The 144,179-nt window shown below is 38.9% G+C and overlaps 7 protein-coding genes across 10 annotated transcripts; 3 read left to right on the top strand and 4 right to left on the bottom strand.

Annotated features, from left to right (window-relative positions):
• The first annotated feature begins 14,205 nt into the window (after window positions 1-14,205).
• LOC122672096 (COP1-interactive protein 1-like) lies at window positions 14,206-19,522 on the top strand. Its single transcript, XM_043869596.1, has 4 exons — window positions 14,206-14,305; window positions 15,797-15,977; window positions 17,196-18,199; window positions 18,389-19,522. The coding sequence occupies exons 2-4, from the start codon at window positions 15,884-15,886 to the stop codon at window positions 19,445-19,447; spliced, it is 2,157 nt and encodes a 718-aa protein (XP_043725531.1). The 5' UTR covers window positions 14,206-14,305; window positions 15,797-15,883; the 3' UTR covers window positions 19,448-19,522.
• A 21,021-nt stretch (window positions 19,523-40,543) lies between these two features.
• On the bottom strand, window positions 40,544-50,024 carry LOC122671696 (chaperone protein ClpB3, chloroplastic-like). Its single transcript, XM_043869071.1, has 10 exons — window positions 49,714-50,024; window positions 48,724-48,942; window positions 47,407-47,644; window positions 46,635-46,830; window positions 46,226-46,280; window positions 45,962-46,112; window positions 45,391-45,699; window positions 42,973-43,238; window positions 41,593-42,519; window positions 40,544-40,993 (listed from the first exon to the last, which is right to left on the bottom strand). The coding sequence occupies exons 1-10, from the start codon at window positions 49,960-49,962 to the stop codon at window positions 40,664-40,666; spliced, it is 2,940 nt and encodes a 979-aa protein (XP_043725006.1). The 5' UTR covers window positions 49,963-50,024; the 3' UTR covers window positions 40,544-40,663.
• Window positions 50,025-57,197: 7,173 nt separating this feature from the next.
• On the top strand, window positions 57,198-62,759 carry LOC122671697 (heparanase-like protein 1). Its single transcript, XM_043869072.1, has 10 exons — window positions 57,198-57,248; window positions 57,833-58,093; window positions 58,225-58,261; window positions 58,355-58,538; window positions 59,377-59,525; window positions 59,611-59,844; window positions 61,003-61,192; window positions 61,358-61,483; window positions 61,579-61,678; window positions 62,123-62,759. Exons 2-10 carry the CDS (start codon window positions 57,884-57,886, stop codon window positions 62,555-62,557), a joined length of 1,665 nt encoding a protein of 554 aa, XP_043725007.1. The 5' UTR covers window positions 57,198-57,248; window positions 57,833-57,883; the 3' UTR covers window positions 62,558-62,759.
• Window positions 62,760-81,879: 19,120 nt separating this feature from the next.
• Window positions 81,880-85,324, bottom strand: LOC122670574 (membrane-anchored ubiquitin-fold protein 2-like). Of its 2 annotated transcripts, none has more exons than XM_043867513.1 (4): window positions 84,990-85,324; window positions 82,733-82,899; window positions 82,368-82,445; window positions 81,880-82,214 (listed from the first exon to the last, which is right to left on the bottom strand). In XM_043867513.1, the coding sequence occupies exons 1-3, from the start codon at window positions 85,120-85,122 to the stop codon at window positions 82,389-82,391; spliced, it is 357 nt and encodes a 118-aa protein (XP_043723448.1). In that variant the 5' UTR covers window positions 85,123-85,324; the 3' UTR covers window positions 81,880-82,214; window positions 82,368-82,388. The 2 variants fall into 2 exon arrangements, with proteins under 2 accessions (XP_043723448.1, XP_043723449.1); XM_043867514.1 differs by having other exon boundaries at window positions 82,368-82,441; window positions 82,735-82,899.
• Window positions 85,325-109,128: 23,804 nt separating this feature from the next.
• Window positions 109,129-117,077, bottom strand: LOC122671884 (probable galacturonosyltransferase 14). Of its 2 annotated transcripts, none has more exons than XM_043869355.1 (6): window positions 116,583-117,077; window positions 115,152-115,207; window positions 114,851-115,006; window positions 111,571-112,161; window positions 110,614-110,916; window positions 109,129-110,084 (listed from the first exon to the last, which is right to left on the bottom strand). In XM_043869355.1, the coding sequence occupies exons 1-6, from the start codon at window positions 116,767-116,769 to the stop codon at window positions 109,800-109,802; spliced, it is 1,578 nt and encodes a 525-aa protein (XP_043725290.1). In that variant the 5' UTR covers window positions 116,770-117,077; the 3' UTR covers window positions 109,129-109,799. The 2 variants fall into 2 exon arrangements, with proteins under 2 accessions (XP_043725290.1, XP_043725289.1); XM_043869354.1 differs by having other exon boundaries at window positions 116,559-117,076.
• A 6,633-nt stretch (window positions 117,078-123,710) lies between these two features.
• LOC122671819 (pentatricopeptide repeat-containing protein At5g66520-like) lies at window positions 123,711-125,676 on the top strand. The gene has a single exon (XM_043869266.1). The coding sequence runs from the start codon at window positions 123,886-123,888 to the stop codon at window positions 125,440-125,442; it is 1,557 nt and encodes a 518-aa protein (XP_043725201.1). The 5' UTR covers window positions 123,711-123,885; the 3' UTR covers window positions 125,443-125,676.
• A 2,349-nt stretch (window positions 125,677-128,025) lies between these two features.
• Window positions 128,026-135,776, bottom strand: LOC122671820 (probable leucine-rich repeat receptor-like protein kinase At1g35710). Of its 2 annotated transcripts, XM_043869267.1 has the most exons (11): window positions 135,582-135,776; window positions 134,608-134,755; window positions 134,089-134,160; window positions 133,373-133,444; window positions 130,549-130,620; window positions 130,308-130,451; window positions 130,059-130,139; window positions 129,897-129,968; window positions 129,696-129,767; window positions 128,447-128,518; window positions 128,026-128,344 (listed from the first exon to the last, which is right to left on the bottom strand). In XM_043869267.1, the coding sequence occupies exons 1-11, from the start codon at window positions 135,664-135,666 to the stop codon at window positions 128,254-128,256; spliced, it is 981 nt and encodes a 326-aa protein (XP_043725202.1). In that variant the 5' UTR covers window positions 135,667-135,776; the 3' UTR covers window positions 128,026-128,253. The 2 variants fall into 2 exon arrangements, with proteins under 2 accessions (XP_043725202.1, XP_043725203.1); XM_043869268.1 differs by lacking the exon at window positions 129,897-129,968.
• Window positions 135,777-144,179: the final 8,403 nt, after the last annotated feature.

Here is a 144,179-nt window from a genome sequence, read left to right as displayed (position 1 = left end):
AGGGTGGGAAGGTGTTAGGCACCCACCTCGCCCGGATAAACCGGTCTTTCTACTAGATGCTGGTTTTCGAATATTCTCCCTTAATAATATATCCTATACTAACATGTAAGGCTAAGTTATGATGCATTAATCATGACAAAGAAAGAAAAATCATTTACTATGTACACTAAAATGAGTTACTTTAATTGTCTACATTATGCCAAAAATAATAAGAAGGAAAGATACAGATACCAGTCAAGAAATACACGAAATAAACGAAAGCGCACCGAGTGCGAAATATGTGATGTCCCACGGCTCAGGTGGAGACAGACGATCGGCTTGTCTCTCTCTTGTCGGACAAAGTAACGACTATATGAGATGGGTTTCGCTACTCAAACTTTGGGCAGAGTAACGGCTATATAAGGGATTCTTGTTATCTGTATACAGACAGAATAACGGCTGTGAAGGGGGTTTTTCGTTATCCGTACACTGACGGGATAACAATACCCAAGAGCAGAATCGCTCTATGCTTGGATGGGTAACCGAAGGATCTACCCACGTCGAAGAACTCCACTCACTCACATACTCATGAGGGAAAGACGGAGGAAAAGAGGGTGAAAAGGGGGCAAAACAAGCCCTGGAGGGTCTCCCTACCCGAGAAAAGCTTAAGAAATGAGGGAGGGGGACCCTCCTATTTATAGGGAGGGGCCCCTTCTCTCTCCTGACCAGATAAATCCTCCACGGCGCCGTGGAGGTGTGGGTGACGTCAGCAGGCTAATGTCACACCCCTTCATGGCGCCGTAGAAATCAAGTACACGTCCCCACGGTGCCGTGGGAAGGAGCCCACGGCGCCGTGGGGGTGCAGTACCACTTTTCCTTGTTTTTTGGGTTTTTGGCTCAAATTTTTTGTCAGGGGGCTCCGGCCCCCTACACCCCCCGCAAGGGGGCTGCCTGCCCCCCTAGACCCCCACGGCCCGCTAACTGGCTAGCGGGACCGCCGTGGTGGGGGAGGGTGAGCAATACCTCCTTTAGCGTTTAGTAAAAGGGTCTGATAAATCATTTTAGGGATGTTAGAGTGATTTGGTTCAGATGTAGGGACAAGAGTTCTTCTTGAGAGAGATACCGATGTCTGTCCGTGTCATGTTGTCATCATCGCCGAGGGGTGACAAAATTCAGTGTGTACAAGGTCGTCTCACTAAGTATGCAGAATTACACCCATTTCAAAATGGAAGCACTGTTCCGATCAAAATGGAAATTTTGACCCGTTTCGTGAGTTTTAAGTGGTTTCACCTGTTTGATGGGAAAGACTCAACAAACCCCAGATTTGATATTTTTTTGCTAAATCACCTACATTTCATGGTGGAACAAAGTGTTGGGGACCACTACAACGCATCTACAACAACGATTTGCCATATTTGAGCAAGATTTCAAACTTAAGAGGTATACCTTTTTTCCCCGAAGGTTTCAAGCCTTCCCGAAACTCTATGTGCTACTGATATAGAGTTGGAGGAACGGTTTCGTAGGTTGTTTTAACCTTGATTGTATACTTGCACTTCATACACTTATATTTGTACTTGTAATACTTTGACATTATGTAATATTAAATGGTTTTTCTTCATTCCTAATGCATATTTTAGCTGTTTTCATTGAATTTATGTGTTCTAAAACTAAATTATATGTAGAATAGGATACATCCAGCAGGGTAAAGCGTACGCTACCAACTTAGGGTATGAAACCAAACTACCATTTTGGGTGTGTTTTTTACAACCTAAAGGTTCCACTATGTTCAGAGATGTGCTTAATTGGGGGTTCCTTGAAGTTTCAGGTCAAAATATTACCATTTGACCACCAGAATGGCCAGCCGAAACATGCAGAGTTTATATCAATTTTCGATCGAAACTCGAAATATTTCTCGAACCTTGATTTGGTATGAACCACGCTTTCCAAGAAATGTGAAAATGCTATTTTGTTTACCTTTTTCTGTCCTCTGAGGTATTCAGAAAGGACAAATAGAAGAATCTTTGATGGGAAATCTTGTGCACTCCCTCAGATCTGTTTAAAGATTGGTTCTGCAAATGTTGGCTGACTTATGCATTTCTTAAGTTCATGGGTACTGACTAGTAACAGAATCATCTCTGGAACAAGCTTGACCTATATTCTTTATGAAGACTGAATTGAAATATCTACGTTATGTTTCAATCATTTGATGCAGTTTAGGGACAAGTACTCAAATTCTGTCGATAAAATATTTCTGGTGTTTCTTTTTTCCTCGTTTCTTTGTCACTAATTTAAATTTACATGAAGCCAGTCTCATGCTACGCTTCTCATAGGAAATTGAATGATGCTATATATCTGGGGTATCATTTCTAAATGTCATAGTGGTCACCTTCATTGCATGAATTTTTTTGGTTTATTTTTCTATTTGAATTTGCTTAATCTATGGATGAGTCCTGTTCCAGTGGACTTCAGCCCATACTTTTTGATGCACAATAACCAAAAGAGTTAAATCTTAAAAAACTGCAAAATGATAATTGCCTCCATCCTAGGTTGTGGATCTTTTTTCAGCCTTTATCTTCCTTTTTCATGGATAAAAAATTATCTTCTCCTTTTGATGCACGTGCACGTGCACATGCAATTAAGAATGTTTATGATAGCAGCTCACAAAGTACTTTATTTTGTTGCAAAAACTCATATTAGAAACATCATGACAACACCTAAGAGTTTTGGTTTTTGTAGTTAATAAGAAAAACTAATAAATACTCTAGTTTGTAGCTATATAGGCAAGAGTCAAGTAAGTATGCTGACCTCCCAGGAGAGAGCATGTGGCCTGCAGTGGTCCGTCTTCATGTTCACTTGCATCGCACCCATTGGTTGTTGAGTAGATTTTTTTAGACTTTCAAATCCTTTCACTCTGGAATTCAATTCTTTAAAATCAGATGCAGCTTCTTCAAGAACAAGAATAGCCTCTTTCATCTGCTCCAAATCACATTCCAATTCACAAAGAAGATAAAGTTCATCTATGGCTCTGTTAAGATTCTCAAAGAGAAAGCACCAAAGCCGCTGTCTAAACCTTTCTTTGCTTTCACCCGATTCACCTTCTAGAGCAGTCATTATCTCAACTTTTGGTAAATCCTTGTTTATTTCACCACATTGTGATGCCCTACAGTCTTCGGAAGCAGCTGTTACTGAGGCATCACTGGTGGCTTCAGAAACAACAGTTTCGATTGGAAGTGAAGGTGAACTGTGGTCACGCAGATCAATACTTGAAATTTCATTTAAAGCTGCTACTACTTCAGAAATGTCTAAAGCTCCATCATCAAATTTATCTTTAGGTCCTTCAACAGCCCTAATTGTTGGAAACTCTTCAACGACATACTGACTAGAAGGATAGCTCAAACCCAAAATATTATTGGGGTCACTGCAAATGAGCCTGACGCTATCATGGTTAATCTCCTGAGAATTGTCAACCAAATCTGGTATACCTATATCCTTAGAAGATATCTCGTAGACTTTCTGATTCTCTTCAGCGGATTCATCCCTCAAAACCAATGAATTCAACTGATCAGGAGCACCTACATGTGTTACTACCCCTTTCTCCTCTTGGGAATCAGTACATGAAAGAACACATGGCAACGAATCACTAGAATTCTCAGCCTTCCTATAAATCACTACAGTATCATCCCCAATTTCGCCAAATTTTATTTCAGTTCGATCAACATTGTGGCAATGCAGTACCCAAGCATCATCTTCTAAATCACCCCACTTGAAATTGGGCACCATATCCACCTTCTCCTCTTCAGTAATTTCATTAACACTGTCAGTTCCACCCTTCAAACCTGTAAGACTAACTGATCTTATGGAAGGTGAGCTGGGATGCTCTAAATCTTGATTAATGTGATGTTTAGCAATGCAATTGCCAGCTTTTTCTGCTTCTTTGGACACCGCAAAAGAAATATCATGAACCACCTGGAAACGTGATGCCAAATCAACCCCATCTTTGGAAGGCTGGGATTTCCGGTTGGCCAGTGAATTTCCACTTCTTTCATTTGAGGACTGACTGTGCGGAGAAGTAGATGGGGTTTTGCTGGAAAATCCCCCCACCAACCTTTGTATAGGGAACTTGGAACTAGTTCTATACTTCTGGACAAGACGTACAGAAAACAAAATAATTTAAGTAAGGTGCTGATACTTTGCATATATTATGTGTACCAAATGGGACAATTCTAAAAAATTTTCAAGAAAAAATACATGGTAGCACGGCATGGTGATCATAATACAAGAAAAAGGAACAGGAGAAGGGGAAATACTCAAGAAAAATGAAACGATACTCCCAAAATTACGAATTGTAAGAAACACTAGAAAAGGAGAATGATTCATTGAATAGTATTCAGAATAATGGATTGATGACCATGAGACCAACCACACACACATACACATAACATGCTAGAGAATTAAAAATTAAGAATTAACGCAAAAAAAAAAGTGTACTGAAGTAGTTGGGAAAGGGACAACTTCCAACTGTGTGGTTGTTCTGTTAGTGTAACTTAGTATGTAGCAGTGAAAAGCTACAGTAATTGCAACCAGTTTCCAATTATTATAATATAGAAGCATGAACAATTAAGGAGGTAAGTTTCTAAATTTAGCAGCTGGGGGTTGATGTTTGCTATTAAGATTGTTTCCAGACCCAAGTCGGGGAATCGATGAGAGATGCGAACAAAGGCTGCGTAGGCACGAGTATCAAAGCTTCAGTCCCAGCGTAAACGCCCCTTATGGTTTCGATACTAGTACCAGCCGCTTTCCCACCACCACCACCTCGCCCAAGATTGTGCTCGATTGCCGAAGCCCCTCACTAAGTTCCGGCAGAGAAGCTAACCAAATAGCGGAACCTACGCACAAGCACAGGTAGATATATTGAACAAACTCTGAGAGAGAGGAAAGAGCCCAACCATGATTATATTGGCATCACTAAATTCAGGATAAGAAACAGATGATGTACCCAGTTGAAAGAATGCAGGAGTCGAAAAGATACCTCATTGCTTCCTTTACAGAATTTTATAGGACATCAAGTAGAAATATTACAAACAAATCAAGTGATTGCATTAAATTTTCTATGATTAGATTATACAAAAAACTCAGATTAACTGAGAACATAAATCACTGTCAGGGTAAGAGGCCCAACAGTTAATATTTAGACATTCTCTGTCAGATTGATCACCATGTTCCTCCCAATTACGAGTAGTCTGAAATAAGGAGAGGAATTTAGCATACAGAGGGAAAACCCACTTTCCTCGAACAATCATATGGAGACAGGTAGATGCAGACTACCTAAATCAAACGGCCAGGAGGGAAAATCCCAGCCTCCCACTGCAGGGTATCACATGTACTCTCAATCATGGGGATCATTTGATGGATATTTAACTATTTCTAATTCAGTGGTAAATTTTAAATTGATGTGGATCACTGTGGACTTCCAAAATTCCACCATGGTTTTCCATTTCCAATTTTGCTAGTAGCCCATCCCAGTTTTTGTTTTAAATTTTCTTCCATCACCACCAATCCAACCTCCACGAATCTAAATGTAAGAAGAATGGGCGATGATAACAAGTAAGAAACGAATGAATAAAGAGAGAAATAAAACAAGAAAAAAGGGAAAACCTTTTTCACTTCGAACCATCCAGATTCTTGATCATCTCCGGTTTCGCCGTTGTTCTCCATCACAGAGCAATCATAAACTGATAGACCCAATAATTGTAATTCTCACAAGAAGTGAAAAATACGCCATATTCAAAATGCCAGAGATATTTAAACTCTACTCAATTTTCAAGCGAATGACAACTACGCCAAAAAAAAAAATTCTAAAATCTAACCAACCTCGGGAAAAGAGAAAGCTTTAAATAATATATATATTTGGAAGAAAAGGGCTAAATTGTCAACTGTCAAGAACAAAATAATAATATTCAAAGTCACTGAATACCAAAATCTTCCAGAATTCGGTAAAGAGCCAAAAAGAAATTGACCAACAGAAGCAGTTCAGAAAGAAAGGACAAGAAAGCTCAATAAGTGACCTTGGAAATTAATGAATAGTGAAATTAAAAGTTGTGGATTTTTACAGAATTTACAAATTGTAGCTTGAAAAGAGAATTGCAGTTGCTTTTTACATAATAGGGTTTCTGAACATGGGACTAGCGCGAAAACAAATTGCAGATGATGGATGGGGAAAGAGCAGTAGAGCTGGTGAGCTGGGTGAGAAATATGATTGATCAGAAAGAAGCTCAACCGTACTGAGTAATCCTGGGTTGGAATCCTGAAACCTCGGATCGGATCGCTGTAGGTCCTCCAGATCCTTCCCACGCTTCTCCATCTTCCACTTCTCAGAACTCAACTATTGTGGCACTTCGTCTACCTATTCATCATTAGTCAAAGTTTCTAAAAACAGAAAAATTCAAAAGCGTCCATAGACCAACATATATAGGTTATGTTTAGATCGGATATCGGTCACCTGCAAAACCGATTTGATACCGATACGGTATCTGAATGGATTGGCCGTATTGAACAAATTTACCCTTCGATCTCCTTTTAAAATGGCTTTTCTTGACAATTTTACCCATTGTCCGTATCGTGTCACTGATACAATCTCGGTACAGTATTAAGATCGATTATAATCTATTTGATATCGATATGGTATCGGCACAGTATCAAGATCGGTACCAACCAGGAGACTCAAACTCGAGACCTCCTGGTGAGCATGGGCATGAAGTGCACCACGACTCATCAACTGAGGTAGGCAATTGTTGATCTGATTTTATTTTCTTATAAGGGCATTCAAACTTTTTATTCTTTGAAAACCTTTATAATAATCAAGGGTGTTAATCTGTATGGTTCTGATTTGATTAGTTTGGTTTGGACGATTCAATTCATGCTGTAATTGATAGAAACTGAACAGATTATTAATTATATAAACGATTTAAAGTCCCCAAAATCAAAATCGAAATCGATTACTAATCGGTTTGGTTATATGGTTTAGGGAAGCAGTTTTCTGTACGGGAGTGTGGCCTATGCCAGCACTCCCATGTGTCTTTCTCTCTCCTCCTTAAAATAAAGGGGCAGAGGTGTCTTTTCACATGGAGAGGAGAGAGATAGACTCATAGGAGTGCTGGCATAGACCACTCTCCCGGACAGAGAACTTTTTCCCTATGGTTTATTATCTGTTTTTGTTTTGGTTGTTGTTGGTTATTTGTTCTACGATTCGTAATTGAATTTATTGGTTCATCTATTCGAATTTTTATCACATGCGGTTCCTCTGCCAGGTACAGTTCCCTAGTGCCTCTAATAAAAGGGAGGTGGACCCCACCTGGGCATTGTGTTCGGTTAGGGGGTCGAATGGTCATTTCAACCCTCCTATGAGAGGAACCGCACAACCGTACCGGTCAGTGAACCTCAGGAGATAAAGGATGTAATTGATTTAATTGGTTTTATTCAGTTTTACAATTTGATTATTCAATTTAATTCAGTTTAGAATCGATGTTATTTGGTTTAGTGATTAATCGATTTTAACCAAATAGTATTTAGTTTATTGGTTCCGGTTTAAATTGTTCGATTTGGATTGAATAAAGAGTTTTAGTTTAAAATTAGGACAAGAGATCGCTCATGGTCACATGGGGGTGAATGAGAGCATACGCAAGTGCATCAACATAGATAGGATTTTTTATTTCATGAAGATTGTGTAATAATTTTACGTATTCCTGTGTCTAAATGCATATATGCATGAATAGGCACCGTTCTTTTTCACTTAAAATTAATACCTTTGATAATAAGTTGAAACTTTTGGATTCTGAACTCCTGAAAAATAGTGACTCACCATGATCTCATTATTACCTCCCCCATTGTCAGAGGTCTTAGATACTCTTTTTTATTTCCCTTCAAGCATCAAAACCCTTAGATTAAGAACACAATATTAATGATAATAGATGGAATATCAAATTGGTGGATTTATTGATTATATCCATAGATATGTACATTGAATTTGGGCCCCACATAAACTATCAGATGGGAGATATTCAGAGCATGATGGGAAGAGTTCTATAGCCAAGTGTGATGAAACTTTCATTAGGAGTAGCAACAAGTAGAATACCTATTTAAAAAAGGGTTTTTTACAAATGCCCCCTAAAAATGTCCATTTGTTCAAATGCCCTCTTACAACTTTTCTAATTGTAAACTCCCCCTTATTTTCAATAAATTGTAGTATTTTGGTCTAGCCTGTTAGACGTTAATTTTAAGGAGTGTAATGACCAAAATGCCCTTGTGACAAAAACCAACAAAAATTAAAAAGTAAAGTGCCCAAATTGCCCTCATCTTTCAAACCCTAAACCATTTGGGGAAGATGAACCCTAAAATCAGACCCTATAATCACCCATCAATGCTTCCATGGAATCTCACATTGCTCTTAAGTTCGGAATTCCAAGGTTTTTTTTTTTTTTTTGGGAGACAGGAGGGGTATCTGACTTTACGCCAACTAAATCCCCCCTAGACTTGTACATGACCCCTACGCCACGCACGAATCGAGAGCTTCTGGGCCCTAGTGAGCCTCAGGCGGGTGGCCCCAAGAAATTATGCAGCAGCGAAGGTTTGATTACGAGACCTCGCTTCCTGAGGTGGAGTCTCATGTCCCCTCCAAACCAGCTGCACTAACCCCTTGAGGTTATTTCCAAGGTTTTTCTTCAATGGTATGTCTTGCTTTACTCTCTTGTGCGACCAAAACTTACTCACTTACAAGCCACATGAAAGCATCGAATCCGATTAGGAGATCTTCGTTGTTCCAGGCATGCCTCATCGAATTGAGCAAACAAAGGCTCAGTTATCGGGAAATGTTCGTGACGATGAACCATCTTTCAAAGAACTCAGAAAACAAGTCAGCAAATCTGAGCAAACATCGGATGGTATTGTGATCAATAGTTTTTACGAATTGGAAACTGCAACCACATAAACTAAGAAATTCTGAATGAATGAAATTCCTGTTATAGGAAAAGAAAATTAAAATACAGGGTGGTTGGTTTATAAATTACAATTTTACTATCGAAGAAACCCTAACGTGGCTTGATGATTGATCTCGAGGGAACTGGGAACCCAAAAAAAGTGTTTGTTTCCTCTTAATCTTCTCTGTTCAGGAGGAGGGTTTCTATTGAAAATGCCAATAGAGGATTTGGTTGTTCTCATGGTTCAACAGGAAGGTGGTGGATCCTCTCTTTGCAAATTCTCCACGGGTAATATGTGTCTCCAAAATTTCTGCTCAACCGAAGTGGGTGGCCCTTATATCGTTTTTTCCCCATCTTTTCATTAGGGTATTTCGTTTCAAGTTTCTCTGCAGAGACGTGTGGAGTGCGTAGGATAAGCAGATTCCTTAATGCACCATGAAATTTAACTCACTGGATTCATTCCTTAAGTTGCAAGTAAGCTTTTTTGACAACAAACTATGATAACAGATTAGATACACAAGCAAATGAAGAGGGAAAAAGGGTTGGATTGCAGAAACTCAAACAATTACAGCAAGCATTTGGAAATCATTAAAAAAATAGATGTAGAGTTTGGATTCGATCCCATCTCTCTTTGGTTTTTCGATTTGCAGAAGAAATTACGATTGGATTGATGGGTGATTATAGGGTTTGATTTTAGGGTTTATCTTCCCCAAATGGTTCAGGGTATGATTTTCAGTTTCAAACCTTAAACCATTTGGGGAAGATGAAGGCAATTTGTTCACTTTACTTTTTAATTTTTGTTACAAGGGCATTTTGATCATTACACTCCCTAAAACTAATGCCTAATGTCCCAAATTAACAGACTGGATCAAAATGCTACAATTTATTGAAAATAGGAGAGAGTTTACAATTAGAAAAATTGTAAGGGGGCATTTGGACAAATATTTTCAGGGGGGCATTTATAAAAAATCCTTTAAAAAATTATGGTAGAATTAAGTAATGGCATTTCTCTTATCCTTTTATTGGCAATAGATAATGTAGGGGGGGCATGGTTCGTAATCTCAGATCAGATCAGTCAATATCGGTATCAGTCGAGGCCGATCCTAAATCTTGATCGATTTGAGATCGACCCAAAGGTACGGTCAAAAGGAAACAAGGTAATAAAAATCAATTTTTTGTTTTAAAAAAGAGGAAATCTGTCTCGTCCAGACCAATTTTGATCGATCCAAATCGATATTAGATCGATTTTAGCCTTGACCAATCCCGAAATTAAGAATCATGGTAGGGAGAGATATCCAATTACCAAATGGATCGGATTGTCATGATCAATACCAAGTCAAATGACTCTATCCAAAGTCGAGCAAAAGTAGACCTATTTAAAAGCAAATTATAGAGTGAGATCGTTGAGTCCTAAGATTGCTCCTCGTCCACACAAAACTCAGTCCCTCACCCTAGTCCAAATCCCTAAATCTATGGCCTAGACAAGCTCAGGTTACCTTGAGTCCTTAATAGCTAATAAATATTAAAGGGCCCTCAACAAACAACAAAATATTGGTTTGTGTTATTACCAAATAAACATTGCATTGTGTGTGCTAGGTGCGTGGGTTAGTCCCACATTAGGTATGTGAGTGCGATGTGTGTTTTGTATATTTGCTATTCCACGGTCCCAAAAGTTGATTAACCTTTTGAGATTGGCATGTGGTTTGCGTGATTACCAAAAAAAAATAAAATTATATATTGATCTAAATTCTAAACACACAACAAACTATAATAATTATCTACAAAACATAATAAATAGCAAAACAATAACCACTTATATTTTTACATAAGAAAATATATGTTGAAATCAGGTTTATACCCCATTACTCATGCTTTAAGTGAGTAAATAGATACACAGAAAGCAATGTCATGTTATATAGTTCTCATCCTTATGGGAGTACAAGTATAATAGGAGCATTGTTGACAAAAGGATCACCTTAAGATGATCAGCTTATGGTTATTGAGAACAAATCAAATCAACAAAATGCACTATTTTTCAATCTTTGTGATTGCACCTATGAAACTCAAATCTCTTTTCGGCTGATTCAATATTAGTTGCAAGTTTGATGGGCATATTAATCAATGGAATTATAGGATTATATGATTTGTTAGAGAAAAAAAAAAAGGTATGACAATTAATTTTTTATAACAAGATTCTTGATTATTAGTTACTCCTTGGATTTCTTGTGGACATTTTTCTTATTGTTCCTTTACCCGTCTATTAAGAGGACCAAAGCCAAACTCGTCTAACTATTAAGTGAGCCAAACCCAACCCAATTATCTCCAGTGGGTTTGAATAAGTGGGGATCCGATTGAGCCCTTAGTCCCTTACCTAGAAAACCAGCAACTATATTGGATTTTCTACGACTTGGTAGTTGTTAGGCATCAAAACTTTGCAAACAAATAGCCCGCATCATCATCTAATCATAAATCATGGTTGATCAAATGCTGAGATGTAAACATCCTTAAAGCTTGACAACATTAAACACTACCACTTAATCAAAAATAAAAAAACATTAAACACTATCATATATCAAATATAAAAGTTTGATAGGCCACTGGGCTTATAGCTTATAATATAATTGATAGAAGGTGTCTACATGCTCAAACTGGGATTTGCAAATCAGTTTTTTGGCCACATGGAGAAAGCTGATTTGACATTCTAAGTGTTAAATAAAAAATATGATTTGAAATTAGGGCTTCTCCTATTCTCTAGGTTCTTATATAATGGAAGTCAATCTTATTAGTTTCCTAAAAACATAGGATTCCCAATCTTCATCTTACCCTAGTGAGCCTGTGAGAGATCTCTTATAAAGCATACATGGATCGTTGTAATTATAAGAGGTAGGATCACATTGGGATTACTACTTAAAATTAAATATTTAAATGTAACACTAATATTTCCTAAAGACGTAAGTACTTACAAATTAAACCCTCAATGAATTAATACCACATAGTAGATTCTAGGGCATGTGAATTAAATATAGTATCACTTCATAATTTCATATACATATACAGAGATTCTAACTTACCAGAAAAAAATATATAGACATTTTTAGTTGATAATTGGACCATAAAACATATCTCAAACATGTAATAAAATAATGTTAAATATATGATATTATATTAATTTTTAAAAACACTTCATAAATAATTTTCACATATTCCACCAAATTCTGATTTCTATCTAATCATATACACTCTCTCAATGATATTTTCCCAGAGGGTAATGGATTTAGTTTCAAACATATTTTTCATTCATGAACAATCACTAAAAATCCAGTAAATCGATATATAGTCATAATGGCATCAATCATTGGTAGGTCAAGGGGCTAATTGCAAATTACAAACTACTAACTCAATGAATGAACATATGTACTCAAACACTTGTGCCTTGTGATCAACCTTTTTTATAAGATACCAGGGTGAAACAATCAACCTATAAATACCAACAATTGTTGTTAAAAAAAAATTTTGAAGCACAAAACACTATAAATAAGTAAGGTGTAAAATACATTATGTATACGAAGCAGAACAAAGTATGATGAGACAAGCATTCAATTGATTATATATAACGTATGAAGTTTCTTACATGTACTAATACAAAAAAAATGTCATTTTCTGTATGGGGAAAATTTAGGGTTTGGATGTATACTTCATTGCAAACAAAAAAAAATAAAAATTGATGTAATCATTCAGGTTATTTTTTACTAACATAGTGAGCCATTGCAAAAACAGACTATGGATCAATATTTGAGAAAAAAAATTCAAAGTTTTGATAGAAAATTTAGGGTTTAGATGCACACATCATTGCAAAACAATATATATATATATATATATAATTTGATGCAATCATTCAGGTTATTTTTCACTAACATTGTGATCCATTGCAAAAAGAGGCACTAAGGATCAATAATTTTTGATAGTTCAAAGCTCACTACCATGAAAATGTATACTGAATCGAATCCACTTCAGAAACCCCAAGAGTTAAAGTTAGCCAAGTCATATCAAGTGGTTTAACATGGTCTTTTAGTTAGCCAAGTCATATCAAGTGGTTTAACATGGTCCTAGTAACCTAAGCTTGCAGGCATACTCACAAAATATAAGGTTTTGCCATGTAACACAAATGTTGTCGCAACTAGGATTATCGATATGAAAATTTAGATCCGATCTTAATCACCCCATTTGATTTTATTATTATTTTAATGTGTACGCCTTTGCCATATGTCATGAGCATAGTACGGTGGAACCAAAATTTGGCCGAAAAATTGTATTATTTCTATGAGTTTTGCTTGGCCATTTTGAGGTACGGTTGGGATCTGAAACCACGGACGTGGTCACGTGGCCAACTTCTAGATCATCACAAGACATAACACAAAGCGCGGGAAAAGGAATAGAAAGGAAAGAGCCGTTATCTCATCTCACCTGTTCGATCTCTCCTTTATAAACAACCTATCTACCTATTCACCATCACCTGAAAGGAGAAAACAAATTTTCTCTGCAAAAGTTCTGACTGGCCACTCTTCAGTCTCCACTCCCCAGTTGATCTCTGTACCAGTTGGCCATGGCCCCTCCTTGCCTTCTTCGGAAAAAGGAAAGCCAGTACTTTCACTGATTGTAATCATTCCTTCTTGCAAGATATTATTTCACAAGCTCCATCCCTCCCAATCGTCTTGATCGTTTTTCGGCGACGATATCCAACTATCCAAGACTCCGGGCTCAGAACTCGCAGGTACCAGTGGATTCTGGATTGATTCTTCTTCTTCTTCTTTTCGGTTAAACTAGTCGAAATTCTTGAGTGAAAGTTGCTGGAAGGTACTTCCTCCCCTCCTCCCCTCCTTCCCTCTGGTTCGTTTGACTTCCCTGTCTCCGGGAATCTTGGGTAGGTTAGGTGAAGTTTTTTCAAGAAATTTTTTCTGATTCTTCAATCTCGTCAGTGGCATTTCTTCGATTCTTGATATCAATTCTTATTTATTTCAATAGTTTTCTAAAGTCTGGAATCTGGGTCAATTATATTGTGAGAATGAATTGGTTTCGGTCGATTGGAAAGAAAATTTAGGGTTCATAATCCGTCTGTCTCTGTCCCTTTTAAATTTTCTTGTCGCACAGGTCCTCTAGATGAAGTTCATAAGAACAGAATTTGAACCTCAGCTTCGAACTATAACTTTCTTTTATTCTACTTCTTGTTCTTTTTTCCTTTTTCCCCCTTTTAATGGTTTTCGTTTTTTGTGTTCTTGGCCAGAGCTGAAATTCGCATTCAAGGTTAGATCTGTCTTGAAGCCACTTCATGGAACGGCAAAAAGATAAAGGCGCAGGTGAGTCTTCACTCTCCATCCCATGGCCCATCTTTTATCCCACTTATGTTAGATCTTGCCAAAGAAGGTGATAGCCTGTAGATTTGTTCCCATGGTTCGATACTTCCCAGTAAAACATGGCGTGTTCGAATCCTGATCACTTTTAAACGAGGAGGAGGGTAAACAGAATTGACTTTTGGATCAATTCAGGAGCTCTATTTTTACACCTCACAAACTTCTGCATGTTTTGGAATTTGGTGCACTAATACAAGGCATGTCACATAATTGAGTTAGAACACCAAATTTGATCTGTGTCCACTTTTGGAGTCATCTATCAATCGAGCAATTGCATTGGCTGTATCATGCCTCCATGTGGCAAAAAAAACCTAGGATATTGTGATTGGGTTCAGGAATTTAGGGACCCAGATCGGATTTGCTATATTGGCCTAGTTGTATTGGGATGGGCTGGTGTATATCTAAGTTGACTCAGTGATTTACCCCCAAATTTGGTTATAACAGACCTGAACAACCACTTTTGTGCCCAAACTCAGCTGATCTTGTGGATGAGTTCGACTGTTGGAGTCTAGTTGACGCATAATCAGGAAATGGTCCCTGATTCCAATTTCTCAATCCTTGCCAGCAGAATGCTTTTGAAGACATTTCTTCTAAAGCTTAACAGTCAAAAATATCAATTGTTCCATAATTTTATGGTAAAAAAAGATTCTATCAAAGAAATTTCAAGTATGCTGTGCTATGATGTTGTGCTCTTAAAGTTCTTGATTGTATGACCAAAATCTTCAAAAAAATTAACTACAGATTTTGAACCACTGCCAAAGACTAGTTCAACTGATACTCAACACGTTGGTGGAAGATGAGATAGGCATAGTGACTTGTGTCCTCAAAGTTTGAACACACCCGAACTACCACTATTATTATTTAGGGAAAAAGAATGCCACCTGATCGCACAGCGCGGCATGCCCCTATGCCTTGGCACAGGGGCGCATGAAATGACCGGTACACCCCTGGTGATTTCTGCCTTTCCAGGGGGTGCGCCCGTGTCACAGCACAGGGGCACGCCATGCTGCGCAACCGGGTGGCGTTCTCTTCCCCATTTATTTATTATTGTCACTGTTGTTAAACCTCGTGTTTTCTCCTGAGACATGTGCATGTTTCTTTAAGATCTTGTTGTATGAAGGAAATTAACTACATCTTAATTTGAAGACTAGGAATACATAGTTCTTTTCATCAATAAATCCTTTTTTGTTTTGGGGAATTATTAGTTTCTTATCTTGGTTAGCAGTACAAAAACTTTCAATTATAGTTTCAATTTCAATTGTCTGATTAAGTCTCAGTACTACAAATCTTGCTATATTCATTCATGGAAATTTGATTAATCATGTGCAGGCAGGCAGACTTCAAATATCTCAGCAATAAACTAGTCCTTCTAGTTCTTGTACAGAATCATATTTAGTATGTTTAAATCATGACAAATATTTGATTTCTTTGTTCCAGATCTTTGTCCATCTGAGTCCGTCATGGCGACAGTCTTGTCCAAAAGTTTATTATAAACAATTTGCAGGTAAAGGTGAAGTACCAAGGATGACGAAACGTCACTGGAGGGATTCAATAAAATCCTTTTTGGGGACTCATGTTTCTCCTGAAAAAACTGATCAGCTTGAAGAGACAAAAAATGGTGATTTTCTTGCTCCAGATCTTCTCGGAAATGGTCTTAATCTTACAAATGTCATTTAAGAAATTGATAGTTGTTCCTCCAATGACGACAACATAGAACGGAATTAGGAAATCAGATAAAGTAATTTTATAATATTTTGGCAGCCTATAAAAATTTATTTTTTATTTCTTATAGTTTTCTGTTATTGAGCCAACATTTTGACTACCAAGGTCCAGTTGTAGGTTGATTTTCTTATTTGTTATATATGTTAATGTTTTAGTTTTATTGTTCTCCAGACACTCTGTAGGTCTTGTTTTCAGTAAATCCTATGGTTTTAGTAACTTTTAATTGATTTCCAATTTATAATGCTCCATTGTGACCAAGTGGTCACGGGTTCGAGTCTAGAAACAGCCTCTCTGCAAAAGTAGGGGTAAGGATGCGTCCATTATGACCCTTCCCACACCCAGTAGTGGCTGGAGCCTCATGCATTGGGTACACCCTTTTTAATGCTCATTCTGCTGTTACTTTATGTTTTTATTATCATTTCAACATTTACTTAGTGGTATGAGCCTGTAAGAAAAGAAAAACCAATACTAACACTGCTCTTCAGATAATCTGGTGGTAATGTACGGATGGGATTCCAGCTGTGCAGTTGGTCTATGCCTGTGTTGAAGTGGGACCCACTGTAGAACTTGAACACAAGCTGTTGATGACCACCATGCCCTTATAATACTCCCAGAACAGACACTTCACTAGTCAACTAACATTATTTGAGTGCATGGCTGAGATTCTCCTGATTTACTGGGCTGTCCTCTTTCCTCTTACATCTCTCTCTCTCTCTAAGACCTTTGTTTTCACCCCCGTTAAGTTGGGATAAGGCTGAGTTTGTTGCTGTTGTTGTTGTTTACTTCTTTTCTAAATGTAATGGCTCTTATCGTTTCAATCTTATTAATTTCTTTAGGATGTGTCATCTGATTGAATCTCTTCAGTTTGTTCTCTTAGATAACTGCTATTTTAATTGTATACATTACTTGCTCGTGTCCAAGTTATGCAGTTTATCCTTCTTTGTTTTTTAAACCTTGAATTTCCATTTTGATTCTTTGCCCACATTTGTTAATTGCATGCTATTTATTAGTTTGAGAATGTGACATTTAATCTGTTCTTTTAGAACTTAAGTTGTTCATCTCATATTATCTAACTTGATTGATAATCAAGTTAGAAGCATCCTGTCTATTGCAGAAATTGAGAATAAAGTGAATAAGATCTTGAAGCTTATCAAAGATGGAGGAGAAGAGGGCAATTCCGTAGGGAACTCGAACAGAGAGTCAGAACTTTTTGACCTTGTCAAGGATTTCAACAAACAGTACCAATCACTCTATGAACAATATGATCAACTTACTGCAGAGTTGAAGAAATTTGATGACCAAGAAGAAAAAGATGGTGACCTATCAACTAGTTCCTGCTCAGATTCCGATCCAGATCATTCTTCCAAGGAGAATTCAACATTGTGGGTTGAGAATGGAGCACTAAAACAGGAACTACAAGCTCTGAAAGGGGACGCTTCTGATCTGAAGCAAAGACTGGAATTTGCCAATGAGAGAGCTGCTGATTTAACTCAGGGACTGGATTCTGCTCAGGAGGAGAACATGGCACTGGTTTCAAAAAATGTTGAAATTTCAAATACCATGGAACAGGAACAGAGAATAATACAGGAACTCACAGAAGAAGTTCAACGGTTGAGTGAGAGGTCCAATGAGAGTGAAGCTGAACTTTCTGATCTCAAAATGGTACGTGAGGAGTTATCAGCTCAACTAAAGGGTTTAGAGGTGTATGTAACTGATTTACAATCCGAGCTGGGCTCTTTACAAACCCAGAAAAGGGAACTGGAAGAGCACTTTGTAGATAAATCAAATGAAGCTAAACAGTTGGAAGAGGAAAATTTGGAGCTGCAGTTGGTTCAAACTGAACTACAAGACAAAATTTTAGAATTTGAAAAAATATCCAGAGGGAAAGAGGGTGAAATTTCTGCTTTCTTGAAGAAACTTGAAGATGACCAAAGCAAGGCAACAACTCAAACAGAAAACGCAAAAGCACAGTTGAACCATCTGCAATTGGAGGTGGACTCATTACATGCTAAGATGAGTGAATTGGAAGAGCAAATCAAATGTAGAAGTGATGAAACTAAACAATTGATGGAGAAGAACTCGGTATTGCTGCAAGGTCTAACTGACGTGCAAGATCAGGTATGGGAATGGAAAAGAAAATTGAAACACGAGGAAGATGAAGTCTCTGCTCTCCATAAGGAATTAGATTTGTTGCACACCAAGGAAAACCAATTAGAATTGCAAATTGAGAAAAAAAACCAAGAAAGTTCAGAATATGAGAAGAAGATTGAAAATCTGTACCTTGAGAAATATCATCTGGCAGTTCAGGTAAAGGACCTTCAACTGGAGGTGAAGTCTTTATTGGCACAGAAAGGTGAACTGGAAGAGCAGATCACAATTAAGAGTCATGAAGCACAGGAGTTGAGGGAAGAAAACCAGGCGCTGCAGGTGCAAGATCAGACTTTGGATTTGGAGAGAATATTATCAGAGAGAGGAGATGAGCTTTCTAATCTCCCGAAGAAACTTGAAGATAACAAGAATGAAGAGCCAGCTCAAATTATGGATTTAACTGCACAGGTCAATGATCTGCAAGTGGAGTTGGAATACTCCCAGAAAAGGCAATTGGAGTTGCATACTGCAGGAGAAAGACAAGAAGCTGCAGGAAAACAGACTCAGGTGGAGAATATGAACATTGAGTTAACTAGGAAGGTTTCTGAGCAGCAGAAATTGCTAAAAGAAAAGAAGGATAGAATCAACAAGTTAACTATAGAGTATAACCAACTTGAGGATCTGTATAAGGAATCACTGAAGAATCGCCAGGTGGTGCAAAAGAAGATCGAAGAAACGGAAGAACACCTGAGTAATAGAGATGAGATGATTAATATGTGGCAAAGGATGGCTGAGAAGCTGAAGAAAGAAGTAGAAACTGCAAGAAAAGTTATTACTGCATTGAAAACAAAGTTGAGTGAAATAGAGCAGAATCTATTTCTTCAGAAAAGGCTTCAGTCTACAGAATTAGACAAGGCAGTTGCAACCGTAGAGAAGGAGCGTCAAACCATCAAAATGTTGCAGAGAATTCAAGAAGAGCATCAGGGAGTGATTGCAAGGTTACAGGTTGAGATAAAGAAAGTGGGGGTATTAGAATTGAAGGTGAGAGAGGGGGTAGAGGACGAGAAACTGTTGAGAAGTATAGCTGAACTTGAGAAGAAGGCAAGAGAATTGGAGAACAGACTCAAAGAGAAAGAAGATGAGGTGCTCAGCATGGAGGAAGAGAAGAAAGAAGTGATAAGGCAATTGTGCATTTGGATCGACCACCACCTTGATCAAATTGATTATCTGAAGGGATTGTTCATTAAGACAAGAGTAAGCAACCAGAGGACAACTTGAGTTTTTCATTTCTTCGTTGTGGTTCTTTATGGATGTAGAGTCCAATCAGTCTGTCATCTCCAATGTTTTCAATTTTTTCCATGTATGGCAGATGGATTTGCCAAAGAAAGAAGTGATAGGGCAATGGTGCATTTGGATCGGTCACCACCTTGATCAAATTGATTATCTGAAGGCATTGTTCATTAAGACAAGAGTAAGCAACCAGAGGACAACTTGAGTTTTTCATTTCTTCCTTGTGGTTGTTTATGGATGATGTAGTCCAATCAGTCTGTCATCTCCAATTTTTTCCATGTATGGCAGATGGATTTTCAATTGAATTGAGAAGTCAGAAATTAGCTAAATGAGAAATGAATAGAAATTTTAGCTTTCCTTTCAGTCGATGTATAGTTCAAGAAAAATTTCCTCTCCACCCCTCCCCCAACAGAATGTGATTGCCCTTCTCCGACTCTTACTGCCCAACCTGAGAGTGGACAGCTAATGTGTTCCACTTGTTGATCAGGATTCTATGGTGGGCCTGTGACCCCTGGATGTCGAAGGCATCCTTGGGGTAATCTCGTAGTTCTTACGAGGTGTAGACAATGGGGTTGATCCATGGATTTTCCTTCCTTTTGCTGCATTTTGCTCAATGGGTTGAAGGAAGATAGTGCATCAAGCTGTTAGCAAGGTCCAACTTGACCCTCTTCCCCAGGGATCATGGTTTTAGTGCATGGTATTAGATCAGGTATCGGTCATCGTGCAAAATCGATACGATATTGATATGATAGCGGCATGAATTGGTCGTATCGGACAAATTTGCCCTTGATTTCCCTTAAAAAAAGATTTTTGATTGTTTTACCCCTTGTTCGTACCACGTCAACGATACGGTATCGGCACAGTATGGGGATCGGCCACTACCAAAATTGTTACCGAGCGATTCGATACTAATACCTCAAACCATGGCAGGGGATCCCAGATGAGGGAACCCTAGGAGAGCTGCCGACTTCAACTACTGTCTATGTACGATCCATACTAGATTTGACCATAAAAAGAAAAAACAAGAACATTTGAATGAACTTTAAACCACCCCCTTTCCCCCCCCTCCCCCAAAAAAAATAAAATAATAATAATAATAATAAAATAAAAAAGATTCAAATGGTTTTGTTCATACCTAGCTTAACGACATTACTCACTTAATTGGGTTATGTCCTTTGATTTTACGTATAGGGTTACCACTTTCCATATACATTGACCTAGTCAGGCACTTGGGTAGGCCCATAGAAAGCCCAAACAGGGTTTTCACATCTGGGATTGCATGAATTATTTATAGAATTGCCATTGGTCTTGTATATTTGCAATTTTTTGAAATTTGGTACTTGCATGGAGTGGTGGTTGTTATTGCTATTTTTGGAGATTATTTGCTCATATTTGTTTAAATCTAGCCTCTAGTATTTTTATTTGCTACCATGAGGGGATGATTGGAGATTATTTTATTAGGATCTTATTTGCAGTTGTTGTTGCTTATGGAATTGTGATGTTGATTATTTTCGCCATATGGTGGTGGATTATTCTTTATTGCATCATATGCATTATTTGTCCATATGTAATACTACACGTGAGGGGGAGATCAGAGATTCTTATCCGCCCAAGTCATCAATTGAAGATTATTATCATTTATTTGTTCGTGTCATTTGATCGTGTCCTCAACAACAATTTATTTATGAAGATGACTGGTACTCGGCAACAATACAATTTATATCTCATTAAAAAAAATACAATACAATTTATGAGTGGTTTACAACAACCTTATGATGTCTGGTTTACAAACAACCTACTGTTTAGTCATTCTCAACAACCTTATGCCGAGCTATTTGGTCTCCAACAACCTAATATCGCTACTTGGTTTGTAGTGACCTATACTGTATTTTTATCAGTGGTCCACAGTAACTCATGCTGCATTTTTATCAGTGGTTGGCAGTAACCTATATAGTACAAGATCTCGGTGAGGTCTAGTATAAATTTCCGTTTCGTGAAGTCTCGAGACGAGACGGTAGGTGATATAGGATTTGTGCAAGATCTCGGTATCTTGCTGAGATCTCGGGTTATATCTCGATCTCGAGTTGAACTAGACCAAACCAATGCTATTAAAAGGCATTGCCTCGGCGAGATTTCAATCTTAACTCAAAATTCGCTTTTGTCTCGCCTCTGTTGCTCTGTTGTGCAGGAGAAACACCTCTAAATGAGGGTTTTAGTGCTTTTTTTGGCAAATCTCACTTCAATTCAAGATTAAGGCTTGGAGATTCAAGATTGAAGCTTCAACATCAAGAGAGGGAACTGCATTGCATCTCAAGAACAATTTTAGGTAAAAAAAAAATACCTAAATGGTAGGACACAAGCTTGATTCAACAACAACAACATGGTCGTTGATGAGTTGGCCTGACACTCGTGTCAGTACTAGCTATTCTTTAATGGTAGGACTTCTTACACACTTACACTTGTATTTGTTTAATCTATGTCGCCTATCAAGTTTCTAACAATTATTTACAAACGAGTGTTAGACAGTTTGATCATCATAATCACCATATGATTATGAATATGGTGTCTAGTGCTTAAATGATTTATGGTTTGATGTTTTTATAATTCCTAATGCTTAATTAAGTTGTTTTACACATCTACTTTAATTATCTGTATTCTACATATTGTGTGGAATAGCCTAGGGTAGAGCTCACATAGACTACCAACCTAGGGTCCGTAGTCAAAGTACCATTTTGAGTTTAAATCTGTAAAAACTAATGTTTCCATTGTGTTTAGAAGGCCTAAAATGGGGTGAATATCAAGTTTCAGGACCTATCTTGACCATATGGACACCGAAACTCAACACCAAGTCAAGACGTGAAAAATACACCAACTTGCCGAGATATCAGTTTCATGGCTTGATGACACCAGGGGCAAAACCGAGACCTAAAACATTACCTATACTGTATTTTTATCAGTGATATGTAGTAGCCAATACTGTATTTTTATCAGTGGTCTACAGTAACCTTTTTTTTTTTAAACCAGAATATTCTCTAGGACCCGGGCCAGCCCCTAGAATTTTATTACCAAAATTATCAAAGAATAAGCAAAACAAGAAAGGGACATTCCCACCTTACCCCAACCCAATAAAATCTATTCACAGCCACTCATAGCACTAATAAGAGAATGATCTCACACCCCACCCAAAAACAGCAAAACAAAGACATTATTTCCTGAAACCAGAAAAACCAATATAGCATCCTCTCGCGAAATTCGCCGAAGTGTGATGGATAAAGAAGCCTCTCCCCGAAACACCGTGTTGGCCTCCGAATCACACCCTAGATTTGCTAGCCAGTTTGTCGCCCTGTTACCCTCGCTAAAAGTGAAGGATAACATAGGGCGCAGCGTGTCAATCATCACCAGTAACTCCTGAAACCAATACCAACCTTCCCAAAAGCCACAGGCCCTCTTGGATATCTGCAGTAACCTATATAGAACTTTTACCAGTGGTTCGCAGCTATCTATGTTGCGACTTTATGATATTTTGGATTGCGAATTGGTATTCTTCGCTCGTATATTTTGTTCGTTGTTGATGGTTATGTTGGGTTTATTCAACATGATGATTTTTTATTTGCTGATGTTGTTGATGAAAGGTGTTCTTGAGCTAATATTGCTACTTGAATCAAGTTCTCGCCATACTCATTGAAATCTACAACTGCTATTCAAGAATGGTGTTGCTTTTAATATCTACTCTTGTTGGTTTAAGTTGGAGCCTTATATTGATATATATATATATATATGGTAAATTACACATCACCCCCTGGTTTTCAAACGAAACTAATGTAATCCTAGATAGGTAGGAGACCTAACTGGAATCAACCAGTAGTAGCTTGAATGTTTGAAGGATGAAACCACCTTCGAAGAGAGATCCTCCCAGTCGTCACGGCGTAAAGAGTCGCAGGAATCCACCCACCCTTCCACCTTGAAATCCACAAGGATGCATACACTCACAAGGGAGCAAGGAACAGCAACAAGCAGCCACGATATCTGTCTTTTTTTAAATTCAAATTCTGTGGGGGAGCCCTCCACGATCTACTTTATTTATAATAAAGGCCTAAGCCAAAATCCTAGTACAACTTAATGTCTCTTCCTTCTAAAATCGTGGAAGGGAGAGTTCTAATCTAACTTAAATTAAAACAATAAATGTCCTAACTACCCCTACTAACTTAAAATAAAAGAATCTAACTTAAAAACAACTAATTTAAAGTAGATTCCATATTAGCCAATAGGATATAAGAACCTATTAACCAATAGGAACACTTCACTTAAATTAGACCCATTGAACCAATTGGATGCAACCAATTTTAAACCGGTTCAATCTAAAAACAAGAAAATAAACTAAGTATGGAAAATAATAAATCCTAATCTATGGCTCCCTATTCAAACCCTAAGTCAGGGCCTCTTCTTCTCCTTCTTCCTTCTTGGAGCTGCATCAACTCTCCCCGTCTTGAAATCATTCATCTCCGATGAATGCCTGGAGATTACCGAATGGTCTTCCAAATTAGGAACAAGTTTCTTCAGCTTATCTTCAACGGATGGTTCAAGCTTGTATGCGGACAACAACTCTTTGACGGATGAAGAAGGCTGGAATTCTGGCTGGGCAGCAGCCCCTTGACATACTACATGAACACCTCGTGAATCATCATCATCAAAATAATCAACATCATCATCAGGAGGGAGTGCATGAATATGAATGCCGCCTTGGTCTCCATCTTCACCTTGAATTTCTTCTTTTTCAGCCACGTTGAGAGGCTTCTTCTTGGGTGGGTAGCCCCTAGCAATGTGTCCCTTGTCTTGACAGTAATAACAAGTGAAGGGGTCATTTCGGCCCATAGGAGCCTTGCCCTTATCATCCACACGTGGGGGAACAGCAGGCGAGAGATGTTGCCTATGGAGGAACCTTGTTTTGGGGTGCTATTGTTGATGTAGGCCGGCTTGGAGGTAGACCCCGACTGTTTACTTAAAGCTAATAACTCCTCTGCTTTTAAGGCCTTCTCAAAACAAGCTCGAACGTCTGCAACATCAACTACCCCAATTGTCCTGTTGATCTCACTTGACAGACCCAACCTGAACCTGGAAAGCATTTGGATGCCCTCCTCCCTAATGCCAGTGCGAGAAGCAAGAGCATCGAATTGCCTCATGTACTTAGTTACAGTCATGGTTCCTTGGCGGAGGGAGTTGAATTTATCCTGCAACTGAGACCTGAAGTGCCTTGGTCAGTATTGCTTGCTCAGGTCATATTCTATGGGTACATTGCTGTCCCCATTAAGTGTAGGCTGTCTATGCTCAATTACTTGCAGCCTCTCAGCCATAACTCTCTGTTTAGCTCTAAAGTCCTCAAACAAGGTCCTCTGGTCAGCAGTAAATCTCTGAAACAGCTCGAACATTGCTGCCATAGGGTCGGGTGGTTGTGGCAGCACCGGATTGCCATGTTCATCCATGGCTCTGATATCAAATAATGTAGTCCTAGAGAGGTAGGAGACCTAACTGGAATCCACCGGCAGTAGCTTGAATGTTTGAAGGATGAAACCACCTTCGAAGAGAGATCCTCCCAGCCGTCACGGCGTAAAGAGTCGCAGGAATCCACCCACCCTTCCACCTTGAAATCCACAAGGATGCATACACTCACAAGAGAGCAAGGAACAGCAGCAAGCAACCACGATATTTGTCTTTTTTTAAATTCAAAATTCTGTGGGGGAGCCCTCCACGATCTACTTTATTTATAATAAAGGCCTAAGTTAAAATCCTAGTACAACTTAATGTCTCTTCCTTCTAAAATCGTGGAAGGGAGAGTTCTAATCTAACTTACTTATATTAAAACAGTAAATGTCCTAACTACCCCTACTAACTTAAAATAAAAGAATCTAACTTAAAAACAACTTATTTAAAGTAGATTTCATATTAGCCAATAGGATATAAGAACCTATTAACCAATAGGAACACTTCATTTAAATTAGACCCATTGAACCAATTGGATGCAACCAATTCTAAACCGGTTCAATCTAAAAACAAGAAAATAAACTAAGTATGGAAAATAATAAATCTTTATCTATGGCTCCCTATTCAAACCTTAAGTTCAGGGCCTCTTCTTCTTCTTCTTCCTTCTTGGAGCTGCATCAGAAACTCAGATCACCCCCTGGTTTTTGAAAAAACTCATCTGTCCCCCTCTACAGTAACGGTGTTAACTTAAATCAAACCAAAAAGTGAAAAGATAATTTTAACATCAACCAAAATAAGATAAACAATGACAATTGAGGTACCCAACGTTGGTAGAAAATGTACTTTAGATACCCAAAACTTGTAAATTGTATTTAGGATACCAATTTTGATATTTTCAATTATACCCTAAATCACCACCACCAGTACAACGACCATTGCCCCAGCCACCACCACCACCACCATTACCGTCGTGCAGCCCCATCCCATACATCCTCTTCCCCGTGCAATCATCACTACCCCCTCCCCCTCTCTCTCCACCCTTTCTTCTCTATTCTGCTGCTCTTCTTCTCCTCCTTCCTATTGCCACTGGACCACCTGTTAAGAAAATGTTTTACTTTCTTTCTTCTCACCCCATAAGACAGAAACTTTAAGCAATTAAGCCCATTTACCTAAAAATTACTATTACAGTAGCAAAACTCTAACCAAATCATCCGGGAATGGAAAGGAGAAGAAGATGCTCTCATGATGTCAATCAAATCTGAGAAATAAGGCAGTGGATAAGAGAATATGGTTATCATGGGAAGAATGTTTGGAGCAGATTTGGATGTTCGGAGTAGGTTGGAGGAAGTTTTAAAGCAGATCTAGAAAAGGGTTTAGAGTAAGTAAAAGGTTTACACTTCAAAGGAAGAAGAGAAGAGGGATATCATCGATAGAATGGGGGGTATTTCATATTTGGGAAGATATACAGGGGATAGATAGAAGAGTGATGGAAATACCAGATTAGGAACCCAATGAAGCTTGGAATCCCGCCAGAGCCTCACCTAGAATCCACCAGGTCAGAAATTATGAGGTCTAAGCTTGGCCGCCGGCCTTTGGTTCGATTGCTCCAACAGACCACAGTGGTGGTTGTTAAAACCCTAAACTCCATTCTCAGTTTAGCGATTTGGGGAAGGAGAGGGAGGGAATATTACCTCTCCGATTCCTTGTTTTAATAAAAAAAAAAAAGAAAAGAAAGAAAGTAAGACTTCACATATCGTACATGTTGGGTTTTTTTAGATCCAAGGGTAAAAAAATAACTCTACATTAGTCAAGGGTAGTTTAGGAATTTAAATTTATTTAACTGGCTGACATCATCACTTAACAACATATAACTAATGTCATGGACTAATTTGAATATTTCAAAAACCAGGGGGTTATCTGAGTTTCGATTGAAAATCAGGGGGTGACGTGTAATTTACCATATATATATATATATACTAATAAATATGCATGTGCAAATGCACGTTTGACCATATGTGGGTTCTAAGTAGAAATATTAGAGAATGGAACTAATAGATGTAAACAATAATGCTATTGCTAGGTTGAAATTGAAGTTAAAATTAAGAATAATAAATTTAAAACGTTACTATCATTAATATTTACAATGTTTATTCTCATTAAACCTGAAATAACTTCTAAATAAAAACTTTGTAACTATCTTTTTTAGCTTTCCATATCTATTCCTTCTCAATTTTTATCTTCTATTTTTTTTATTTATCTTGATTGTCTTCTAAATCAATGTCTTTCTTCTTTTCTGCATTTTTTTCCTTGAGTGTGTTTGAAACGATTTTTTTTTATGTTCTACTTGAATAGTTTCTGTCATCAATTTTGAAATAGAAACAGTATATTTTGGATACACAAGACTTTAAAGAATCGTTGTGCTTGAAAATAGAAAATAAACATTAAATATATATTTTAGTGTAGTAATTTATTTATTCATTTTAGTAAATTTGTTTCAAAAAATTTATATAATCTCTTTACCTTTTTTGTTAATTTTGTATATTCAATTGCTGGAACTCCGGTAATTGTTTCAATATCATTAAATATTGTCACAATTATTGTTTCTGTATCATCTGAGATCTTGAATTTTATCAAGTATCTATCAATGTAAAATAATTGTAAATTTAAAATACTCTTAAAATATCCCTTGCATTAATTTATTAGTAAAATGAAATCTTACTTTTGTGTATACTCTGTATCATCATTTGCACATTTTTCGCATTTTGCTTTTGCTCCTTAGAGGTATACTTTTTTGCTACATTTTGTGAACGCATTGTACCATGGCTTTTCAATTTTAATTTTTGAGATTATTCTTTTAATATAATAAAAAAATTTCTGCAAATTTGTATATGTTAGAATCCTCTAAGTAAAGTGAATATAGTAGTTATATTTTATATTTTACTAACTTAAACTACAGTATATTAATTTACCAAATTTGCAGAAAATAGCTTCTCTATTAAATCAGTAATTGTAAGAAGTTTCGCTTCTTTGTATTTCTACTATTCTGATTTGGCTTGATTTATTTTCCAGATTTTTTTTTTTTTTGGGTACCTCTAACAAAGTTTTAAAAAAATGAGATATATTTATTTATATATAATTTATGAGACATGATCTTCTTAATTCTTCATTTTCTGGATTTTGAGACATACCATCTTCATAATTCCTCAGTTTCTAAAATTTTTGGATTTATTCTCATTGATGTTGCTCCAGTAGTGTTTAATGAGAATCCTGCTAATTTAAAAAGCAGTATTTTTATTATACGTTATGAATAATAATTAAAATTAAAACATTACCTTGATAAGTTGATGTTGCAATTGATGAGAATGCCATAATCGAGTTTTGTGATGTCAAATTCATTATTTCGTTTCTTTCATTTATAGCATATTCTCCCCATAATGTTAATATTATTGGTTTCGAGTTATTAATCAATATGAATATAATAATTAAAAATATTATTATTATTATCTTAAAATATATTATAAAATTATTAAAATTTAACAAATCTTATTCCATGTTGATGATCTCAATTTCTCTTTTATTCTTTTTTTTCGTTGTTTTTCCGTTGTTATTTTGGTCATAATTTTCACTTTTGAAACTATTCCAATAAACAACTCTATCTTTCTTCTTTATTACTATTTGATTTTTCTTATCCGTCCATAAATGGTTGTACGATATAAATAGTCTAATTCAATGTTAATTTTTTTATTTTTAATATCCGAAGCCATTCTAATAAATCTTATTTTTTACACGAAAAATGACAACATTGTCAACATAAATCAATTAAAGACAAATGAAAGAGGCTGAAAATTAAAGGTGATAGTACTGCACAAAAATATCATCAAAGAAATAATGAAAAAGGGTTAGAAAAAATTTAAAAGATAACTGTAAATGATGATGAGGTACATAAAACTAATTTATAAATACTTTAATATAGTGATTTATATAATAGTCAAAACCAAAGTATATCTAATTAAAGAGTCAAAATTTGATTTTGCAGGGAACCAAAATACATGCAGTGATGTATAATGAGATTGTAAATAAATTTCATGATAAATTAAATATAAGAAAAACATATTTTATTACGGATGGGTTGATAAAAAAGATAAATTTAAATTATCCAAATGTTCATAAGGAATATGAATTAACTTTGACCAATATATCAGTAATAGAAGAAGTTGAGGATGAGATAACAATAGTAAACATGAAATACAACTTCAACAATATTACAGATTTGAAAAATCATGTTGATAAAAAAGAGGAAGTATTTGATAAGTAATTATAATATTTAAAATATTAAATAATTATCGATAAATTAACTGAAATTTAATTGTTGATGAAATTAATAGACTAACTTTATTTGTTTATTTATGTGTTTTGATAGATGTTATTGAAATAGTTTTAAAAGTGAAAAATATGGTTACAATAATAAAAAAAAATGAAAAAATTAATAAAAGAAATTAAGATCATCAATATGGAGTAAGATTTGTTAAATTTACATAAATTTTTAATATATTTTAAGATAATAACTAATAATATTTTTAATTATTATATTAATATTGATTAATAGTGCGAAATCAATAATGTTAATATTATGGGAAGAATATGCTACAAATGAAGGAAGCGAAATAATGAATTTGACATCACAAAATCCGGTTGTGGTCTTCCCGTCAATTGCAACATCAACTTACCAAGGTAATGTATAAATTATTAATTTTAATTATTATTCATAAAGTATAATAAAAATATTATTTTTTAAATTAGCAGGACTCTCATTGAACACTACTAGAGCAACATCAATGAGACTAAATCCGAAAATTCCAGAAACTGAAGAATTAAGAAGATAGTGTCTCAAAATCCCGAAAATAAAAAATTAACAAGATCATATATCTCATAAATTATATATAAATAAGTATATCTCACTTTTTTAAAATTATGTTACAGGTACAAAGAAAATAGAAAAATCAGAAAAATAAATGAATCTAAATCAGAAGAACAAAAATACAAAGAAGCGGAGTTTCTTATAATTATTAATTTAATAGAAAAGTCATTTTCTGTAAATTCGATAAGTTAATATATTATAATTTAAATTAGTAAAATATAAAATATAATTACTATTTTCATTTTACTTTGAGGATTCTAACATATACAAATTTGTAGAAATTTTTTTATTATATTAAAGGAATAATCTCAAAAGTTGAAGCTGAAATCCATGATACAATACGTACACAAAATGTAGCAAAAAATGTACAACTCTAAGAAGCAAAAGCAAAATGCGAAAAATGTACCAAAAATTATATAAAGTACACATAAAAGTAAGATTCTATTTTACTTATAAATTAATACAAGAGATATTTATTTTAAGAATATTTTAAATCAACAATTATTTTACATTAACAGGTACTTAGTAAAATTCAGGGTCTCAGATGATATAGAAACAATAATTGTGACAATATTTAATGATATTGAAATAATTACCAGAGTTTCAGCAGTTGAATATGCAAAATCAATAGAAAAGATAAAGAAATTATATAAAATTTTTAAAACAAATTTACTAAAATAAATAAATTACTATTCCTAAATATATATTTAATATTTATTTTTTATTTTGCAGAACAAAGATTCTTTAAAGTCTTGCATATCCAAAATATACTGTTTCTACTTCAAAACTGATGACATGAACTATTCAAGTAGAACATAAAAAAGAATCGTTGCATACACACTCAAGGAAAGAAATACGTAAACGAATAAAGACATTGATTTAGAAGACAATAAAGATATATATATATAAAAAAATAAAAAATAAAAAAATTGAGAAGGAATAGATATAGAAAGCAAAAAGGGATAACTACAAAGTGTTTATTTAGAAATTATTTCAGGTTTGATGAAAATAAACATTGTAAATATTAATGATAGTAGAGTTTTAAATTTATTAATCTTAATTTTAACTTCAATTTCTTTTTTTTTTTTTTTGGAATGATTTTAATTTCAATTTTAACTCTTAACAATAGCATCATTGTTTACATCTGTTAGTTCCACTCTCTAATATCTCTACTTAGAATCCGCATATGATCAAACGTGCATTTGCACGTGCATATAATTGCTCGTTAAGACTGGTGTTAGAGATAGACCTATTCTCCATGTGATTGCTCACACCCTCAAGCTGCTCATGCACACAACCAGTAGTCTGATAAGCAGCTGAGCTATCAAACAAATTGGTCTGGCTCAGGTCTGTAGCAGTTGGGTGATTGTATTGGACTTGTCTACAACCAAGCCTGGATCAAAATAATCACCCAACTGCTACAGAACATCAAATCTATTAGGTGATTTAGTATAGGAGGATAGATACCTTTGAAAGGGCTTCTATATGGCCGAAGTGAGATATCCAACCCCCAACTTGACTGATGCATTTTATCGAGCATCTTCCACCAACTCATCCAGCACAACAGTCTTACCATTATTTAGATATATGCACGTGCAAATCCACGTTTGACCATATGTGGATTCTAAGTAGAGATATGAGAGAGTGAAACTAACAGATGTAAATAATGATGCTATTGTTAGGTTGAAATTGAAGTTAAGATCATTCCCAAAAAAAAAAAAGAAATTGAAGTTAAAATTAAGAGTAATAAATTTAAAACGCTACTATCATTAATATTTATAATGATCATTCTCATCAAATCTGAAATAATTTTTAAATAAACACTTTGTCGTTATGACTTTTAGCTTTCCATATCTATTCTTTCTCAATTTATATCTTTTTTTTTTTTTTTTTTTCTTAATTGTCTTCTTAATCAATGTCTTTCTTATTTTTCGCATTTCTTTCCTTGAGTGTATATGTAACGATTCTTTTTTATGTTCTACTTGAATAGTTCATGTCATCAATTTTGAAATAGAAACAGTAAATTTTAGAAACGGATGACTTTAAAGAATCTTTGTGCTGTAAAATAGAAAATAAATATTAAATATATATTTAAGTGTAGTAAAATTTTTTTTTATTTTAGTAAATTTGTTTCAAAAAATTTATATAATTTCTTTATCTTTTCTGTTGATTTTGCATATTCAACTACTGAAACTCTGGTAATTGTTTCAATATCATTAAATATTGTTACAATTATTGTTTCTGTATCATCTGAGACTCTGAATTTTATCAAGTACCTGTCAATGTAAAATAATTGTTAATTTAAAATACTCTTAAAATAAATATCTCTTGTATTAATTTATTGGTAAAATAGAATTTTACTTTTGTATATACTCTGTATCATCATTTGTATATTTTTGGTATTTTGTTTTTGCTCCTTGGAGTTGTACCTTTTTGTTACATTTTGTGTACGCGTTGTACTATGTTTTTTCAATTGTAACTTTTGAGATTATTCTTTTAATATAAAAAAACATTTTCTGTAAATTTGTATATGTTAAAATCCTCAAAGTAAAATGAAAACAGTTGTTATATTTTATATTTTACTAACTTAAATTACTGTATATTAATTTATCGAATTTGCAGAAAATTGCTTCTCTATTAAATCAATAATTATAAGAAATTCTGTTTTTTTGTATTTTTTTTCTTTTAACCTAGCTTCATTTATTTTCTTGAGTTCACTGTTTTCTTTGTAGTTGTAACATAATTTATAAAAGTGAGATATATGTATTTATATATAATTTATGAGACATGTGATCTTCTTAATTCTTCATTTTCTGGATTTTGAGATATATCTTCTAAAATTTTCAAATTTTGAAAATTTTGGATTTATTCTCATTGATGTTACTCTAGTAACATTTAATGAGAATCTTGCTAATTTAAAAAATAGTACTTTTATTATATTTTATGAATAATAGTTAAAATTAATAATTTATACTTTACCTTGGTAAGTTGATGTTGCAATTGATGAGAAGATCACAACCGAATTTTGTGGTGTCAAATTCATTATTTCGCTTCTTTTATTTATAGCATATTCTTCCCATATTGTTAACATTATTAGTTCCGAACTATTAATCAATATGAATATAATTAGTTATTATCTTAAAATATATTATAAAATTATTTAAATTTAACAAATCTTACTCAATATTGATGATTTTAATTTCTTTTTTTATCTATTTTTTCATTGTTTTTTATTGTTATTGTGATCACATTTTTTACTTTTGAAACTATTCCAATAACATCTGTCAAAACACATAAATAAACAAATAAAATTAGTCTATTAATTTCATCAATAATAAAATTTAAGTTAATTTATATATAATTATTTAATATTATGAGTACTTATCAAATACTGCCTCTTTTTTGTTAACATGATTTTTTAAATCTATAATGTAGTTGAAGTTATTTTTTCATGTTTACTATTGTTTTCTCATCTTCAACTTCTATTATTAACGTGTTGGTCAAAGTTAATTCATGTTCTTTATGAACATTTGGATAATTTGAATTTATCTATTTTACCAATCCATCCATAATAAAATATATTTTTTCAACATTTAGTTTATCATAAAATTTATCAACAATCTCATTATACATTACTGCATGTATTTTGGTTCCCTGTAAAATCAAATTGACGTTTTAATTAGATATTTTATCAATAAGACTTTAACTTTGATTTTGACTATTATATAAATCACTATATTAAAATATTTATAAATTAGTTTTACGTATCTCATTATCATTAACAATTATCTTTTGAATTTTTTTTGATCTTTTTCATTATTATATTCTTTGATGATATTTTTGTGTAGTACTACCACCTTTAATTTTCAGTCACTTTCATTTGCCTTTAATTGATTTATTTTGATAATATTTATCATTATTCCTGTAAAAAATTAAATTTGTTAGATATTGAAAGAAAAAAAAGAAATTGAAAAATTAACATTGAATTAAACAGTTTATACCGTATAATCATTATATTACTGAGGGCAGATGTTGGCAGAGCACTTAGAAGGCCATGACTGAGGTCTCTACATCAAGAATACTACTTAATAAGATAATTTTAGGAGAATTTGAAGAGGAAAAGCAGAGCTAGAGACCAGAGAAAGAAGATAAGTACAGAAAACAATGAAGTAAGTAAACTCAAAAAATGGGCTTGAATTAATCCAATAAAAAAAGCATTAATGATAAACAAAGATGAGTAGATGACAGGATCTATCAAAAGTGTATGTTAACTTTGCATGAATATGTAGAACATAAGTCTAACATAGTATTAAGAATAGACATGAAACTAAGAAGGGAGAGATGACAAAAAGAACAGGCATGAAACTAAGAAGGGAGAGATGGTAAAAAGAACAGAGATGAAACTAACAAGTGAGAGATGACAAAAAGAACAGATATGAAACTAACAAGGATTGATTATTTTTGTAGAAAACCAGAAGGGACGGATTGATAATTTTTACAGAAAACCAGAAGGGACTGATAAGAATTCAGCAAAAGAAATTGAAAGAAACTATAAACACAGTCATGGATAATATGTAAAAATAAATGAAAATTAATATGGAGACCCAAGTCATATAAATGCAAAGGAAAGCAAATTTACAAAATAACCAAAAATCTAAAATGTCTAGAAAAGAAATCTGTAGAAATGAAAAAAAATAAAACAACGGCAAATGAACACTTGAACTATTTTAATATATAAATTATTAAAACATTCATTCCTATCATATTATGTTATAAAATACTAAAATACCTCATTAACACCTTTTTTTTCTTTTTTTGATAAGTACCTCATCAACACCTTAAAAAATCATCAATACAATATATAAAATATAAGGCATCAAAATTTACATATTATTATATGTTAGGCCATTAACATGAAAATATAGCCAAATATTCATAAAGACATTAAAATTTTAATAAACAACAAGTATAATATTAAAATATTCATAACAAGGAAGGGGTTGTTACAGAGATACTGCTTGATAACTCTAAGAAACCTATGTTAACGTCAAAGAAATATCAGATTATATTAATCTTCAATGGATTTTTTTTTTTTGCTGGGGGGAGGAAAGCATTATAAGAAGGGATGGAAAAAAGATGTAACCATTGAAGTTAAAAAGAAATGAAACACAAACATACAAAGCAAACTTGATAGACAAAAAATAAATAGTTTCAACTATCCTTTTCCCACAGTGCATAATTTTCCAGTGGTTCAAATTGGATCTAGTAAAGATTGTCTTACTTAGGAAGAACATTAATGTAAAAGGAGGACAACACCAGCAAACCTGATAGGCAAGAAATGCAAAAAGCTTGGCAGCTCAGTTCAACCTAAGGAGAAAACATAATTTTTATTAATGCAATTATATGTAAATAAAAAAATTATAGATAGATTGATAGTTGCCGATGAAAGACTATGATTGGTGGGGTATTTGCCTGTCCTTCCACCTCCTTTCTGGGGTTTACACCAAAATGCAACGTAACACCATTCATACTCAAGTTTGAAGAACACCTAACAAAATGGAACATAAGTAATACAAGCCAACAAAAGTCAAAATACTGCCTACCATGGGTAATTGTTACTAACAAAATTGTAATTCTTCTTATTTTGCCCAAAGTTTGCCTTTTAGACTTCTATTAAGTACTCTTTAAATGGTATGTAATGCAAAGCAAATTTATCTTTGCTAACAAATTTTTTTTTTTAGAAAAACATGGAGGAACTTATGCTTACCAATGACTGCATATGTATCTACCTCCCTAACTTTGTGCACTTGGAAGTCCTTGGGTATGGTGAAAACATAGATCTCCACTTTTGTTTTGGCTCTATGAGAGATCAAGAGAGAAACTGGAGGTTGTAGTCTCCTTCACCATTGCTTGTAAGTATTTTGAGGTTTGATTTGGGAAATAAGGTATTGAATTAGTCAAACATAATCAAACTGAGCCAAAAAAGTAGAATAAAGCTGAAATCATAAAAGACAAAGTCAGAAATACAACTATGAAGTACAGATTGAAACAAAAACAAAAAATTTAAAATAAATTGAAAATAGGGCAATATAGGCTCGATAAGGAGAACTTTAACAACTTCAGAACTAGAATGTACATGGAGATTCCAAATGAGTGGACATCCTAACGGGTCCCAAGTGTGGCTGCAATAGAAAAGATAATGGGTCTTTGTTTGAAGCAAAACAATTTTAACACAAAAGGTCTATGGTGTATAACAAAGTTAGAAGACATAAGTAATCGGTCAAAGTATTGAGTGAAACTATGAAAAAATTAACAAATTATAATAGAAGTTTTTATGCATAGAAAACTTGGACCAAATCAAAGTATTGCAAAGACATAGGATTCAGTAGAGAATGGGATTCGGTGTCATATGTTGTTAACTTAAACTCAATAAACAATATGGATGAAGTAGATAACCAATGTCTTGATCACGGGGTTTACAACAAAAATCTGTTTAGCATTTCCTCTGTCCTTGAGAATTTAGTCTTCCATAAAATGCATTGAATTCTGAAAAATGAAGTGTCATTGTTACATGGAAGAATATATATATTAGTGTCTTTTATTGTTACATGATCAAATTGGCTACCTTTTAAACAACGCTCAACTGCTATTATTAATCATTTAACCCCATGAATTTGAACCGTTCATAAATAAAGTCCTTATTAATACTTAAGCAAGGGTATAATAGTCATTTCAAAAAAAGAAGATTCAAGAATTTCTTAGCCACTTGGATTTCCATATTTCGAGCGAGAAAATTCTGGAAAGTTTTTGAAAATTCGGAAAATAAGAACAGCTAATAAACATCTTTCAAGGTATGAAATAAAAAGAAATGGGAACTTTTTTAATCTTGGTAAATAAGAACAAGTAATAAACAATTTCTTCATTTCAGTGATATTTTTGATAAATCAGTAATAGAATAAGAAAAACAATTAAAGGTGTGACATTATAAACAAGAATTTTTATCCGTTGCTATAATCGGAGCGTTGCTGTGCACATCGTGCGGGAACGACCATGTGTGCACAGTGGGCTCCACTGTGCGCATATGGACGCTGCTGTGCTGCACGATGTGCACAGCAACACTCCAATTACAGCAACGAATAAAGATCCCTATAAACAACCAAGTAAAATAAGACAACCGATACCCATTGGAATTTTTCCATATCGGAAACCGTGACAACTAACAAACTTTTCTACTAACAGCAAAATTACCGACAAATGGCATGTAATGCATGGGATGGGATCATGGTGGGAGCGTGACATATCATGCATGAACCCATATAGTCGTATATTCATGCCAGCTCATCATCTCTCTATTTTCCTTACATATTATTTGCTTTTTTTCATATTTATAGCCCCGTTTGGTTTTCATTTTGACAGCTTGGGAAAAGGTGAACCGCGAGAGTGAGAGAATCACAGAGAAAGAGAGACGAGAGAACACAGAGGAAAGTAGCTGCGAGCTACTAATCAGAGATAGTTGCAGAGAGGCAGGAGAGATCAACACAGATATTTTGATTAAGTTTTTTCTCGTCTCTCATTTCACGCAGCTGCAAAAAATCGATAACAACCAAAAACGATCTTTGTCATGTTCTGGGCAGTGAAACCGTGGTCATAGATTCGTAATCCTCTTGTGTGTTTTCTACTTTTCTTCGATCTTTCTGTTCAGTTTTGGTATATATATATTTTTTTATGTCCTTAGTGTTTTGTGTTTTCAGGCTCTCTTTCTCAGTTGGTAGAGCAGAGAAATTTGCCGAGAGGAGGTGGATTTGAGGATTTATGTCGGCCTCCGAAGCAGCTCTGGCTTTTATCTTCCTCTCAAACTTTTTTGTACTCAGGCTTTCTTTGAGTTTTCTATTACTTCTGCCGTTGTTGTTGTTGCTGCTGCATGCGACTTTGTTTTCGCAAGCAGAGGAAGCAAAAGGGATCCCTAAAGGTTTCGATGCGTTTGAGATCAAAACGGTATGTTATTAGTATCTCGTTTGTCTTTTTAATTTCTCTGCTGTTTAGGGTTTAAGGGTTTAACTGTTTTAATGTTTTGGGGTTTTGCAGGATTGGTTTTGGAATCGAATGCTTTGGGGGTTTTCATATAAAGCGGTTTTTTTACTCTTCTTGTTATTCAGAGGGGCTCTGACTTGACATTTGTGCTTTGAGAAATATTTTCCTTCTCTGCAATTCTTTATTTTCATACCCTATTTTACCTATATTTTGTTCTAAGAGAGATTTCAAAAAATACCAGGGGCTTAGAGGCAAATTGTGAATCTAGACAAAGTCTTCAAACAAGGGGGGAAGAAATCATTCCTCGCAGAAAGACCGGAGATTGAAAACAAAACGACGACAAAGATCCTCTGCAGAAATCCATCAATGCAATCCACAAAAAAAAAATGGAAACAAATTAACAGAAATATAGGAGAAGAACAGAAATCAATTAACCAAATTAAAATTATATTGATTAGAAGAGAAAAGAAGAAGAAGAAGAAGAAGAAGGAGATGTACCTTTACGTTTTTCTCTTATACACTCGATCAAATGAAGATAAAGATATTTCTTCGATTTCGTGCAAGAGTAGAAAATTGAGAATTGGGGGAAACCCTAGTTTCAACTTCACTTCGATCCTTCACTTTTTGAGACAAATAAACAATGGAGTTGAAAAAGGCACAAATCCCCACCCATAGACGGTTTATACTTCGGATCCTTTAGGGAGTACCAGTATAATAGGAGTATTTATAGACGAAAGGAGATGATCATCTTGTGGCTATTGAGAGAGATTCAAATCAACAAATTGCTCTATTTTTCAATCTTTGGGACTTCTTTTATTTTTATAAGAATCTAACAAAACGTATGATAGCTATTTTTTTTTGTGGGGAAAGTATTCGTACACGAAGGTCTCCCATCAACTTAAGGGTGTCAATTGGTTTGTTTCGGTCATTTGATTTGGTTCCATGTCTTGATGGTGTGATTCGAAATTGAACCGAATCGAACTGGATCGAATTAAATGTTCCTATATCAGAACCGAAACCAAGCCGAATTTCTTCGGTTCAGTTAATTCAACTTGGTTCCGGGTTTGATATTCGGTTTCGATTTGTTTTGACACCCTTACATCAACTCCATCAAATTGTTGGGCTAGGGTTTTTTATGACATTTTAGATTGGCATTTATGTCAATTTGACTGCATTGTACATACACGGCATGAAAATTTTTGCCTTTTTTTTTTTAATAACAAGATTCTTAATTACTGGGGATTTCTTGGGGACATTTTCCTTATCCTTCCTTTACCCGTTTGTTAAGAGGACCAAAGCCAAACTCATCTAACTATTAAGGGAGCCTAAGTGCCAAGCCCAACCCAATTATCTCCAGTGGGTTTGAAGAAGTGGGGATCCGGTTGAGCCCTTACCTAGAAAACCGGCAATTGTATTGGTTTTTCTAAAACTGGACAGTTGTAGGCATCCAAACTTTGCAAACAGATGACCACATCATTATCTAATCATGGTTAAATATATGCTTAAATGGAGATATCTTTAAAGTTTGACAATATTACACACTACCATATGTCAAATATAAAATATCGATAAGCCACCAGGCTTGAAGCTTATAATATAATGGATAGAAGGTGTCTACATGCTCAAATAGGGATTTTGCAAATCAGCTGTTTTCTGGCCATATGGAAGGATGATTTGACACTCTTAAGTGTGAAATAAAAAAGATGATTTGAAATTAGGGTTTCTCCTATTCTCTATATTCTTATATAATGGAAGTCAATCTTATTAGTTTTCTAAAAGAGAGGATTCTCAAACTTCATCTTACCATAATGAGAGATCTCCTACAAAACATACATGGATTGCTGCAATATTGAGAAGAGGCAGGACCACATTGGGATTATTACCTAATATAACACTAATATCTCCTAAAGAAGTAGGTAGTTACGAATTAATTCCTCCACTTCTTAATACCATGTAGTAGATTCTAGGACAAGTGAATTAAATATTATCTCACCCTAGTCTGTCATAATTTCATATACATATACAAAGATTCTGAGTTAATAATTGGCCCATAAAACATTTCTAAAATTATTGAATAAAATAATGTTAAATATATGATATTATATTAAGTTTTAAAAACACTTAATAAATAATTTTCAAATATTCCACCAAATTCTGATATCAGTCTAATCATATACACTCTCTAAATGATATTTTCCCAGAGGGTAGTGTATTCTATGTCAAACATCTTTTTCATTGATGAAGAATCACTATAAATCCAATCCTTCGATAAATAGTCATAATGACATCGATCATTGATATGTCAGGGACTAATTGCAAATTGCAAACTACTAATTCAATGTACGAACATGCGTACACAACACTAGTGCCTTGTGATCAACCTTTTTGGATTATACAAGGGTGAAACAATCAACCTATAAATACCAACAACACAAATATAATTGCTGCAAAAAAAAAAAAAAAAAAAAAAACGGAAAACTTTCTCATATTTTGATTAATTGACAAAACTTACCTTTGCAATCTCCCAACTTGAGAACATGGATCATATTCTGCCAGCTAAAAGGAAATTATGGTATACATTTTTTATTTTATTTTTTGGAGAAGTGTGTCGTAGGAGTAAGAAGAAGAAAGGGAAAAACAGAATTAGAATCCATGACTGGCTAACAAAGCCCAAGGTAATTATCGCTGGGGCAACCGGCATATTGGGGGAAACTAGTATGAATCGGCTGCTTAAAGGACAAGCTTTACCAGAGATCTAGGGTGAGAATGAGAAATGATCAGAGAGTCTGTGAGAAGGCTTTCTGACCTTCTGCTTCTGACATGTCTGAACGAGGATCTACTTTCTTAAAGACTAGTTTCTGCTGGGGGAGCTGGCCATTTGAGAAAGCTGTCACCTCTGTGTCTACTAAGATTGTATCTTCATCTTTGAACTCTCCTCTCAAGATACCCTTTGCAAGCTCATTTTCAACATTTTGTTGGATCACTCTCTTGACTGGCCTGGCACCATAGTTAGGGTCATATCCAAGACTCCCTAAAAGCTGAACTGCTGCATCTGTTACCTGAATTTTCATCTTCCGGTCCCCAATTCTTTTCTGTACACGCTCCAACTGCAATAGACAAGCAAGAATGAGGTAAGATTATAGCATATCTGCAGAAAAGAAAAAATGAACTCTTCAAAACCCAACCTTTCTATGCAAATGGAAACTGCAAGAGGGAAACGCCATATGTGGCTTGTGTTCGAATATCACATAACTATGAGACAAGATTGGTACTACTAACTAGTGTGAAGATGGAGTTTCATGCCAACAGAATTAGAAAACTAAAGACATTCTTAAATTAACCATTTAATCAAGAAGCAACAATGACAGTGCCAAGGTGGTAAATATTATGACAAACTAAAATATGTGAGGGAAAGAAAAGATAAAAGGTTGCCTCAAATAAAAGAAAACAAAGGTGGTTCAAACAGAATATCAATTAACAAATAAAGGTCCGAAACCACTCAAGATACCAAAAAGGTCCAGAAGGGTAAAGTAATACCAATTAATACCAGAAGTTTTGTCACAGTTATACGATCTTCCTTAAATTTGTTTGATTAAGAACTAAAACAAAATTATATGGCTGTCGGGCCATAAAATCTCTGAAGGATGCAACCAGTTTTTAATAAAACAAAGTCACACAAAGAGAACATGTGCATAGTGCAGCTTACCTGTAGTCTAACGATACTGTTTATCTGCTCGCGGTCCAGAGGCCGGAAAACAATGTACTCATCAACCCTGTTCATGAACTCGGGACGAAAGATCGTTCTAGCAGCTTCCATCACCCTCTCCTTTATGGTTTCATAAGTTGCATCTTTTGATAAGGTCTCATCATCTGTGTTGAGAATGTATTGCGACCCCACGTTTGAAGTCATAATTATGACAGTATTTGTGAAACTCACAGTGCGACCCTGTGAGTCGGTCACCCTCCCATCATCAAGAATCTGAAGGAACACGTTAAACACATCAGAATGAGCCTTTTCAATTTCGTCAAACAAGATAACGGAATATGGCCTCCTACGAACTATCTCTGTAAGCTGTCCACCTTCCTCATAACCGACATAACCAGGTGGGGCCCCAATTAATCTTGAGACAGCATGCTTCTCCATGTACTCGCTCATATCAATCCGCACTAGGGCTTCTTCAGTATTGAACATGTATGAAGCAAGAGCCTTAGCTAGTTCAGTCTTGCCAACTCCAGTGGGACCCATGAACATGAAACTAGCAATGGGACGGTGAGGATCTGAGAGGCCAGCTCGAGACCGTTGGATAGCCTCTGCCACTGAAGTCACAGCTGGGTCTTGACCAACAACACGTTTATGCAGCTCTTCTTCCAAATGTAGAAGCTTCTCTCTCTCTGACTGTTGCAGTTTTGAGACGGGAATACCAGTCCATTTACTGACTATCTCTGCAATGTCATTCTCTGTTACTTCTTCCCTTAGCATTGACTTCCCCGAATTCATATATTCATCCAATTCTTTCTCTGCAGTTCCGAGTTGGCGTTGCAAACTGTTGAGGCTCCCATACTTCAGTTCAGCTGCACGATTAAGATCGTACTCCCGCTCAGCTTGCTGAATCTCAAGATTTACTCTGTCAATCTGCATTAAGAAATCCAGTTAAAATTGTCAATTACATCCAAAATAATCAAGCAACATGTCAAAATAAATTATGTTTCAGAAAAAAAATGATGTTAAAATTTGGCAATTGGGGGAGCTTTCAGCCAGCCACCAGTAAGCAAGTGCTAAATTCAGAAGTTTGCGCTTTTACTTCTGTGAACACAAAGTAGGCTGACAAGGTAATGGCACGGAGTATGTCATCATTGGGATGGAAATTAAAAGGAGTTTGTATTCCCATGTACACTGAAAATCCAAGCTGAGTCAGCTAAATTTTCTAAATTTTCCAAGTTCAAATTGTTATTTTTTCTAGGTTCTTTTATCCATTCACATTGACTCAGGCATCCTTGACTTGAAACTACTTGAACTTGCTTTCTCATGAGCAGAAGACAAATCAGTTCCACATTCATTAAGAAAGGAAAGAAGCACTTTAAATACCTCTTCTTTAATTGATTGAATGCGTGTCATGACTGATTTCTCGTGTTCCCATTGCTCTGTCAGCTCTGATTGCTTTATCTTTAAGAGAGAGAGTTCTGCTTCAAGGCGATTCAACCGATCCTTTGAAGCTTTGTCAGTGTCATTCATGAGGGAAAGCCGCTCCATCTCCAGCTTCAATACAGAACGATTTATCTCATCAAGGGCAGTTGGTTTGGATGTGATTTCCATTTTCAGTTTTGCAGCTGCCTCGTCAACTAGATCAATGGCTGAAAGTGAAAGAGATGTATTAATGCCACAAAGCAACAATCAAAAATTGAAATGCTTAGACATACAAGTTCATAATCAATCACTGTGGCTATGACCTCAAAGGCAATGGAACTTGGAAAGTCACATGCAAGCAACAGGACATCAAAACACAACGACCACAGCTCCAGGGGAATGGGGGCTCAGTAATGTTTTATTATCATTCCTCAGACCCTGCCCCACTAATTTGTTCCAATTTGGATTTTTTAAGTTGGACATGCCTAAGGACATTTGAATATGATTGACTGAGGGAAAGAATCTAACCATATGATGAGGGTGGAGTCCTCCACACCCACGGTGCCAAGAGTACCAACGATTCAAGATAACAACACTACCTAGGAAAACATCATCCATGTCAAAATTCACTATGTTTCCCTTTTTCAATTTTTATACAATGTCTTGTTGATTTCAACAAATCACATAAAATATTTTACACCAAAACAAACTTATCCAAAGGGATTATGCTACTGATCGAGAATACAATAAATGTAGTTGAATGATGTTTTATTGTAGTCATACTCCATTAGCTTTGCCTCTTTCTACAAAACTCCTGTATTTTCTGTGGAGTTACACACTTTACTAATTTTTCGGTTCAAATGTTATTTTTACTATAGGGTGAATCCAATATGGATAAATACCCACAACTGGAAAAAATCTAACAATCGGACGGTTTGAATTGGTCACTCACTTGGAGGTATCCCACAGAAACCTCCCTTGGTGATGAGTCCTGACTAAGGGTGTCAATTTGGAACCGAAACCGTGTACCAAAACCGAAACTGCCCGTGTAAAACCATACCAAACCGTACCGTTACAAAAACGGTACAGTACGGTATAGCCAAACGGTATTGACCACGGTATGGTACGGTATCGGTATTGGGTACAATACCGTCGGTATGTACCGAAACCGTACCGTCATACAGAAATGGTACCGAAACCGTACCGTATTGGGGGGTATATTTGTAAAATTAAATCCTAATTCCTAAGACCCTAAACCCCTAATTCCGTAACCTTCCACGCTTTCAGTTCAATTGTTTCAACTTTCGACTTTCGGCTTTCAACTTTCAGTCTCACAGTAACCCAGTTTCCCACTTCCCTTTCCCTTTCCCCTTTACGGCTTCGCCCTTCCTGGCTAAGCTTCGTTGCGACACCCAGAGCAGCACTCCGGCATAGCGGCCAGAGCCTCCTCGAGTCTTGACTGAGCAGTGACTCCAGCGAGCCTCCTCGAACTCTCGAAGTAATGAGATCTCTTCAGACTGTTCAAAGTTCAGATCCCTATCTTGGAATATCAGCCATTCAGCCCTTACCTTTGGGCGATTTCACCTGCAAATCCCCAAAACAAAACCCTGCTAGAGTTGAGAAAACCAAACCCTCAACCAGTCCTGGATCTGTGCTTACCGCCAGGTTTAGTTTTTTACCTTGAATGCTTATTCTTCACTTGCTAATTTGGCTGGTCATTATTGCATTCCAGATGGATTGGAGTTGACATTCATACTCCAAAATTTCAGAGCATTTAAAGCTCTGGTGACTTGGTTCCTTCAATTCATACCCTTGCTGGTTTATTGCAACCAGTACAGTATCATGGGTTGAAGAAGGTGTTTCTTATTAAAATTATAGAAAAACCCTTATCTTCTACAATTATTTTTGTTTAGTCCGTTTTGTTTTTATTTCCATAAATACCCTCCACCTTAATAATTTTTATACCGTTTGTTATAAAAACCAAATTTATACTGTTTTTGTACCGTATGCATACCGTTTTGTATACTGTTTTCATACCGTACCGTAGCGGTATGGTTGCGGTATTGAAAATAGGACTCCTAAACGGTACGGTACAGTATCGGTATTGGGTACCTATTTTTGGTACCGTACCGTATTACCGAAACCGTACCGGTTGCAAGCCTAGTCCTGACTCCAGTACCTGCATTGTGTGTGATGGCATTTCACTCATAAAGGAAGTATGGTGTGGTTTGTCTCCAAAGAGAACAGGTGTGGAATTACACAATTTTCATAAAAGATAATAAAGACTACAATCATGTATACATAAGGCAGATCAACCATCATGACCCTCGGGATAAATTTTATGAAGAATGTCAAATACGCTGTGAATTTATTTATTACCTTTGTCAGGTAAAAAGCGTCCACTAATGTAACGATCAGAAAGAATTGCAGCCTCGACAAGTGCACTGTCAGAAATTCTTACTCCATGGTGCAGTTCATATCTTTCTCGTAGCCCACGTAGTATAGAGATTGTATCTTCCACCGTAGGTTGGTCAACATAAACCTGCTGGAACCGACGCTCCAAGGCTGGATCTTTCTCAATATATTTACGATATTCATCGAGTGTTGTTGCACCAATACATCGTAGCTCTCCACGACCGAGCATAGGCTTCAACAAATTCCCTGCATCCATGGCACCATTTGTGGCACCTGGAATAGAAGTCTGGAACATGTCAATTCCTCCATGATTCATTACCATCATACCTCATGTCCAACTATTAGTTGTCAGCTATTAAAAATGCTTGTTGACCCTTCACAAAATCTAGAGTCAATTCAGACCTAAACAAGAACAGTGCACGGCTATGTGAATGCGAACTAAAAATTGAGTTCATAGACTGTTTCCATATACATCATGCACAGCCTTCCTAGAACCTTCATCAATCAAGCATCTACAATTTTGAGGTGAAATTACCTGCCCCAACTACCGTGTGGATCTCATCAATAAAAAGTATTGTCTGCCCTTCAGATTCAGTCACTTCCTTTAGTACAGCTTTCAGTCTATCCTCAAATTCTCCCCGAAATTTTGCACCAGCAATAAGTGCACCCATGTCAAGGGAAATCAACTGCAACATGAAAGCACAGCACAGATTAAATCAGCAGAACTCATAGACAATACAGTAGTGTAATCACAAGAACAAGATATCCTCCAAACTAGTTTATTTGAGAAAAAGCACACCTTACGATTCATCAAAGCTTGAGGCACATCACCTTGCACTATCCGCTGGGCAAGCCTGCTCAAAAGGTTAAAATAAGCACCTTCCTTGAATAAAGTTTTCACGAGTGTACGGGGAATAAATGAAAGCCTACTGAGCTCTCAAGCTTGGGAAAAGTGAGACTGAACCATGAGTTGAAACTCCCATGAAGAAACAGAGAAATTAATCCCTTATCTTCATTAAGAAAAGATACAAGCCAGAGTTATTCTGTTTCTGTTTCCAAGGCCAGCGAATCTACTTGACTTAAGTTTATTTCATTAGAATACTTGTTGAGGAGCATGAAATTACACTAGCCCTTCGGCTAAGCCAAAACAGAGCTAGATCATATGCATGAGCCTCACTTTGCATAAAGCAAACAACATAAACGCTTACCCCTCAGAAATTGCAGTTTTTCCAACACCAGGCTCCCCAATTAGTACTGGATTATTCTTTGTTCTCCTTGATAGGATCTGTATGCATCTTCGTATCTCATCATCCCTTCCTATAACTGGATCAAGCTTTCCCGCCTCCGCCATAGCTGTCAAATCCTTTCCATATTTTTCTAATGCTTCATACTTGCCCTCCGGATCTGTCACAATCCCACTCTATCAGACATCTAATCCAACAAACTTTATGTGCCACAATATGTAGACGTTCGCGAAGGAATGCAGTAGTAATTACAGCTTAAATGATACAGCAAAAGTTATCTTAGAAAGATACAAGTAGCAAAGACAGAGGAAGTGATATCATGTGACAAGTACAATGTACTCAACCATCATAATCCAGTGTGGAAATAAACCACCATAACACAGAACTCTTACACTGAACATCTAGAGTACTACAATCAAGCTATACTTGCATCAAAATGGGAGGATGGAAGTTTCTCTCATGTAGCTATTTGTCCACCATTTTCCACTTGTGGAATATATGCAATTGGGTCACATAATTGAGGTCCCAATTGGAAGTTCCACCAAACATAAACCCTAGGCAAGAAGCTATTTAACTTGAAAAACCCAAGCAAAAGTGAGCATCATGAAGAACGCAGGCAAGATGAACAATTTGCCAAAAAGCTTATGCAAGTATTCCTCTACTATGGAAGTAATCTCATTCAAAGTAGTATAATTTTTTAAAATATAGGATGCAAAAAAAATGAGGCCACTGTCACCTTGGTCAATTACAGTTTGGCGTCCCCTTATGGACTCAATGGCAGAGGTCAAGGTCCGCTTAGAAATTTGAAAATCCTTGAATAATTGTTTCCCAAAGCGCTGATCTTGAGAATAAGCAAGTATTAAATGCTCAACCGAAACAAAGGAATCTCCATACTCTTTCTTGTGGTCCCTGGCCCGCTGAATCAGAGCTTCCAAGTCACGTCCTAACATAGAACCAGATGATTCACCAAGAACCTAGTAATTGTTGGAAAATTGTTCAAATAAGAACCCTCTAAAAAATTATCCAAGTAAGAAAGATCAGGCTAACAATAATCAAAAGAAGGGAACAATTACATTTCAAAATTGACATATCAATATTCATGGTAAAAAAAGGACAGCATAGGGCAAATTCTACTAGATATAATCTATGTTACCCAGATATGTAAAAGCATACAACTTGAATGCACAAAGCTTCAATTTCTTCCACTCTCATTGAGTTCCATGAAGTGTCCGATATAGTAAGGCTCATAGTGAGGCATCCAGTGGGCAAGCCTTGGCACAACTGTTAAGTTGTGCTATTGCAACCTGTCGGTTGTGGGTTCGAAACTTGGAAACAGCCTCTCCTGTGAAGCAGGGGGTAAGGCTGTGTAGATTTGCCCCTCCTAGACCCTGCAGTAGTGGGAGCCTCATGCACTGGGAGGTTCTTATAGTATGAGGCATCCAATTGATACCATTGGTAATGATATAAATGTTTCTTCCATGTAATTCTCTCTTGGGAATCCAGCTCCCTTTTTTTTTATCATGAATTGGAAGTGTAACAGGACCAACAAAAGAAATTATCCAGCTGAACAGGTTCATGGTAAGAGAGAAGTCCTTATAGTTGCCCATGAACATGCCATAAGCATACTGGTGGTTTTCCAATCCCAGGGTGTACCCGACCTATTTTGGACGTCATGAGAAACATTAAGAAATGAATATGTCCCAACCCAAAAAGAATCAAGTATAAATCGTAATATCCTATTTAAACAGGAACTAACTAACAGGTTAAGCCATGACTAGTTTGGGTTAAATTGATCTGTAGAGAAAAGTATATCGAACACAGCCCTTCCCCCACCCCCCCCCCCCAAAAAAAAAAAAAAAAAAAAAAAAAAGGAAAAAGGTTCAAAAAGATAACCTCCTACAATCAAGGCAATGGCTGATTGGTTTTACCCATTAAAATTCCCAGGAAGCAGCTCAGAATCCACAACCAATGGCCCTTGGATAAAATTATTCAACAAGCAAATAGAAAATGTATCTATGGAAGGTCAGGAAAATCCATGAATGTTGGATGTTACCTTTGGTTGCCGTTGAATGAACTTGTCAGTAGCTTCTAGAAGGCGAGTATTATCTACTCCTGCCTTGGAGAAAATGCGACGTGCAAGTCCATTTTTCTGCTCCAATAGAGCCTTCATCAAATGCTCTGTCTCTACTATCTGATGTTTGTTCTCTTTTGCCACTTCTGGGGAAGAAACAATGGCTTGCCAAGCCATCTCTGTAAATTCGTGTTGAGTAATCTGGCATAATATTAGAAACATGCATCAGGAGATGAACTCATCAAATGCATCTAAATCGTGCATAATAGTTTTCTATGCTGAAATAAGAGCAAAACAATAACAAGAATTTGAATAATAGATAATCAAAAAGTATATCAAAGCTGCAGAATTTTTCACAAGCATACTGTAAAACTGAATAAGAGAGCCTAATTATGGCACATGGAAAAGTTGTGAACACTCAATCCAAGTTAGTCCAAATATAAACCAGTAAGAAGAAAAAGAAAAAGAATCGCAAACACCGGAAACTAAATCAAGTAACTCAATAAAGTATCCAGAATCTTAACGAAAATATTTTTTTGGGTAGAAATCTTAACGAAATTTAAATCCAAAATAATGTACACAACCTAAGGTAATAGAGAGAAAGACCTCTCATCGTTGATAACTGGATAAGAAAAACGAGTCCACAGTGAAACTGCCAGATTTCAGATATATCCCATCAAGTGAAGCTGAATAATTTCACATTACAAATGACCAATCTCGTCTTACAGTGATGAAATTATGACCTAAATTAAACCAAATCAAAATCAGAAAAGAGTACAAATTCAAATCTAACACCGATTATTACTCGGAAAACTTTCTCTCCAATGATAACAAAATGAAGCGCAAGCACCAGAAAATCAATAACGAACAAACAACAGCTGCAAAAAGTTCACCAGATACATTTGACAATAAATCAACAACGAAGCAAAAAGAGAACCATTAAACACTATCAGGAAAATCATAAGCATTTACCCTTCCATCTCTAGAAGCCTCGCATCGAATTTTGAACAACTGGGAACTCCTCCCCGATGATCTCTCCAATTTTCTTGTGAGAAATGTATCATGTCTCTTAAACAATTTGTGTGGTTTCAAAGTATTTAGAGTTTTAGGATTCACACTTAAACTCAGAGAGAACTGAGGTTGAGTGAACAAGGCGCTTCTGATGCAATTCTTCGATGATGAAGAGAGACTAAGACTAACGCCTGAGGATGTAGTTGCCATTAACGGAATGGAATCCCGCAACTGTGACAAATCTTTCAGGCGAGAATGTCGTAATTTTCTTCCTCTTCTACTTCTCGGTGAGAGTGACAACGAACGAAGAACAGATAAGAACTTTGCGTGTGAACTTATAAAAGGTTGAAGGTTTCGACAATTCGAGTGTTCTCGCAGGTTCCTTACTTCCTGGAGACGAGAGGAAGAGAAAAGGGCTGTGGAAATTAGAAACCTGGAAGGTTCAAGAACTTGGACACCCGATACCACTTGGGTGTGCAAAATAAAATATTCAGGGTTTTAGTAAGCGGTATCGGTATCGAACCGAATCGGCTGATACTGTTTTCTTTTTTTCTTTTTTACATTTTTACCCTTGTCGTACATATCCACCAATATGGGATCGATCAAATATCAGTACCATTCTCCACCAATATCGATACAAATCGGCCAATCCGGTATTGATTCCTCAAACCATGATAAGTTCAGTATATGTGGGTCTCACCTTTTCAGTACATGTGGGTCTCACCTTTGCTTGCAGCCTTATTTTATCAACATATATATTAATTCTAAAAAATACCACATCCTATGTAGCAACCAATGTTGTACAGTCCCAAATTTTTTTCCTATCCTGTTCCTTGCTCGGTACAGTGGTCCAGTTCCTCTCATAGGGAGGAGGAAATGACGTTTTAACCTCCTTCGGGCAGTGTGTTCAGGCAAGGGGTTAAGTCGTCATTTTTTGTCCCCTATGAGAGGAACTGGACCACTGTACCAGACAGGGAACACGAGATGATAATGATTCTTACATTCTCATTACTGGCGAAGCTGAAATCATTTCTATGGAAAGTTCTATTGGATAAGGTCCCCTTGTCTCCTATTACTTCTTAATCAACATGTTCTTTGTACAGCTGCTCTAAGGGATACAACCACCTATGTGTAGAAAGTGAACCTTCCTCCAAGGTTGTGTACATTTTTCATCCAAGTTCCTTGAGTTATTCTTCAATCTCAGATCAAAATCCTCTGTAGTGTGGGCATCTGGCGGTGCACTACAGTGCGATTTTGAGAGCTCGACATATGAAAGAAGCTTCATCCAACGGTGCGAGCTCGATGCAAGGCAGTTTTTTTTTTTCTTTTCTTTTTTCTCAGGCTCAGCACCATTGGATGTTGGATCTTCTACGTGTCAAGCTCTCAGGCCCGCACTATAGTGCACCGCCAGATTAGGGCACTGCAGAGGCTTTTTTTTCCAGAACCATACCCTGACACGTACTCGAGTGATCACTTGAGTTATCATGGAGCAAGACTATGAGCTTCAACTAATATAAATATTGTGTGAAACCCATAGACATGGCCCTGATCCAAAGAAGAATGGAGTGAAAGAGAAAGTAGCACCAATTGATTTAAGAAAGGAATAACCTAGGTTGGAAATCTTAAAAAAAGGTTAGGTAAACGATATTCAACTCTCAATATTGCTTCTATTTTTGCCAATATTTTTTCATAAACATATTTTACCCAAACTATGTGAATATATTAATCTTCTTTAATTTTCTCAGGAGAGGGTTTCTCATGTTGCCAGTGTGGGGAGGAATTTATGTTCCGCACCTTTAGGTCTTCTGAAAAAAGATATCAACCATATGGAATCCATATTTTCAAAAACAAGTGAAGAAATAAAAAAAAAAAATTTGTATGAGAGAGAAATGACACACTGGTAGTGTAGCAATCTTTCTTCCCTCTATCAATAAAATATATTAATTCTAAAAAACTCAAGATGAAACGAGCCAATAACTTAAGATTGTATTATGTTGGATCACATTAACAATTTTATTTTAGTTTTTCATTAGGACCGAGTTTCCCTCCAACCACGGTGAATGGGTGGGAGAGGGAAGGAAAGGGTATTGGGAGGGTATTTTGGAATATACAAAAACCCTAGGAGGGGTTTGTGAATCCAAGGATGGTGGATGAACTATCCTCTATGGGTGGAAGGAACTTAATCCTTTTCATTATTATAAGCCATCATTTTCTAAAGAGTTCATTAGGGGGATGGGAGGGTTTTCTATGTGGTCCCAATATCTTTCATGAGGGAGCTTGGATATCACCTGGATTTTGTATACAAGAAGGCTCCTAAGGTTCTATATTATGGGGAGGGTTTTCTATGTGATCCCAATATCTTTTATGAGGAAGGTTGGATAGCACATTAGCACCTGAATTTTGTATACAAGAAGGCTCCTAAGGTTCTATATTATGTCAGATTTTAGTCCAAATAGATTGACCAATTTCGTCTTAAATAGGTTGGCCACAAGGCAAACTAAAGTTAAAAACTCTATAAGAATACCAAGAGAGACTATACACTATGCATGGACTCTTGAGAGCATGCATGTTAAATATATGATAGGTTATATGATTGAATCACACATGGATATTATATCCGACTCATTTTTTGGAACCAGAACTTTTTGGACTTCTTACAGGTTTAGAACATACTGCGAAGCTAGAGTTGAAGATGAAAGAAGTTTGGTTCTCTCACAAGACTTTGACCGGTCTTCTTCCATCTCCATCCCAATCTCCGTGGCCTCTGGAAATCATAAATATTTTTTTACAGGTGGCTGACATTTCTAAAGAAGTGTTTTACTATTTATGTGGTAATGTTGAACTAACTGACCTTCTTAACTTCTGGGCAGACAAAGCCTAAAACACTAAGTCCACTTTTGTATATAATCTTAATGTAAACTTGCCCTTGGAGTAATATATCTTTTCTTCTTCTCAGCCGAAAACAAAAAAAAAGGGTTATTTTCAGATGCCTCCTTAAAAATGGTCAAACTTATAGTTGTCCCCCTAAATTTTCATTAATTTCACATGCACCCTTGTTTTTCAAACTAAGTACCATTATAGTCCTTGCGATTAGACAGAGACGTTATAACATAACGGATCCTAGTTTTTGAACTTCGATGGACCATTCTGCCTTCTCGATAGGATAAAATGACCAAAATGACCTTACGTGAAAGAAGAAGAAAAAAAAAAACCCTGTAACTCATCTTCCCCCAAATCGTTCAGGGTTTGGGGAAGATGAGTTCTTGGACAATGGTACTTATCATCCAAGTTAAAGCAATTTAATTCCTATAACCGTCCTCCCCACGTAATGTGCCACCGCCATAGCATTTAGCAGACCACCACCAACCACCAAAATCCAATACCGTATTTGGTATTAGCTTTCAAGTTTCAACCTTTCTTTTGCAATTTTCAAGATAAAGATTTCCACGGTGGGGGACCCTTCACCCCTTTATGCTTTGTCTCCATTAAAACACGACACCTTCCCTTCTTCGGATTCTTTCTCTCTCTCACTCTCTGGATTCTCATAATCGCCAAATTCAAACCCTATAGATGCCATAACAGAAACTCTCTAGTCTCTACCCTCCTTTGATCGGTACTCTTGTCTGCTAACCATTAGTCATTGCCCATTGGGTATACCATAGCAGATTTTTGAGGCACCCGAGCTCTGGAGGAGTATTTGGACGGAACTTTTTTTTGGGGATTTACAGAACAATAGAAAATATTAGAATTTCTTGGGAAGTTGAAAAGGAATAGTTTTTCTATTCTTCTATCAGTTTTTTTGAAGTCATATTGAATTAGAGCTCGAAGAAGAAGTCTCAAAGAAGATGGAACATTGCATAACCAAAGTTCTAAGGTAAGAAACTTCTTAATCTTTTATAAATGGTTTTTGTGGATTCTGCTTTTTCAGAATAATAATCGTTTAGGGTTTGATTCAAAAACTCATCTTCCCCAAACGCTAAACGATTTGGGGAAGATGAGTTGCAGGTTTTTTTTTCTGTTTTCCCAGGTAAGGTCATTTCGGTCATTTTACCCTTTTCAGGGGCAGAATGGTCCATCGAAGTTCAAAAATTGGGACCCCTTATGGTATAATGTCTCTGTCTAACGACAAGGACTATAGTGGTACTTAAACAGGGGTGTATATGAAATTAGTGAAAGTTTAAAGGGGCAACTGTAAGTTTGGCCATTTTAAGGAGGCATTTGAAAATAACCCAAAAAAAAACGATTGAATCACGCAATAAAACGATAAATCTACACCTAGTTCTAAATATCCAATGGTGGAAATTGTTTCCATAAATAATTTGTGGGAATTGTCACATCATCCTTTCACATGACACGAATGGGTGGATTGCCCACAAACCCTATCTACTTAGGGTTAAATCCTATGCCAATTATTATCAGAGGGAAAAAGAATGCTACCTGATCACGTGGTTCTTGCACCTAAATATAGTAGCAGTGACCTTGCCACCTTGAGAAATAAAATATCCTATACATGTTGATGCTCTTATAGATGCTCTCATTGGCCCCCACGTTGTTATAGGCGCTGCATGACCAAACAACAATCTCTTTTTTTTTTGGTAAAGAAAACAACAATCTCTTGCCCCAATTAAATATAGGGGGATGGTTCTCTGAGCATGTAGCTTAGAAAGGAATCTCTAAGTGGGCACCTGAATATCTTCCATGTGGTAGTTTAGATCAGATTAAAAATTGGGTAAAATACACGTATCCCCTTAGAATGCACCCAATATTCCTTGTACCCCCCTAAGCGGCTCAATATTCCACGTACCACCCCTGCTTTACCCCCTAATGTCATTTAAGTTCAAATCATGTATTAAATGCTATAAAATGATCAAACTACCCTTTTTTCTATCTTTTCTAAAATTTGAAAAGACCTAATTGCCCTAACCTATTTGCTAAAATTTGAAAAGACTAAAATGCCCTCATCTTCCCTAAATCATCATCTTCTTTACATACCCACCACCACCACCACCACCACCACCACCACCACCCACCATTAACACCATCACCATCCCACCGTGAAGCCCCACCTCAGTGTCTCTCCTCCCCTCCTCTACTTCCTCCACCTCTCGCAGCCACTCATCACTCCAAGTTGCAGCATCTCTGTCCTCTCCTCGCCTCCAGAGTCTCGGCCTCGAACCCCACTTCGCAGACTCGGATTCTCTGGTGCCGCTGTGGAGCCTCTACTTGCCCTCCACATTGCAACCAAAATTCGAGCTGTGGGAACCAATGGGAAGGGCGTTAGAGGAGTTTTTTCGATGGCAAAGAAGAGCGTTGGAGATCTCTCGGCTGCCGATTTGAAGGGGAAGAAGGTTTTCGTGATGGCAAAAATAAAAAAAAACATATCCATTTGAATCATTCCGAACCAGAATTTCAGATAATCGAAACAGGAAACAATTTGATATCGTTAATTCTCGAATTCCGACAGAGAGATTAACTGGAATTAAATTAAAGCTGTTCCTCATTAATACATCTTCAATCAAACTACAAATTGAAACGACTAGTGCGATTTGGGAATCCAGTACTTCTAACTATGATCCTTCCTAAGAACAGCAGAACTGAAAATCTAGACAAAAAAGAAGCTAGCTGAACAAAATTGGACTTAAAACAAAAAGAATGAAGAGTGGAAAAATATATATAATATATACGGAATCCCTGTCCACGAACTTCCCTCCTATCTCCCCCTGTTTGATCTGTTCTTCATCGTTCCGCAGTCTCCGGCAATAATCTGGGGTGTATAGGGTGTGATTCCAATCCATTCAAATGGTAAGAACTGGGAACTTTAGAAAAAAAGGTGATTGAGGGAAATCACCAGTTGGGTATTTGAATTTGGTGAGGGTTTTTCGTAATTCAATCGGATGGAGAAACAAAGGAAGAGTGACCATGGCTTCTCCGGTTACCAAAACAAGGGAAGGTGCGCTTTAAAATGCCGATGAGAACTTGACCTCTCTTAGGAATCAAACGAGGAGCTGTTCTTCTGCGTCCGACGGCGACGGTGGGCTGCCTGCAGCGGCGCCTCCTCGATCTGCTCTGCAGCTGTGTTGGTTCTAGTTGGTACTTCCATGGTTATGACACTTGACAGGGCAGGGGAGAATCCGAGTCTGCGAAGTAGAGCTCGGAGGCCGAGACTCTGGAGGTGAAGAGAGGACAGAGATGCTGCAACTTGGAGTGATGAGCGGCTGCGAGAGGTGGAGGAAGTAGAGGAGGGGAGGAGAGACAGTGAGGTGGGGCTTCACGGTGGGATGGTTATCGTGTTAATGGTGGGGGGTGGTGGGTATGTAAAAGAAGATGATGATTTGGGGAAGATGAGGGCATTTTAGTCTTTTCAAATTTTAGCAAATAGGTCAGGGCAATTAGGTCTTTTCAAATTTTAGAAGAGATAGAAGAAAGGGTAGTTTGGTCATCTTCAAGCATTTAATACCTGGTGTGGATTTAAATGGCATTAGGGGGGTAAAGCAGGGGTGGTACGTGAAATATTGAGGGGTGGTACATAGAATATTGAGCTGCTTAGGGGGTACGAGGATTATTGGGTGCATTCTAGGGGGTACGTGTACTTTACCCTTAAAAATTTGTAGATAGGTAGACCCCAAGGTCTCTCTTCAAACGTAGGATTTTTCAATCCAATAAACATTTTCAACGTGGTTAAATAAGGTTTTGGAAATCCAAGATTATGAAAGAGTGCGTGATAGATGCCAGATTAACAATAGACATCCATGGAAAAAATATGGAGATGCATGCCAATACACTGAAGGGTGATAGATTAAAGGGAAAAAGGAGCCTATTTGAGAGTGTGGCTACTGCGTTCAGACACAAAACCTATGAAATGACAGTTCCACCACCCCCATGAAAGGCGAATATCTTGTATGCATTGATGCTTATGTACTTGCTCCCATTTGGACCCTGCGGACATTATTTGACAAGCAAAAAATGGATAACACTCTCTAGAATTCACCAAAAAAAATTGTCAATGTCATTTATCCATGTGACAAAAAAAGAAGAATCCGCTTAGAGATTTCTTTCGAAGTTGGCTTCTTAAAGGACTTTTTTTTATAAATAAGGGAGAAAGAACGTTGTCCGGCGGCATAGCATCTTCCCATCTTTTCCTCTTTTCAATAAAATGACATATCTACCCCTACTGCGTTCCCAAACTTGGCCCAAAGATGGTATGTTGATGTTAAACAGTGAATGTCCTGTTTAAGATAAGCTCAAAATCTGCGACGAAATATGATGCCTAGTGTGCAACAAGGGCGGAATCTCATAGATATATTCTTGGCCCAAATTGAGGTAAGCTCGCTTGATAATGATGGCTGCAAAGTGCAGAGTAGAAGGAACGCTATACGTAGAAGAAAAGAAATCTTTACGTTTTAGCAAAACATGTAAAGGGCGTTGTTGTGTTTTGCCGACAATGCAGATTCACGGGTTTAGTGAGCTCAATTACTGATGAATTGCTGTCTATTGAGGTTGGTTTTCAGACTTTTCAGTTGGGTTACACAGAAATTTTTATGCTTTTGTATTGATAGCTTTGAATTATGTCTGTCATTTGCTGTCTGAGACATTAAAAGGGAAAGCAGAGCCTTTGATGTTCTTTAAAACAGAGTTGTGATTCTTATTCGTTTCGTTCCCGTCATTCTTAAGATGGGAATTTTACGACTAACTGTGCTTCTCACCTTGGTTTCTCTTACTCCAAGCTTTCACTGGTAAAAGGTCAGATTTGAGGACTAATTTCTTTGGTTCAAATGGGTGTTGGGTTTGTGTAAAAAATTTGATTGGAGTTTTTGTTAACTTCTGTCAAACCCGTCTTCATCTTCTTTGGTTTTTGTCAAAAACATAATTTCAATACCTTTTTGTTTGTGGCAGCAAGCAACCTTGTTCTTTACCTGATTTTTGTGGGTTTTTAATTTCAACATTGAACATAATCTTCAAAATTTGTATGTTGTTCCGATCTTTGTTTGGTTGATTAATAACAAGTGATAAAAGGCAAACTTTATATATTTTTTAAAACTTATGGATGGATTGATGTTTAATTTCTTTTCTTTTTGGGCAGTTTAAATTGTTGGAGTTGCATTGGTGCTGAAGCAATTGTATCCATCTCAGAATGGGGTTGCATCTCCTCCTTTTTCTCTTACTGTCCTCTATCCATGGGATTTTAGCTCAAGATCTTGCAGAGGTAACCATTGTAGTTAAAGGGACCACAACAATTGCTGAGACCAGCAACAATTTCATCTGTGCTACTATTGATTGGTGGCCTCCAGAGAAGTGTAACTATCAACAATGCCCATGGGACGAATCCTCTGTTCTAAATCTGGTGAGGATTAATCACTTTTTTATTTATTACTATTCAGAGTATAATTTGTTTTTAATGTAATCAAAGCTAACCATTGTAATTTTTGAGACTGGGCAGAAACTGAGTTTTTTTTTTTTTTTAAATCTTCTTAGGACTTGTCTCATCCTTTGCTTACCAAGGCTATCCAAGGTTTGTGGTCTGGACTATTTAGTTTGAGTCATTTAAATAAGACTACTAATACTCTGTCCACTTATCTCCTTATCCTGGCTCCTGATGTAACAGCTTTCAAGACACTGAGAATAAGAATTGGAGGTTCTTTACAAGACCAAGTTGTGTATGATGTTGGAAATTTGAATTCTTCATGCACCCCATTTAGAAAGATGTCTGGTGGACTGTTTGGGTTTTCCAAGGGCTGTTTACCAATGGCTAGGTGGGATGAACTCAACAACTTATTTAGTAAGACAGGGTAAGCCTCTCCTTATTTATGTTACTTGAAGATTCTAGTGTTAATACAGCTTGGCAATTTTAGCCCTTGAATCGTGGCTTCCCCCTTAATTGGAAATTTGAGTTGTTTATGATGTCTCTATGAACTGATGATCTTTATTACTATTTTAGCTTGTGCTTGAAAATGAAAATGCCGTCTTATTCCTCAACATCCAACAGAACTTTTAAAATAAACCAACATTTTATTCTATGCAAGCTTTCTTATTGAGTTTTGTTGGCTTGAAAGTGTTCCAGTTTGTCCACTCTCCAAATCAGGAACTTCCACCCATTTGCACTAGGCATTGGAAGAACAAGCATGGATCTACGGCCAGGGCTGTGATCTTTTGATTTGGAACCTTCTGATTGATGTAAGAGCTAGAGGCTTTGCAGTGGGGAAGATTCCAATGGCAAAGTGTTGAAACAGCGTTGTAGACTGTGGATCCCTGCTCTACTTGGTCATTTTCCTTCTTGGAATCTCTGCTTATTGTTTCATTAGAACTCTCCCTTCCTTCTCAGTTGTGGATGAAGATCTTGCTTCTACTAATAAAGTACATATTATCTGAACAATAATGTTTATTTTTCTTACATTTGTAGTTAAAGTCAGCATAGACTAATCAAATATGCTCTAGGTAACTTTTGGCGTATTGGGGCTCTTCAAACTTTTCTCTGTAAATGATTCCAATTTTAAAAGTTATTCAAAATTTACCAAGATTTTGTCCTTCTATTTCAAAGGAAATAGGGAGAATCGTAAACTTGTTAGAATTCTATCCCATGGTTACTTGAACTAGTAGTTTAGTTGATTTCAGAATCTTTGGTTGCAGAGTATTTGTGACATTTGGTCTGAATGCGCTGTATGGGAGGCACAACACCCAAAATGGTGCTTGGTTAGGCGCTTGGGACCCCACTAATGCCCGTGATTTTATCAAGTACACCATTTCCAAGGGATACCAAATCGATTCATGGGAATTTGGTACAGTATTTTAATAAGTAAAAAGCTTTTCTGTTTTCATCTTATCATGTTTCTCTTACCCTAGCACATTCTTTTCCTATATCAGGAAACGAGTTGAGTGGAAATGGGGTTGGTGCAAGTGTTGGTGCTCAACAGTATGGGAAAGACTTAATCAACCTTAAAGCTCTCATCAGTGATTTATATGGGACGTCCAATCGAAGACCATTGATTTTAGCACCAGGAGGGTTCTATGATCAGCAGTGGTATACTGAGTTTCTTCAGGTTTCAGGGTCAGATGTGGTCAATGTTGTGACACATCATATATACAATCTGGGTCCAGGTGGGTGAGGTAATATAAGTTTTCCTTCTATTTATGTGCAATCTGTATAATAGAGTGATTATGAGTAGCATGGAAAAAGTAATTTCAAATAAGAAATGTGCATTTGGGAAACAATCCTTTGTGTACAGAAATTCTCCATTAAAATAATCTTAGATATGAAATTTTTGTTTGTAATTTTATTATTTTATTTATGCCAAAGTGCACATCAATGTCGGGTGATCATAGTTACCTCTCTCAGTAATTGATGATTCTCCCTTTTCCCTCACTTTTGGGGAATGAATTGTCTACTGGAATCTGAGTCTTCTAAACTACCCCCCCCCCCCAAAAAAAGGGACTATAAATAGTGTTATAGCAAACACCAACAAAATCACGAAAAGAAACAAGAATCAAGCAAAAGAACACAGAGATATAACATGGTTCACACACCAGTATGGTGTGCTACATCCACGGGCGAAGACGAAGATGATTCACTATGTAAATTGGAGAAAAATTACAATGGAAACTCTCAAGAACACCCAAATCACTGCTGCTGCACTCTCTCAGAAACCCTAGAACGAAAACCCCAAAGATCTTCCTCTCACTTTACAATAAAGTGGGTAAGGAACATAAATACTCTTCCATTGGATTCGGGTCGATCCATTGGGTCGAACCGTACCGCGGGGGCAAAGCCCCCGCGCCCCCAACGAGATCAGTGATGGGCTCCGGGCTTGGGCCGATGCTACCATCACAAATCTCAGAAAAAAAGTTCCATTCGGGTCGCCACCAAAAATGTCGGGGCGGGTCATTCTTCGAAACGGGTCCAAGAATTCGAGACATACATAACAAATAGCATATGGCCAGGACCAGGTGAAGGTTCTATGTGGTACATTTAGCCATTCTTGGTAGAGTTTCTAGCATATCTACTAGGTCTGGCCCATTAATGGTGGTGAGTTCTGGTTTATTTATTGTGCATCAGTAGCTGATTCAAACCTTGTATCATCTGTGTGCTTATTAGATCCTGGGGAGAGATCAATCATATCAATCTTTTGAAATGTTTTACTTCTACCTAAAGGGTGGGGGGGGGGGGGGGAGTGTAGCTTCTCTGTTATATAGTTGGCTCCATTGTGTACTGTAGCTTGCTATCTGCTAGAACTGTCTGTGACTGTTCTCTGTTTTCAGGTGATGATCCCAATCTGGTGAAAACGATATTGGATCCTCAGCAGTTAAGTCAAATATCACAGACTTTCAGCAGTCTTGAAGATACCATTCAAAAGCATGGTCCATGGGCTTCTGCCTGGGTTGGTGAATCTGGTGGGGCATACAACAGTGGTGGCCGTCTAGTGTCTGACACATTTGTAAACAGCTTCTGGTAAGCTTGGTTCTCATCTATTTTTGTTTTTTTCTTGTTTGGTAACCCTTTTAACCTTTTCACTTCAGAAAGAAAATATTTTTTCTTCTTATAATAACTAACAAATTTTCGTTGTTCAATTGACTCTACATATTAGATTCTCACAGTTTTACGTATGAAACTCAGGTACTTAGATCAGCTTGGAATGTCATCAATGTACAATACCAAGGCATATTGTAGACAGACTTTGATTGGTGGAAACTATGGTCTACTTAACACCACCACTTTTGTACCAAACCCTGATTACTATAGGCAAGCACATTCACATTGGTTTACTGCAAAGTATATCCTTGCTTGAGACCCCTAAATCTGAATTTCAGCATTTTTTTGGCATTGTTTGTGAATAGTGCACTTCTGTGGCATCGGCTTATGGGAGAAGGCGTCCTTGCTGTTGATAGTGATGCATCACCATTTTTACGTGTTTATGCTCACTGTTCGAAAGGAAGAGTAAGGCTCCCAACTTTTATAATTCTTGATTTTTCAGGATTTTCCAAGAAGGGAAGAAGAGTCGCAAGAAATTTCAGTCATCGAGGCAACAGCAATTTTTGTTGCATCTCAATTTGAGACCTTTTAAGTAGGTAGACTATATATATGAACAGATTTTTTTTTTGGGGTGGGGTTTTTGGTTGCAACATATTTGAACAGATAATCAAATTTTTGTGCTTTGGAGGCAGAAAGTTGACCATATGAGTGTGATGAAGGGGTTACAAATCTAATGTTTTCTATAGACCAGACACTGATATGAAATTCCATGAAGAGATCCCAAAGCTAAGGTTTTCCGCTGATCAGAGACAGTTGGCAAAATCAATGTGTCACAAAGCTTTAGCATTCTGAGATAGTAACTGCTTAGCAATCGTACACGTTGTAACTATTGCAATTTTCTTGTTACAGGAAGGCGCAACTCTCCTTCTGATCAATCTTAGCAGTGAGACAGAATTTAGAATCACCGTTCAAAATAGTATGAACATCAACCTGCATGTAAAGGAGGAGACTATTCACAGAGGCAATTCTTTCATGCATGGTTTTAAGAGAACGGTTTCATGGGTTGGAAGAAAAGCATCAGATGAGGCAGAATTGAGAGAAGAGTACCATTTAACTCCAAAGGATGGATATCTGCAGAGTCAAACTATGGTCTTAAATGGGACTCCATTGGAGCTAACTGAGGGTGGAGACATTCCAAAACTGGAACCTGTTCTTGTTGATGTAAAGTCTCCTATATCCATTGCTCCTTTGTCTATTGCTTTCGTCGCCCTCCCCAACTTTGAGGCTCGAGCTTGTAGCCGTGGAGAAGCTAAGTACCAATTGCACATTCATAAGCCACACTAGCAACATGGTCTACAGCTCCAACCATGGCCTTACATCAAAGAGAACACCCCTTCCCTACCCAAAAGAAAAGGGTAATAAGAAACAAAAGAGACTGAACTCAAGTTCATGGTTACTGTATTTAAGGTGAGTTGATTATACCCTGTAATTTCAGAAGCTAGCTCTCATGAAGGAAAGAAGGTACTTCAATGTTTCATTTCTTTTCTTTTTCACCCTCATTATCTTGATCTGACATTCTGAACTTTGTTTACTACTTTCCCTTTGATTTTTTTTTTTGAAAATAAACTTGTATCAGAACCCAACAGAGAGGAGAAAGAAAAAAATCTAGTTGTTTCATATATTGCCTATATGACATTTGAAACAAAAATCCCACATCAAATAATCTAAAGAATGCAATCTTTGAATGAAAGGGAGATTTCAAGAGAAGAAATAAAGAGTAATAATTTTTTTTTAATGAAAATATAAGAAGATTAAAACAAAATCCATACGTTTAGGGAAACTGTCCTCTTCATTTTTTCTACTGCTTAAATAGACTATAGACTAATTTACAATTGTTGTATTTAATGGTGGCTAAATTAAACCGTTTTTGCACCATTTCTAGGTCATGATTTATAATGATAAAATAAACTGGAATATAAATTTTGGGACCAATCGGAAAAGGTTTGGGGGTAGAAATGACACCAACGACGTTCAACAGTTTTTAAGGCCACAAAATAGTAATTTACATGAAATAATGGTGAAATCGTGTTGCCTTTGCAAGAAACTTTAGATTTAAGCTAAATGTAGTAGAACATATCTACCCTAAAAATTTTATTGAAATACGAGAAGGTTTAGACACAAAAGTGGTACAACGGTATTTCGATAATTTTCTATTGACAAAACCTTAATTTCCCAAAACCATGGATGACTAAGATTTTCGATTTTTTTTTTTTTAATGAAGGTAGGAAAAACTAAATTAAATAAAATAATGATGAATACTAAAAATAAAATCTATTGAATCTTTTAGAAAGAGTAGGGGAAGATGTAGCCAAGTGGATTGTAAATCCACCATGCGCGGGTTCAATTCCTGTCATTCACCCATTTTAACTTCTCTCTCTTTTTTTTTGCGAGGGGCACATGTACACAATTTTACCCCATGCTTCGCAGGAGAGGCTTTTGTCCAAATTTTTAATTCTTTAAAATTTAATTGGAATTGAGTCTTATCATAAACCTATATTTAGAATGATTTTAAATATGCTCATCTAGTCACTACTGTAGATAAAATATAAATCTAAGAAAAAATATAACTCTTATATTACAAATCTTATTAACTTCCAAACTTAAAGCCTTATAAATATAGAAACAAGAATATGAATCTAACACAATTTTAAGACCAACAGTATTTTTGTCAATATGAAAACAAAATATGATTTTAGTTTTCATGCATGTATTGTATCTAATAGAGGAAAGAAGACAACCACCACCCACTGACCATGGCGGCGGAGCTGCCGGCCAGAAGTTGGTCAAAGGTGGAGGGGGTAGCTGGGCAGCGTAAGGAGGCCACCTATTCTTTTGATAGCCCAACAGGGGCTACTAGCAAAACCTGAGACCACCCATCCCCATGTGGGTAGCAAATCTTCTCTCGCCGCGGATTGGGTCTCCATGCACTTGGGCATGACCCTCCTCCCCCTTTTTTTGTTTTTTTCCTCTGTGGGTTGGTGGACAAGTAATAATGGCCACCCAAAGGGCACTACGGTTATTGGTCAAGCGCACACCCAACATTTGACAGTAATTTTTCAAATCAACGAGTTTTTGGTTTTTTTAAATTGAAGAAGACTTTATTCGTGAACTGCATGTAACTCATGGCAGAAGTAATTTACAATCTTCAAAAGGAAAGGGGGGAAAAAAGTAAAAAACACAACATTAGGGATATCAACCAATCGGGCTTAACCAATTACAAGTCTTGCACCGTGATTGTCTGTTTAACTAATTGGGTATAGCTTAGATGGGTTTGATCGGGCTCGGTCGGTCTAAGGTTATAATCGGACTACTAGAATCGGGCCTTAATCGGACTATGGACCAGTTTAACTCTAGACGGTCTTTAAATGGGCTCTAAACATTGCAGTCTTAAAATTGATCTCTAAAGTAAGCTGGAGGGAAAAATAAAAAATGGTTGCCCAGAAATTCCCATTTCGCAACAACCATGGGTTTTAAATGGGCTCCCCATGCCTTTCACTGTTCACTGCATGTTCTCTCTTTTTATGCAAACCGTAGGCCATTAATGGTCTGCAACTATTTTTTCAAAAAGGAGAAAAAATATGAAGATATATATATCATATTATACTATTATATAAATGCATGTTGTGGCAAATCTTTCAGTTATCTATCCTACCCTTCTTTCTTATCTAAAATTCCATTCTTCAATTCTTAATCTTTATGTCATTCTATCTTATAATTTCAAAATCTTAGGTACCCTTAGTATTAATTACTGTTTTAATTAGTGGCAAATCTTTCAGTTACCTATTCTACCCTTCATTCTTATCTAAAATTCCATTCTTCAAATCTTAATCTTTATGTCATTCTTTCTTATAATTTCATAATCTTAGGTACCCTTAGTATTAATTACTGTTTTTAATTACTATTAATATTAATAATATTTATTATTATTTAAAGCAAATCTTTCAATTATCTCTTTTATCCTTCATTCTTATCTAAAATTCCAATTTTCTATTCTTAATTTATAGGTCATTCATTTTTATAATTTCATAATCTTAGGTATCCTTAGTATTAATTACTATTTTTAATTAGTGGCAAATCTTTCAGTTACCTATTCTACCCTTCATTTTTATCTAAAATTCCATTATTCAAATCTTAATTAATCTTTATGTCATTCATTCTTAAAATTTCATAATCTTAGGTACCCTTAGTGTTAATTATTATTTTTAATTAATATTAATATTAATAATATTTATTATTATTTAAAGCAAATCTTTTAATTACCTCTTTTATCCTTCATTCTTGTCTAAAATTTCAATTTTCTATTCTTAATCTATAGGTCATTCCTTTTTATAATTTCATAATCTTAGGCACCCTTAGTATTAATCACTGTTTTTAATTAGTGGCAAATCTTTCAGTTACCTATTCTACCCTTTATTCTTATCTAAAATTCTATTCTTCAAATCTTAATCTTTATGTCATTCTTTCTTATAATTTCATAATCCTAGATACCCTTAGTATTAATTACTATTTTTAATTAATATTAATATTAATAATATTTATTATTATTTAAAGCAAATCTTTCAATTACCTCTTTTATCCTTCATTCTTATCTAAAATTCTAATTTTCTATTCTTAATCTATAGGTCATTCTTTTTTATAATTTCTTAATCTTGGGTACCGTTAGTATTAATAATTATTTTTAATTAATAATATTTATTATTATTTAAATTAAAAAATTGTTCGTTTTCTCCGAAGAGAAAATTTAACTTTTCATTTCCCGTGAAGAAAACCAAGTACTCATTTCATTCCTTCCTCAACCGCTTGGTTTCTTCTTTAACCAGTGTTTACTGTTTATCTCCAGCCCTCTCTCTCTCTCTCTACAGAACACACCTTCCAAAATCCAAAAGACATGTCCGTTCATTCCCTGTTTCTTTGGAAGCCATGCAAGATCCTGTCTGAAACGTTTAAGCTCTCTGCAGAGTAAACCATGTGAAGGTGTTAGGCACCATCCCATATAGATACCTGATTGATCTTGGGACGACATTCCGGATCAGGCCAGGTATCAGATTCAGATTGGCAGATCAGCCAATACATTGATCTCCATCCTTGAGAGACTTCGTGTTTTCATTCTTTCTGGCGAGATTCCCATCTCACTCTGGGATACGATACAGTATCTTTAATTCGTTCTGGCGAGATTCATTGTTATCCCTATTTGCAAAATTGCCATGCTGGAGTTCGGTTATGCACTTCTACAACAATTTCTTCCTTCACTTTCTGGTCTTGTTCTCTAGCATTTGTTTTGTGCAGGTCCGTTTCAATTTTACATGTATACATTAGGAAATCAATGGGAATATTCTACTTTTTTGACTTTCCGATTTCTATGGTTTCGATTTTTATCGCATTTAGCCTGCTTTTCGGTTTTGGTCTATCAAGTTTGGTTTCAGTTTCTACCGGTTCCATAAAATCTCAATTCAAAACCAAATCGCTAGGGGTTTGGTTCAATTCATACGCACTGAACCTATCAATATCGGTTGGAGAATTAGATTTGCCATATTTGTTTGGATCAACCGCCCAGTCTTACTATATGGTAACTTGGGCTGGACATGCCATGTACAGTTGCAGTAAATTTATGTGACTGTCATTTTGCCATATTATATGGCCACAAGATAGGCAGTTCTAGTCTTCTAGATACAATTTTATTTAGTTCCCCTACCTATAAAGGAAATCTAAATAATTTATTAAATTTTCTTAATGAAAGGAAATCCAATATTAATTAATAAGAAATCCTAATTATAATTAAGGTAAACACATAAAAAAGAAATATGCTAAGGAACATCCAATAAAAAAAATTCCTATTCAAGTATTCGAAGAACCCATTATGAACTATGCAATTCTAGTTACTATTATAATAAATAATAATTAAATAATCCTAATAAAAAAAAATGATTAATAGTTATAGACTTGCCTCCAAGAGAGAAAACTTATCTGTAGGATGATTCGGAATGGTGTTATTTTATTCTTACGTGGCATGAGTTCTAATTAACTTTGAGGATTAAGTAAATCTTTTTAAAATAGAGAGTAGTCAATGTAAAACAAATTTGAAACCTATTTATCTTGTAATTTCTGTTTTTATGTAGTGGATCTAAGAAAGCCAGCTCTCCAACACACATTTGATGGCTGAGAGCATCTTGACACGCACTCTAAGTGCCTCCAGCCCATATGTGTGCTGGAGAGAATTTCCTCCCTTATAAATACATCTAGGCTACAATCCAAATGTCCCAAAAAAACTGCATTTTGTCCGGTGATCAAATCTTAAGTTTTTAGAAAAAACTCAATTGCAGCTCTTCCATACACTAAAGCTATGAAGAAGGTGGTTTTCTTTCTTCTATTCTTGGTTATTGCAACTGGTTAGTCCTCTCTCTCTCTCTCTCTCGCTTGTGCATGGTATTAGATTGGTATTGATCACTTTCAAAATGGACCAAGATCCTCTGCAGTACCGGCGGGGTGGCAGTGCACATCTAATGACACAGAAGAGGCCAGGTGGCACATATGGCACACATGGCCTCTGCTTTGCCATCGGATGTGCACTATCGCCCCGCTGGTACTGCAGAGAATTTTAATTCCTTCAAAATTGATACGCTACCGATATAAATAGACATGAATCGACTTATATCAGATAGTTTTGCCCTTGGATTTTCTAAAAAATCTTGTTTTGTGTTTTTTACTATTTTGCACATACAGAGACCATGGTGGAAGCAAAAGGATGTAACAGCGCTAAGGACTGCGTAGGAAAACCTCTTCCTCCGGATTGTGACTTTGTTTGTGTGAAGAATCAGTGCGTGGTGGAGTGTGATGGAAAATCTGTTGGGACTGAAATGTGGGACCCTTGAGAGGATTGTACGGTGCATCTGAGAGCTTTTGTATGGAATTTTAAATTAATTGATAATAAAAAATAAATAATACTTTTTTTTCTATTTATTAAGAGTTGCCAAAGATGTGCATGAACCGCCAAACCTCAAAGGACAAACATATAATAAAATTTATGAGATATCATAAATAATTTGTAATTTTATTCCACCCAATGCAAAAAAATCTTAATCTCTCCACGTTAAAGCTTGGTAGCATGGTTTTGGGTATTGGTCTCAGATCGCTCGATTTTGGATTGGTATCAGCACCAGTCGATGTGAATACCTAATTGATCATGACATGGTATTTTTGATCGGGCCGGGTATTAGATCTGGATCATCGGATTGACCTATCCTCATCTCAGCCCTTACGATTGAGACGATAGTTTTAAGAGAAAATTATATCACAGGTCTCCCATACACTGAAAGCATGAAGAAGGTGGTTTTCTTTGCTCTACTCTTGGTTATTGCAACTGGTTAGTCATATCTCTCTCTCTCATGGTGTAGTGCAAGTGCTTCCTCACCTTGGTTGTTAATATTCAAGATGCGTCAATGGAAAGTGTATAGTGAAGTGTCCCACTACAAAAACTCAACAACGCAAGTTGTTGATTAAATTTCTTTCTGAATGAGAGCTCTGCATATATAATAAAACCTTTTTATAGTGAGCTGTTTTTTTGGAATTTAACAATAATAAGTATAATGAAATAAATAATCTTTTTTTATATTCTTGTGCATATTTTGTTTTATTGTCCGAGAATGCAAAATTGACCTAGAATGCATACCTAACACAATCTCGAGGTGTTTTCATTATTTGTTGTGAGATTCTCACCTCACTCTGGAATACAATGTTTTTTTTGATGATAGTGTAATCATACAAACCACAGACCAATCCCAAAAGGTTAACCGACTTTTAGGACCGTGGAATGGCGGACTCTGGGATACAATATGGTATCTTTAATTAGATGCGGTTACCGGCCTCTTTTGGGTCAAGGATTGTTTTTCTTGGGGAGATGAGGACAAGGGATGTGCCTGATGAGAATTAACATGTGGGATTTAGTCTTTGTCAATAATGCTAAAGTAATAATATTAAATTTATGAATAAAAGAATTAACAAAAATAAATGCTTCTATCTTCTTAAGTTTTTTTAATTCAAAAGAATTTTTTTTTTTGAAATAAAATGTTGCATATATTGATAAAAAGAAAAAATTGAAGTGGAAACCCTCTATAAAAAAAAAATGTATCTGTTATTTTTCTAGTGAATATGTTACTAAAAATAAATTAAGAAAACAAGGCATAAAACACCTAATATAAAAATTGTAATATAAGTCCTATGAAGGAGACAAGACATTTCAACGTACAAAAGATTATTAAAAAAAAACTCCAATCTTAAGCAAATGTTAATTAGTTTCTTAATATATTAGTTGCACCAATTCTTTGTCATAATTGTATTTTTGTCTTAATTTTCTTTTTATTATCTTATTAAAATATCACAGTAGAAAGTTCTTTGATTAGTCCAATCTAGAGATATTTGTGTTTGATAGACCTATTCATAGAATAGTTGTGTGGTGATTAGCGGTGCTATCGAAACTCTTTGCGCTCTCTGTGTAGTAAATCTTGGTGGAATATTTATGTACACTTATTTCAAATTATTGTGAAGGAAGATATTGTTCACATCTAATTGATATAATGCCCAACCCACATATGACAATAATGGCGTTTACCAAAAAAAAAAATACGACAATAATGGCAAAAGGACATCTGACAGTGATAAATTTAGCCACTAGTGCAAATGTCTCATTGTAATTTAAACTTTTTTGTTTGTAATAACCTTTGGAACGAGCGCTCAATGGTTTCATCATATTTTAATATTTGATTTTGCAAACCCATCTACAATGCCACGTGTATGATGATCATTTGAAGAAGAGGAAACCGATTGATTGGGCTGGACAATACCACAATAGTTATCATTGAGATGAGCAAGTGGTCACTTAGACTAGGTTGAGTGACGAGTTTCAGGTTAACTGGATGGTGGAAGTGGTCTAGAGTAGAGAGGAACAATGGAAATATAAATGTCACTGAGAATGGATGATGGAGGGAGAGGTAGGAGAAGTTCCATTTACTGCAATATCTATTGGAGAAATATTGAGATGAAGAATGTCAGGAAGAGAAAGAGGTAGAATTTTGCGACTTGAAGAGAAGGATAAGGATGAAAAGGACAAAAATGTTCTCATGAAAAACAATATCCCTGCTATTAAAGTAAGAATAGTTTTCCATATCAAGAAGACGATAAAGAATAGTTTTCAGTATCAGGAAGACGATAACCCTTTTGACCATTTGGGTAGCCTACGTAAATGCATTTACGAGGCCTTTTGGTTGCTTATTGTTTACTCCATGATTTTCCCGGTCGAAGAATAGACTGGGTTGACAAGGCCAGGAAAATGGGATCGTGATAGACTGGGAAACCAATAAGGAACAGTCAGTCTAGGGCCAGCCAGCAGGGAGTGATGGGGCCTACCATACCTGCAGAAAGAAGGGAAGTGGCAAGCCGTGTAGGGACATGTGGCCAGGAAGTTAGCGTTTTAAGGAGACGCAACTAGGATACTAGGAAGATCATGACAGTTTGGGTTTGCGGAAGTTATTGGATAAGAGTTTTCTATAGAAGACAAGAGCCTAGCCCAAAGAAGACAACACATCAACAGATAAAAACCTGCAGATCACTTTTACCATTTTTATTCTCTTGTACCTTATTCAAGCATGTACGGTCGTATCATCCAGTTTGGGGTAGCACAGAGCTCCGTTTGGGGCCCACACCCCCGTTTGGTATGATCTAATATAGCTTATCTTTCTTTTATTTGTCTGCACTTTATTTTTGTCTTCGTTTGTGTTTTTTTTGTCATTCTTTTGGTCCATTCCGTCCTAGTGCTTTTAAGTTTTGACCTACGATCTTGGTTTAACCCAAAAGTCCTTAAAGTTACTCAGGCAAGAGGGAGATTGATTTTCTAATTGGAAGTTAGAACAGACCGTTATAGCCTCGTTTGAGCCTGTGCAACCTTCACTTCGCGCGTGTGTCACTATATGTGAGTGTTGAGTTTTTCCATCAACACTTAAGTTATGCCTCTATTGCTCATCTTCACCATCTTAATTTGGGCTTCGTGCCCACAAATGCATTTCCATTTTTGATTTAGTAGAGCAACCCACTCCAATAAAGTTACATATATATATATATATATATTCAAAATTCAAACAATGAGTGGATTATTCCACCAAATAAAAAATGGTTGTATATTACAATCAATCCAAAATTCAAATAATGAGTGGATTACTCCATCAAATAAAAAATGGTTATAAGTTACAACAAATTCAAAACTTCAAATGAGACAAGTTTCGGTCAATATGTTGAAATGTCTAACCCAGAAATTTAAGCTATTAGGTAGAGAGTTCCAACTAGTATATGAAGACATCCAAGGTCTAGAGTTAGTTAATGTGAGATTATTGTCTCTCTCGTATTGCTCCTCTTTTAGGTGGTAGTACATGTAGCATTTGTGGCCACTCTTTTAGGTGGTTGTACATGTATATATCATTAATGATAAGCATAGTGCTTTGATACCATGTAGAAATTTGAATATTGGTATAATTGATTGCTTATTTTTCCATTGTAGATTACAACAATTAGATTAGAGATAACAACAAATTCAAAGATCAAATAATGAGTGGATTGCTCCACCAATTCAGAAATAGTTATAGGTTACTGATAAACCCAAATTCACACCAACCAATCAGGGGTGGCCACGTGTCCTAAATCAGGAAAGAAGACCAGCCCAGGACCGGACCAGAACTAAACCGGCGAACCAAGGATGGACTCGATCCAAACCGGGCACTGGCGCGAACGACCCTCCACGGACAGCCATCCGCATGACCACCCTCCGGGTGTGACCTCGGACAAGCACAGGTGTAGACCCTGGTTTAAGAACAAGGTACCACGGTCGCCATCAACAAGACATGCACCATCACAAGGACTCTAGGCCACTGCCTATCAAGTCACGTAGTCTGAACAAACTCATGCACCAGAAACCCCATCTACCACGTAGATGAGGTCTATCCACCAAGGACGCCAAGTCTATCAGGACACTACTTCTTACAGGAAGACAACTACCAAGTCTATCAAGGACACCACGTCTCCCAGGAAGACGACTACCAGGTCTACCGTGAAACCACGTCTCACGGGAAGACAACCTATCAAGGATAAGCCCTGCTACTCAAGGACTCTATCACCTACGGCAAACACTCTACATCAACTGGGACTCTCGACACCGCCACACACTACTATAAAAGGCAAGGTGCACAACCCCATCGGGGACATCTAAACTCATATTGAATACTACTATTTATCTGTTTGCTCAGAGAGATCTAATTTAGGCATCGGAGAGTCCTAGGCCAGAACCACACTGGTTCTCCTTTGTCACCCCAGGGTCTTTTGTAGGTTACGGTACTCAAAGGACCGTTGAGTGATTTCTTGACGCAACAGATTGGCGCCGTCTGTGGGAACGACGCTAGCCATTACCTTGACTAGCTTGTTTCCATATCTAATCAACCATGGCACGCAGGAAGACCGCTCCCTCCGCCAACAATGCCCCGAGGGAGGGGAACGGATCACCTCTTCCAGAGAGCTCACGTCGCAGAGCCACGGACCATGTCTCTCAGGAGAGGGAGGTCCCAGAGAGCCAATAGGTTGGGGGAGTCAACCTTAACCCCGAAGCAGCCGCTGAAGGCGTCGTGGAACCAGTACCTGATCCCAATGCACCAACGATCGTAGGTCAGATCAACGACCTGCAGCGTCAGATCCTCGATGACCAACGACTCTTCCGCGAATATCTAAGGCAGAAAGCGGTCACCCATCGTCGTAGGCAAGAGCAGAGGTGAGAGCAAAGCCCTAGGAGATCACCTCCCAGGGGTGATAGATCCGAAGGGCACACCAGACAGCAAAGGAATCCCTCCCAACATCCAAGGAGAACGTCGGACCTCCTAGCACGGTCAGACCAAGGAAGAACACCATCACACCGATCCGGGGTACCTAACCCTAACAGGTCCATTTGGAGGTCGGTGTTTGATGGTCGACTAGAAGGAAGTCATGTACCAGAGCGAAGCCAGACTTATCGTGAAGGAAGCCACTCGCGGTCAAGACAAGATTCGTCACGACGTGACCCTTCACCATCTCACCAACAGTCGAGACGGGAAGGGGCTTCCAGGAGAGGGCGTGAACAAGCTCGCAGCGAACGACCAGCAAGGCATGGGGAACAAGCATGGGATGAAGAGTCAGACAAGAGACTCCGAGAGTTGGACGAGAAACTAGAAGGGTCGAAGAAGCAAACCAAGGGTGAGACACACTCAATCCCTAGACAACACCCCTTCTCGGAAGAGATCATGTCGGCCTCTTTGCCATCCAAGTTCAAAGTTACCTAGGGGGGGGGTGGGGGGGGGGGGGGGGGGGGGGGGGGGGGGGGGGGGGGGGGGGGGGGGGGGGGTCAACACACGAGGGATGGCATTGTGCATACAAAATTTGGTCAGTGACTAGAGAGATGAATTGATAGAGAAGAGAGGAAGACCGGTCAAGGACCTAGTTCCATGGCCACTCAGCAAGGATGACCCTTCCAAGGTCGTACAGGTTGGCTCACTGTTGAGCAACAAGCAGAAAGAAGAATTGGGACACCTCCTGCAGGCAAACATGGACGTCTTCGCATGGTCGACCACAGACATGCCCGACATACTCAGATCCATAGCAGGAGCACAGGCTACATCTGGACCAACCAGGAAGCCCGTCCAGTAGAAGAGAAGGAATTTCACCCTCGACTGACAGGCAGCCATCAAAGAAGAGGTCGAGAAGTTAAGCCGGGCGGGATTCATCAGAGAAGAAAAGTTCCCTACCTGGCTTGCCAACGTGGTCATGGTGCCCAAGCCCAACGGGAAGTGGAGGATGTGCGTCGATTACACCGACTTAAACAAGGCATGTCCCAAGGATGAGTACCCACTCCCCAGGATCGACCTGTTAATCGATGCAACTGCAGGACATGAGATGCTGAGTTTCATGGATGCCTACGCCGGCTATAACCAGATCCTCAGGCATGAGGATGACGAGCCCTACACCGCCTTCCGAACGGACAAGGAGAACTACTGCTACCATGTCATGCCGTTCGGACTGAAGAATGCAGGGGCCACCTACCAAAGAATGGTCAATAGGATGTTCGAGGACCAAATCGGACGCAACAAGGAGGTATACCTGGATGAGATGCTCGTTAAGAGCGTCTAAGCTCATCAACACCTGATCGACCTCGAAGAGGTGTTCATCGTACTGAGAAGGAACCAAATGAAACTCAACCCTGCAAAGTGTGCTTTCGGAGTGACGTCCGAAAAATTCCTAGGGTTCATGGTCTCAGTACGGGGAATAGAAGCCAACCCATCCAAGATCAAGGCCACCAAGAGATGGCACCCCCAAGAACAGTCAGAGAAGTACAGAGATTGAACGGAAGGATCGCCGCCCTATCAAGGTTCGTGTCACGATCCGGGGACAAGTGTGCACCATTCTTCAAGACGCTGAAGAACCTCCGAAGTCCAAAAGACTTTGCATGGACTGAGGAGTGTCAGAGGGCATTTGAAGAGTTGAAGCTGTACCTAGAGAACCCACCATTGCTTGGGCGCCCAGAGCCCAACGAAGAATTGCAAGTCTACCTGGCAGCAACTCCGGTCTCGATGAATGCGGTACTGCTAAAAGAAGAGGGTAAAATGCAAAGACCCATCTACTATGTAAGCCATGTTTTAATTGATGCAGAGACCAGGTACACAAGAATAGAGAAGGTCGCATATGCACTGGTGATTGCGGCAAGGAAGCTCAAACCGTATTTTCAGCTCCATACCATCATGGTCCTCACTGACCTCCCACTAAAGAAGGTGTTGCACAAGCCAGACGTCTCCAAACAATTGATCGCCTGGGCGGTCGAGTTGAGTGAGCATGACATCAAATTTCAACCCAGGACAACCATCAAAGGCCAAGCTCTGGCGGACTTCGTCGCTGAGTGGACTCTATCAGAGATAGAAGTACAGGAGCCGGAAGAGCAGGATCGAGGGTCGTGGGAGATGTTCGTGGACGGTTCGAGCAATGCCACGAGATGTGGAGCTGGTTTCATGCTTACCAGCCCTGAAGGATTCCGAATACAGTATGCTCTCTAGTTCACCTTCCCAGCATCTAACAATGAAGCAGAGTACGAGGCACTATTGGCTGGACTTTGGGTCACACACTTATCCATCAGGAGTGACGCCCAACTTGTAGTGAACCAGGTGAATGGCGAATATGAGGCGAAAGATGAGCGCATGGTATCATACCTAGCACGTGCTCGGGAATTGATCGGGCAGTTCGTGAAGTTCGAGATGGTTCGAGTACCCAGGATCGAGAATGCCACCACAGATGCACTGTCTAGGCTAGCCAGCGACGAACTCAAGAACCTAGCGGGTGCAGTGTATGTGGAAATATTACATAAACCAACGTATCAAGAGAAGCTGGTCAATGAGATCGAGGAAGGGCCTAGCTGGATGGACCCTATACTCAACTACCTACAGAACGACGTCTTGCCAGAAAACAAGGTCAAGGCAAGAAAGATAAGGATGAGAGCTGCGAAGTACACCATCCTGGACGGAGTACTATACAAAAGGGGGGCCACAGCACCACTGCTTCGGTGCCTAGGACCCAAAGGAGCACAATATGCCCTGGCAGAAGTACATGAAGGCATTTGCGGAAGCCACATGGGAGGAAGAGCACTAGCCTACAAGATCCTCCGTCAAGGACTCTACTGGCCAAGAATGCAAGAGGAAGCCATCCAATATGTCAAAGCATGCGAGCAATGTCAGTTGTTCGCCCCAGTACCCCATCTACCCGCCACCAAGCTGACATCAATAATCAACCCCATTCCCTTTGCCATGTGGGGGGTGGACATCCTGGGAGACTTCACAGCAGCATCAGGTAACCGCAAGTACTTGGTGGTTGCCATAGACTACTTTACCAAATGGGTAGAAGCCAAGCCACTAGCCAAGATCACAGAGCACGAGATGGAGAACTTCATCCGTGACGACATCATTTATAGGTTTGGGGTACCAAAGGTCATAGTCTCTGACAATGGGAAGCAGTTCAACAACCCCAAATTTAGAACTTTCTGTCAGAGTTACAACATTGACCATCGGTCCATCTCAGTAGCATACCCGTAGGCCAATGGTCAGCTGGAGGTGACAAATCACACATTACTAGATGGAATAAAGAAAAGACTAGAAGGAGCCAAAGGAAAATGGGTAGAAGAATTGACAAGCGTACTGTGGGCATACCGTACCACAGTAAGGACGCCCACAGGAGAAAGCCCATTCCGCCTGGCGTATGGCACAGAAGCACTAACACCAGTAGAGGTCTTCGCCATGTCCCACAGAGTACTGCACTTCAATGAAAGAACATACATAGATGGATTGCGGGCAAACCTGGACTTCCTAGATGAGGTGCACGAGAACGCGTTGCTTAAGAACGTGGCCTATCAGCAGCGAATAACCAAATACTACAATGCAAGGGTACGTGAAAGGTTGTCCCATCAGGGAGACCTAGTCCTAAGAAGGGCAAGTGCATCACAACCAAGAAAAGAAGGGAAGTTATCAACAACCTGGGAAGGACCCTATATAGTTTCCAAGCAGATATGTCCAGGGACCTACCGCCTGAAAACTCCTGGGGGCAGAAAGTTAGACCGCACCTGGAACTCAGAACACCTGAAAAGGTATTACCAGTAGAAGCAATACCAGTAGAAGCATTGACAGTAACAGTAGCAGTCAAGTAGAATCAGTAGTGGTAATAATAGTAGTAGTAGCAGTAGCAGTAGCAGTGGATGACATCCCTGTTTCAAGTACAATTTGAAAATTTTCATTCAAAATGAAGAGGTGTTTCAGAAAATACGTATCTTCTTCTACTACTTAATTGAATCACCGCCATGACATCAAGGCAGTCCGCCACCATCGAGGCTTTAAGCCTAAGGCAGTCCGCCACCACTGAGGCTTTATGCCTAAGGCAGTCCGCCACCATCGAGGCTTTAAGCCTAAGACAGTCCGCCACCATCAAGGCTTTAAGCTTAAGGCAGTCCGCCACCACTGAGGCTTTATGCCTAAGGCAGTCCACCACCACCAAGGCTTTAAGCCTAAGGCAGTCCGCCACCACTGAGGCTTTAAGCCTAAGGCAGTCCGTCACCATCGAGGCTTTAAGCCTAAGGCAGTCTGCCACCATCGAGGCTTTAAGCCTAAGGCATTCCGCCACCACTGAGGGTTTATGCCTAAGGCAGTCCGCCACCATCGAGGCTTTAAGCCTAAGGCAGTCCGCCACCATCGAGACTTTAAGCCTAAGGCAGTCCGCCACCACTGAGGCTTTATGCCTAAGGCAGTCCACCACCATCGAGGCTTTAAGCCTAAGGCAGTCCGCCACCACTGAGGCTTTATGCCTAAGGCAGTCCACCACCCCCGAGGCCTCATGCCCAAGGCACCATGCCACACCCGAGGCGTTATGCCACCAAGGTCCATGGACCACCAAACCAGGGCATCCCTATGGACCACCAGCTACATGGGGTTACATAGTTGAAAACCATCAAAGCAAGAGGGATCAAATGCATGTCATATCAACATCACTAGGAGAAAAAGTCAAATACATATAATCCAAGAAAGACAAAAAGCAAGCACCACAATCCGGAAGTAAACATCGTCATCCAAAAAATCACAATCCAAAAGCACAATATCCAAAAAGTCATCATCCAAGAAAGAGCATCTATAAAATCAGGGGGCATCTAGTGGAGGAGCAGCCTCTGATCCAGAAGGAGACATCATATCAGCCTCAGCCGGACGAGCAACACTCTCCTCTAGTAAGACCGCACCCTCCTCTGTCACCACAACACCATCCTCAGGAGAGACACGAGCCACTACAGCAGTCTCAGGTAGCAGCGTAGTGACCTTGGGGAACCTTGAGAAGTCATAATCAGGGGTCTTCTCCAGAACGCGAACTGCCAAGTCCGAGGAAGTCAAGACGCTAGGAATGGGAGCCAACTTACTCCTAGGGTCACCAACAGAAATAGAAGCTCTGGAGGCCCTACGACCCCTACTAGGGGTGGAATCTTCAGAAACCTTCTCCTCCCCTTCACTAGCAATAGGGGAAGGCAAAGAAGAAGAAGTATTCGCGGGGGAAGACGACCTTGAAGAAGACTCCTCAACGGATCCAACCACGACCGCAGTCAGATCAGGGTCGTTAGGTGATGACATGGACAAAAAATGAAGCAGACTAGTTACTTGCTTAGAGCAACGGTCTCCAAAAGCCAAGCAACCAACACGAAGAGAGGGATGCCAACCTGCAACCACAAATGCAGAACCAATTAAAAAAATAAAAATAAAAATTTATGTCACAACCAAGGGCCGTAGGCGACAGGCCATGGACATGGGCGAGATTCAAGGTCGAAGTTTGCGAGGGATCGAGATCAAGGTTCGAATAAAGACGTGTCTATGGCCAAAGACCAATTCGACTCAATACAAAAAAAAAAAGGGCAGCACAAGCGCAGATCGAGCAGGACGACCGTGGACGAGTGTCGATCGAGCACAGGCGTGGATCGCCAGACAGGTGTCGATCGAGGTGCTGACCCAGGCGAGCGTCGATCGAGGCATGGACCAGACGGGGGTCGATTAAGATGGGCGCGAACCAGGGCATCGATCGAGAAGGGCGCAGATCGGAGCGTCGATAGATGAGCGTAAAACAAGCGACGACTGAACAAGGAACACGAGCGCCGTTGGGCATGAATCAAATGGGCGTCGTCACCAAACGCTGATCGCGTGAACAAAAAAAAAAAAAAAGGACAAGGGTCCATGCCCAAATGGGCGCCGGCCCTTGGAAAGAGAAAGGAGAGATGAGAGATTGAAAAAAAAAAAGAAAAAAAAGAAAGAAAGAGAAAGCCATCAATGGGCGTCACATCAAAGGGAGAAGAAGAGAGAGAAGAAAAAAAAAGAAAAGAAAAGAAGGGTTGTTTGGCCACGGCCAAGGGCCGTGGACCAGCCAAGGGTGCAGACGCTGCCAAGGATCGAGCACAACCAGGCATGGATCGAAGCCTAAGGGCGCGGATCGAGGATCGAGCACAACCAGGTGCGGATCGAAGCCTACGGACGTGGATCCAGGGTCGAGCACAACTAGGCGCGGATCGAGGCCTACGGGCGAGGATTGACGAGCGGCGCCAACGGGAGCGGACGAGCACAAATAGGCCGAGGTACAAGCAAAGAACGTGAGACCGAGGCATGAGCGACACAGGCACAAGGAGGCGACAAGCTAATGACTGAGACCGCGGACATGATCAAGATGTAAGCAACACTAAGTAGGCCAAAGCTGGGTAAGCCACTAGGAAGGCCAAGGGTTAATAACCAAGAAAGGAAGAAACCAGAAGAGAGCAAGGGAGACAAAGCTTCAAAATAAAAAATGAGAAGGATACTCTCTTGAGCACTCCGTTCCAAGAGAGTGGGGGGCAAATGATAAACCCAAATTCATACCAACCAATCAGGGGCGGCCACGTGTCCTAAATCAGGAAAGAAGACCCGCCCAGGGCCAGACCAGAACTAAACCGACGAACCAAGGATGGACTCGATCCAAACAGGGCACGGGCGCGAACGACCCTCCATGGACGACCATCCTCATGATCACCCTCCGCGGACGGCCATCCGCATGACCACTCTCCGGGTGTGACCTCGGATAAGCACAGGTGTAGACCCTGGTCTAAGAACAAGGTACCACGGTCGCCATCAACAAGACATGCACCATCACAAGGACTCTAGGCCACCGCCTATCGAGTCACGTAGTCTGAACGGACTCATGCACCAGAAACCCCACCTACCACGTAGATGAGGTCTATCCACCAAGGACGCAAAGTCTATCAGGACACTACTTCTTACAGGAAGACAACTACCAAGTCTATCAAAGACACCACGTCTCTCAAGAAGAAAACTACCAGGTCTACCGTAACACCACGTCTCACGGGAAGACAACCTATCAAGGATAAGCCTTGCTACTCAGGGACTCTATCACCTACGGCAAACACTCTACATCAACTGGGACTCTCCACACCGCCACACACAACTATAAAAGGCAAGGTACACAACCCCATCGGGGACATCTGAACTCATATTGAATACTACTATTCATTTGTTTGCTCAAAGAGATCTAACTTAGGCATCGGAGAGTCCTAGGCCGGAACCACACCGGTTCTCCTTTGTCACCCTAGAGTCTTTTGCAGGTTACGACACTCGAAGGACCGTTGAGCGATTTCTGAACGCAACGGTTACAACAAATGAGATAAGTTTTGATTAATATGAAATATTAAGAATTACAGAGATATAATGACTATGATTTTACATCGATTATCTGGGACCTTGGATTGAGTTTTCATATATCACTGAGTTATCTTCACCTAATAGCTTTAGCTTTTAAATTATACCCCCAAGTGTTATTTTGTTGGCTATTCCACTTTATAAAATAATTAGTCCTTTAATGCTATGACATTAGTGCATTACATGTTACACGTGCACACGTCTCCATCTCCATCTCCAAGTATGTCAAATTAGAACTAGAATTGAAAACAGAAACTAGAACCAAACTGAATAATTGAAACTGAACCGGATAGAATTTAAGTACAACCTAGAACTAAGGAACTGAACTGAGGCAGGACTTGGTTACTTTCCGGTTCCAGCATAGGAACCGACGGATAGAACCGAAACGAACCGAATTTGGATATCAATATATTATATAGTATATTAATACACTAAAATTCTAATATATTAAAAAATATATATAGTATAAACTGAATGCAGGAACCAGAACCAGAACCAGAACCAAACCGTGTAGGAACCAAATTTCGAAACCAAAAAGAAACCAAAACCGAAGAGCTTCGGTACGAGTACCGATTTTTCAGAACCAAGGCAGGATCGGTCCAGTTCCAGATCACAACAATACTTCTTGGAACTGAACTGAAACAGAACCGAATACCCAGTTCGAGACCAATTTACACTCTTGTCTCCATCTCCACTTGAGCTGGGCCATGGTCACTGTGTTCATTGGTTGATACCTTACCCTTACAATGGGAAACATGCCATGTTTTGGCACTAAGGATGGCCTTGCAAGCTTGTCCCCTGGGATGGTACCGCACACCACCCTACCACTAACTACTGTGTGCTTATCCCACTTCCACTTTCTTCACTTGTTGCATGTCATGTCATCAATCAAGGCAATCCATAGATACCTCAACAGAGTTCACAAGAAGCCCTGTAAGCACTCCAATGTCACAAGACAGGGAAGATATCAAATCTACAGGCCAGTATTAACACATTAATTACTAATTACTGATCATCAATCTCATGAACTATCTTGTACTTGTGCTCCTATAATTCCACATTTCAAATCCAGGCAAGATAACAAATTCCTTTGATAGCTATAGTGTCTGTAATTTAGATGACTCAACAATAAGAATCTAAGACCAATGAGAACCTATCAATCATTTTTCCTTAGTCTCTCAGTTTACCCATTTAGTAGGGCTGGGGTCACCCAGCTTGTTTCACTGAAGTTGAAATTCTACAGAACCAATATTGAGATTCAAGGTTCATCACTACCAGATAAATGACATTTTCAAATACCATCTGTACTGCTAACCTTACATGTTTCACTACATCTTGACCTCTCAATAAACTTACCAATGGAATATATATATCCCACTTGTGTGAAATTTTAAATTTCTCTCTTTTCAGATCTTTTATGAAAGCAGGTTTTGCAATCAAAAGAAATTGATTTAAAACCTAAAAAAATTTGATAGATTCCTAGGATGTCAATACATGGATAGCTGTATAATGGACTTCAATAATTGACAAATAATGCAATTGCACACAAAAAGCAACAGACTTTGAAGAAGCGATATGTATTCACACAACCGCCAAACTTGAGTTCCACCAACTTCAATTCTTTTACAAGATTCAATACTCTTACCAAAGAAGAAAATCAACAAATATTAATTAATATTTAAAGGGTTGCAGGAGATCAAAAGCATGGCATGTTCATTCATCTCTCCCCTCCCCCCCCCCCCCTTCCCCCACCCAAAGAAAAACAGAACAAAAAAGCAGTGCCAATGGTGAACCTTTCCACTTGAAAGTGCAAATTATAAAATAGCACACACACACTTGTTCTGCTTCAATTGGTCCAATTTCTTTTCTGTCAATCACAAACAAGAAAGATTAGTATAACAAACATAAACAAAGCATAAGCATATAAGGATTACGAATTATTAGATGCTATGAGATAAATCTTAGCCAGAGAAATTAAGGGAGCAAAGTCTACTGATTGAATGATATAGATCATTCAGCCCTGCTTTTGCATGTTATCCTTGTACCCTTGTAGCCCATTTCTTAATTGGTTAAGAGGAATTGAAATATAAAGCATGGGGTGACAGAGCATAATATGTTGTTTTCCAGCTAACTATCAGAACATTTCAAAGTGTATCGTACCATTCTCTGAGGAAGGGGGTTGGACAACAACATGCATGGTTGTAATTCCCTCAGGAACATCACATAAGGGGCTCCTGCACTCTCCTACTGTTCTGTTGTTCTCCAAAATCCTTCCAGCACTTATAATCTTGACATCTTTCACAGTCCTTGGGCCATTCTCTTTCTCTGGTCAAACAGATACCCATTGGAAGTCTAAATAAACAGTAGAAAGCTAAAAAAAACTAATGAATTCAACAACACAAGGAGACCAGAAAAACAAACTGGTAAATTCAGAAAAGTATCAACACGACAAAAGCACTGGAAAACAGATAAGAAAGGGAAACAAATATTAAAAGCATATAAGTTTCAAGTGCAATTTATTTGATAAGCTACCTGGTTCAGTATTGATACCATTAGGTATGCAGTTGGGATAATCATTAATGAATTTGGTAATTACAACATTGATATGTATTTGTTACTCATGAAGTTCTCCATTAGAGCCAGCACCACAATGCTCCAAACTCATTTACAAGGGTTTTGAGTTTGTTTTGGATGGAACCTGCAAATAAAATACGTTGGATCTGTAAGGATTAGTATTGTTTTTTTTTTAGTAGTATGAGCTGATACCTTAAACACAGTTCTAAAAGGAATGATTGGCGTGTGCCCTTCAACTTCTATTTAATTTAATAAGATATCTAAATTAAAAGCCCAAAGAGAGAGAGTTTGTTTTGGGTGGAACCTGCAAACAATTATTTCGAAAGATTTTTACAGATTCTTACCAAAAAATAGGTCAAGACAGGGAACGGGTTACCTACTCCTAACCATTATATAAACTAATAAATGTATATTGAAAGAAAGGTTTTAGAACCTAAAACTCTACTCTGAAGTCCAAAAACATATAGGATTTCAAAAAAAATATTTCTTTCTTTCTATTATTTTTCAGTAGGAGGGCTGAATCAGTAACTAAGTTTTAATAAAAAGACAACCCACCAGAGATGTTCAGATTTTATACTTGACGAACTTGGTTACTCCATCATTGATACAGCCCCATTGGTACTGGTTCAGGGAAATGTCCACAAAATGATACAGTACCAGTTCCCAGTATTGGTAAAATATGGACTAGTTCAAAGGCTGAAAAGGCATACCAATGTAACTGAATATTGATTTATCATTAGTTCCTATTTTAGTAACTGAGATTCCTGACTTCTCATCTTATTTGGAAGTTGTGAGATCAATGAACATCTCAAATTGATTCTGTTATTTTTTCCATCCAATTGCAAATGAAACTACTTCTCCAAAACAACAGTTGGCACCTTTATTTGAAGCCCCTTAACAAGAATTTGCCACATGCCATTGTTTGACAAGGCAATCCTTTCAATATGAACATGATATCTTTCTGTCACCAAGCCTAGTGAGGTCAGGGGAGTCACCCTTTGTAACAGGACAACCACTTCATGGCTCATGAAGCATAAGAATCTTTAGGACCATCTACACTTTTCTAAAGGCCTCTAGAAGACTGCCTGGATGAGAACATCTGTCAAGGAATATAAGACCACCACAATTGGAGTGATAAAGAAAGCTTTAATTGCCTTAGTGGCCTTCTATTATTTTACTTTGTATTGATTCCTAGAATAACTTTATGTTGAACAGAAATCAAAACAAAGAAAATCTCAATTAATGGAAACCCAAAATGTCAAAGGGAACCAAAATTGGGGGGGGGGGGGGGGGAGCAGTAATTCAAAATCAATCCTACATGGGCACTCTCTTGGATTACAATTTGACAGGGCTAATTAATTGATCAGTTGCAGAGAAGGTCATTTATACACTTAATGAAGACTTTCTGGTAGAAGCACCAGGCTCTCTAACAAACATATCAGTTAACTTTAGAGAAAACGAATCGGCCTTCCTAGGTTTTCAATATAAGATGCTGCTTTTCATGATAGAGATTTAAGATCAGGGAACAGATTAAAGTCATACAAATATCTTCATCCAACAGATATAAACAATCTCTTCTAAGACATTCCCTTGATTCCTTGTAAGTCCAATGAATTGAAACCAGTCATCAAAATTTGCTATGAACTCAAAACCATTACAGCATAAATACAGATTCTGATTTGTTCTATAGATTTTACCAAAATTTTTTTTTGCTGAAGAGCTACCAATCAGAGGGAAATCTAATGTGATAAGAAACAGGCAGATATGATATACAGTTAATATGAAATAAAAGATCAATAATACCAGATAAAACATAAAAACAAACAAATAGAAAAACCAACCTTTTGGCCACTGAGAAATGATAGTTTCCTTGAGGGTGGCAATACTGGTGGCAGCAGTGAAACTCTTGGGACCAATATCTGACCCGTCCGATAACCGGAACTTGATCTCCAATCGATCCTGTGCCCCAGACATCTCTGGAGTTCTCACAGGCTATTGTGAAGAAAGGCACCCAAGATCTTCACTTGGGTCTTCAAAATAATAAATCAAGAGATTAACGTTTCTAACCCAATTGGGTTCTTATGAAAATTTAGATCCCGCTGAGATAATATGAATTTAATCTTCACTCTTTACAAATACCAGAAGAGTAACTAGAGACCTCAGTTGCTTACAAGTTTACAATAAGAAGGGAAAAATATTAAAATCTTTACTTGGAAATACACGAAAGAGTTATTATATAAAGTAAGAAAGGTAATCAAAAATCCAAAATTGGAAACCGAATAAGACCAACAGAATCTTGATTTAAATACTCTATAAGAAAAATATAAGAAGAAGCCAGAGAAGAGTGAAGTAGTAGCAGTAAAATAATCTGTGATAGAACACAGAGATACCCTAATCTTCAACTGGGTATAAAGAAAAACTGATGAAGAAGCGAAAATCCTTTAACTGGGTACCGAAAAACAAATCAAAACCCGCATTAGATGGGTTGTGTTGTCTTATTTTGCGTAGAAAACTGATCTAGTTTTATTCAATCTTTGTAGCTTTTAGTTCTGGTTCAGAAATCTAAGCAGAAGAAGACGAGGAAGGCTTTTATTGGAGACTAAAGACAAGAATAAAATCCTCTCAGAGCCGAGGAGATTTCGGGGGTTTTTTAAAGTCATCGAGATCTATGGTCAATGAATCCATCTGTGCCTTTCCCTTCCAATCTCTTGAGACTATTATGGAACACAGTTCTCTTTCTCTTATTACATTTGTTTCTTGTGGAAAATTCTCCCATGCTCTTCTCTCTATAGCTCTACCTTCCGCACAGAATGGTGACAACAGCTCCTTAACCTCTCTGCATCTCTCTCAATCCTTTCAGCCATCTACCCAATCAATGAATTAATCACGCTCTCAATTTACAATAAATATAGAAATGTAGGATAATTACAGAATGAATTAATCACCCTCTCAATTTACAATAAATATAGAAATGTAGGATAATTACAGAATTATTGAATAGGAATCGGCTGACACTGATCCCAATTTCCAATGTTCCTAATTGTTGTTTCCTGAATTGGAATCAGATCAGCAGATTCTTAGTCATTTTCTTTAATTGGATTGATTCATGGGTCGATTTTCAATTCCTAAATCGAGCCCCCATTAGGCACATCTTGAATCGGATTGATTCATGGGTCGATTCCCAATTCCTAAATTGATTCGATTCTCACCATAAAGGAACTTAGATTCTGTTTCTTACCCTAGGGTCAGCTCAAGTTGGCAAAAGTTCAACTCCTCAAATAAGAGGTCATGAGTTCAAAACACCTTGGGGCCTATCCCCATCCCCCCCCCCTTCCTATTAAAGCTCTCCAATTCCAAAAAAAAAAAAAATAAATAAAAATTAGATTCTTGAATCAATTTAGGCAGATTTCGATCCGAGAATCCTCTTTAACCAATTCCATTTCCGATTCTGAGTTTAAAAACCTTGGCCTTGGGCTACCAATAACATCTTCTGTGGACCATCGAACCTGTTGCGTGTGAAAACCTCCGTCGCCCGGTTCGCCCACGAATGAGCCTGCAAAAAGACGAATGAGCACAAAAAAGCCGATGTGGCTCCGGCCTAGGAATCTCCGACACTCAAGTCAGGTCTCCAGTACAACAACGTAACAGCTTAGTAAAAGTGAGATGAGCGTTTGAGCTCCATACCTGAGTATTTATAGAGGGAGATGAGGCGGTTGGAGGAGTCCTAGTATGGTAGGAGTTCTTCTCTTGGAAGGCTCTATCCCGTTGCGCGGAGTGGAGAGTTATTTTCGGGGTCGGACTCCTGTTAAGGTAAGAGTCCATATCTAGGTGCGATTCCGTATCGCGATAGGATTGTGTCTCAATCCCTATCCCATGATTCTCAGATTGTACTAACGTGGCTCCGCGATTCTTGGTGAGCCGTTACAATGGCTTTTGTGGAGGGCTCGACCACAGTGGTCTGCCTCAGAGCAAGGCCAAAGTGGTCGGCCTCGAAGCTCGACCTTGGCCTCGGCCTCGGCTAATAGCGGTGAGGTCGGCTCGGAGTCGATGGCCGATTTGGGTGGCGCCCAGTGGTGCGGGTGCTCAGCACACAGGAGATAGAACGCCAGATCTGTCGGTGGTCGGGTCGGCCCGCCTCACACGGCTCAGTTCGGTTATCAGATTGTCCTCGGCTTGGCTACATGGCAGCTTCCGATTGGTAACGTGATTTATGCCTTATCACAGGCCCCCCACTCATCAGGGGTTGGCACGACACTGATGGGTGAAGTATCTTGGTCTGCTCGACTGTCCCTCATTGCGGTCGAGCTGAGCCTGCTTCATCGGCGATTGGATGTTGTGCAGTCTGACAGTTGGGGTGTCAGCGCCACATCATCTAGAGTCATTATGGTAGGCTCGGGAATTCGAATCATCTTTTGATCTGGGCCGTTAGATCTTGTTGAGTTCTTCTCGGCCGTTGGATCTTCTATGCTCAAAAGCTATAAGTAGGCGACTCTTCCTCATTCATTCTTCACTGTTTCAAGTTTTTTACTGCTCGGCTAGCTCAGATTCTTCAGCTCATTCAGTGCTCGGCGCTCTCAGCTTTCTAGTTCGTGCTCAGCTCGTCTCCGAAGCTTCTTCAACCAGTAAGTCCCCTCTGCCCATTATGACAGTTGGTATAGTTACATGGGCGAGGTGCTCGCTGGGGCGGCTGAGTCCGAGCCGAGAGCTCCCTGCTCGCTCCCCCACAATAGACCTGTTGGGCTCGACCTCGGACGAGCCCGCCGTAGCGGAGCCGCTTCAGGCCGATGTCGTCGAGCTTCCCTTGCCCGTCCGGCCTTGAGGCCTAGCCGAGGGCTCGGGATCATCTTCGATAGATGATGAGGAGTCGGGTGAGGAGAGTTCTTCCCTAGGTGGGGTCGGCTCGGTCAGCTCGTCCACTGACATCCCAGAGCCTAAAGAGGGGAGCGTCGGCACCGTCCAGAGCGTAGTGACTGATGCCGACCTCCAACGCCTCAGGGCAACTTATGCCATCTCCGAGGACATCTAACTCCGAGTTCCTAATCCTGGGGAGATGGCTTGCGACATCTGGCCTGGCGAGGTAGCTTTGTACGAGATGCCCTTCAGGTATGCCTTTAGGCTTCCTGTGCTTGACCTGGTGGATCAGATCTTGGACCATTTCCACCTGTCTCCAGGTCAGCTGGTGCTGAACTCATGGTTGTCCGTGTATGGCCTCCGCGTCCTTTTCTGTGAGATGGGTCCAGCTGCGAGCATGGCTTTTTTTTCTTGGCTCTATTTCCTGAAGAAGTCGCTGGAGAAGGGGTGGTATTATTTCACCCGTCGTACTGGGAAGAGCGCGGCCCTGAGCCGCCACAAGTTTCTGGTCTGGACGCAGTCCTCAAATAAGAACTGGAAGCCTCGGTTCTTCTTTGCTTCCATCCCAAACTGCCCCTTCTGGGCCGAGTGGAAGGAGATCCACCTGGGTTACGTTAACAGGACCTTGCCCCTGACTGAGAATGAGCTGACCTCGCTCGACCTGATCCGCCAGCATCAGCCCTTTGATGTCCTCCAGCTCCAGGACAAGGGGTTTTTTCAAAGGTGGCATATGACCCCCGGTAGGAGTTCGAGCTGAGCTTTTTTCAGTGTGCGGTGGTCGGCTGGGGCATCCGAATTGACCCGTTTACTTGGTCTTTCCTCCTTTTGGCAAGTTTCTAATGCGCTGTCTTTCTTGCAGTGGTCGGACACATTCCCCCAATGGACATGGCTCTGCTCAGGGTCGAGACCATTGCGGAGAGGAGGAGAAAAAATGCCGAGAAGAAGTCTCAAGGTGAGATTTCCAAGACATTGAAGGGCAAGGCTATGTTTCCGAGCCCAACTGACACGGTGGTCGGCCTCGAGGCCGAGAAGAGCATAACCCCGCTAAGCCCCTCCCGAAGAGGGAAGGGTCAAAAGGACGAGCTGAGCCTGTTGAGGGACATTAAATGCCAGAAGCTCTCGGTCAATCTGAAGGGTGGTGGTCCTCCGCCCGTGGCCTTGCCGATCGACGTCTCCCAGTATGTCCTTGGGAGGGCCTTGGCCAATAATGTCCCGCTGAGGCTAAACTGGCGCCTCTTCCCAGGCGACTCGGCCCTGACGCCGGTCGTGCATGCAAAGGAATGGCTCGACGTAAGTCGACTTCCTCGGGATAGGGAAATGCTCGAGAAGTTGGCCGACCCTGAGCTCCTCTCCTCCTTGTTCCAAGACTTTAATATGGTGAGCTTTCTGTTCGACTTTTATTGAGTGGTCCGACCTGTTGTGCTCGGCTTTGCTAATGTTCGATTGTCTTTTTCAGGGGTTTTCCAAGGCGGTGGAGACTCTCCTCCGATTTGAATGGCTTCTGACTGCGAACTCCTCTCTCGAGGCTCAGGTTGAGAAAGCCAACGGGGACGCGCATAAGGCCGTCCTGGAATGTCGGGAGATCGTCGCAAACCTCGATGAAGCCGAGGCCAAGGTCAAGAGCTTGGAGGAGGCGGCGACGAAGCGGGGAGAAGAGGTCGAGGCCTTGAAGGATCAGCTTGACCAAGCCGAGAAGAAAGTCAAGGATGACCTGGCATGGGCCCGAGCCTAGGCGGTTACCGACTACCTCATGTCGGAGGAATATGCCCAGGTGTGCCAAGAGATAAGGAAGCCGCCGTACGGTGAGGGCTACGACGCGGGCTGAGCTGACCTCTTGAAGGAGATAAAGCCCGCCTACCCCTCCCTCAATCTTTCTCAATTCGACGACGACACGAATGCCATGGTCGGGGAATTGGGCGACGATGTTGGGGTAGAGGTTGACCAGGCCGGCTTGACCGAGACAGCTCAGCAGGACGAGGTTGACCGATTCGCCGAGGACGCCGCTAAGGACATCTCTGATAAGGAGGTTACCACCGTGGACCCTGCTGCCGAGGACCCCCTCAATACAGCAGAGCTCTAGGCACCCCTTTTTCCTCTTTTGATGTACATACTCCCTAGTTCGGGGTTTTGATCAACCTTCTTTTCCCTTTTTTTTCTTTCGTAACTGGCCGAGCTGCCCACTTTTGTAACAGTGTCGAGCCGTCGACCTTTAATGAAAGAAATGTTTTTTCCTCCAAATTTGTCTAAGCGTTTGAGCTCGGCCATTGTTGGCCTTTCTTTCATTGCATGAGTTATTCCATTCGACTTTATAGTCTTTAGTTAATTTGCTACCTCCAGCGGTCAGCTAGGCTCGGTTACCACATGCGTGGCCGTGCGGCCAAATTGACTCCATGGCCGAGCATAATACCTTGGCAAAATTTGCTTAGTTTTTGTTTTGTTCAGCTTGGTCATGGTGAGAGTTTGTGCTTATGGGCCCGCCGGCCTATGAGGGTTGATCTTCTGACCTAGTAGCCGACCTATGAGGGTCAGTCTTGTGATGTGGTTACCAACTTATGAGTGTCGATCTTTGACGTCTGCCAGGTTTATGGGGACCGGTCTTATGACTTTGTTGTCGACCTATGAGGGTCAGTCTTTGACGTCAACCAGGTGAGGACTGGTCTTATGACTTGGTTACCGACCTATGAAGGTCGATCTTTGACGTCGGCCAGGTCTATGAGGACCGGTCTTATGACTTGGTTGCCGACCTATTAGAATCGGTCTTTGACGTCAGCCAGGTCTATGAAGACCGATCTTATGACTTGGTTGTCGACCTATTAAGGTCGAACTTTGACGTCAGCCAGGTCTATGAGGACCGGTCTTATGACTTGGTTGCCGGCCTATTAGGGTTGGTCTTATGACTTGGTTGCCTACCTATTAGGGTCGGTCTTTGACGTCAGTCAGATCTATGAGGACTGGTCTTACGACTCGACATGCGTGGAGTTTGAAAGTACACTACGTAGTGGAGAAAGACTTTATTTTATTGGATCATGAACGTTGAGGCCGAAGCTCAGTACAAATATGCTCGCCATAAACCATGCCGAGCAAAATACTTAGGAAAATTATTGAAAAAATTTCTTCCAATTTTTCAAGTTCCAAGGCCTCGGTACCTTCTTACCTCTCAAAGTCTGTAAGCGATACGTCCCTGGGCGAATTTGCTTGGAGACTACGTACGGGCCTTCCCAATTTGGTGCTAACTTCCCCTGTTGCCTTGGTTGTGACGCGCTGAGCTTTCTGAGGATGAGGTCTCCTTGGCAAAAATGTCTCTCCTTCACCCTCGAGTCGTGGTACTTTACCGTCTTCTGTTTGTAAGCTACGTTCCGAAGCAAAGCGTTCTCTCAAACTTCATCGAGAAATTCGAGGTTGGCTCTGAGCCCATCCTCGTAGGTCTTCTCATCAAAGTTGAGTACTCGGTATGATGACGCTTTGACCTCGACGGGAGTGAGGGCTTCGGTTCCATACGTTAGCCGAAAAGGACTCTCCCCGATCGGTGTTCTCATAGTCGTCTGATATGCCCATACGACGTTCGACAGCTCTTCCACCTATCTTCCTTTGGCTTCATCCAATCTTCTTTTGATCCCCGCAAGTAGTGTTTGGTTCAACACCTCCACTTGCCCATTGGCTTGTAGATGAGCTATCAAAACCAGGCAAAAATCGATGCAGAAGTGCTTGCAGAACTCTTGGAAGGTCGGGTTATTGAATTACGTGCCATTATCCATGGTGGTCACTTTTGGTAATCCGAACCGGTAGATGACCTTATCCCAGAAGAACTTCTTCATGCTCTTCTCGATGATGGTTGCCAGGGGCTCAGCCTCGACCCACTTGGTGAAGTAGTTGATCGCCACGACCACATACTTTTGGTTCCCCGATGTCGAGGTGAAATCTCCGAGAATGTCCATCCCCCACATAGAAAAAGGGATCGGGCTCAGCATAGAGGTCAGCTTTGTTGCAGGTCAGCTCGGCATTGGTGCGAAGAGTTGACGCTTCTCACACGTCTTCACATACTTCATGGCCTCTTCTTGCATTCTCGCTCAATAGAACCCTTATCGAAGTATCTTATATGTTAGGGCTCGACCGCCCATGTGGCTCCCGCATATTCCTTCGTGCACCTCGGCCAAGGCCTATTCGGCTCCCTTCGGCCCGAGGCATCAGAGAAGGGGTGCTGAGATGGATTTCTTATAGAGCACTCCATCTATCATAGTGTACTTGGCAGCTTGGATTTTGACTTTTCTTGCTTCTTCCTGATTCTCCAGGAGCTAGTCATTTTTCAAGTAGTTTACAATGGGATCCATCCAGGTCGATCCATCCTCCTTGATGTGTTTAACGCTTTCTTCTTATAAGGATGGCTTCTCCAGAATCTCAATGTACACTAATCAGCTCAGATTTGGGAGGTCGGCCTCGGCCAAGCTAAACAGGGTGTCGACCACGACGTTCACTTTCCTTGGTACTCGGGTCATCTCAAAGTGCTCGAGCTCGGAAATCCACTCCCGTGCTCGGCTTAAGTAGGCTATCATTCTTTCATCTTTCGCCTCATAGTCTCCGTTAACCTGGTTAACCACAAGTTGCGAGTCTCCTCGTACCCTCAAATGCTTGATGCCTATGGCTTTGCTGACTCGGAGTCTGGCCAGGAGGGCCTCATATTCGGCCTCGTTGTTCAAGGCTGGGAACTTGAACCTTAGGGCATATTAGACGCGAAACCCCTCGGGGCTCACCAGGATCAGCCCAGCCTTGCTTCCTCCTGGGTTGCTCAAGTTGTCAACATTCATGGTCCAGATCAGGTCGGCCTTAACTTTCGCATTGGCTTCTTTTGCTGTCTTCTCTTCCTCGATCTAGTGGTCGGGCATTATGCACTCGGTGACAAAGTCAGCTAGTACTTGCCCTTTTATCGTGGTCCTTGGGCGATAGCTTATGTCATACTCACTCAGCTTGACCACCTAGGTGATCATCCGTCCTGACACGTCGGGCTTGTGCAATATCTTCTTGAGAGGCTGGTCAGTCAGCATCGCAATCGGATGAGCTTGAAAGTATGGCCTTAGCTTTCTAGCGGCCGTGACAAGAGCGAATGCTACCTTCTCGAACTTGGAGTATCTTGTCTCAGCATTGACAAGTATATGGCTGATGTAGTATATGGGCTTCTGAACTCGGCCTTCTTCCCTAACCAACACCGCACTGACCGCCACTGGGGTAGTGGTTAAGTAAACTTCAAGCTCTTCTTTTGGCTCAGGTCAGCTGAGAAGAGGCGAGTTCTCAAAGTATTTCTTCAGTTCTTCAAAAGCTTGTTGACATTCGTCTGACCAAATGAAGTCTTTCGGGTTCCGAATGTTCTTGAAGGCCATCGCCCAACCTCGACATGAATCGTGCCAACGCCGCCACTAGCCCGTTTAGCCTTTGTACTTCTCGGATTGTCCTCGGAGGGCTCATCTCTTGGATGACCTTGATTTTCGCTGGATTGGCTTCGATGCCTCTGAAGGAGACCATGAAGCCGAGGAACTTTCCCGAGGTCATGCCAAATGCACACTTGGCAGCGTTCAATTTCATTTGGTTCTTCCGTAGCACGCCAAAGGCTTCTTCCAAGTAGGCCAAGTGGTGCTCAGCCTTCAAGCTCTTCACTAACATGTCATCCACGTAGACTTCCATGTTTCTTCCGATCTGCTCGCAAAATATATAGTTCACCAGCCGTTGATATGTTGCTCCAGCATTCTTCAATCCGAATGGCATGACCTTGTAACAAAAATTTTCTTGGTCAGTTCGGAATGCTGTGTATGACTCATCCTCCTCATGCATCATGATTTGGTTGTAGTCGGAGTACGCGTCCATGAAGCTCAACATTTCGTGCCCCACTGAGGCGTCAATCAAGAGATCAATCCAAGGTAGCAGATACTCGTCCTTTGGACAAGCCTTATTAAGGTCGGTGTAGTCGACGCACATCCTCCATTTCCCGATCGGTTTGGGAACCATAACGATGTTCGCCAACCAAGTCAGGAATTTTTCTTTGCAGATGAACCCTGATCGACGGAGCTTCTCCACCTCTTCCTTGATCGAGGCTTGCCGATCAAGGGCATAGTTCCTTCTCTTCTATTGGATCGGCTTTCCGCTCGGATCCACGTGGAGTTGGTGATCGGCTATGTGCTTCCATGCCCGGTATGTCAGAGGCCGACCAGGGGAAGACATCGGCATTCGCCCTCAAGAATTTTCCCGGCTGACTCCTTTGTTCTTCACTCAATAATGACCCGAGTTGGACTGTCTTTGTCAGATCTTCATCGCTGAGGAAGAACGGGATGAAGCCTTCCACAGGTCTTCCACGCCTTTCTGTGAGCTCATCCCACTGGTCTTCAGGGAGGTGTTCGACGCACGTCACCATTCCTCGGACGTTTCCTTTATTTTGCTTAACAAATGTGGCGTAACATTCCCGAGCTTTCTTTTGATCACCTTGGATTTCTCCAATGCCATTCTCCGTAGGGAACTTCATCTTCAAGTGTGTCGACGAGATGATGGCTTTGAGAGCAGTCAATGATGGGAGGCCGAGTATGGCGTTGAAAGCCACCATCGACCGCACTACCATGAATTTGACTTGGATCGTCGCTTGACATGGAGCTTGTCCGAACGTGACCAGTAGGTTGATTGAGCCCTTGATGGTGGTAGTGGCTCCCGAGAACCTGTGAAGTGAGGTGCTCTCCGACTTGAGTGCTTCATCGCCGAAGTCGAATTGTCGATACGCATCTAGCGACATAAGGTCCATGGATGCGCCCGTGTCGACCAATATGCAATGAACGGGTCTCTTTGCGATTTCCACCTGCACTACCAAAGCATCATCGTGAGGTAAACTTATACCTTCTAGGTCGGCCTCAGTGAAGGAGATCATCGCCTCAGACTTCGGCCTTTTCCTTGGCATCTCGGCGACCCCTACGGGCCGAGCACTCGCCTTGGCCTTTCGTGTGGATTCTTGTCTGGGCCCTCCAAGGATGGTGTATATGGGAGCTCCTTTGTCATTGCTCGGCCCGGTCCCATCATATTTCTTCTCAGCTCTTTATCTTCATCACGCTCGGCCCACCTATTTTCAAGCCTCGGCTCGGCTCTCCTTTGATTTTGATCTTCAGGTCGCCGACCCCCAAGGTCTTCTCTGCCTCCTTTGACATATCGCTTCAGGTGCCCCGCCTTTATCAGCTCTTCAATTTCTCTTTTCAGCTGATAACAATCCTCGGTGTCATGATCAGTATCCGTGTGAAATTGACAATACTTGTTGGGATTCCGAGATGACCCAGCTTGCATCGACCGGGGTCGACGGATGTACCCACCATCCTATATTTGCATCAAAATCTCCTTACACAAGGTATTCAGTGGGGTATAGTCGGGGCTTTGAGCTCGGTTCGATCTCTTGGCTCAGCGATCAGTCGTGGGTCGCTTTTCCTCCTTGCGGTCATCGGCCTTTTCTTCTTGGCTCAGCCTTTGTTCCCCTTCCGAGCTTGGAGCACCTCTGCCATATTCATAAACTCATTGCACCTCTCCAAGAGCTCGACTAGGATTTTGGTCGGCTTCCGGGCCAAGTCCTTAATGAGGTCCATGTCAGTGAGCCCGTTACTCATCGCAGTATGGATCGTGGCCTCATCCAAATCCATGATGTCTAAGGATTCTTTGTTGAAACGTGAGACAAAAGCTCGGATCGACTCATTAGACCGTTGCTTCACACTAAGGAGGTTGACCGTCGTCTTCTTGTGTTTCATGCTACTCTGGAAGCACGTGACGAAGGCTCGACAGAGCTGAACGAAGCCTGCTATGGAGTTCGGTGGCAACCAGGAGAACCATGAGGTCACCGCGCCCTTGAGAGATGCAGGGAAAGCCCGATAAGAGACAATCTCGGTTCCCCCGTACATGGTCATCATCGCATTGAAGTAGTTGATATGATCCGTCAGATTGGTCGTCCCGTCAAACCGGTCGAAGGGAGGAGGCTTGAACCCAGTCGGTAGTGGCGAGGTCATGATCTCGGGAGGATAAGGGTGTCGTCCGACCATTGAATAGGCGTCCAGGGTCGCCTGTTTCTTCAATCCCTCAACCTGCTCGGACAAGTCTCGTAGCCGCTTTTCCAGCTCGGTTTCAGATGCTCGGCTGTTCGGCTCGTCCACCTAGTGCAAATTATCCCGTTCATACGGCCAAGGTCGGCCATTTTATCCATCAGCTCGGGATCGGCTCGCTCGATCGTCCTGTTGAGGTCGGCTATTGTGCTCGGCTCGGTTAGCCCCACCCCTTCCGGCTCTTCCTTCCCCTTTGAAGTTTGACCCGTGAGGACTTCTCTGTTGCTTTTCTTGGAGAGGCGGGCTTCGGCGCCGAGGGCTATGGTGAGATCTTTCCCCATTCCTCGCGCCTTGTCTGCCACGGAGTTGTTCCCCCTGCTTTCGGTTTTCTTCGGCCTGTCCGTCCTCTCTGAGCCGATCGGAGAATATTGATCTTCTCAAGATCGACGCCACCGGCTCAATTTCTCGTCCTGCTCTCGGGCTCCGGTGATGCTCTTACTCATCCCGTCGAGTGCCCCTACTAGGGAGTGGAGGAGGAGTCTTCTGAAGAGACAGGTGTGATGACGCGGCCCGGCTCTGCTCTGCCCAATGCCGGCCACCCTGCCTGCACGGGGCTGGAGGGGGGGCGACCAGTGGTTGACCCATCAGCCCACCCCGAGCCATCTAGGTCATGAAAGCACACTACGTCTCTTGGTGTGGAGCATCTACAGCTGCAAATCCATAACTTGCCCGTTATTCGTCGGGGCTTCGAGATCCAAATTCCCCGATAATGGCGACGGTGGTGGTAGGCTTAGCCCGTTCAAGTTTGGCTCGACCTGTGTCCGGTCAGCCGCTGCGATGTCCAGCACAGTTTCACCATTACCACCCTCCGGCGGGGGAATTGGATTGGCCGCGATGCCCGTGCTGGGTGGCACACCCCTTGCCCAAGGGGGTCTTTCGGTTGCGCCTTGCCACGATGCTTCAGGGGGCGGTGATCGCCTCGCCTGCCCAATTGACTATATCTTGTCTCCCTGGGAAGTCGAGCCATGCTGCCCTGATCTCGTATGCACCATTGTTCCTGCTCTTGAAGTTGGTAGAAACGACGATGGCTTGTTGACATCGTTCCCACAGACGGCGCCAAATCTGTTGCGTGTGAAACCCTCCGTCATCCGGTTTACCCATGGATGAGCCTGCAAAAAGACGAGTGAGCGCAAGAGAGCTGGTGTGGCTCCGGCTTAGGAATCTTTGACGCTCAAGTCAGGTCTCCAGTGCAACAGCGTAACAGCTTAGTAAAAGTGAGATGAGTGTTTGAGCTCCATACCTGAGTATTTATAGAGGGAGATGAGGCGGTTGGAGGAGTCCTAGTATGGTAGGAGTTCTTCTCTTGGAAGGCCCTATCTCGTTGCGCGGAGTGGAGAGTTATTTTTGGGGTCGGACTCCTGTTAAGGTAAGAGTCCATATCTAGGTGCGATTCCGTATCGCGATAGGATTGTGTCTCAATCCCTATCCCGCGATTCTCGGATTGTGCTGACGTGGCTCCGCTAGTCCCGACGAGCCGTTACAATGGCTTTTGTGGAGGGCTCAGCCATAGTGGTCGGCCTCGACCTCGGCTAACAGCGGTGAGGTCGGCTCGAAGTCGATGGCCGATTTGGGTGGCTCCCCGTGGTGCAGGTGCTCGGCACACAGGGGATAGAACGCCAGATCTATCGGTGGTCGGGTCGGCCCGACTCGCACGACTCGGTTTGGTTATCTGACTGTCCTCGGCTCGACCACATGGCAGCTTCCGATTGGTGACGTGATTTATGCCTTAACACAACCTATTTGATGTTGTTGATTACACCAACTCCAGGCTAGCACCAGTAGTCATACCATGGTTTGTGATCTTGGTATTGGTTGGATCGGATCAAATTGGGATCGAATCGGATTGGGACCGGATCGGCCAAACTCGGGCAAACATGACACTTTTGTCCCTGCTTTCTTATAAAAGAACTAATTTTTTTACATTTTTACCCCTGTCCGTACAGCTGGATCGGATCGATATAGGGATTGATCTCGATCGATACCAATTCGATCCGGCAAAAATCAGCCGATCTGATCCGATACCTCAAACCATGCCTCATACACTAGATCAAGTCCCATCAAGCACATAAAAGATCACCAGGCCAAGAGAGAGAGAGAGAGAGGTTGGGATCTATTTAAGTATGACCCCACAGTCCTTTTCCTTTCACTTAAAACTGAAAATGAAATACATATACCATAGTTGCAGGGTCTGATCGAATTAAGACTTTTGTGGCTTGTCAGTCCATTGCTGAATGCTGATCCTTAAATTTTTCACATTGTGTTGTTCAAAGTCATGATCTACATGTTAGTAAGTTTCAATTCACCAATATCATTTTCCAATCACTTGCTAAAGATTCAATTTTGACAAATTTTGATTCCATCCTTTCAAAACTAAGTTGAGTTCTATACCATCAAACCATATTAATAGCAGTTAGGTATCGGCCAAGATCCTTCACTGAGTGGTACCAACAATGTTCCACCTCAATGCGTCCCCTCCCTCTACATCGTTTTTACATTCTAGGTCTATGCTCAATTGCATATGGACACGTGTTCGTAACTTGACCTTCCATTTGACCATAAATGGTAATGGAGGGTGTCAGTAGTGGTCCACCATTTCTGTCTAATTTGACTTCTGGTATCTAGGGTTGGGCACTTTAGGCCTATTAGTCTGTATAACGTGGATTACAAAATCATTGTTAATATTTTGGCTAATAGACGTAAAAGATTTCTCCCACTTTTCTTTTTCTTTTGCCAGGCTACCTTTGTTGCTAGAAGGCAAATCTCTGACAATATTGTGATTGCCCAAAAAAATTTTCCATTTTCTTGATCATAAGAAAGACAAATCTGGGTTTGCAGCTATCAAAATTGACATATCTAAAGCCTATGATAAAATTGAATGATCTTTTCTTCTATCTGTTTTTAAATTCTAGGTTTTGACAATAAATGGTGCTCTCTTATTAATGCTCTAATGTTCGCAACTTCTTTTTCAATTAAATTACTAGTATGGAGGTTCTTTCTAGACTCATGATGGCCTATCATGATTTTAATCTGTTTTGTAGGATTAAGGTGGCTCGATGCGTTCCTGAGATTTTCCACATGTTGTTTGCTGATGATATGTTCATATTTTGCAGAGCTACTGTCGAAGATTTTTCTACTATCAAAGCTATTCTTGACCTCTTTTCAAATCTTTCAGGGCAAGAAATCAATTTCCCAAAGAGAGGGATACACTTTAGCAGAAATGTTACCAGTGCTAACAAGAATAGTATTTGCTCTGTGCTCAATATACCTGAAATGTCCAAGGATTCTTCTTATCTACGAACCAAATTGTTTGTTGGAAGATCAAATGTCAAATCCTTATAACCCCTGATTGATAGGATTAGTAATAGACTTTCTTCTTGGAAATCTAATCTCCTCTCCTTTGCTGGGAGGAGAGTTCTTGTCAAATTTGTCCTTGTCACCATTCCCTCATATCTTATGAACTGCTTTGCTCTCCCTTCAGCCATTTGCAAAAAAATTGATTCTATTTGCCTCAACTTTTAGAATGGTGATTCGGTCACTAAGAGGAAATCTTCTTTGATATCCTGGGATACGTTCTCTTCACCCACTCGATGTGGAGGTCTTGGATTTAAGAAAACAAAAATTCATAATCAAGCCCTTCTCAAATCAGATATTCACCATGAGTAGAAAGGGGAGGTGTCTTGCAATGTGGCGTTCGATGTCTACTATTGTCTTTCGCTTTCATCAGATCAATTGTTATGGAGGGAAAAGGGCAAACAAAGGGATCAAGTAGCACGTAGGAGAAGTGTGGAAGTTGAAAAGGGCGAGATGGGAGAAAGAGAGAGACTCACTCCCCACTATTACCAAACGTGTTTTAATCTTACAAAAGTACTTTTCAAAAATATAAATAAACTTTCACCTCATAAATACTCTTGCAGAACAAAAATGTTATCTTCTTGCTAAAATGAGACAATGAGAATGAAAATGAGACCCACTCCACCAGTTTGGCAAATTCTAAAATCTCATCTTCTGTGATTAATGGCTCGATACTACCCTATTACCATACACCTTCAAGCGTTATTGTCATCACCCTTTGTCAGCCACCCCCACCATTCAATTTTGAATAAATTGAAAAGGGAAAGGGTTTGTTGCATGGTCGCGTGGCCCTTGCACCAACGCAGGGGCCAATGACTGGGTGCACAAGGGCATTCAAATAGGAGGGGTGGGGTGGTCATTTCACCCCTTTGTGTATGGCCAATGGGAGTGTGCACACTGGCATCCAGAAGGGAAGAGATTTTTTGCTTGACTACATGGCCTCTACGCTAGCGTGGTGGTCAATGGGAGTGTGCACATTGGCATCCAAGAGGGGCGGGGTAAGTCATTCACTTTCCCATTGTGAGGGCGCAGGCAGGAGGTGCTGTCAGGGCATCATTTTTTTTGGTAAATTCTTTTAGGAAAAAGATCCTTGCCACAACCTGTGCCAGACATAGGAGCGTGCAAAATGAACACCCTGCCTCTTGAAATGGAAAAATCCCACCCCTATTTTACTGAAGACCCTAGGTTTTTGTATGAAAACATTTTCCATAGTGGTTTGTATGGCAAGGCTTCTAGCACCATATAGAAGGTTAATATTGCATAAACAAAACTAGTTATTAAATTAATCATGTCTCAAGTTTTGAATCATATGTTTACGTGTAGGAATGTAGTAAAATGATAAATCAATTTCGGAAGAAAGAATTCTCATAAGCAATGGATTGGATTCTATATAGGATGTTTTTCTATGTTTGGGTCCAGTACTTTGATTAGAGATTAGATTTTAGAATGGGATATCATAGGATCAGCATGCTCTGTTCAAATTTTGGAACTATAGAACTGTAGGGTTGTAAACGTATCGAATATGCCAGATCCAGATATCCCATGACCGCATACGAATACCCCTATATGGATACGGATGCAAATTGAATACGGATTTTCGATTATCCGTTTACATGACTTGTGTAACCAAGAGCTTCCTCCCTAAGGTGCATACGATTCACTCTCTATCCATGTCTCTTACCTGTCGTAGCTATTTTTCTCATTCTCTAAAACTTGTCGGATCTTCAAGAATCCTCAAGATCATCAGTTATTTAAATTTTTATGGATATCTATTCGAATCAGATAGATTATTTTCTGAATAATCCGAATTAAGATCCAAATACCCTCTTACCAAATACATATACCTCTAAATGGATACGGGTGCGGATCAAAGTTGGATGTTTTACTATCCGTTTACATCCCTACATAGAAAGGTTTCACTATTTCAGGTTCTTAGCCCTTCAGGCTTTAGGGAAGGAAGGAATGAAGGAAGAGCCGAACAACTCTTCCTACTTACACATTTACTAAGCATGAGGTTGAGGTGCATATCAAAATGATGATTTAGTCTCATCATAAAATACACATTCCTAAAACTGATCCTTATTTACTTCATTTAATACGAGATCACCTATAAATACCCCTAATATTATAATTTATATATCATGAAAGCCTATGGATGTAGGGTTATGCAGGACAACATTGAGACATGGGAGGAAACCAATACAAAGCTAAACATAATAATTTTTTGGGAAAATTTCATGGACAGCCCCCGAAAGTGAATCGTATATCACGGATACACCAAAAAATCCTAAAGTATCACAGACACTCCTTATTTTTTGATTTTATATCGACTTAGTCCACTTTGTTACGTCTTAACAATTACGTCCCTGTTAACTCTTTTATAATAGCGAAATCACCCTTCCTACAGGGTGAACTCCCCATAATACCCTTAAGGGTAAAATCCCAATACAAACACCATTGGAGACATGAAACTCAAAGGGTGGGGAACTGCAACTCATCTATGCATCTAGAATTGATCCTTTGTCCAGCCAAACACGAGTATTATCCTGTCAGATTCTCTTCCTTGCTTTGTTTAACCACTTTTCATTGATTCTTTCAAACTCTATATCGCCAATAGAGATTGGGTTTTGTGTTTATCAGTTTGAGCTCTTCAACTCCTTTTCCTTTTCGACCAAGAAAACCTTCAATGTTCTCTATACTCTTCCCTGTGTTTCGGTTCAACCTTAGGGATGAGGGTATGCTTCACTACTGTTGCTTACTCAGCTTCGAAATAGGAACTAGAAGCAGTTTCTAATTCCAAGAACTGAAAGGGTGGAACCCTAAGCCAAAGCCAGCAAAAACAGGGCTGAATTCAAGAAAACAAAGCAAAATGGAAGAGGAAATCAAAGATGATATAGGGGAAAGAGGGTTAGGAGATTCGGCTTTTTTTTTTTAATTTTTTATAATAATTGTAGGAAATATTTAGTGAGATAGATGGGGTTCAGCTATGGTAGAGATAGAGTGGAATCAGGGACGGGGGAGATGGGTTAGGTTATGGGTGAAATCAAAGATGGGGTTAGCATTCAGAGATTGGAACGGTGTTTGCAGGGACAATAGAGATGGGGAAGAAAAGTGAATCAATTGGAGAAAAACAAAAAAAGAGAAATTGGGAAGATGACAGTTGTGGATGGAGTTCAAAAAAAGGAAAATAAAGAAATTTATAGTGAATTATACAGTAGAAAATAAATTTTCTGTTCATGGCAGAAATCTTCAGCAACATGATGTTAATTCAGTACTCCGTCTCCTCAGTTCGAAATGGAAAATTAGACTATTTAGGGAGAATTAAAGCGTGTTTGGTCCATTGCCATGAAAGTACACACAACATTAATTATAGCCACACCTCGGTTCGGTAGAGGTTATGGTGCCAATGTCTCGATGGTGTTTCATTTGACAAGGGAAAAAATCAAAATCAAAATGAAAAAAATGGCAGAAGAAGCATGCCATAAGAATCACCACAGAAGTTTCAGGGTAATCTCCCAGAAAGAAGATGTCATAAGAAAATCACGTAATGTTTCTGTAGGTGATAGTCGCTTGAGATGGAGTGCCGCAAGGGAAGAAGATGGAATGAGATGTTTTTATTTAAATAACTAACGGGGTTAAAATGGACATTTCAATTTTAGGTGCTAACCGTGCTTAACGTCAGGGAGAAGGTTGATATTTTGTCATTTTTTTGGGTGTCCGTAAAATTTTCCCTTATTTTCTTTTGTACGAAGAAGATAAATATAATTGACTATTAATTATTAATTATGTATCATAGGTTTTGCTGTTCAATTGTAGTAATTGTATTATATTTGTCAATATGGTTCATTTCACGGGTGTTTCATGAAACAAAAAAGAATGACAGCTAATCTCTATTAACATATGGTTATTTGTTCTTCTTCGTCATGTTAAATTTTTAGCCTTTCATCCAAAAAATGTAAACTTTTTAACTTAAAATCAACTTAAAGCAACACAATAAGAAAAATCCTAAGATCTAAGTCATTGGACGGGAAAAAAAATTGTCTATTATCACTGGTATCTTATAAAAATAAGCAATTAATAAGATTTATTTTAAGAAAAGAAAATGAACAAATTTCTTACCATTTTGTTGTCTTTCTCCCTAACAAAATGAAAGAGAGAAGTGAATTTGTGATTGTAAGCACTAAATAAGTTTAAGACCAAGTGTCATGTGTATAAAAGGGTGTGGAAATATAAAAGGAAAAATTACTATATTTACCTAAAATTGGGTTTCGATTTACAAAATTACCCATTTAATGTTTAAGTCAACGAAATTACTCAAATTGAGTTTGAGTATTATTAAAATACTAAAAAATAATGTTGGCCTACGTATGCTATACTTTTTATGCGTGAAAACTATCAATATACGACCGATGTCATTTCCATGAGTTTCAGCCAACACAATGTAGTGGATTCTATAAAACAGGAAAATTTGATCGATAAGGGTGGGTTTGGAAACATATACAGAGTTGGTGGTTGACGATAAAAAACTGGCGATAAAGCACATATGAATATCGCGAATGAAAGAAGTAACAAGAGCATCGCCCAGAGTCTAAGATTTCTTAAATCATATTCATATTGATAATTGGAGTTATTTTTTAGTCAAACCTTATTTGGTGTGCGCGAATGCTATTTAAAATCGCCTCAAATTGAAATTTATTTTCAAACATCAAAACAAAAAATTATTTTACCTCTTTTTGGGTTTTTAGTGATGTTATATCACAATAAGATTTATTGAATTTTTAGATTTGAGAAAAAACTTAACATTTGAAAGTTGAAAATCGACCTACAACAAAAAATTCAGTTTTTGTTTTTAAATTGGGGGGTTTGACCTTTTATCCTTTTAGAATTTGAATTTTTAACTATTTTTAGGGATCAAGAACGCCTCCGATAGTGCCAAACATGCCACCCCTGTGTCAGGACACAGGGGTATGCAAAATGACCGTTGCACCTCTGATCATTTCTGGGGTTCTAGGGGGTGCGACGGTCATTTCGTGTGCCCCTGTGTCACGGTGTAGGGACGGCGTGCAATGCAAGACTGGGTGGCATTCTCTTTCCCCTATTTTTATTAGATTCAAATAAGGGGTACTTGCTTATTTATAAATAATATCTTAAGTAAATGAAGATGCCAAATAAGTGTCAAACGTGGTTCAATACCATTTCGAGCCCAGGTTTCATCAAGTTTCGATGGAGATAAATGAATTTATATAGTTGGTTCAACTAGGTTCAGGTCAAAAATTGCGAAATATTTGAAATTAAGATTTAGGATCATGGTTCTATATATGCATGACAATTGTTATTTACATTAGCCATAAGAATTAATAAACTAGATATAAGAAAATCCAACAAGTCTTGATGGATTTGAACTATCATCTCTTGAGACTTGGAAGAACCATAATGACTAATGCAGAACTTTAAAATCTAATATGCAGATAGCAAAAGGACCTTAAATCTAATCACGTTAAAGATTTGAAGCTCTCATATTCCTATCGCACTATTTTGCATGAATGTATATCATATCCTGAAAGTTGGATACCTTGAGATATTCCTCCCAATGAGGCTTGTATTTTCTCTTTCTTTAGCCTTAGATTGTTGGAAATGGATCTATTGATTTCTCCCTTCTATAATCTATAATATGCATTTTTAACCTAACACCAACCGATGTAGGCTAGTACCAGTTATCATATATGGACCCCTAACATTTAAATTTAGCAAGAATCGGTAAGTATTCATAATTTTAGCAAGTATTATTAGCAAATGGCAGAAGCATGCATAGACCTACATGGATAGAGGAGAAACCTTTTTGGGATTGCACAAATGTAATCAGAATTTGATATTTGAAGACAATAACACATTTTACTCTCTTTTTTTTTTTAAGCTTAATATTATCTGGGACCTAGGGAAGTCCCTAAATTTTATTAAGATAAAAGGCCAATAAGAACAAAGAGGGGCACATAACCCGCCTTACCCCAATCCATCGAGAAAAAGTCACTCCCAACTCGAAAACAAAATTACATATGAAAAACTGGAAAAGTCCAGTTTTGTCCTCCCAAATAATACGACAATGATCTTGAGGAATGTCCTTATCTACAAAGAAGGTAGAGGAAGTCAAAGAGATACACGCAGAATTAGCCAAGTAATCAGCCGCCCGATTTCTTTCTCAAAACGAAAATAAAAGATTTACTCCAAGGAGATCAATCAAATAAAGAACCTACTGGAACCAATACCAACAAATACATAAATGGCAAAATCTCTAGGTGACAAAATGCACTATGGTCTAGGAATCAGAACCAATATGACAACTTGTATAACCCAATTCGGCACACATACGAAGGCCATCTAGAAGCGCCTCATTTCCGCCTCAGAGTTAATGCAAACTCCATAATAATTGGCAAATGCCTTAACAAAGTAGCCATCCTAATTATGAATAATGCCACCCCCACCACTAATATCAGGATTTTTTTTACTCGTTCCATCAACATTAAGTTTTATCGCATTAAAGGGTTGGCACCAATAAACTAAGCAGACGGGGCGATATGTTTGATAGAAAGAAACTATAAATTAAGGATCTTCAATATCAACTCATCCTTTAGGAAAAGTTTTTTGGTAAACGTGTAATGATAAGGAATTTTCCAAATTCATAATTTAATTTTTTCAATAACCGTAGAAGTTATACGCATACCATTATCATGCCTGCAATTAACACATTCTGCTCTTTTCATTGCAGCAGCTCAATCATAAAACTGGTGAAGTTTCAACTTTATCTTCCAATCACCCTTCTCTTTAAAATTTGTAGTCATGGGATATAAATGATATCAATCAACATAACAAATGTTGATGATCACCCTAAACAAAACAAGATGCAATATTACATATTTACATTAACAATAACCACCATCATATATGAAAAGCACTTAAAGATACCATGCTTCTTTCATCAAACAATTAGAAAAAGGAAAAAAAAAATTTTAAAAAACTTGGGTATATAGTCCCTCCGCGATGGACAAAATGAAGAGGTGGTAATACTCTTCATTTATTAGGTTTCAATGGCTGTCCTCCTGCATGTTTCATGTATTATTCATAGAAGATACAATGAATTTCTTGTATGGTTAAGAGGTAGAAGATAGAACCTATTCTAACAAATAACAATAGATAAACAAACCTATTGAGCTACTACAACTACTACTACTAGTAAGGGGAGAAATGGCTAAGGTGGTAGGGGCGGGGTGTCATTCCTTGCATGAAAAAGTAAAATAAAATGAAAAATCAGTAGCAACCCAATGCTCAAATATCCTCCAATCATGAAATCTTTTAGAAAGACACAACTAACATGCTTAGAAAATAAAAGTTATCATAGAGATGTTTATTGCACTAATGTCCATATGTTTGGTTACTGCTAAACACTCATTTTTGTTATCATCAAAACTTAATTCAAAATTCAAGTGGGCTAACGAAAACCATCCAACATGATCAAAATTGCCATTAGCAAAAAAAATTGGTTAAGAATGCATGTTAGGGAGTAAGAGTCTGACAACAACAACTCAGTCATATTCCAACTAAAGGGACTACATGGATCCTTTCAAAACAAAACAAAGTGTTGTTGGTGAAGCCTAATTTGGTCCAAAAAGTGTGGTTGAGACCTTCGGAGGGCCGTTTTGGCCTCCAAACGACCTCAGAATGCCGAAAAATGGTGGGGCTCTGGAGTTGTGTTGGGTTCATCGAGATCTTCGAAATGAGTACTTTTGAACCATGTGTTATGTTTTGGTCCGGATCTGATTTTTTTGCAATTTTTTGGACTAGGGGCATTTGTGTACTTTCTAGGGTTAGAGCTTCCCTATATATTGTTCTTATCTCTTTGAGATAGGGTTATGAGGGTTTGTAACATTTTTCAGAGAAAATAGTGAAACTTGTTCTACTGCTCGGCCGTGGATGTAGTCCATCTTGGAGGTAAACCACATAAATCTCTGTGTTGTGCGTTGTGTGCTCTCTTTTTATTTTCGTTTTTCTTTTGCAAATCGCCATTCTGGGTGTTGTTTTCGTAACACAAAGTAGAAAATCGAGGTCCTTACAAGAGGGATGGAGGAAAGAAGAAATGAGATAAGATAAGTGAGAAAAAAAATGGAAATAAAAAATGAAAGTAAGAGGAAAGAGGATAGCCCAATAAATCAGGAAAAGCTTAGCTACTTGGTGTCGACAACGTGGATCCTTGCCCTCCAATAAAAGCATGACAAAATTTTAATAAATCATTAAATGCACCCAAAGGTTTTGGAACATGATCTAGACAATCCAAATTCTGCAAATGTGAGTTACCCCAACGCCGAAACCCAAAGACTATAAAGCTTCATAATGAGAGAAGGGTTACAAGGCTGCCTCATGAAAACTAGCTGATTCCTAGCTTGCCAAATGGAATATACATTTAGAATTGATTTCTTAATGGTATTATGATGAAAGTCAAGCTTGGATTGATGAAACTTCAAATAAATGTTTGAAAAGATTTAAAAAAAAAAAAAAGAAAAAAAAGATGAGGAAATAACAGCTTTAGTTCTGAACTCAAATTAGATGCACCGCCCATCTCCTCTTGACAAGGGAACATGAAAGTAGAGCATTCCAAAAGGTTTCATTCCCCTATGCATAAACTGGATGCAGAGAGATAATCTCATGGATACATTTCCAAAGAAAAATGAGGAATTTTGGATAAAGATTGAGTTTCCACAGTTTTTTCCATAGGAAATACAAGGGATGTTAAAGGAGCTGATGGTAAGGAGGATTTTATTAAGCCCAAGGTAGGTTTGTTTGGAGTACAAGCAGCCAGTTTTTGTGATACGCTGCAGCAAATTCAGTCTTCAATAGGTTGCATGGGCAGATTGATCCTCATGATATAGTGATCAGCGATCGTTGTCAAGTGAGAACAGAGCCTGAAGTAATGTGATATTACAGTTCTGATATTGGGATATGAGATACAGAACCTTGGGAGAATTCAACCCCATAAATCAGCTTACACGGTGAGGGTTCAACTCTGCTCCAGGGTCCCTGTTTAGTGGTATGTAAACACTTTCCTAGGGACTTCGCTCTGGCAACCCTTCCGTGGAAGGGTTGGGACTGAGGAACGGCTGCTCTGATACACTGATATAGTTCATAGGAGAACTCAACCCCATAAGCCGACTTACAAAGTGAGCAAACCCAAGACCATATCAACCCACACTGAATCCCTTTCGTAACTGATATAGAATCAGCCCACCACATGAGTGACATGGAACAAATTTGATGGCCTGAATCTGATTAATTCATGGTTTCCCAAAGAGGATAAAATCATTGGCGAATAGTAAGTTATGCATAAGAAAGGACTAAGAGGATTGCCTTGCTTAATTCCTCTTTAAGGAAGAAAGTTAACAAACACAGAAGAACCAGTAGTCAGACTAGTAGATTGGTTACCTTCATATATCCACAAAATTTGAGAATCAAATAAGGTGCCACATGGTTAATATCACATAGTAACTTAATCCTGGTTTGAGATGGGTGTCCTGCTACTTGAGAGCATGCGACTGACAATTAAAGAAATTTCTTATGTCTTCAATTTCTAAATTTTTTTCCAGAATGAAATTTATATAGGGAGAGAGAGAGAGAGGGAGCGAGGCCAAAAAAGAATTATCTGCACAATTTGAATATTATCATGAATCGTACATAAAAAATACCCTATTTAAAGTTCCCCCAATTGAATGGGATCCATAACACAGCAATCTCCATTACCCACTACCTAAAATCACCTTGATGAATACATAAGAAAACAAAAAATGGGCGTTAAGACCCAATAGAAAAAGAAAAAAATGGAGACAGGGGGAAGGAAACTACCAAAAAAAATAAAGGATATCTTGGGGGTTGCCTTACAAAAGAACCAGTCCAAAGCTGATCTCCCATTCTCACATCCATCTGCACGATTGCTCAGGCATCCAAGTCGGGCAATTCTGATCACCTTACTCCGTCCAACACCTGAGTAATAGAAAAGGTAATTCAAGATACCCCTTGGAGGGCAGAAAAAGGAAATCTACCCTTTTCCAGCCAAAAAAATAAAGCATTGATTGCTATGTTACAGAATGAAAGAATGTCTTGTGCCCACGAGTAATGCAGGTCCTCCACTGTAAACGTGGGATGGATCGCAGAGTATTTGAATCTGTCAGCATTACCCACATGATCAAATTTCTTCTTTTCCTTATTTAAATGTCATCAAAATATCGCACTGCAAAACTTACAGGAACCCATCCAATTATATCTGTCCCATCTCTCACTTCTGTTCTCCTTCCTCTATCTCACCTAAGGCTCCAAGATATGGCAGTTCCTCACAAATTCATTGGAGTAATTAACGTACTTGGTCCAAAAAGGCCGGAGATGCTCAAAGCCAATCTCTAGCCATGGCTTAGACTGGCCATTGTAGTGAATCACTGCTGCCTTCTTCACACTCTCAATGTTGGTCTTATTCTGGTATCCCAAACCAAGCAGGTGCCATGAAGGGTCAATTTGGTGAACATGGCCTCTGAATGCAATCAGAGCGGGGGGTAGTGTGCCAAGCTTCCAGAGTGTCAAATTTGACTTCAGATTCTGCACCAAAAATCAACCCCACTGTTAAAGAAATAGAAATTACTTAATCATATTTCCTAAAGGTATTGAACGATGAACCCAAAATAATATCACGTGAACTCCAAACTCAGACAATGGACTAAGGTTGGCAAGGGTGTGAACGGTAAGTGCAAACTACAATGCTAGAAAACAGATGTTAAGCCATCATAAACCCATCACTTATACTGACCAACTTTCATAACAAAGGAAACCTAATTATTTCTCAACCAGATAGGAACTACCCTCTCCAATATGCCAGCCCATAGTACACGCACAATGGATTAGGGACTAAGGTTCCAACCACAAGATGACTGGCAGCAAGGACAATCATAGGAGAATATCAGTAGGAGTTCAAATAGATTTCCAAGAAGAAACACCGCATGCCTAATACTAAATTTCAAGGAAAATGCCTCATTTTGTCAAGTTGATCATGCTTAGCTGTTCATTGAAACCCATGCACCTAGAAAGTAAAAGGCTAGCCTTAATAGTAATATAGGCATTTGATGTTTACCTCCTTCAACCACGAATGATATGTATCTCTGATATCTGTTTTCCTCCATGCACATAAATCAAAGATGTTCATACCATATGCCCATGGACATTCATCAGGGTTTAAACTCTCTGCAATGAGAGGATGAGAAAAATTGAAATAATTCTTGAAACGCTTAGACATCACCCATTCGTCTTCACCTTTACAGGTTTCTACTGCCCCATTAACCATACCCTCGAGGTCAATCTCCCATAGCCCTGACAGATCACGCTGAATTACCACATCATCATCTAAAAAGACCACCTTGTCGAGGTTTGGAAATAGCTGTTCACAATACATAAAATAATGTATCAGTAAAAATTTCCCAGAACTACTCATATCTACAAGATAATTATACCACTCAAAATCCTAACATTTACATAACAAAATGTATCAGTAAGAATTCCCCAGAACTACTCATATCTACAAAATAATTATTACCACTGAAAATCCTAACATTCTACTAAAAGTTTTAAAAAATATAAAAATATTTGTGACAGAAAACAAGAAGTTCAACGTCCAAATACTTGGCAAGGAACCCAACAAAAATACCACCCTCCACACACACACACACAAATGGAGCACCTTTTTATTTAGACATAAATAATGATTGAAACAGTATTCCTTTCCTCCTGTTAAATTCTTGCTAAGCCACTCAACTTCTATACCTTTAGTCTTCTTCATATATTTTTCTTATTTATCTTTTGTGTCACTTTTCCCTCCTAACTTTTTCTTTTGATTTTTTCATTGTTTGGCAGAAATTTTTAATAGATCCCTTAATTCAAAAGTTTCTGATCAACAATGAAGCAGAACACAAAAAACATATTATGGAAGCAATTTCAATCTCTTATATGTTACTTCCAAGATATAAATTTCACACTTCATAGATTTCATATCTCCATAATGAAAGAAACAAGGTTCACACAACATGCAATTTACCTCTGGGAGGTATATGCGGAGATGGTTGAGCAATGAAATGTACTTTGGACTTCTGGCCTGCAATTTGGAAGCAAATGATCGAGGAGTAGTCTCACTAAGGTTGGCCCCAGCGACATGATTTCCATGGTAGTAATCTCTGATACCATGCTGGCTCTCAATAGCCTCAAGTACGGGTACATTTTCTCTTGTTAACCAGTCAAATTGGTGAACTCCTCTCACCTCAACAATTGCCGGTGGAAGAGGGTTGAGTGCAAACCATGAGTGCATACCTGGATACGTCTTCTTGTCAGTGATGACATGGAAGACAATCTTCTCGGGTTTTAAAGAAGTTTGGACAGTGGAAGTGACCACAACAGAAGCTGCAAGGATGTTATCAGTCGCTAGGACAAAGTGGTAGTAAGAATTATCAGACAGCAATGGAAGTAATTCTGGAGAAGGCAACTGTTTCCGTGCATGAGCATTGGAGGAGTACTCATCAGTCAAACGCAAAGAGAGACAGTGGATGCCCTTTGGAATGGCGGTTGCTGCAAAATGCTTGTTCATCAGCTCTGCAAACTTGGACTCTCTAATCTCCCTGTCGAATTTCTCCATCTGCATAGATTAACAGTCTTCAGTTAAATCCTTGAAAAGAATACTGGAGGCAAAAGATAAAGTAATAACTAAGTTAATGTGGAGGAGGAAGCATCTGTTTTTGAACACCTAATTCCTTGATCTATCACACACATGCATAAAAGCACCAAAACGAGTTAAAGCATAGTAGATTAAAAGAAAGTTGGGGGGAAAGGGTAACCAAGTTCAAAGCTTTCAAAGATCATATAGTATGAAGGATTGAGCACTTGTAGATGTAAGCCACAGTGGTTTTTCAAAAAGCTAGAAAAGAAAGTAAAATAGATCAGTCTTTCCCAATAATAAAATACAAGCTCTTCCAGTCTAATGTTTAATTTTTACTAGTCCAACATGAGATTGGATTACTTTATGATCTAACACTGAACTCCTTTAAAAGGAAATTTATGAACACAGCAATGTATTAGATTGAAATGAACTGATTGGATGGTAAGATAATAAAGGATGTCAGAGAATTACTGGGCATGCAAATAACTGTAGTAAAATTTTGAGCCTTCGACTTTGAGGTTCAAGGAGTAGAGTGCACATAATTGTAAGAAACATGTTCAATAAATAAGTATTGCAATGTAAAAGGATAATTCATTAGGTCGATAATCCTATTTTGAGTTTGATTAGTGATTATAAGAAATAAAATAGGGAAATGAATAATGGCTCATGATTAGATTTATATGATGCAAAGCTAGGTTTATTGAGTATTAAAGTCAATACACACAGATAAAATCATGTCTTTGTTGCTGATTTATAAATTAATGCAGGATCTGAGGTTGGGCAGATGGGCTAGGTTTTCTAACAGCGTTTAATGAGGATTAGATGTCTCTGTTGGAGTGAGAAGATTTAAGTTCCAATAGTGTTCACGTAATTAAAACTCAAAAGAGCAGGTTTGGACAAAAGTTAAGCCATTTTTCGTGTGGCAAAAATTAGTAGAGGAATAATTTGAGCATACTTCAAATTTTATAGTCAAAATTCAGTGAAGAACAAGGAAATCACAGAAAATTTCAATGGTAACTGATCAATATTACACTTTTTTTAGAACAAAAATTGGGGCTAAAGGATGGTATATTTTGTAAACACGAACAAACCTGTTTGATAAAATACAGAACCTACTGTATTTAATAGGGAACTGTTTGCATCACTCACATGATAAATCACATGGCTACCATGTATTGGACATTTCCCCAAATTTGGTTCCTCCTATGCTGCAACTTGGCTGATTGATCAAACATGGCTACATGGCTGCATAGCACAGCATAGCATACCAGTGTATATAAATATTGTATCAAGCTTTTGAAAATCCACAGCTTTTGCACATTGTAAATAGTTTGGGCAAAAGGCATATTTTACATACTTTTTCAAGTGTATGCCTATTAAGGTTTCCTTAACACACACACACACACACAGGGCATAGCATACCAGTGTCCATAAATATTGTATCAAACTTTTGAAAATCCACAGCTAACACGAGAGAGATAGAGAGAAGAAAATTTTTCACATACAGTAGACAGCTATACTAATTAGGGTTTGGACAAGTAAATATTTACTTCTAGTGGTTTACAGAGAAGACAACAAACAGAACAGAACAGACAAGTAAAAGAATGTACAGTAGAAAAGAGATGAGATTATAGGTGGAACTAATAAAGTAGAATTGCTACTTCTTGGAGAAAAGAGAGAAACATTAATCTAGTACCCACGCATAGCAGTGATACTAAAATAGCAATATCAGACAGCTCTAAAGTCATGCAGCAGTATGCTGCTCCAGCAACACAGCACATCAATTTCCATATACATGGACTTGAACAGCTGTGGTGTGACAAACTAGCATTTTATGATTTAGTAAAAGATCGGAAAATATAGCTATCTTCCTTGGGTAGATGATCTCTCCTTATATTCTCATGTCATGGATTGCTACAGTTCACAAACATGGTAAATCATACCTTCTTAAATTAGGAATCCAAAGATTAGATTTAAATAAAATAAGTCAAAAACTAACTCAGAGCTGCCTAGAAATCATAGGGTTCAAATCCATGGACAGGATGGTTAATCAGGCTCATTCCAAGCAACTTATGTGCATTCGTAGGCTTTCCTAAGATGGTAACTTCAACATCCAAAGGTAAACCAGTTACAACTGAACCATTCTTTCATTTTTAAATAGAGCCTGTGTTACCCTATACAAAATATGAAAAAACAGAGTTGCGGCCTCACTTCTAATAGCCTACAAAATGGCGTCAATACATACAACTAGGGAAATCTAAATGAAAAATAGAACATGAATGCCCTAGAGAAACAAAGGTAAATACAAATCTATCAGTTGACACCTATTAGAATCATATTCAATGACGTGAGAGAGAGAGAGAGAGAGATTCTCCACCTCATTAAGAACCCCAAAGCCCAACTGACATGAGATGTCATTGTTCTCATGAATACCTATTGAATGAAGTTTCTTCTTACAATCCTACCCAGTCTCAACAATATTTCAAAAACAGCATATGAAACAAAGAAAAAGACAAAGGGCTAGTTTTCTAAGATTGGCATTGGCTTTACGCCTCTACGGGTTACAAATTGAAGAGAAAACCATTCATCAATAACATTTGTATTTTTGGTTATTCATCAACAACCTAATTTAAAAAAAGAGAGAGAAATGTTTAGGTAAACAACATACCATTGCTTTCAGCTTGATGGCAAAAGTCCTGGCATCATAATGGTTGTTTTTCATTTCAGAAACAAGTTGACTGAATGACTCTGGCAGCTTCAGGTCAGCTGGGATTTGCTCAGTATTAACTTGGTTGAGGATCTTACATAAATCTTTTACTAACTTCTGCATATCAACACCCAAGGATTAAATTAAAATAACAATATGAACAAAATTGTAAATTCACCAAAAAGGGGGAGAAATTCACTCCAAATCAATGGATATGAACTGATCATTAATCAAATAACCATAATAGGAAGAAGATATTTACCGTTGAATCATCAGCCCTACCAAGAAGCCTTGGTCCCAACCGTCTGCCCAAACAATCTGAGGCAGATGAAAATTACAAAATTAAAAGGGTGATGATATACCATCATGGAATTCATCAAAACAGACTCTAGAAATAAATACCCTTTAGGTGAACTCAAGATTTACCAGACAAAAATGATTTCTGGTACAAGAAATTCACCCCCAGAAAATCTTTTTCAACAGAATTAATGACAACAAAATAACGTAGAGATACTCAATAAGAGAAGAGGAAAATAAATGCAGGAGAAAAATAATAAATGACTGGAACTCAGCAAGAATTAAGGGAAGACATAAATAAAGTTAATCACAGTCCAAGACACAGAAGTTGAAATCCCAGAAAAAAAAGTCCAAAGGTAAATAACTTAGCCAACTCATTTGAGGATTAAAGGTAATGCTATAGTCCTACGGAGCACAAAAAATTAAGTACCCCCATCACAAAAAACACATATGTTCCAGTGGGTTAAAGCAAGTGTAGTGGCTTCATTGCAGCTTTTGCCCCACTTTCATGTCCAAATCAGGTGTGTATTCTGAGCCAGATTTTGTATTTGTTAACTAGATTGAGTACAAAATCTCAAAATAATATCATGATTCAATGATAAAATATCCAGGGAAGTAAGGGCCAAAAGGAAAAAATATATTTTTAAAGCTATTCATTCAAACAGTTCGTGCCTAAGCCAGTGGCTTTGAAATATGGAAGAAGAATATATCCAATACAGCATGAACGAGACTCCAACCAATCAATCAGCAAAAAAAAAAAAAAAAACAGAGGGTTGAAATTTAATCAAGCAAAATATAAGTGGAAAAGGAACTAAGACTCCAACCAATTAATCAATCCCCTCCCCCCCCCCCCCAACCCCCACCCCCCAAAAAAAGATCATTATATTCAATTACAGAAAAATAGAGAAACAATCAGCTGAAACGCTGAGGAATCCCAAGACCCTATCAAATATACAACCCCCCCCCCCCCCAAGGGAAACGGGATGAGAACGCAACAAATCAAATCCAATCAAATCAGAAAACTGTAACAGATCCAATTATATTTCCTAGCTCTCAGTATTCCGTGACAGCTGAAGGATTCAAAAAGGAATTACGGCAAAGAAAAATGACTCAAACCAAAATCAGAACTCAAAAACTCAATTTCAATTACAATATCAATCCAATCGAATCCGAAATACTGCTCAATAGTCGCCTTGTTATCTCTTTATGATCTCCCAACAACCCAAATAGCTACGGGCCTCAATCAAAGCAACAAACAAGTACCCAATGGTTGGGGAAAGGGTAGAATACAAATTCTCTGACACGATTTAAAATCCATCAGAAAGAGATAACTGAAAAAAAAGTGAAAGCAAAAGGTCCTTGTCCAACGTACCGAGGGAGGAGCACTTGTTGACACCTTCGAGGGTAACGACGGCGGTGAGAATGAAGACGAAAGGTAGCAGAAAAGCAAGGATGAGGATGGTATGGAAGAGGGTGCGATAAGAGACGTGGCGAGCTGCGACCTTGATCTTCATGAAGTCAAGAAATCCATTGCTGCTCGAGATCGTGATGCTTCTCATGCTAGGAGAGAAATGAACCTGCATCGTCGTCTCTGCCACCTCTTCGTCGTCAGGGCAATGACAACCCTAGAAGAAATCCAACTTAGAAATCCGTCGGGAAATACCACAAATATCACCATCAGATCCAATGGTTCGAGAACAGTAGATCGACAAATATGGCAATAGAGATTGAGATCTCTTCTTCGCTTTTCTCCAGTTGGGTTTCTTAGGCCCTTCTGAATCCGGCATTTGGAGATTTTTGATCTATTTTCTTCAGTTTAGAAATGAATATTCCACGAAAAATTTCAATTGGGTCATTCTTTCTCTCCCATGGAGAAGAAGAAGAAGCAAAAGGGAAGAAGTGAGAGAGATTCACAGAGACATCGAAGCTTTGTTTTATTTTTTAGTTTTTGTTTTGTTTCGTTTCTCCTTCCCGTGTCGTTCTATTTTATTTTGTGTTCCTTTTGTTTAGATTAGAGATTATAGAGAAAGAGAGTTTTTGGTCGGTCAATCCGATCTTATTTTATTCCATTGTTGATGAATTTAGGAGAAAAGTTCTCTATACGGAAGTGTACCGCCCTCGCCTAGACACAGAGGGCACACAATGACCACTCTGCCCATGAAGGCGAATATCCCACCCCATGATGCCAACATGAGCATTCTCATTGACCTCGAGCACGTAGAGGCTACATGGTGCCATCAACAGGTAATCATTACCATCATTCATGGGTGGGTTGGTCATTTTATTCCATATGTCTGAGCACGCAGGGCGCACATTCCCCCTACAATGAACTTTTTTCCTTATTAAACTTACCTCTAGGAGAAAAGTTTTCTATGGGGGAGTGTACCACTACCACCAACGCCCAGAGGGACAGAATGACCGTGTTGTCCCCCATGAAAAGTTAAAAATCCCATCCCCATGATACCAATGCACATGCTCTCATTGGCCATTGTGCATACAGGAGCCACGCTCCCCCCATAAAGCGGGCCAACATTCTCTAGGTGGGAGTGTGGCCCTTGTGCACATGCGGAGGACAATGAGAACACACACATTGGTATCAATGGGAGCAAAATTTCCGTCTTTCACGAGGAGCAGGACGATCATTTTGCTCCCTTTATGTCTGGGCTTAGGCGATATATTCCCCCACATAGAATTTTTCTCTTTTTTTTTTCATTTAAATCGAAAAGATACGGTAATTAAAACTGTGGAACGTTATTGGCTGTTTAGCACTTAGTGTGTATTGGGCTGGGCTCGTTTGGGCTATGGGCCTCAGAGAGAGAGAGAGAGAGGTCAATGGTGGAGTGAATTTAGAGAATTGTAGGGAGAGGGAATGTTTGACCGTTGGGTTAGGGATGATTGGTATGGGGAGGGGAGGGTGTGGATTATGTCCTAAATATAGTCTTAATTTCTCCTTAATGGGAATAATTCCTATATGATTGGAAATAAGAGAGGATTATGTGGATGTGATTTTACATTGTGTGTTCAAGTCATAATAAGTTGGGGTCAGCGTTCTCTATGGGGGGGGGGGGGGAGCATGGCCCCTGTGCGCACATGAGAGTTAATGAGAGTGCGCACATTGATATCATGGGGTGGGCGGATTATTTCCCCCCCTTTGTGTGTGAGAATACACTCCCCCGCAAAGAACTTTTCTCTTATAAATTATTATTATTGATGGGTTGACTCTTAAGGCGGCTAAAATTTTTAGTCAAATATTCCTATATGAAACCAAAAAATATTAGTTCAAAATTTCAAACTAAGCTGTTTCTTTTAGAATATTATCATTATTGTAGCAACAAGTCTTGTTAATTGAGTGAGAGATTGAAAGAAGAAGGAAAGAAATTAAGAAGAGGTGAAAATAGATAACGTCACTAAATGTAATTTTTCATTATAAGTTTTTCAAGGGAACAGGAATGAGACAAAGAAGAAATTACCTGACCTTGTTGGGATTTAAGTTCTCTATGGAGGATGAAAGACAAGAGGGTGGACGTCGGTGCAACGGTAAAGTTATTCCATTGCTACTTAGTGGTCGAGAGTTTGAATAAGAAAATAGTCTCTTCGAGAAGCAAAAGTAAGACTACGTTCATTACGACCCTTCCAAAACCCCGCATCGATGGACCCTTATTTATTTATGGAGGATGAAAGATGACATTGTCTCAACTTTACAAAGTTAGCTACTATATAGCTATAGCCCATTGCTCCATTATGAGTCAAATATTTTATTTTCTTTTTCCCTTTTATGTTGGATTGGAATTTAATGGCACAACACAGACAAAGTCTTAGGTAAGGGTGTCAAAATCAAACTGAAATCAAACCGAGCCGTTTACACTGAAATTGTAAAATAGTTTAATAAATGGTTCGATTTTGGTTTTAAAAATGAAAATCGTTTAATTAAATTGTTTAAATTTTTAACCGATTAGAAAACTATTTAAATCGAAATATATATTGGTTATATGTAATGTCAATAATTAAACATTAATGATAACAATAAATAATTGATAAATATGTAATGATACAAATAAACAATTATTTAAAAAAAAACATATAAGAATTCAATTCTTACTTCCATTTTAATAAAAAAATAAAATAAATGACATGTGAAGGAAAATAGCCGTTTGAGTAAAAAAAATTAAACAACTTTATAAAATTATTTAAAACCGATTAAACCAAAACCGTTTATAAATGATTTCAGTTTCAACATGTGAAACCATTTATTAAATGGTTCGATTTTGGTTCTACTCAAAAAAATTGCACCAAATCGAACCGAACCGTTTAACACCTTTAGTCTTAGGTATCGGTATCGATATCGGTACCTTATCAGTCTTTGGTACCAATACAATATTGATACGGATCAACCGTATCGGATTGTATCATACTATTATGCCCCTCAAAATACTAATACCTTGGTTTTTGGACCATTTTACCCTCCCTTGTATTGACACCACCACTACGGTATCGGGTACCAATGATACAGATATATATGTATATCAGCTGATATTGCCGATACAATACCGATACCATGTACACTAACAAAGAGCATATGAAATTTAACGTTTATAGGAATTCCTGGCTACCTTACTGTAAGTTATGATCCCAAATTTTATGTACTCAAATCAATATCCAATTTAGTTTAATGATTATGGCGATTCTAATACCCATTCAACTCCATTTTAGGTCATTGGGTGTGTTAGGGCCTCGATAATAACAGAAAATAACATTTCAATTCTATTTCAAAAATAACTTTTTGTATTTTTGTTTTTGGGCCAAATTGTTGGGGGATAAAAATGCGTTTAGTAACGTATGGTAAAAGGTTTCATGTATAGTTGTATATGATGCACGACTGTGACTGCAACCGTTGGATAGGAATAAAAAGTTGTATACTATACACGGTCATCATCATCCAATGGTTAAAAGTAAGGCCATGCACCATGTACGATCGTGTATGAATATCTTCCCTAAACCTATTTCTATTCTTTAATTTTTTTCTCAAAATCAAAGAAATACAAAAAACAAAAATGTTATCATGTGGGTCCTTAATAACTACACACTTAATAGAAGTAACTAATGCAAGTTAAATAATTTACTTTTTGCGTGTTCTAATTGTTAAAATCTAATAGCGTAATTACCTTTTTACATTTGTAATTAACTACCTATGTTTATATCTATTCATAATTTAATGTGAATTCAAGCATCAACATAAACAAATCCTAAGGGTGTAACTTAGTTGGTAAGGGAGCGTGTCTAAATTGACATGTGTACGTCTTAAGTTTGACTCCCCTTACCCCTTTGTGGTCAGCCACACAGCTTCCACTATTCTCATAGGATCCATTGTTGACCCGATGCTCGTGTCAAATTTCAATCTAATCTGACTTTGCCAACTACTAAAACTAGTGTGGATCTACCATGTGCCAACTTCACTAGGGATGGATGACAATTTCAGTAACAAGCTCCAAAACTTTCCTTAGAAACGTTTTGTGAAGATCTTGGTTAATGAAAATGCAAGAAGAAAGTGCAATACAAAGTTGATCGAATGATTAACAAAAAAATATTAATTGTCTAAGTGACGAATGATTTACAAAAAAAATAATTTTGATTGTATGATTGAACATGTGAATCGCATAAGGTATCTTTTTTCCATCTAATGGCCCCAACTCAACAACTGATCTCATTTGACCTAGCAAGTCGAAAAAATGTATATCTCCCAAAAAATAAAAAATAAAAGCAAAAATGTAGTACCATAATTTTGTATCCTAAACTACGTACATGTAAATTCTTTCTACCCTAGCAATATTCAATAGCGAAATATTTATCAAGATTGACTTCTTGATAATCTTATTTTGATGGTTTACTATATTTTTTGGCACATAACAGGATGATGTTGTGATTTTGATTGGATGGATAGATCTAAGATTAGATTAGCCACATATTAAATTTCAAGACTTAATTTAATCAAAGGAAAAAGAAGGTTGTCAGGTCTTGTGGCCCTTGTGCCAGCATGTGAGCCAATGCACATGCATCCAATAGGGGTAGGTTCATTGGGGTGAGGTGGTCATTTCACCCTCCTTGTTTCTGGGCATAGAGACCACACAACCTGGCAGCCCATCCCCCACACTTCAATCAAATAGTCGTCCATGTATCCTTGTGTGTTCTAATTGTCCATGCACCTTTTTATAATTGTTTTTTGTTCTAATCAATTTTTTTTTTTCTGTAAAATGTTTGTCTTACATGTAGGTTTTTTTTTTTTTTTTTTGGTTTGGGACAAAATTTCACACATAAGTTAGAAATCTTGAGATCTACCTATCCACAAAAATTGGCTCCATTTGATCTGTCAGTCTTGACAAACTTATTAGGATGATCTGTCCTCGATAACTTAGTCCATATTCAACATGATGAAATATTAAAAAGAAGAAAGAAAATGACATTAATAGATTTTTTTTGGGGGTAAAACACATTAATAGAATTATATATTAAGAGAGAGAGAGAGATCTAGCTAAATGTATACATGTTTTTAATGCTATTTTTTACTAAAGAAAATTATACCGAAACGCCGTTACGTTTGTTTAATTTAGCGTGAAATATGTGCCTAGGTATTTATGGGAAAAAATAACAAGAAATATATGCCAAAGTAAAGATTTTTTGGTTTTAAAATTAAAAATAGATGAAAAACACAATGGCGTGGATTGTATAATACATCATGTGTTAGAGGAATCGAAATCGAATCATCAAAATTGTAGTTCCGAATTCGAGTACAGCCAGTTTCGAATCCGATTCTGATTACCATCATGTGTAAATTAAGATGGTTAACCCATGGAAGCCTCATACCGAAAGAATCGTGGAGGAGAGTTAGAGCAAGAGCAAGAGAAGAAGAAGAATGCGATATAGTAACATAATGTCTGCCCATTTTTTTAATACAAACCGATGTAAAATTCTTTAAACAAGATTAGATTTCAAAAATGGATTTTCTACCTCTCAAGTGTGGTGCAGCTGGTGCCCGAGAATCTAATCGTAAAAACATGGGCAGTGGAGTCTTTTAATCCTCTCAAGTGTTGGGTGGACGATTATTGGATTCTTAGGTGCGGTGCCCTTGAGAGGATAAATTTACAAAATTGTAAAAGATCCATCCTCTCAAGTGCAGTGCATTGCCCAGTGCACCGCACTTGATTGAGAGTATAAAAATTTTAGAGTAGCGAATTAACCATATTTATAGAGTTAGTCCAAAGTTCTACTTTTTCTTTTTTTATTTTTTTACCCCCTAATATTATACCATAGACTCCTTATTGGATCGTGATCCTTTGCTATCAGGCAGCCGTGCGGCCAGCGTGCAACCTCACATAGGCAACGGCAAAATGAGCACCCCATACATTGCCCAAGCTCCTTGCCCCGGGTGGGGTCCACGCTCTCCCTGTGAGTAAGAGTGTCAATTGGGTACAGAACCAGGTATTCGGTTTGGATCCGGTTCGGTTCGGTTCCAACCAGTGGCAATAGGATCCAGATCTGGACCAAGTCCCAGATCGATTCTAGAATTGAATACTCTACTCGTTCCTGGACGGTTCCAGTTTGGATCTAGTTACAATCTAGTTCTTGTATTCGGTTCTTATCTGGTTATTACATCTGGTTACTAGATCCAATTTAAATTCTATTATGTCATTCGGTTCTGATATTCACGAGGCAAATCAATGTTTGCTTCTCCATAAGAAACTTGTAAGAAACTACTCAATTGACACCCTTAGTCTACGGCAAATCCTTCGTTTGCAGTTTGTTTACCCCAAGGAAGATGAAGCAGCAAAGACTAAAGAGAGAAGTGAGAATTGAAGGGTTAAGTTAACCACGTAACCGTCAATTAGAGTCTTTTAAACCTAATAAAACATTAGAGTTTTATGTTACTTTTTAAAACGGGTATTCGGTTTGGATCTGGGTAGATCCGTCGGATAGGTGGGTTAGATGCAGATCCGATCCAAACCGAATTATAAAGACATTTTCAGATCCAAGACTTAACCATATTAAATTCGGTTTGGATCGGAACCGGATATTCGGTCCGGATCCGGATTCGATACTTGGTTACTGGTTACTCATTGACACTCTTACCTGTGTGAGGCCACACGCCGACCACACGGCAGTCCGACAACAGAGGATCCAAATTGCTTCTTACTTAGATCCCTCCACCTTCGATTTCTTGGGGAGAACTTATAAATCCAAAATTTGAATAGGCATAAACAATTTGTTAAGCACGCCTGGGTATCTATCTAGGCTGATGGCAGAGGTGCCTAGTGAGAGGGCGTAGGAAACACCACCAAGTAGAGATCTTTTTCCCATTTATTAATTAGATATTAGCAGATAATTGTTTGGTCTAGTGAAGGGATATTATCGTATAATTCCAGGGGAGGGGAAGGTGGTGGTTGAGGATCTTGGTTCGGTGTAGGTTGGGTGGTGATTTCACCTTCGGAACTCGGAAGTAATCCAGAACAATTTTACCCCAAAGGGTAAAAAGGAGGATAATCCCAGAACGGTTCGGCAGGTTCCAGGAAGACATTGTAGGATCTCTCGCGTCTCTCAAGTTCAATTCACTACTTTGTAGACTGGAATTGTGGGTGGGAGTCTGGTTCTCGCATTCTTGTGAATGCTACCCTGTTATGGGATCCTGGGACTAAGTGGGGTGGCTGCCAATGTCTGGTAGCAGTAGAAAATGCCTCCTACTGTTGGAAAAATGTAAGAACATAAAGCAGCTTAAGCAAACCCATGCACAGATAATCACATCTGGACTTGGGAACAACAACTTTGCTCTCAGTAGGATTTTGGCCTTCTGCTCTAACCCACATCATGGGAGCTTAAGTCATGCTTGGCAGCTCTTTGACCTAATTGAACAACCTACCATGTGCATCTGCAACACTATGATCAAAGCCTTCCTACACAAAGGAGATCTGATTAAGACTATAGAAATGTACATTAGAATGTTGCAAAATGGGTTATACCCTGATAATTATACTCTTCCTTATGTGTTGAAGGCTTGTGCAAACTTGCAAGACAGTCGTTTAGGTGAGCAAATCCATGGAAGCAGTGTGAAATTGGGTTTTCTTTTAGATGTTTTTGTTGGGAATACTTTGATTCTAATGTATTCAAACTGCGGTAATATGGAGTCTGCAAGACTCGTATTTGATGAAATCCCTTGGCAAGATGCAGTGGCATGGACAGTTTTAATTTCTGGGTATGCGAAACGGGGTGATGTTGATACTGCAAGGCTTCTCTTTGATGAAGCATCGATTAAGGATAGAGGGGTTTGGGGGTCTATTATCTCTGGGTATGTGCAGAACAATTGTTTCAAGGAAGGATTACAGATGTTCCGTCTGATGCAATCTACAGATTTGGAGCCTGATGAAGCCATTTTTGCTAGTGTTCTTTCTGCTTGTGCTCATTTAGGAGCTCTGGATATTGGGATATGGATTCACAGATACGTGAATCTAATTGGCATTCCATTGGGTGTTCGTTTGAACACGGCTCTCATAGATATGTATGCGAAATGTGGAAATTTAAGTTTAGCTAGGAAATTGTTTGACAGAATGCAGCAGAGAGATCTTATTTGTTGGAATGCCATGGTTTCAGGAGTCGCAATGCAGGGAGATGGAGAGACTATATTCAAATTATTCTCAGAGATGGAGAAGGTTGGTTTCAGGCCAGATGACATTACCTTCCTTGCTGTTTTAACTGGTTGTAGCTATTCAGGCATGGTAGTTGAAGGTCTGCAGATGTTTAATAGCATGAGTGAAGTGTATGGCATTGAGCCCAAAGGTGAGCACTTGGGTTGTGTAGTTGATCTTCTAGGCCGAGCTGGGCTTTTCAAAGAAGCAAAGGAAATCGTTCAAAAAATACCCAATACAAGCAGTGCTTCTGAAAAGGCAATTGCTTGGAGGGCATTGCTGAATGCGTGTTGTCATCACAGAGAAACCCAATTGGCTGAGTTTGCAGCAGAGCAACTTATGTGGTTAGAACGTCACAGTGGGGCTTATATTTTACTCTCAAATATGTATGCAGCTTCTGGGAAATACGAAGATGCCAAAAGAATAAGGAAGATGATGGAGAAAAAGGGGGTAGAGAAGACCCCAGGTTGCAGCTCAATCGAGATTAATGGATTTGTTCACGAGTTTGTTGCAGGTGAGAAGACACATTTGCGTATGGAGGAGATACATGAGCTCTTGGAGAAGATGAACAAGCATCTTGACGGTTGAGAGAGTAGACTACACAGACCAAATTTGCCTGAGGAGTGAGGAGGAAAGGCACTGTAAGTTTCTGCTGGGGTGTTGAATACTCACTACTCAAGTTCTTTGAATATCATATTCTAATATTCATTGTTTGAAGGTATGCATGCATGCTTGTATGACCCATGTCTTCTGGATATCTGCTTCTTCAACTGCGACTTTAATGTTATCCTGTTTGCTTGTTGAAGATTGCTGAGTTGAAGTTTAAACATACAAATGTACATTCTTGCGTATTTATTATCTTATACCTTTGCAAGTCCCTTGTATTCACATCTGCTGTAAGTTGATGTATGCATCAATTTGCCCGATTTTCACAGCAATTTGTTCCAGCAAAAAAACTGTAAGTTACCACTGTTGGTGACATCTAAATCTTGTCACCACCACCGTGGAGGATCCTATACCCATTACAGACTGTTTAAAGTTTGGGCTCTAATTAAACAAGGTTTTAAGGGATCTTTCTTATGGCTATAAGGAAGCAACCCTCTCGCAAACCACCACAAATTCGAGACACAAACATCTGAAAGCAGAAATTCAGATGGCTCTCCACCTCAGACTAGAAGCCGTAAAAACTCAATGTAACAATCAAGGAAAATTGAGTTTCAGTTGTGTTCTTTAATCTATAGGAAGGATGAGAGTCAGAAAATTCTTCATTGCAATGCCGGTTCACCAGCCACCAACTCATCCCTGTCGCAGAAGCATGGGCAACAAGAATTAGGGTGATCACATCAGAACCTATATAGAAGGATTGGACCGAATACGATTCAGAATGTTGAATCATTGTTCGAGAATAAGGTAGTCAAGCAACCATTGGAGGGGGATATCTTCTACATAGTCTGTATTATTGCCAGTTTGCCTAAAGCACCACGAACTCTGGAGATTGTATGGTCCCCTCCGGATTCAAATTGGGTTAAAATTAATATTGATGGGGCTTCTAAAGAGAATCCTGGTAATTTTGGTATTGGATGTATTTTTAGAAATCATGATTGTATGCCTCTTTGTTCCTTTGCCATATATCATGGGATTTCCTCTAATCATTCAACAGAGTTTGTGGCTTTCTTGAAAACAGTGGAAATTGCACAAAGAAGAAGGTTTGACAGATTAGGATTTGAAAGTAATTCTTCAGCCTTGATTTCAGTTGTAAAATCTCTCTATGTTGGTTAATTATCTTCTGATGGTGATGCCGGTTAATTCTTGCTAGTTTTGCTCTTGTTTTCTTCCTACCAAGGTATGCCTTGGCATTTATTCATATTCCTTATTTCTTTTCTTTTTTAATGTCCATCTCCTGGGAAAACAACAGTTCTGGTAGAAGATACAATGGCCTCATCGATTGTGAATTTTCCATTGGTTACTAACTTGGAATCATCGTTCTCCTTCTGATTATTTTGTCTTTTAAGAGGAACTACCAGGTGAATGCAACTTGCTCATTATGTAATATGGACCCTGAAACCAGTGAAAATTTGTTTAGGGGTAGCATGGTTTCCAAAGAAGAAGTATGGGGTAAACTGAGTTTGGTTTTTGTTTTGGGTCTTCTTATATGTTGGTTGCTTGGTCTTTGAAATCCGCCATTAATCAATCGCAGTGCGGTGCAGATTTCCTTATTCGAATGAAACATACAAGGCATGTTCATGGAACCAACCGTCGTCTTTCAGGCGAAGTGCTTGTTCTTCTAGCTCTCTAGAGGGGTGGGCTACGGTACACTCATTTCGTTCCTGCGCTCAGTGTCATGGAAAGACTCAGACCCTCTTCAGCCCTTACCAACTAGACTTCTAAGCTCCTCTACTGTGACGAGAGAGTTCCCAACCTCCATCCAGTTCCCTCCTTTGGAACCCACCCAGAAACTTGGAACTTTTTCGACGGAAGAACTAAGTCATTTTTGGGCTAACAGAACAAAAAATTCCAATGGTGTGAAAGGATGAGAAAGATCATAGCACTCCAAGGCACATTTTCCCCTAATAGCATTCAGAGTAAGACTGATTCTGTACGATGACTAAGATTACATTGTTGTAAGACTGATTCTATACGATGACTAAGATTACATTGTTTTTAAGGGATTAAAATCCTCTGCAATTCCTTCATCTTGTGGTCCCTTGCATGTTGGGCCTGAGAACTCGACACATGGAAGATGCTTCATCCAACGGTGCAAGCTCAATTGACCCATTTTTTTTTTCTTAAGCTTGGCACTGTTGAATGTCGCATCTTCCACGTAGGCTCTCAAGCCCAAACTGCAAGGCACTGCAAAGGATTTTTTTTTCCAGTTTTTAAGCTTGTACCAAACGTTTCCGGGTTTCTAAACACTGTCGAGAATTGAGTGAATTCCAACCGTTACATATACCCCAAGGTTAAAAACAGGGATTTGGATGATGACCATCTCTAACATGGAAATCTATTTCCTGGCTTCAAGTGAGAAGAAAACTCAGCTAAAATTCCTCCTGCTATTGAAAGCTGACATGAAGCCTATAAAATAGATCTCCAGGTTAAATACAGGATTTGGATCCATATTTCAATAAAAATGCAGGAAATAAGAAATGGTCTTCATATTGGAAGGCAGCATATACAATTAAAGACAAACTTTAAATATATTAATCTCAACTACATGCTATACAATTACAAGCAGCCTAATCTCTTGGCTGTATCAAAGGAAGAAGACTAATCAAAGATCAAGTGGAAGCAACATTGCAACATCATATTTCATTCCATGATTTAGGGACAAAGACAAAAAGAACCAAAAAAGTGTAGGGCAATATTTGTGTCCCTAGACAAAGAATAAGATGACCTTATATACTAAAACAAGAACTCTGCATCAGAAACTTCAAGGAGCTTGTGGACACCAATTGGTTTTACACCTGGCCGGAAAGCATTTTCTTCAATATACCTGCATTCAAACATTGGGCATTGAGAAAAGTAAATAAATAAATGCATCCAGTTTCAAAATAGAAGCAAGCACCTCATCTTGAAAGGAAGAGAGGGAACTTACATTTCTTTCAAGTAACGGTGCTTATAAAAGGTATCTGGAATCCTCCCTGTAAATTGGTTGTGATCCAAGTACCTGAAATTCAACGAAAAGAGGGTAATTGCAAGAAATTCCATCAATGGCATATGTTACGTCATATTATATGCCTTCTCCAGTTCTCCCACCCACTACAGCAGAGGAAAATAAGACCCAACTGTCATAATCCATATACAATTGTAAAACACATTCAAATTCTTTCTAGGGATGGTTACTCCAACCATTGCTCACCCAGCGAAGGAATGACAAAACCAGAGTCACAGAGCTAGCTCAAATTGTACCACACAATCTGCTATGAGGTTGTAGGTTCAATCTCAGCCTCCTCCAAAGATAACATAAAGCATCAACCATTACCAGACCCAGGGTCAAAATATAAACCACGTTAACATGACAGGAAAACAACAAAATTCTGTCCTCTTAGTGATTCATCTGACTGGATTGAACAGATATCTGATTTCATAGCCAAATTCAATCGGTTGTAGATATTGACTTCAAATTTATTTCAAAGCATTATTCTGCTTTTGGGCTGAAATTTTCCAATTTCCACATGTGAAGGGTGACTTGGGCTGGGCAAAAATAAGCTGATACTAGTTAATGTGAAAAATCAAATGCTTGTTTGCATTAAATATGTAGCATTCATTAGAAGGTCCTGAATGGCAAATTCATGGATGGCAATTGACAACCTAAAAGGCAGGCGTGTCAAAAACCATTAACTGGTTCCACAAAACCAAGGTGGTGATAGAAAAAATCATGCAACAGTAATGGTAACAGTTGCGGACATGAATGGTTGGTCATAAAGAAACAACTATAAAATGCTGACTTCATTGCCCCAACATGCAATTAAGCAGACAAGCGATTCTTCATTGCGTGCATCAATGGGTTTGGTTAATAACATCCAGCATTCAATGGGTTCCACCCATAAGGTGATCTTCTACGATCAATTAACCTGATATGTGGAGTGTAAAAATCCAGTATGCAGGCCTAAATCATTGTATCCTTTCTCCTCCGATGCTTGAGAAGAATTGGACAGACAACTGTTTGCTTAAGTCACCCAGACACTCTTGGGGAGGATCTATTGCATGGTGGTCTCTACTCCTAACTTCAATAAGTATGGGGTGTGGCAAGGATTTCTTGTCCTCCCATATGACAAAGTTGTTGTCAAAAAAAAAAAAAAAAAAGAGTATAGAAGTAGATTGATAAGTAGATGAAGACTCACAAATAAGCCAATCTAGGAATACAGGCAAGTTCGGAGGGTATAAATCCAGCCATCTTGTTGTACGACAGGTACCTATAATCAAAACAGAAACTAATTTTGAAATATACTAATGTAAGAAAACTACAAAAATGGGGACAACAAAATAAAATATGCCACAAATGCTGCCTCACTAGATGGTCATTTTGAATTAATAATGCTTACAAGATTTCCAAATTTGTCAAGTTTGCAAGCTGTGCTGGAATTCCTCCCGTCAAAAAATTATTATTCAAGTACCTAGATAGTAAAATAGTAAGAAACAGAACAGTACTAAATTTTCATTCCAATGATGCAAAAAACACTTGAAATATTTGCAAATCAACATACAGATTTCGCAGAGCAGGAAAGCTTCCCTCGAAACGGATGAGTTCCCTTAGGGTACCCACCAAATGATTGTTACCAACATCCCTGTGAAAATGGTACAACAACATATTAGAAACTTAAATGCTTCAGCTGGCTTAATGCATATTATAAAGAGAAGGTTCTGCAATAAGACACCAAAATCTAAATTCCTTTAGCAATTTTTTTTTTTTTTTTTTTTTTGAGGGTGGGGGAGGGGAGGAGATGGGCTATTACAAATGTCGAAGGTGTCGTAGAGTTCCCAATTCTGGTGGAATTCGGCCTGTAAAGCGATTCTCATGCAGATAGAGATAACGAAGCTCAGGTAGATTTGCAACCTCCTTGGGAATTTCACCTTTGAAGTTATTGAAGCTCAGGTAGCTACAAAATTAAGTTAATCAACCACTAATTTAAGAAAACTGATCACCTAATAGGTATTAAAAAGTCAGATATTGTAACTGAGGTTGAAATTACTCACAGATGTGTTAGTTGCTTAAGCTCACCAATTTCTGGGGGAATGACATCTTGTAACTTATTCCATCTCAGATTGCTAACAGAATGGATTAAAAAAACAGAGTAAAAAGAAAATATAAAAGAAACAAAAGTCAAACAACTAAACCAGCTTAAAACTCAAATCATTTGGATAATGTTTGAAAGAGGAAAAAAGAGAGGTATCCTGGTTTGAGAAATTCCACACCAGCAAACAATATTCTATATATTACATGATATGTCTAGAAATTACTGTTATCACCAACTGCAAAATCAGAATGCATGTGACTGTGTCAGATAAAATGCAAGGACAACAAGTGCTGAGTAATGATTCTAAGCTTTAAGGAGGAATGCACATAGAACAGCCAATGTATGGTCCATAAAAAAAATAAATGATGGTTATAAAGAAGCATAAGGATACTTAAGAATCAGAAATTAATACATCTAGATATATGCCTTTTCTGTTTCATTGATATCAGATAAATTATAAAGAGTGGTGGCAGAAAAGCAAGGCTCAGGCTCTATCAAATATTAAAACTCTTGTGTTAAGATGAGGTAGCAGATTGCACACTACAAGTTAGAAGAGGAAAAATCACACAAGGAACAGCAACTAAGGGAAGAGGTGTACAGGGAGGCCAAAGGTCTCTTATATGCCTGAGGTATATTGAGATCTATTCCCAGTTCTGAAGATTTCAGCTGTCAGTTCTATTTCTCCACCATCATTTGAACCACTAGATACATAGACAGACACGGGTAAATACCTCACTAAATCTTGACTAACCTTAAAGAAGGGGTCTCCAGATGTGACAAAAAGGAAAATAGTGGAAGATACAACAACAACTCAGCCTTATCAGCCTTATCCGACCAAGGTTTCACAAATCGGTGAATCGGATCGGGAATCGGTTGGGATCAATCCCGATTTCTGCCGTTTGGGACCGGAATATTCATGCCAAGATTCCCTTGAATCAGTGAGTTTTCAGATCAAATAACCAATTCTAGGGTTCTTGGGACCGATTCGGTCACTGATTCCAAGTTTTAAAACCCCGACAATTGATTCCGTCACCAATCCCCAGTTTGAAAACCCTGATCCCAACTAAATGGGGTCGATCCTTACCCTCCAATCAGCTCTATTTGAGGTCATACTTGATACAAGGCCTAAGCTATGCATGTCTTTCTCACTTCTCCTAGAGTAATTTAAGGTAAACCCCTGGGCTCTTTTATATATGTGTTGGGCTTTTGATTCCAACACATATATAAAAGGGCACATTTTAGTGGAAATAAGCTTTGGGTTGGGTTATATATGTGTTGGGCTTTTGATCCCATGGGATTATTTTGTAATTGGCCAATTTAATGGGCCTAAAGTATGGGTAGAAAGTAGGAAAACGGGATTTACTTCCTTAGTTTAGTTAGATTCCTATTTTAAGTCTGTATTCTTTATTATTTCACTTTCTTAGTCAATTTAGGTTACCTTATTAGTGAAGGATAGGATTACGCCTTTCCTTTTTAGTGTCTTAAGTCTATTTTTGAGTCTTCTATATAAGTTTGTAAAGGAGGCCAGCATTGAACACGAATTTGATGAAATATTGGCTTTAGACTGTTAAAAAAATCCTGAGATAGGTTGGGTGAGATGCCCAGGGTGAGCTAAGATAGCCATCCACTTCCCCAACCCCCTCCATCGATCTCCAATAAAGCTCCATTCAAGTTTCAATTCTGCCATAGCCGATCTCTTGAAGAAACATATTCAGTTGCTGGAATTTCTCTGCAAGGATCAAGATATTTTCAAACAACAATTAAGTCTGAAATTAGAATTCTGCAATTATTCTTCTTCCCTTCTAGAAGGTCACATGCAAGGTGATTTTCACAAGAATTCTGCCTAGCCAAATCTAACCGTTAGAACCTACTGAAATTTTGATCGAAACTTCCTCAAACCCTAAGAGAGACTTGATTCAAATTTCATTACCATCCACCCAGCCGGTTGTCTGAAATTACCCTTTTACCCCTCAATCCTATTTCTACTAGGATTCCTCAATAATTTTGGATTTAGTCATCTGATTTAGCTATAGCTTTCAGCATCTTTTCTCTCCCATATAATCCACATTCTCCTAACTTAACCCTAATATCTAACCCTAGGTCCCATTAAACCCTAACCCTAATTTCACAATTTCTCATATTTTAACCTAGCCGAATTCCCTAATCCATAGCAGATCCTGGTTATGGTTCTAGTTGGTATCCTACCAATCTAGAATTACATTATCATTCCTCCATACTAGAGCATCTAAAGGCCTCACACCTCAAATGACTTTCTCATAGCTTATTATGTATCAGAGCTACTCCCAAATCAGCTCTAATATGATCATTCCTTGCTTTAACCTCCCTAGTTTTGCCACACATCCATCTCAACATCCTCATCTTAGCTTTACTGAGTTTATCTATTTGATGCTTTTTAACTGTCAAACATTCCACACCATACATCATAGTCGGTTGTACGACTGTCCTATAAAAATTTCCTCTAAGTTTTAAAAGAATACATCGATCACACAACACTCTAGATGCACCTCTCCACTTCATCCATCCTATTTACATGTTATAATTTTATTGTCATAGTCTTGGGCATGACTTTGGTGAACCATTATCCTTTTGTCCGAGAACCATATTTCTTACATTCTATATTGATAAAGTTGTTATTTACTTCAAAAGCAAAACATAGTGAATAATTTACTATGAAACCAAAAGAAATGACATGCCGTCAAAAAAGTAAATTATGGACCTATTCAAAACAAAACAATAGGCAACAGGGAACAGTAAGAGCATACAGTGTTCTAAGACGTCTGAGCCGTCCAATTTGAGGAGGGATGGGACCAGTCAACTTGTTATTGTGAAGATCCCTGAGGCAAAAGCATAGTCAAAATATTAGCCAACTTTTTAAAGGAAAAGAAACACGACCTGGCTGCAAATTGAAATACCCAATTTCATGCTCACACTTCAAAAAAATAGCATGAAGATCTTTCTCATATGGGGGCATTGAAATCAAAGCCAGCTTAAGAATTTTCTTGCAAGCAGAACATTTTCCTTCTATATGAACAGTGAAAGCTTCTAGGGCCAAGGGGGATATAAAAGCAATTTGCACACAAAACAAAGCAAATATATCGATAATATGTGCAGGAGTGCACTTGTGGAAGTGTAACCAAAGGTTTTTTTTCTTTCCTTTTTTTTTTAATACATCCATTCTAGCCCACCAAAAAACAATAGCATGTACCTTGAAGATCATTTTGCACCTAATCAAAGCCACAAACCACCTTAATGATACAAAGGCACGCATGGATACAACAATCTAACAATTATAGATCCAATGAGCTAAATGAACAAAAATACCAAATGGCTTCAAGTGCAAAACTGATTATTTCACACCATCCCAAACAAACTTAAAACTTGAAAGATGTTATGAGAAGAAAAGTGCTGATCACATGAATAGGAACATAAAGTGCACTATGAACTTTATGTAGAGGAAAATCAAATATAGTGAACTTACAGCCTTGTTAAATCCAACAGATTGGTTACAGCAGTAGGAAAAGGCCCAACAATTGATACAGCATAAACTTCCCTGCAAGGGAAAAATGATCACAGTAAGGTAAAAAATAATAAGGGCATTAGAGGAAAACACCAAACTCTGCCCACAACATTATTTCTAAGGTTGGATTCCCATGAGCACAAACTATCACCATACGTTCTGGTTATTGGCTCATAATCAATGCATGAAAAATGTACAAAATATTTCCAGCCTCCCAGAGTTGAACTACAGTGAAGGTACACTTGTTGAGCTTGATCTTCTAATTATTGTGAGGGCCTATTTTGGCATGTTTCTGTATCCAGAACAAATCATTTGTGGAACAAAACAAATATCTTCTGAGCATTATATCATGAACATAATCAAATGATGAGAAAAATGCTATGGACATGCAATACCTGAAGTTAACTCACATACCCCAACACATACAATTATAAAAGAATCCTTAACTATCACAACATTGAAAAGACAAAGTTAGCTTACAGCTCGGTCACGACCCTATAATCTCCTTGATTAGAGCATGTGACTCCAGACCAAGGTGGTAGATCACCATCTCCACAAGGATCATCTCCAACCCATGCATAGACCACCCTCCAGCCAAGAGATGCTTTGATTTCATTCAAGGCTTTCACTGCAAGCAGAAAGAAGATTAATTTTCGGCGAAATTAGAAAGCACCAGAAAACTCTTCTAGTAAACCCTTCTAGACAAAGTCAAAGCCACTGCACCACTAATTTAAAATAAGGGAAACTTCAACAACAATAGAATAAAATACAAATAAAAAAGTTAATATGGCCAAAGTTCCTAGCAGAAGTCAGTAATTTCAGAATCGTGTACATTACAAGCAACATGACATTAAAAGGCATAATATGAACACGCAACCATGGTTTAAGCTGCAATGTAATCCATTCACTAATCTACTCTGATCAAGCCCATACTCAATCACCAACTTTGATATGCCAAATACCATATCAAATCTTGGTAATTAACATCCAAATTCAAATCAAATAAATTTAGACATAACAACTGAAGCACGCTTAGAAAGGAGGGAAGGGATTTTACAGAGATTGCCAAAAGAAAGCAATTTTTCTCCTACCTTTTCCCCCTCAACTCAAGTGGTTAAGTTAACAATGATAAATCAGCACGATCCAAGACGATGAACAGAATATATCAAACTAAAGCTAAGAGCAGAGCTACCCTTCAATATAAGACAAGCTCAGATTTCAAATCTAAACAACTCCAAGCTAAAGCGCAATTCATCAAAAAGACTCAAAAGTTTAAAAATAAGCTTAACAAAAATCCATTCACAGTAGATACTTCTGAGTTCAACACCAAAGTGATGCCAAGCTACATCACAAAAGCCCCACAGTTCTCAGACTTCAGTCTTTGACTGAAGAGTATAACATTTGATTGAATAAAGATTAGGTAGAAATAATTAAAGTGGAAGATCAAAACTTACCGTCTCTTTTTAGGGTTTTGCAGTGACTAACGTTGAGTAGCAGTAAGAGAACGAAAATCAACGCAAATGCCGATGGAAACGCCATTGGAGACGAATTCTCAGAACTGGATAGCCTAATTGAGTTCAGATCGACGATTTACCAATCACTTTCCAGAATCCGGAAATCCCATCTCAGATGTGCGAAACCTTTTCCTCTGTTGTTGGAGAGTGGAGACCATGGAGTGTTTGCAAACCTTTTGCTCGACAACTTGACGCTTCATCAGATAACTGTCTTTACACGTGGCAGCGTATGAAAACTTTATCCATTTTACATACGTACCCCTCATGTGGCTATCGAACGGTTTGGCCTTCTCTAGATTTGATATATTGGTGATGCTTTGCCTTCGTAAGTTCTCTCTCTCTCGCTCTGTTTTACGAGTTACAGTGATGATTGCGGCTTCTTCAACCCCTTTGAGCGCTGAAAGCCTCGCCCTGTTCCGTTCTCTATTGCGAGTTGCAAGAGGGTTCTCCGATTACAACCTCAAGGAGTACACCAAGCGGCGGACGATTGACAGTTTCCGTCAGAATCGCAACCTCAGGGATCCTCGGGCGATTTCTTCGGCGTTTTCAGATGGGAAATCTCAACTGGAATTAGCCAGAAGACAAGCGATTGTTTACTCATCATATGCTCCGAAAATTAAAAGCGTTATGGAGTTGGAGAAGAACTAAATCTCTTCTGGTAATATGTAACAGTCGATACTTCTCTTACGACTTCATCCCCTTACCCTGCCTGTCGTCAAAAACTTTACCCCATGAATCATGATAAGACGAGTTTCTCTGTTTACTATAATGGGTTCCTGTGTTTATAGTGTGAGACTTCTGCAATTGAAATTTCTTTAGTAGATTCAATAATTTAATACCTACTTTAGATTTATTGCTAAAAGAGAAGTTTTTATTTCCATGAATTTATTGAGTATTTGAATAGTGGAACTCCATCATCTATACCAAGGTGATTCAAGCAGCTGATTCTGGTATTTCCATCAGCTTATGGTAGCAGACATTGAGTGAGATATCTGGTTGTGCGACATTCATATTGAGAATTAGTTCAAAAGACTGCTTAATTCTTCTGTTAGTTGTTGGTTATGTACTTCTAAGGGTTTCTTATCAGAAAGCTATTGTTAGACTTCTCTTTAGATGGTGTGTTTGGGGAGAATCTCAGGAGACACATTGATGTCCTTATTACAGCACTTGGTGGCAATGGAGGACTGAGGTAGTGGTTGTCTTATCTTTTAGGCACTTGGGAACTTAGGAGTCAAAATGGTATGGCAATCCTCAAAGACCAAATGGCTTCCAAACATAGGATATCTAAGGAATCAAAGTTTCACCACTTAAATTCATAGACTGCAATTTGAAGTCTTGTCAAGCAGTTGGAAGGAAAATGCAATGTCAGAATTCATTATTTTCTGTCCTTAGGGAGTTCAAGTTGCAAATTATCTATTTGGAATGAAGGTTTTATTGAGGAATTAAGGTTAGTATGAATGGTGAGAAAGAACTTCAGGTCTGCAAAATGTTTTGCAATCTCAACAAGTTTCAAGCTAAACCATATTTTATGCTCTATTCACAGCTTGGCATGTTGTGTATCACCAAAACAGTATCTTTTCCTCTTCCTATCATCATTATCGTCTCCTGTTCTCTGTCCGGTACAGTGGTCCAGTTCCTCTCATAGGGGATGGGAAATGACGACCTAACCCCCTGCCCGAACACACGGCCCGAGGGAGGTTAAAATGCCATTTCTGCCTCCCTATGAGAGAAACTGGACCACTGTACCGGGCACAGAACAGGACTGGAAAAAATTTCCATCTTAGTTATAGAAAGATGGCCATTTCCAGGGTGGAAAACATGTCTTCTAAAAAACATTCAGGATGTGGCTAGTATACAAAAAAAAATGTGGAAGAAGTTTTGGCCTCGTTTGGTTTGCAGGGAGGTTGGGGTGGGAAAGTTGGGGGATTAGATTAATGTCATTCTTGTTTATCTAATAGAAAAAACCTTTTGGCTCCGTTGGTTGGCAGGGAGGTTGGGATGGGAAAGTTGGGGGATTAGATTAATGTCACTTTTGTAAGTCTAATGGAAAAAACTTTTGGCCCCTCCAACGCCTTGGGTCACCTAGACATTGTGACAACTATGAAGAAACGTGACATTTTTCCATTTGTTTGGCTTGTTTGGTTGGTTTTTTCCTAGGAATAGGATGCATCTTATAAGACAAAAATGCTTCCATTTTTTCCATTAGATTTCCAAGAAGTATGGGATTGTTTTTAGTTGGGCTTTGGCAAGAAAGCAGACATAGACCTAAGGAGGTGCAGAAGAACAAAAAATGGAAGAATTGGAGGCGCTCAAAGGAAGCATACTTGGATTCAAAATACTGCGAGAGACACATGCAATGGCAGAAACCATTGAGGAAAGTCTGAGGAAGTATTACATCAAACCCTCAACACCCATGTTGTCAATTGGTCGACCATCACTACCACCAAAATCACCGGTACCACCAGTCCTTACTCCTTTCCTTGCTTTCATTATTAGTTGCAGCTTAAACTCATCATCACAAGGTTAGTACTCTCAATTGCAGTAGCAGAACTTTACTGCTATCTCTAAATAGCAAGATGAGCAGCATAATTAAGAGCAACATTGATTTATTTATTTTTTTATTTTTATTTTTTGGAGGGGAGGTTGGTTTGTATTGACATGATCTCAAAAACCAATAAAGGTGGAGAGGGAAAAGGGACTTCCGCAGCCACTTGTCATAGACTTAATTAAAGATCCCCCCAATCCCACATCGTCTAGCTTTTGGGAGGGTCTTGGGCATATAAGTAGTGAAGACAATCCCCCTAATAGATGCATCTTTTGGGGTGTGGATCCGGAGCTATGACAATTTGGTATCAGAGCCAGACTTGGACACTCTAGGAATGTGGGTTTGGGGAAACTATAGTATGGTCCCAAGTAGGGTGTAAGTCTCCATGGAGAGGGCACCAGGATTGAACTAGACATTGTAGTGTGGGTCCCTCCTAGCAAGGGTGCAAAGGATTGAGTGGGGGAGTTGTCACGAACTTAGTCCTCCCTTCGCCATCCTACATCTAGTAGCCTTTGGAAGGGACTTGGGCATATAAGTGGGGAAGGGAAACCCCTAATAAATGTATCTTGGGGTATGGACTGGACCCGTGACATGCTGCTCCATTTCTTCGATGAGTGGCCATTGAAGAACAAGGACTACTCCACAGCCCATCTCGATATACATTCCCATGGCATCTCCTCACCTCCAAATGTCTAATCCCTGAACCTAGAACGATACTTTTTGTTTCCATATGATTCTCCTTCAATATCTAATTATATACATATTGTAAATAAAACCAGATTTAATGGAGAAGATGGAGAGGAAGAAGGTGAGGAAGACGAGAAGTGGTTGTAATCCTTTGGGGAGAACTATCGAATGAAAAATTGTTCTCCCCTCTTCACCAATATTATTAATAATAGGGTAGAGCTAACACACAAGAGAAATTCCCAAATTGCCCCTCACTACCAACTCTCATCTTCTAGTTACTGTTCACGACACTGTTCACGTGAATCGTATATGGTACTGTTCACATGAACAGTACCCAAAGCACATTAACACTCCCCCTCAAGCTGGAGCATAGATGTTAATCATGCCCAGCTTGTTACAAATATAATCAATTCTCACACTTCCCAAGGGCTTAGTAAAAATATCAGCAAGTTGCTCCCCTGTACGAACATGTTGTAGAGCAATAAAATCTTCTTGTAGTTTCTCTCGAACAAAATGGAAGCTATATGGATAGCTGCTTGATTATCACACCACAGCTGTATAGGTATCTCCTTCGTAAATTTCAACTCAGTCAACAACTGCTTCATCCACACCAGCTCGCAAGTAACTTGTGCCATAGCCCGATATTCTGCCTCTGTACTAGATCTTGCTACTAGTGGTTGTTTCTTGCTCTTCCAGGACACCAAATTTTCCCCCACAAAGACACAATACCCAGTGGTAGACCTCCTATCCATAGGAGAACCAGCCCAATCAGCATCACAAAATCCCTCAACACGTCCATGACCCTGATCAGTGTAGAGTAGACCACGACGTGGAGCTTTCTTGAGGTATCTCAAAATTCGAATCACAGCATCCCAATGTGACGTCCTGGGAGAGGACAGAAATTGACTTACTACACTAACCGGAAAGGCAATATCCGGTCGAGTCACAGTGAGATAATTTAATTTTCCAACAAGTCTTCTATATATTTTCCGAATCACCAAGAGCATCACCACTATCAGCTGTCAACTTCAAATTTGGGTCCATTGAAGTATCCAAAGGTTTAGACCCAAGCATACCTGTTTCGGTAAGCAGGTCAAGAACATATTTCCTCTGGGAGAGAGAAATACCTTTACTAGACTGAGCTACCTCAACTCCAAGAAAGTACTTCAACTTACCAAGATCCTTGGTCTGAAATTTACACTGCAAATGTAACTTAAGCTGCTTAATGCCTTCAACATCATCACCAGTGATGACTATATCATCTACATATACCACCAAAAATACCCTGCCAGCCTTGCTATGCCGGTAGAACATCGAATGATCACTGCCACACCGAGTCATCCCAAATTCCAAAACAACATCTGAAAATCTCCCAAATCAGGCCCTGGGAGATTGTTTCAAACCGTACGACTTCTTAAGTTTGCACACTAAACCAGACTCCCCCTGAGCAACAAACCCAGTAGGTTGCTCCATATAAACCTCCTCATGGAGATCACTATGAAGAAAAGCATTCTTCACGTCCAACTGAAAAAGAGGCCAATGATGGGATGCGGCAAGAGAGATCAAAAGACGAACAGATGCAAGCTTGGCAACAGGGGAAAATGTATCAAGATAATCAACTCCATAAACCTATGTATAACTTTTGGCAACTAAGCGTGCCTTCAAACGAACCAAAGAACCATCAGGGTTCACTTTAATCACATATACCCACCGACAACCAACAGCGTCCTTGCCAGCAGGTAACGGTACCAAGTCCCAAGTGTGATTTTCAACCAAGGCAGCCAATTCATCCTCCATAGCTGTCCTCCAGCCAGAGTGGGATAATGCCTCTGAAACAGACTTAGGGGTAGGATAAAACTCAACAGTAGAGAGATAAGCAGTAAAGTTAGCAGATAAGCCTGTATAAGAAACAAAATGAGACAAAGGATGTTGAGTACAACTACGCACACCTTTACGAAGAGCAATGGGAATATCAAGATCAGAAGAAAGAATACTTAACTGAGGAGTAGGATCCGTAGGCGAAGTTGAAGTCGGAGGATCAGTAGAGATCGGGGGTGCTGTATCATCTCGAAGACGCCGAACAAATGTAAACCGAACAGGAGGACGGGCAGGCCGAACAGGAGGAGGCGGAGGCGGAGGTGGCGGAGACAGAGCAGCAGCCGATTGACCATGGGAAATAGTACGTTGCACCACATATAAAGGAAGATCTTCATCCAACTCCGAGGAAACAAAAGATGTATCATCATAAGCAGTGGACTCAAAAAAGTTAACATCAGCAGAGACAAAGTACTTTCGAAGAACTGGTGAATAACACCGATAACCTTTTTGAGTGCGTGAATAACCCAAGAAAATACATTTAATAGCCTAGAGATCTAATTTGGACAGACCTGGACGATGGTCACGGATAAAGCAAACACACCCAAAAATTCTAGGTGGTAAAACAGAGAGAGGTTCAGTAGGAAATAAAAGAGAATGAGGAATCTCACCCTGTAACACAGAAGATGGCATACGATTTATAAGGAAATAGGTAGTCAAGACAGCATCAACCCAAAAGATTTTTGGTACTTTCATCTAAAAAAGAATTGAACGGGTCACTTCCATTAAATGATTATTTTTTCGTTCAGCTACACCATTTTGTTGGGGTGTACCTGAACAAGAAGACTGGTGCAACATGCCACGGTCAGCCATAAAAGAATTAAATGGAGCAGAAAAATATTCAAGGGCATTATCACTATGTAAAACACAAATATTCTTATTAAACTGAGTCTGAATTTCAGTAACAAATGCATGAAAAATGGCAAATAGCTCAAAACGACTTTTCATTAAATAAATCCAGGTGACTCTAGAATAGTCATCGACAAAAGTAACAAAATATTTAAATCCCATCTTAGAAGAACAGGGCAAGGCCCCCATACATCAGAATGCACTAAAGAAAAAGGGTACGCAAACCGTTTATTGACTCTGGGGGGATAACTCACACGGTGGAGCTTTCCAAACTGACATGACTCACACTTTAAACTAGAAAGGGAACTAAAACAAGGATCCAACTTCTGTAAACTCCACAAAGACGGATGGCCCAGCCGACAATGAACTTGGTGTGAAGACAAAACACTGGAATAAGCAACTAAAGGAGAGTCTTCAAGATGATACAACCCCCCTTGCTCACGTCCCCTACCAAGCATCTTCTTTGTCATAAGATCCTGAAAAACACAGGAATCAGGATAAAAGGTCACTGAACAATTGTAGGCTTTAGTAATTTTACTAATAGAAAGCAGGTTACAAGGGAAGTCAGGTAAATGGAGAACAGAAGACAAGGACAAGGACTTAGTTGGGTTGACAGTACCCCCACTGACTTTGGCAAGGGAACCATCAGCCAATGTAACACTAGACTCTGAAGACCAAAAGGAAGAAAAATTACCTGACACACCAGACATATGATCAGAAGCACCTGAATCAATGATCCAGGGACGAGAAGTGGAGAAACACGTAGTGGCATTACCTGTCTGGGCAAAAGTAGCCGTGGAGGAAGATGTAGAAGATCGAGAAATCTGAAACTGTGTGAACTGAGCATAATCCTCATCAGATAACCTTACCAACTTACCCTCAGAAGGTGTAGCAGGAGACTCGGTACTAGCTGCTGAATTAGCATACTGCTGTTGCGGTGGCTTCCCATGAAGTTTCCAACAAAAGCGTTGGATGTGTCCTGGTCGACCATAGTGATTACAAGTCTTCACAGAACCAGAATTTTCACCACCATTACCACTACCACTGCCTCTTCCACCTCCATGGCCAGCTATGCCACCACCACGGCCCCCATTACGTCCACCATTACCTCTCCCTTGACTAGAAGCAACAAGGGCAGAGCTCTCACCAGGAGCAGCTGCTGGTTCATGGGAACTATCACGAGAAACACGAAGAACGCAAGAAAAAGTTTCTGCAAGTGAGGCAATTTTATCTCCTCCAAGAATAGTGGAGCGTACTGAGTCATATTCCTGGTCCCAGTCCTCCCAAAAATCCCATGACCGCAAGTTGTTCACGTCGATCTTGCATTTGTTTCACATCTGAACTAATGGACAGCAATGCATTTAACTCTTCAAACATTCGTTTATAATCGGCAAAATATTGGGTCAACAGACGTCCCTTCCTATCAGCACGATAGAACTCCTGTGACAGCTCATGTATACAGGATAGATTACTCTGTCTAGAATACAAAACATGCAAGTAATCCCATAACTCCTTCACAGTATCTATGTGAGTCACTAAGTCAACAATCTGTGAATCCATACTATTCAACATCTGTCCCAGAATGCGTGCATTTACAATTTCCCACGCTTCATCATCCTCTGGTTTGGCCTGTGTAAGATGTTTTTGTTGGCCACGACCAGTCAAAACAACCCACACAATTTTCTTCCATTGCTGAAAATTACTTACCCCTTCCAATCTCTTCTCTGTAATAGATTTTGAAGAGCCCGAAACAACCTCAGAGATAACACCTTTAGAATCTTCAGTTGGGTCACCCATCTCGATCAAGCAAACCGATGCAGAAATTCACCAACAACTAATAAAAATCGAGAAAAAGTGATGAACCAGCAAGCAAACACGATCGCCAACAGCCAACGAAAAATTCAGAGATCAATTTGAGAACAAAAAATCGATGCAATCTCAATATCCAACAAGGATCGATTCAGGGAAAACCTTACAAAGAACCTTCAAACCACCAAAAAAAAAGAATTGAAATCGAAAAATAATCACCTCCCAAAACCCTGAATCGATATCAAGCAATCACCACAAAATCGAGACTAGGTTCCTTTATATAATCATGAGCCAGTCTCAGCAAACTCCACCAAAACGTAGCATAGGGTGCTGCAGCCCCTTCAAACTATGGTCACGAAAACCTTCAAACGTGAAGCCTTCAAAACCGCAACACTGTCTTGATCAATTTGAGAGTAATCGAGTAGGTCCTAGGATGTAGAATCAACTCCTAAGATCCTAGCTCTGATACGATGTAAATAAAACCAGATTTAATGGAGAAGATGGAGAAGAAGAAGATGAGGAAGAAGAGAAGTGGTTGTAATCCTTTGGGGAGAACTATCGAATGAAAAATTGTTCTCCCCTCTTCACCAATATTATTAATAATAGGGTAGAGCTAACACACAAGAGAAATTCCCAAACTGCCCCCCACTGACAACTCTCATCTTCTAGTTACTGTTCACGTGAACAGTGTACGGTACTGTTCACTTGAACAGTACCCAAAGCACATTAACACATATCTATTTTCAGTTTATTTTATTTTCTTACATCATTCT

Source organism: Telopea speciosissima, chromosome 8 (assembly GCF_018873765.1).
Source record: "Telopea speciosissima isolate NSW1024214 ecotype Mountain lineage chromosome 8, Tspe_v1, whole genome shotgun sequence".
NCBI lineage: Eukaryota > Viridiplantae > Streptophyta > Magnoliopsida > Proteales > Proteaceae > Telopea > Telopea speciosissima.
Note: the sequence above shows the minus strand (reverse complement) of the source record. Positions and strands in the feature narration are given on the sequence as shown.

What these genes read in the sequence shown, in the direction of transcription:
- LOC122671697 (XM_043869072.1), top strand. Translation starts at nt 57,884, where the DNA reads ATGGGGTTGCATCTCCTCCTTTTTCTCTTACTGTCCTCTATCCATGGG. An exon ending in AACTTATTTAGTAAGACAGG is followed by an intron (nt 58,539 to 59,376) that starts GTAAGCCTCTCC and finishes CTTTGGTTGCAG; the next exon opens with AGTATTTGTGACATTTGGTC. An exon ending in ACATTTGTAAACAGCTTCTG is followed by an intron (nt 61,193 to 61,357) that starts GTAAGCTTGGTT and finishes TATGAAACTCAG; the next exon opens with GTACTTAGATCAGCTTGGAA.
- LOC122671819 (XM_043869266.1), top strand. Translation starts at nt 123,886, where the DNA reads ATGTCTGGTAGCAGTAGAAAATGCCTCCTACTGTTGGAAAAATGTAAG.
- LOC122671696 (XM_043869071.1), bottom strand. Translation starts at nt 49,962, where the DNA reads ATGGCAACTACATCCTCAGGCGTTAGTCTTAGTCTCTCTTCATCATCG. An exon ending in AGGCTTCTAGAGATGGAAGG is followed by an intron (nt 48,943 to 49,713) that starts GTAAATGCTTAT and finishes ATATTATGCCAG; the next exon opens with ATTACTCAACACGAATTTAC. An exon ending in ACAGTATCGTTAGACTACAG is followed by an intron (nt 40,994 to 41,592) that starts GTAAGCTGCACT and finishes TGTCTATTGCAG; the next exon opens with TTGGAGCGTGTACAGAAAAG.
- LOC122671884 (XM_043869354.1), bottom strand. Translation starts at nt 116,769, where the DNA reads ATGCAGGTTCATTTCTCTCCTAGCATGAGAAGCATCACGATCTCGAGC. An exon ending in CAACAAGTGCTCCTCCCTCG is followed by an intron (nt 115,208 to 116,558) that starts GTACGTTGGACA and finishes CATCTGCCTCAG; the next exon opens with ATTGTTTGGGCAGACGGTTG. An exon ending in CCATCAAGCTGAAAGCAATG is followed by an intron (nt 112,162 to 114,850) that starts GTATGTTGTTTA and finishes TAATCTATGCAG; the next exon opens with ATGGAGAAATTCGACAGGGA.
- LOC122672096 (XM_043869596.1), top strand. Translation starts at nt 15,884, where the DNA reads ATGACGAAACGTCACTGGAGGGATTCAATAAAATCCTTTTTGGGGACT. An exon ending in GCTTGAAGAGACAAAAAATG is followed by an intron (nt 15,978 to 17,195) that starts GTGATTTTCTTG and finishes TGTCTATTGCAG; the next exon opens with AAATTGAGAATAAAGTGAAT. An exon ending in TAACTGACGTGCAAGATCAG is followed by an intron (nt 18,200 to 18,388) that starts GTATGGGAATGG and finishes CTGGCAGTTCAG; the next exon opens with GTAAAGGACCTTCAACTGGA.
- LOC122670574 (XM_043867513.1), bottom strand. Translation starts at nt 85,122, where the DNA reads ATGTCTGGGGCACAGGATCGATTGGAGATCAAGTTCCGGTTATCGGAC. An exon ending in CATTTCTCAGTGGCCAAAAG is followed by an intron (nt 82,900 to 84,989) that starts GTTGGTTTTTCT and finishes CTGTTTGACCAG; the next exon opens with AGAAAGAGAATGGCCCAAGG. An exon ending in CCCCTTCCTCAGAGAATGGT is followed by an intron (nt 82,446 to 82,732) that starts ACGATACACTTT and finishes TGTTTGTGATTG; the next exon opens with ACAGAAAAGAAATTGGACCA.
- LOC122671820 (XM_043869267.1), bottom strand. Translation starts at nt 135,666, where the DNA reads ATGGCGTTTCCATCGGCATTTGCGTTGATTTTCGTTCTCTTACTGCTA. An exon ending in TATAGGGTCGTGACCGAGCT is followed by an intron (nt 134,161 to 134,607) that starts GTAAGCTAACTT and finishes TTTCCCTTGCAG; the next exon opens with GGAAGTTTATGCTGTATCAA. An exon ending in CTGTTGGATTTAACAAGGCT is followed by an intron (nt 133,445 to 134,088) that starts GTAAGTTCACTA and finishes CTTTTGCCTCAG; the next exon opens with GGATCTTCACAATAACAAGT.